We start from the raw sequence: 144179 nt of genomic DNA on the forward strand, positions 1-144179 counted from the left end.
TAGCTGTGCAGCTGTGCACACTCCCCATCCAAACTGACAGAGCTTGAAAAGATCTGCAGAGAAGAATGGGAGAAACTCCCCAAATACAGGTGTGCCAGGCTATAATTGCTGGCAAAGGTGCTTCATCAAAGTACTGATTAAAGTCTGAATACTTATGTAAATGTACTATTTCAGTTAGAATTTTTTATTACATTTGCAAAGAAAAATCTAAAACCCATTTTTTGCTTTGTCATTATGGGGTATTGTGTGTAGATTGATGAGGGGAAAAAACTATTCAATCAATTTTAGAATAAAGCTGCAGTGTTACAAAATGTGGAAGTCAAGGGGTCTGTATCACGTTTTAAGGTGAGACCCAGTGATAACATCGAATTAATAACAGTTTATTAATCCAACAGGGGCAGGCAAAAGACAGATCCAGAGCAGGCAGGGGTCAGTAATCCAGGTAGGTGGGGTAAAGGCACAGGACGGCAGGCAGGTTTAAATTCAGGGTAGGCCGAGATTAGTAATCCAGATAGGTATGGCAAAGGTACAGGACGGCAGGAAGGCTCAGGGTCTCAGCAGGCAGAAAAGGTCAAAACCGGAAAAACTAGAAAACAGGAACAATCGAGAGACAGGAACAGAGGGAAACACGCTGGTAGGCTTGACGAAACAAAACAAAGAGAAAAACAGAGAAACAGAGAACACAGGTATAAATACACAGCGGATAATTGGGAAGATGGACGACACCTGGAGGGGGGTACAGACAATCACAAAGACAGGTCAAACAGATCAGGGCATGACAGTACCCCCCCACTAGGGGTGCCCCCTGGTGTCAACCAGGTATCCTGGAAACAGGAGACAATGGACTGTGAGACATGGGTTTAACTCAGGACACATGAAAGGTGGGGTGTATACGAAGAGTCCGGGGCCACAGAAGACGAACAGCAGAGGGGCTAATCATTTTAGAGATGTGAAACGGGCCGATAAACCGGGGGGAGTTTGCGGGATTCCACCCGGAGGGGCAGATCCTGGGTGGATAGCCATACCTTCTGCCCGAAACGATACCAGGGTTCCGGGGTCCGATGGCGATCCGCTTGTCATCGATACCTGGAGGTGGTCTTGAGGAGGGCCGAAGACCAGCCGGAGGTTGTAGAGGAGTCTTGTTCTGAGCCCTTGCCTGGAGTTGAGGAGCTTGGCGGTGCGGAGATACTCCAGATTTTTGTGGTCGATCCACACAGTGAAAGGATGTTCCGACCCTTCCAGCCAGTGCCTCCATTCCTCCAACACCATCTTACTGCGAGAAGCTCTTGATTCCCCACATAGTAGTTCCTCTCCGTGGCTTTGAGGCGGTGGGAGAAGAAGGCGCAGGGATGCAGATGAAGGTCCAGTGAAAAACGTTGGGAGAGGATAGCCCCCACACCGACATCCGAAGCATCGGCCTCCACCACGAACTGACGGGAAGGGTCAGGATGAACCAAGATGGGAGCAGTGGTGAAGCGGTGTTTGAGGTCCCGGAATGCCTGGTCAGTGGCAGAGGACCACGTGAACAGAAAATTGGTAGAGGTGAGTGCAGACAGAGGGGAAGCCAGGGTGCTGTAATCCCGTGGGGATAAAAGTTGAAATACCCCAGAAAACGTTGCAGCTGCACCCTGGACGTAGGCTGAGGCCAATCCATCACCGCTCTCACCTTTCCGGGATCCATCTGGACACTCCCAGCAGAGATGATGTAACCCAGAAAGGGGATGGTGGAGCGATGGAACTCGCACTTGTCCGCCTTCACAAACAGCTGATTCTCCAGAATGCGTTGAAGAACAGGCCGGACGTGGAACACGTGTTCCTGGGGGGAGCGGGAAAAGACGAGGATGTCATCAATGTAGATGAAGACGAACCAGTTCAACATGTTGCGGAGAACATAATTTACCAGAGCCTGGAACATTACATTACATTACATTTACATTTAAGTCATTTAGCAGACGCTCTTATCCAGAGCGACTTACAAATTGGTGCGTTCACCTTAAGACATCCAGTGGAACAGCCACTTTACAATAGTGCATCTAAATCTTTTAAGGGGGGTGAGAAGGATTACTTTATCCTATCCTAGGTATTCCTGAAAGAGGTGGGGTTTCAGGTGTCTCCGGAAGGAGACATTGACTCCGCTGTCCTGGCGTCGTGAGGGAGTTTGTTCCACCATTGGGGGGTCAGAGCAGCGAACAGTTTTGACTGGGCTGCGCAGGAACTGTACTTCCTCAGTGGTAGGGAGGCGAGCAGGCCAGAGGTGGATGAACGCAGTGCCCTTGTTTGGGTGTAGGGCCTGATCAGAGCCTGGAGGTACTGAGGTGCCGTTCCCCTCACAGCTCCGTAGGCAAGCACCATGGTCTTGTAGCGGATGCGAGCTTCAACTGGAAGCCAGTGGAGAGAGCGGAGGAGCGGGGTAACGTGAGAGAACTTGGGAAGGTTGAACACCAGACGGGCTGCGGCGTTCTGGATGAGTTGTAGGGGTTTAATGGCACAGGCAGGGAGCCCAGCCAACAGCGAGTTGCAGTAATCCAGACGGGAGATGACAAGTGCCTGGATTAGGACCTGCGCTGCTTCCTGTGTGAGGCAGGGTCGTACTCTGCGGATGTTGTAGAGCATGAACCTACAAGAACGGGCCACCGCCTTGATGTTAGTTGAGAACGACAGGGTGTTGTCCAGGATCACGCCAAGGTTCTTAGCGCTCTGGGAGGAGGACACAATGGAGTTGTCAACCGTGATGGCGAGATCATGGAACGGGCAGTCCTTCCCCGGGAGGAAGAGCAGCTCCGTCTTGCCGAGGTTCAGCTTGAGGTGGTGATCCGTCATCCACACTGATATGTCTGCCAGACATGCAGAGATGCGATTCGCCACCTGGTCATCAGAAGGGGGAAAGGAGAAGATTAATTGTGTGTCGTCTGCATAGCAATGATAGGAGAGACCATGTGAGGTTATGACAGAGCCAAGTGACTTGGTGTATAGCGAGAATAGGAGAGGGCCTAGAACAGAGCCCTGGAGGACGCCAGTGGTGAGAGCGCGTGGTGAGGAGACAGATTCTCGCCACGCCACCTGGTAGGAGCGACCTGTCAGGTAGGACGCAATCCAAGCGTGGGCCGCGCATAGCAGGGGAGTTGGTGAGGCCAAAAGGCATGACCAGATACTCGTAGTGGCCGCTGGCCATGTTGAAGGTGGTCTTCCACTCGTCCCCCTCCCGTATCTGCACAAGGTGGTAGGCGTTCCGTAGATCCAGCTTGGAAAACACAGTGGACCCCTGGAGCGTCTCGAAGGCAGAGGAAATGAGTGGTAGCGTGTAACGATTCTTAACAGTAAATGTCATTGAGTCCCCGATAGTCAATGCACGGGCACAGGGTCTTGTCCTTTTTCTCCATGAAGAAGAACCCTGTACCGGTGGGAGAGGAAGAGGGATGGGTAAATCCTGCAGGTAGGGAGTCCCCAATGTAGGTCTTCATAGCCTTGGTCTCCGGTCCCGACAGAGAGTACAGATGTCCCCGGGGTGGCATGGTGCTAGAGAGAAGGTCAATTCCGCAGTCATAGGGTCGGTGCGGCAGAAGCGAAGTGGCCCGGACCTTGCTGAACACCTCCCGGAATTCCTGGTACTCCGCGGGGATGGCGGAGAGGTCCGGGGCACCTTCCGAGCCTCCAGGAAGATGTCCCGTAGAAGGTTGCACTGACTTCAAACAATGGGTGTGGCACAACGGACTCCAGCCCAGGATGGCACCCGTAGAACAGTTGATGAGGGGATTGTGTTGCTGGAGACAGGAGAATCCCAAAACCACGGGAATCTGAGGAAACTTGATGAGCAGAAATTGAATAGTCTCGTTGTAATTCCCTGACACCCGTAGGTTGATGGGAATGGTATTATAAGTGACCTGACCTGTAGAGTGCCCGTCCAGCACTCTAACATCTATGGGAATGGAGAAGGGCTGAGTGGGGATCTTCAGCTCGGAAGCCAGAGTAGCGTCCAAAAAGCTCCCATTGGCCCCAGAGTCAATGAGGACGCAGAGAGATTTAGACTGGTTTCCCCACAGCAGAATGGCATGAAAAGGGGTGCAAGCAAGGGAAGCAGAAAAGTTCTCCATATGGCCCACCAGAGTACTCGCTCCTACCGGTGAGCCTGGTCTTTTTAAAGGACAAGAGGACACAAAATGACCAAGAGTCTCACAATACAGACAACTCTTTGTGTTGATCCTGTATTGCCATTCCGCTGGCGACAGCCCAGCTCTGCCTAGTTGCATAGGCTCGGGAAGCGGTGATTCGGCCGTCTTCGGCGAATCTCGGGGGAGGTCAATGGGACCATCGGGGACCATCGGGGACAGGTGGAATCCTTGGAGGTGTGAGCGAAATTTAACTTCCTCTCCTTCCGTCATTCCCGTAATCGCCCATCGATGCGGATGGTCAACGTGATGAGGAAATCAAGATCCGTAGGTAACCCCCGAGCAGCTAGCTCGTCCTTGACCTCCTCCGAGACGCCGTGAGAGACAAGGCAAGAGACAAGGCAAGAAGCGCCTTCTATGCCATCAAAAGGAACACAAAATTCGACATCCTAATTAGGTTCTGGCTAAAAATACTTGAATCGGTTATAGAACCCATTGCCCTTCATGGTTGTGAGGTCTGGGGTCCGCTCACCAACCAAGAATTCACAAAAAGGGACAAACACCAAATTGAGACTCTGCATGCAGAAGTCTGCATGTATACAATGTAAAACACCAAATAATGCATGTAGAACAGAATTAGGCCGATACCTGCTAATTATCATAATCCAGAAAAGAGACATTAAATTCTACATCCACCTTAAATATAGTGATTCCAAAATCTTCCATAACAAAGCCATCACCTACAGAGAGATGGAGAAGAGTCCCATAAGCAAGCTTGTCTTGGGGCTCTGTTCACAAACACAAACAGACCCCACAGAGCCCCAGGACGGCAACAAAATTAGACCCAACCAAATCATGAGAAAACAAAAAGCTAATTACTTGACACATTGGAAAGAATGAACAAAACAACAGAGCATACTAGAATGCTATTTGGTCCTAAACAGAGAGTACACAGTGGCAGAATACTTGACAACTGTGACTGACCCAAAATTAAAGAAAGCTTTGACTATGTACAGACTCAGTGAGCATAGCAAAGGCCGCCGTAGGCAGACCTGGCTCTCAAGAGAAGGCGGGCTATGTGCACACTGCCCACAACATTAGGTGGAAACTGAGCTGCACTTCCTAACCTCCTGCCAAATTTATGACCATATTAGAGACACACATTTCCCTCAGATTACAAAGACTCTAAAATAATTTGAAAACAAATACAATTTTGATAAACTCCCATATCTATTGGGTGAAATGCCTCAGTGTGCAATCACAGCAGCAAGATTTGTGACCTGTTGCAACAAGAAAAGAGAAACCAGTGAAGAACAAACAAGATTGTAAATACAATCAAAATGTATGTTTATTTATTTTCCCTTTTGTACTATTTGCACATCGTTACAAAACTGTATATAGACATAATGACATTTGAAATGTCTTTATTCTTTTATAACTTATGTGAGTGTAATGTTTACTGTTCATATTTTATTGTTTGTTTCACTTTTGTTTATTATCTACTTCACTTGCTTTGGCATGTGTTTCCCATTCCAATAAACTGAGAGAGAGCGAGAGATGGAGAGAGAGAGAGAGAGAGAGAGAGAGAGAGAGAGAGAGGAGAGAGGGAGGGAGGGAGGACCGGGTCTTGGAACAACACTCCACTAGAGCAGATGGGATGTCATCCTCATTATCCTCCTACCCAGTGGAAACCTGGCATCAGGAAGCACAGGGAACCCCATCTACGTGGCACAGGAGCCACTTGTCCGCTTCCCAGAACCCAAGGAACAGCCAGTAGGGAGTGGACTTGGAACCCTCGGCAGGTAGTGGCGGATGAGAAAGAGGCCAAGGAGAGTCTGCTCTGCTGTGGCCCTGCAATACTGTACATTACTCTTTGACTTCTGTGCAGCTTTTGACATTATCGATCATAGTCTGCTCCTGGAAAAACATATGTATTATGGCTTTACACCCCATGCTATATTGTGGAAAAAGAGTTGCCTGTCTAAAAGGACAAAGAGGGTGTTCTTTAATGCAAGCCTCTCCAACATAATCCAGGTAGAATCTGGAAATCCCCAGGGCAGCTGTTTAGTTCCCTTACTTTTTTCAATCTTTACTAACAACATGCCACTGGTTTTGAGTAAGGCCAGTGTATCTATGTCTACAGTTGACTCAACACGATACATGTGAGCTACTACAGCGACTGAAATGACTGCATCACTCAACAAAGAGCTGGAGTTAGTTTCAGAATGATTGGAATACGTTAGTCCTAAATATTTCCAAAACTAAAAGTATTGTATTTGGGACAAATCATTCACTAAACCCTAAACCTCAACTAAATATTTTAATGAATAATGTGGAAATTAATAATGCAGTAACCCTGGATTGTAAATTGTCATGGTCAAAACATATTGATACAACAGTAGCTAAAATGGGGATAAGTCTGTCCATAATAAAGCGCTACTCTGCCTTCTAACAACACTGTCAACAAAGCAGGTCCTACAGGCCCTAGTTTTGTCGCACCTGGACTACTGTTCAGTAGTGTGATCAGGTGCCATAAAGAGGGACTTAGGAAAATTACAATTGGCTCTGAACAGGGCAGCACTGCTGGCCCTTAAACGTACACAGGGTGCTAACATTAATGATACGCACAGAAGCGCTAGCACACGCACTCTACACACACGTACATTGTAATATTGTTGTATGATGGTATTGTACATTTTGTATTGTAGATATGTAGTGGTGTAATAATGTTATGATGTACTGCTTTATCTTTTGTTTTATATGTAATGTAATGTGTTTGGACCCCATGAAGAATAGCTGCTGCCTTGGCAGCTAATAGGTGTCACATCTGCTCTTGCAACGCTCTCTACTGCTCATCCTGGGACTCCTTGACCTGCTACCACTCCCCCAGTACTCTCTCCCTCTCCCTCTCTCTCTGTGTGTGTGTGATTGTGTGGGCAGAGACAGGTGTGCTGGAGTCAGAGCAGATCCCCACCAGCTGCAACCTGTTCCATAATCAAGAACTCTACAAATACTCAGCCCTGCCACTTCTACGCTGCCAGATCGTAATCTCTGCTCAGTCAGTCTCTGGTTCTGGCCGTTTGTTACTATTCAGATCCTGTCATCCTGTTGTGCCTGTTTTCCTTGCCTGACGCTGTTTTCTTCTCCGCTACAGTTCTGCCCGCTCTGACTCTGGTCCCTGTCTCCAGTCCCACGTCTCGTCATCCTGCTACTCTGTCCTGGATTCCCCACTCCACTACTCCCTTGGATTCCCCTCCAGACCTGCTTACCTTGTCTCAACCCCTCTCGCTCCAGCCTCAGCCTCTGCACCTGGTTTCCAGCAACCCGCCCGAGTGTCCCCTGATCTGCACTCCATCTTCCCCCTGTGTCAATAAATAAATTGGTTACCTCATCCCAGTCTCCTCGTCTGAGCCTGCTCCCCTGTTCCACTCCGCATAACAATAAGGATACCTAATAAATACAAAATATAACGACACAACTCAACCAACTCATCTTTTACTTGGCTGGCTCATCCTTGGTCTGGCTCATCCTTGGTCTGGCTCATCCTTGGTCTATCTGGCAGAGCTAAGGCATCAACATCATGAAGCAATGGGGTTTGTTTTGTTTGTGGCTAAGCTGATTTAAGTGTTAACTCTGAGGAAATTAGCTGTTTTGATTTTCAATCCCTATTAGATTAGATTCCCATCACAATCATAACTCAGTATGTTGAGACATAGAAGACATGGGCTCTGTAGGAATCTCTTAAGCCTGAGGTTACATCCCAAATGGCACCCTATTCCCTAGGGCCCTGGTCAAAAGTAGTGCACTATAATGGGAACAGTGCCATTTAAGTGGTATGCTGTCCACTACAGTATTTATTTGGGTCAGTGTTTTTCTCATGCTCTGGGAGAGTTCAGTGCTCTGTAGGACAGGGGGACGTCTCTTTGTAATCAGAACGATGATGTTGTAAAACAGGACTCACTTGACTTGTAATAAAAGTCAGTGACCCTCTTCTTGAAGAGGTACGATTTTGCAAATATCAAGTGTTCTTTACAGCTGGATGCTAAATGCAAATCTCAAGCACAGTCATGAAAAAGCACAGTTGGGTTAACACTGGACATGCAACCTTCATAGTGTGTGGGGTTTAATTTTCCGCATACAAATGTGTGTTACCAGTGCAGTAAAGTACTTAAGTAAAAATACTTTAAATGATTATTTAAGTTGTATCTGTACCTTACTTTACTATTTATTTTTTTGACAACTTTTACTTCACCACATTATTAGATAAAATAATGTATTTTTACTCCATACATTTTCTCTGACACCCAAAAGTACTCGTTACATTCTAAATGCTTAGCAGGACAGGAAAATGGTCTAATTCACACACTTATCAAGAGAACATCCCGGGTCATCTCTACTGCCTCTGATCTGGTGCTCACTAAACACAAGTGCTTTAAATAAAATTCTGTCTGTGTTGGAGTGTGATCCTTACCATCCATTAATATAAAAAACTAGAACATTTTGTTGTCTGATTTGCTTAGTATAAGCAATTAGAAAGTATTTATATTTTTACTTTTGATACTTAAGTTTATTTTAGCAATTACAATTACTTTTGATATTCAAAACTTCTCAGGGATATGTGGGACGGTAGCGTCCCACCTCGCCAACAGCCAGTGAAATTGCATGACGCCAAATTCAAAACAACAGAAATGCCATAATTAAAATTCCTCAAACATACAAGTATTTTACACCATTTTAAAGATAACCTTCTTGTAAATCCAGCCACAGTGTCCGATTTCAAATAGGCTTTACGGCGAAAGCACACCAAGCGATTATGTTAGGTCAGCGCCCAGTCACAGAAAACCATACAGCCATTTTCCAGCCAAGGAGAGGGCTCACAAAAATCAGAAATAGCGATTAAATTAATCACTAACCTTTGATGATCTTCATCAGGTGGCACTCACAGGACTTCATGTTACACAATAAATGTGTGTTTTGTTCGATAAAGTTAATCTTTATGTCCAAAAACCTCATTTGAAATTGGTGTGTTATGATTAGAAATGCATTGTCTCAAACAAACATCCGGTGAAAGTGCAGAGAGCCACATCAAATTACAGAAATACTCATAATAAACATTGATAAAAGATACAAGTGTTATGCATGGAAATATAGATAAACTTCTCCTTAATGCAACCGCTGTGTCAGATTTCAAAAAGACTTTACGGTGAAAGCACACCTTGCGATTATGTTAGGTCAGCGCTAGTCACAGAAAAACATCCAGCCATTTTAGTTATAAATATTCACTTACCTTTGATTATCTTGATCGGAATGCACTCCCAGGAATCCCAGTTCCACAATAAATGTTTGTTTTGTTCGATAAAGTCCATAATTGATGTCCAAATACCTCCTTTTTGTTCGTGTGTTTAGCCCAGTAATCCAAATGCATAATGCGCGATCACTTGTTCAGTTGAAATGTCAAAAAAGTTATATTACAGTTCGTAGAAACATGTCAAACGATGTATAGAATCAATCTTTAGGATGTTTTTATCATAAATCTTCAATAATGTTCCAACCTGGAGAATTCCTTTGTCTTTAGAAATGCAATAGAATGCAGCTACCTCTCACGGGCGCACGTGATCAGCTCATGGCACTCTGCTTGACCCCTGACTCAAACAGCTCTCATTCTCTCCTCCTTCACAGTAGAAGCCTGAAACAAGGTTCTAAAGACTGTTGACATCTATTGGAAGCCTAAGGAAATGCAAATGAATTACTTAAAAATCATACAATGTGATTTTCTGGATTTTTGTTTTAGATTCCGTCTCTCACAGTTGAAGTATACCTATGATAAAAAATTACAGACCCCTACATGCTTTGTAAGTAGGGAAAACCTGCAAAATCGACAGTGTATCAAATACTTGTTCTCCCCACTGTAGGTGCTCTTCTTTGCGAGACATTGGAAAACCTCCCGGATCTTTGTGGTTGAATCTGTGTTTGAAATTCACTGCTCGGTTGAGGGACCTTGTAGAAAATTGTATGTATGGGGTACAGAGATAAGGTAGTAATTCAAAAATCATATGAAACACTAGTATTGCACACAGGTATGCTAACACTAGTATGCAACTTTTTATGTGACTTGTTAAGCCAATGTTTACTTCTGAACGTATTTAGTCTTGCCATGACAAAGGGGTTGAATACTTTTCAGCTTTTCATTTTATATTAGTAAAAATATAATTCCACTTTGACATTATGGGGAATTGTGTGTATGCCAGCTACCAAAAATCTAAATTTGATAAATGTTTAATTCAGGCTGTAGCACAACAAAATGTGGAAAAAGTCAACGTGTCTGAAAACGTATTGTACTTACCCAGAAAAGCCTTGAACAGGAATACCTACCCAAATTTACCTGAGGTACAATCAGCCATCCACTATTTTTCTATTTCTAATAAATATATTAAATCCCTCTCTTCCTCCCCTAACCCAACCCCTCCATCTTTTTATTTTGCTTCTTTACTTTTAATTAAACAATAAAGTTTTTTAAATTAAAATAAAGTTTCAGACGAGAAAAGGAAACTTTAACACCTCTCCCTCTTTAACACCTCTCCCTCTTATCCAAAAGAGAAAATTGGTGATGAGGGCCAGGTTCAGGATGTCTTTAGCCGGAGCCCTGCACCTCTCCTCCGGGCCATAACCCTCCCAGTCAACCAGATACCGGAAATATGGTCAAACCCTCAGAAGGCGTCTCACCGTATATGCTGGCTGGCCATCGATGACATGGGGTGGAAGCAGAAGACAGAGGACAGTGAGACAAGGGTTTAATCCTGGAAGCATGAAAAGTAGGGTGTACACAGAGGGTACGGGGCAACAGCAGATGGACAGCAGTGGGACTAATGACTCTAGAAATGTGGAAAGGACAAATTAAATGGGGGGAAGGTTTTCGGGATTCTACCCAGAGGGGTAGGTCCCGAGTGGACAGCCAAACCCTCTGCCCGACAGCGAGGAACCAGAGTCTGGTGGAGGTCCGCTTGTCGACGTTACCTGGAGGTGGTCTTGAGAAGAGTCGCCCTAGCTCTTTTCCAGGTATGTTGACAGCGACAGACGAACATCTGAGCTGAAGGTACGTTGACCTCAACTTTTTTGCTCTGGGAAGAGCGGGGACTGACACCCAATAGCCGAGCAAGGGAGAGTGTTCCTGGCATATTCCACCCAGACCAGTTGCTTACTCCAGGTGGTGGGGTTACTGGCAACAAGACACTAGAGTGCCATCTCCATATCTTGATTGGCTCGCTCCGACTGACTGACAACCCAATAAGAGTGCAGAACGCCTTCCAGAATTGGGACGAGAACTGAGGACCCCGGCACGAGACAACGTCAACCGGGAGTTCATGGATATGGAAGACGTGCTGCACCATAAGGCACAAACAGACAGTTATCCGCCCCCCCCCCCCCCCCGCCCTAGTAAATAAGAGAGCCTGCCTGGAATTAAGGCACTTGACTGTGCAGAGATATTCCAGATTCTTGTGGTTGGTCCAGACCAAAAATGGATGTTCAGCTCCCTCCATCCAGTGTCTCTACTGCCATCTTGACCACCAGGAATTCTCGGTTACCCACGTCGTAGTTTCTTTCTGCACAGTTGAGTCGATGGGACAGGAAGGCACAGGGATGAAGGTTTTAGTCCTGGGCAGATTGTTGGGACAGGATGGCCCCGACTCCAACATCCTAAGCATCCACTTCCAACACAAATTGACAGGACGGGTCCAGATGGATGAGGATGGGTGCTGTTGTGAACCAATGCTTCAGGTCCACAATGGAGACCATGTAAACGGTACTTTGAAAGAGGTGAGTGCAGAGAGGGGGCCGCCAGGGTGCTGTAAGCAACACCTGGAGGGGTGGAGACAATCACAAGGACAGGTGAAACAGATCAGGGCGTGACACCTCATCCTCGACTCAACAGACACAATGAGAGAAGTGGGGTAGAAAAGGACTGGAAGTCCTGAGCTATTTACTTACTCACTACGTGTCACGCCCTGATCTGTTTCACCTGTCCCTGTGATTGTCTCCACCCCCTCCAGGTGTTGCTGATTTTCCCCTGTGTTTTTATCCCTGCTTTTCCTGTCTCTCTGTGCCAGTTCGTCTTGTATGTTTAGTCAAGTCAACCAGCGTGTTTTTCCCATACTCCTTTTGCTATTCTCCTTTTTCTAGTCCTCCCGGTTTTGACCCTTGCCTGTTTCTGAGCTCGGTACCCGCCTGCCTGACCAGTCTGCCTGCCTTGACCACGAGCATGTCTGTCACTCTGTACCTCCTGGACTCTTATCTGGTTTTGACCTTTTGCCTGTCCACGACCATTCTCTTGCATACCTTTTTGGATTTTTAAAAATTAACATTGTAAGACTCCAACCATCTGGGTCTCCTGTGTCTGCATCTGGGTCTCGCCTTGCGCCTTGATACTACGTGTTATAGAAGAGTGCAGAAGCTCTGAACTATCCTAAAGGTTATGGAAAATTGGCTCTTTCAGTATTTTGTTCAGTAGGTTTCCACTAGGAGAAAGCCCCCACTGCTATGTAAAAGATAATAGAACGAAAACACCATAGCAAATATTACAGTAATGTCTGCAAAAACACTACAGTAATACTACTGTTTTTTTAATACAGTATTTATACAATAGTAAACTGTAAATACTACAGTATACTACAGTCATGTCCACAACACAACAGTGAATACTACAGTAATGTCAGCGAAAACACTACAGCTAATACGAAACATCCTCTCACTGTCAACTGCGTTTATTTTCAGCAAACTTAATATGTGTAAATATTTGTATGAACATAACAAGATTCAACAACTGAGACATAAACTGAACAAGTTCCACAGACATGTGACTAACAGAAATGGAATAATGTGTCCCTGAAAAAAGGGGGGGTCAAAATCAAAGTAACAGTCAGTATCTGGTGTGGCCACCAGCTGCATTAAGTACTGCAGTGCATCTCCTCCTCATGGACTGCACCAGATTTGCCAGTTCTTGCTGTGAGATCTTACCCCACTCTTTCACCAAGGCACCTGCAAGCTCCCGGACATTTCTGGGAGGAATGGCCCTAGCCCTCACCCTCTGATTCAACAGGTCCCAGACGTGCTCAATGGGATTGAGATCCGGGCTCTTTGCTGGCCATGGCAGAACACTGACATTTCTGTCTTACAGGAAATCACGCACAGAACAAGCAATACGGCTGGTGGCATTGTCATGCTGGAGGGTCATGTCAGGATGAGCCTGCAGGAAGGGTACCACATGAGGGAGGAGGATGTCTTCCCTGTAACACACAGCGTTGAGATTGCCAGCAATGACAACAAAAGCTCAGTCCGATGATGCTGTGACACACCGCCCCAGACCATGACGGACCCTCCATCTCCAAATCGATCCCACTCCAGAGTACAAGCCTCTGTGTAACGCTCATTCCTTCAACGATAAACGCAAATCCGACCATCACCCCTGGTGAGACAAAACCGCTACTCCTCAGTGAAGAGCACTTTTTGCCAGTCCTGTCTGGTCCAGCGACGGTGGGTTTGTGCCCATAGGCAATGTTGTTGCCGATGATGTCTGGTGACGACCTGCCTTACAACAGGCCTACAATCCCTCAGTCCAGCCTGTCTCAGCCTACTGCAGACAGTCTGAGCACTGATGGAGGGATTGTGCATTCCTGGTGTAACTCGGGCAGTTGTTGTTGCCATCCTGTACCTGTCACGCAGGTGTGATGTTTGGATGTACCGATCCTGTGCAGGTGTTGTTACACGTGGTTTGCCACTGTGAAGATGATCAGCTGTCCGTCCTGTCTCCCTGTAGCGCTGTCTTAGACGTCTCACAGTACGGACATAGCAATTTATTGCCCTGGCCACATCTGCAGTCCTCATACCTCCTTGCAGCATGCCTAAAGCATGTTCACGCAGATGAGCAGGGACTCTGGGCATCTTTCTTTTGGTTTTTCAGAGTCAGTAGAAAGGCCTCTTTAGTGTTCTAAGTTTTCATAACTGTGACCTTAATTGCCTACCGTCTGTAAGCTGTTAGTGTCTTAACTACAGTTCCATAGGTGGATGTTCATTAATTGTTTATTGTTCATCGAACAAGCATGGGAAACAGTGTTTAAACCTTTTACAATGAAGATCTGTGAAGTTATTTGGATTTTTACGAATTATCTTTGAAAAACAGTGTCCTGAAAAAGGGACGTTTCTTTTTTGGCTGAGTTTATAGTGTTTATGCCATAGTATACTATAGTATTTTTCATGTCAGAATCCCCTCAAACCTGTATACAACAGACACAGACAGAACTGGGCCTCTTGGTCTGATATGAGGTCTTACTGCACAGGGGATGATATCTTTGAAACCTGCTCTGTCTACATCAGACACTCAGGTTCTCAGAGAATACATTTATCTCAGCTCTACACAGGCCAGGAAATCCTTACAGTCTCCAGAGGAACTCAAGGAAGAGGAGGAACCCCAGAGTTCCTCTGAGAGGAGAGGGCAGGAGTAGAGGGGGGGGAGGAGGAGAGGAGATACTCTGGAGAAGCTCTAAGAGGACAGAGGGAGTAGGAGGAGATGGAAAAAAATTATGTAACAGGATAAAGGGGAAACAGCACTAATGATTTGTGCAAACTGTTGGATCCACTTCAGGGAAGACATATCTTTGAAAAAGTTGGTTTCCTCTCTAAGGTGCAAAATAGTACAATTCTCAGTGGGTGGTTACTGAACATATGTCATATACAGTATGAATATCACTTGCTGTAGGTGCAGACTTTCCGAACAGCACATTCAAAAATATTGCTGGCCCTTAGGCTATATAGTGTATATATGGGCCCTATTCAGTCACAATCTATTATCAGGTTTCCAGGGTAAGATAAAAGCCTAATTTTAGCAATGCAAGAGAACATATTTCAATTGTAAATAGTTGTCTTCCCAGAGACAACCGAGACAACCGAAGTACAGTGTTTCACCAGTGAGAAGTTGTGGTTGAATATGCCCTGTGTTGTCTCTACTGTTACTGCAGCCAGACCTCCTTTCATCGTCTAATATTCTACTATCTTTCTTCTAAATTCTCTGTATACGCCCCAGATGGTCTAAATACACTGGAATACTGAATGAACCCCTTTAAACGAAAGGCCATATAATAAATAGAACTATTGTCTTTCCTTTGTTTAGGTCTCTGGTCAAAAGTAATGCATTATACAGTATAAGGAATTACATACCATATCTGTGTCAAGATGACAAAGTGTGTTTTAGCCTAAACATGACAGAGGGATACTTTTATGACCAAAAATGGGAAACAAGAGATGATGACCTACATAGAACCATCCCTATTCAAAGGACAGTGCAATAAACAACACATTTTACTTTCTCATTCTCACACTCCTTCACGTGCCTCGATTGGGCTCGATTTTGTATCAACATGTTTCCCTTTCTTAGTCCTTCACAGAAGGGAGAATGGTCAGGCAGGCGGGTACAAAGTCCAGAAACAGGCCAGGGTCAAAACCGGGAGGACTAGAAAAGGGAGAATAGCAAAAAGCAGGAGAACGGGAAAAACGCTGGTTGACTTGGAAAACATACAAGACGAACTGGCACAGAGAGACAGGAAACACAGGGATAAAAACACTGGGAAAAATCAGCGACACCTGGAGGGGGTGGAGACAATCACAGGGACAGGTGAAACAGATCAGGGCGTGACAACAGGCAGCTATGGACTCCATGTTAGCTTCCTGGGGACTTGCCTGCTGAGCTGAAGCCTGGTTTGAGGCTTTATCAAAGCCTATATATAATATACATTACAACTCTACCAGGAGGAATCACTTCCCCTCAGACTCATTGTCGTTCCTACTATAGCAAGCTATATGACACAGCGAGAGCTAGTCACGGAGTCTACAAGTGCGCCCCAAATGGCACTACTTTTCACCCGAGCCCTATCAGCCCTGGCCAAAAGTAGTGCACTAAATAGGGGAATAGGGTGCCATTTGGGACAAACCCATCATTAACGTCTTGGGGGCTCGTCCTGCTGAGCCGAGATCTGGTTTGAGGTATGTGATGAAGGCTTGGGTCAGAGCTGAGGGCCCTGGTCTCCTCTACTCATCTAGGCTGAATATCAAATGACACCATATTCACTGCATAGTGCACTACATTTGACTAGAGCCCTGGTCAGAAATGGTACACAATATAGGGAATAGGGTGCCATTTGGGATGCAGACCTACAGTCTTAATTACATTACTATCCTCTTCATCACCACCTGTCATCGCCTGGATCGCCATGGAAACATTTCACTCAGAGCCCCCTGACATCATGCTGTTATTATAACATAATGTCATAACTTTACATTAACCAAATCTTTAAGGGAACACTTGTTTCTATTGAGTCACTTCATCAGCATTACCACAAATGAGAAACAATAATACAACATGTAAAATCCTCCCTCCCACCCCCTATTAGCCTGGTCCCAGATCTGTTTGTGCTTTGTCATTCCCAAGCCAAACATGTTTGGCACAACACTTTCATAATAAGAATTTGGTAAAGAAGCTAACACCCCATCCTTTGATTGACTTGAAGTCGAATTCTAGTTTAAGTTTGGTTTACACTGTAATGTGTTATGTAGGCTGCAAGTATGTACAGGTAAGGGTTTGGACAGGATGGATGAGAGCCTGGTGAGATTCTCTTCATAAAGCATAATTTTCTTGACTGATCTATTGTCAAGTCCTATCAACAATATTTAATTGCAAAAGGATTAAGCCATACCATTGTTGAAATAGTTTCTGATAAAGACTAAATGCCACACACACAATCAAAGCAGTTTGTTTGACACTTGTCAATAAATAACAATATTTATGGTGCAGTCTTCAGGGAGTAAAATTACCAGACAGATTCAACCCAGATAATTGGATCACTGCATGGGCTTCAAACATAAGATCATGGTGAAAATGATTGTAATGTTTTTATGTGTATATTTGTTAGTAAAAGTTTGAATTCCTTGTATGACTTATCAAAACAATTTCCATGTATTTCTAATCATCCACATACTGCTATAAAGCACAATAATACATGATTTATTTCATAGCACATTACAGACTCCTTTGAAACACAACAGCTGGATCGAGATTGGATCGAGATTTTGGATTGAGGCTAATATTCAACACAATGTAAAGGGAAATCATAAAACCCATTGTGAACAGAGATGTGTACAAGAAGCCAACTAGTTTCTAAAAAAGGAACAAGAAAAATGGATACACCGTTGTTTTTAAGAATATACGTTTTATAGAAATTGACATCATCTGTTATTTACATAACACCCATGTAAGTTTGCAAAACTACAAGTAATTTACCAAAGTTCCCGGAATCTTCAGTAATTTTGGTAATTAACAGGTAATCTATGGCAATCTATGGTAACTTTGGTAATTTATACTTGAATTACTTTTTAAAATAATGGATTCATATAGTCTTATTTTTATATCATATTGTCCATGAGTTTCTAGTGGATAGACCATATAGTTAAGGAGAAAATTGCCTAATTAATGAAAAAAGCATCTAATCAACAATGGCATTATTTCAATTAATGAAAAAAGCATCTAATCAACAATGGCATTATTTCTATTAAATCTGAAACTATTTACTTTTTCACAACTTCGTGCCAAAACATTTACAACAAAGACATATTGACATAGTAAAATAAATAGTATTGTAAAAAAAAAAAGGTGATTTCATTCTGAAACCCTCATATTAAACACCAATGGTATTCACTAAGTTGATGGTTTATATTTAGGATAATGTTTTACTGCTTTGTCATTCTATTTTTATTTAATAATCAACCTATTTGATTATGTTCTATGCAGTATTTAATGTGTTATAAGACCACACAGAGGGCCAGAGATGATTACAGACACCTGTGATAATCTGAAGTACCCAAAAAGGCCATATAACATTTTGAAAGTTATTAGTAATATACCCTCCTTTTGCAATCCTACATCCATGATAACTTAAGAAATATTCCAACATGATCTACAATAGTGTTTTATGAAATACAGCATATATAGGAATATTGCATTTTCAGTAAGAACAATGATGCGTGTTGGACACATGGGATGGATCAATTCATTCAACTACCCAAGAGGATGTACAACACTCCAATAAGGTTTCAAAATAACAAATTCACAAGCTTTGTTTGAGTTTTGTAGAATTATGTTAATATGTTAAACAACCAAAAAGTACTTTGACTCAAATCATTGATTTATACAAACAGTTATGCAATTTTTTGGGAAATAAATAACATTAGAAAAGACTATTATTGATTATTCAGTGGCAGTATACAGTACATCTCTGGAGGCACCTCATGTATACAGTGGTAGGTATACAGGTCTACAGCAAGGAGCTGATGATTGAACCCCAGTGAGTCTAGTCCCTATAGGCTATAGTTGCTGGAATCTCCACTGAGCTCTTTTCTTCTGAGCTGTATTTCCCAGGGGAAATCTGAGTTGGATCTGTCTTCCGCTCTACATCCATCAAAGCCTTTGAACAGCCGTAAAAAACAACAACATTGCTTTCCAAAGTTAAAAACTATTTCCAGACCAACGTTACGTAACTCTTTGGTCTCCATTATTATTGGAGCGTCACCTGGATTTAAATCAATCATGTGTCCATGCACGCTGGCTGACATTGAAATAAGATGGATGTGTCTGTGATATCATACTGCAGGATTATTGCATCTTGGAACTTCACTTTCAACCACTGCCTGTTGAGAATGCTTTGGACAAGATTCTGACAACAGTACTGTCTCCATGTGGATACAAGTTACATACCGTGAACAGATTCCCATAGGGGCAGTATTGCAAATCAACGACAGTACAACTAAAAAGTGGCGCTTTCAAATATTTTGTTTGATCCAATAATTTTCGTGTGACTTTAATTAAGACTTAACAATGTTTAAAGTTAAAAACACATGAATCAGTAACCTATCCAGAAGCAGAAACGTATCTTGATAAGTAAACAGAAAGAGATATGTCTCAAATACTTTGAGAAACATGAACATTGGTCTAACAGGGAAAAATAAAGAAAAACACACGGCCTATAGTAAACCACATTTTAAGCCACGTAGCATAAGTCAAAAAAATAAAAAAAACATTTCTGGCACCAGCTTACCTATTAAAGGGCCGCAGCTGAGCTGAGGAGGATTATTTATTGGGTTCCATTTATGTTGCACTTGCGATGCCTTTTGGCTTCCTGTCAGTGCACGAAAGATTGTGCAACTGTTGAATCAGTTCCTCTGTGTGACACCATGCACCAATGGAATGGTAATGGAAAACTCTCTCTGTCTTAACAGATGATAGGTTGGGGCTGGGAGAGTACTATAGCAGCTGGGAGAGACTAGGAGAGTACTGACTCTGAGGGAGTCCATTCAGTTATGTCAGACTTGAGAACAACTGTTATTCCAATTACCTAATGATACACATGCTCTGTGCCATGGCTCTTATAGGAAGATACTCTCTCTGAACAAATACAATGCTATTTCTCTGTAAAAAAAGGAATATCAACAGACATTCAGCATGGTTATAGAGAAGGGCACTCAACATGTACTGCCCTGACACAAATGACTGGTTTAAAGAAATTGATAATAAGACGATTGTTGGAGCTGTACTGTTAGATTTAAGTTTTTACCCCTTTTCTTGGTATCCAATTGGTAGTTACAGTCTTGTCCCATCGCTGCAACTCCCGTACGGACTTGGGAGAGGCGAAGATGGAGAGCTGTGTCCTCCGAAACACAACCCAGCCAAGCTGCACTGATTCTTGACACAATGCTCGCATAATCCGGAAACCAGCCGCACCAATGTGTTGGAGGAAACACCATACAACTGGCGACCGTGTCAGCGTGCATTGCGCCCGGCACGCCACAGGAGTCGCTAGTACATGATGGGACAAGAACATCCCTGCCAGCCAAACCCTCCACTAACCCGGACGACGCTGGGCCAATTATGTTCCGCCCCATGGGTCTCCCGGTCGTGGCCGGCTGCACCAGAGCCTGGACTCAAACCAGGATCTCTAGTGGCACAGCTAGCACTGTGATGCACTGCCTTAGACCACTGCACCACTCGGGGGGCCGCCTTGATATTTTTGACCATAACCTGTTGTTGAGAAAACGTATGTGTTATGGCTTTTCAACATCTGCCATATTGTGGATTCAGAGCTACCTATCTAATAGAACTCAAATGGTTTTCTTTAATGGAAGCTCCTCTAATGTCAAATATGTCAAGTGTGGTGTACCACAGGGCAGCTCTCTAGGCCCTCTACTCTTTTCACCAATGACCTGCCACTGGAATTAAACAAAGCATGTGTGTTCATGTATGCTGATGATCCAACCATATACGCATCAGCATCCACAGCTAATGAAGTCACGGAAACCCTTAACAAAGAGTTGCAGTCTGTTTTGGAATGGGTGGCCAGTAATAAATCGGTCCTGAACATCTCTTAAACTAAGAGCATGGTACAAATAATTCCCTAAATTCTAGACCTCAGCTGAATCTGGTACTGAATAATGTGGCTGTTGAAAAGTTGAGGAGACTAAATTACTTGGTGTTAACTTAGAGAGTAAACTGTCATGGTCAAAACATATACATTACGAGTCAAAAGTTTGGACACACCTACTCATTCCAGGGTTTTTCTTTATTTTTATTAATTTACACATTTCTACATTGCAGATTAAAAATATGAAATAGCACATGGAATCAAGTAGTAACCAAAAAAGTTTTCAACAAATCAAAATATATTTTATATCTAGTAAAAACCATAGAATTCACAAGACTATAACAAAATCAAAAACAGCAAATTAAAAACATTGACAGGTCAGGGAATCAGTCTCAAGATCATTCATCAGTGATTTAAAAATACGAATCGGGACAAGTTCTTCCAGTTTAAAAGTATTTTGTAAGGAGTTCCAAGACGATGGCGCAGAGTACATAAAAGCCCTTTTACCAAATTCAGTTCAGACATAGTTTTAAAGATGCACAATGCAGAAAGTAGTAAAAATCACGAAAAACCCTTGAATGAGTAGGTGTGTCCAAACTTTTGACTGGTACTGTAGATTTAATGGTTGTAAAGATGGGAGAGGTCTGTCCGTAATAAAGAAATGCTCTGCTTTTTGACACCACATTCCCAAAAACAAGTCCAGCAGGCTCTAGTTTTGTCTTATCTTAATTATTGTCCAGTCTTGTGGTCGAGTGCTGCAAAGAAAGACCTAGTTAGACTGCAGCTGGCCCAGAACAGAGCGGCACATCTTGCTCTTCATTGTAATCAGAGGGCTGATATAATAATCCTATGCATGACAGTCTCCCTTGGCCAAGAGTTGAGCATCACTTCTTCTTTTTATAAGAAACATTAATGTGTTGAAAATCCAAAAATGTTTGCATAGTCAATTTACACACAGCTCTGACACACACACTTACCCCACCAGACATGTCACTAGGGGTCTTTTCACTGTCCCCAAATTAAGAACAAATTCAAGAAAGCGTACAGTATTATATAGAGCCATTATTTCATGGAACTCCATTACATCTCATATTGCTCAAATGAACAGCAAACCTGGTTTAAAAAAAACAGATAAAGTAACACCTGTATGTACTTCTGTCCTTGACCTGTTCTTGTCTATTAATGTTCGGTATTATGTCATGTTCCATGTTTAGTGTGGAACCCAGGATGGGTAGCTGCTGCTTTTGCAACAGCTAATGGGGATCCTAATAAAATACCAAACATGACTACATGGGTTCTCTCTGCATCTAACAGGCATGTTACACTGGATGTTTAACTTTTGCTCACGGCAGAAAAAGCTTTACGTGTCCAGTGAAAGCACCTAAAAACCTACGGTGTTTGGGACACCCCAGTGTAGTTCCTCTGTAGTACTACTACATGGGTTAAGTCGTTGTGCTATAGGTAAGACTCATAAATGGCCCTACCTACCTCAGCAAAAGCCCACAGTCAGTAAAACCCTGCTCAGATTCCAGAACTGTAATGTTGCAACCAGCTGTCTAATCACATTCACACTGAGGATGCAAAGCCAAGGCATCCAACGAGGCAGACAGTGCACCCGTAACATCTTTATAAACTGATACACACTCTGGGTCGTAAAACAGCAAGGCTGGTAATTGGGATGCTGCACGAGCCTTTCTCTGTGATGAGCTGACACGGGGGATGTGGGAGTAGGAAAAAGCAGGCTCAGTGGACAGCAGGTTACAATGCAACATAGTGATTTCTTATATATATATATATATCGTAGATTTGTTACACTAAGAATTTCTGCCAGCATTTTTTCTCTTACAGACATTACTCTGGATTTAGCCGAGCTGAGTTGACATGTGAAGGCAGGAACAGCTGTGGTGACACAAACTATTCCTTGTTGAAGGAATACCACCCAAACTAGGAACTCTGACTGAGGTGATGGTTTACATAAGGAACAAAAACTGTATAGATTACATTGTATCGTGAAAGCATATGATAGAGAGGTTTAGGAGGAAAACTGAGTCCCAGGATGATTGTTGCTTACTACTACTCACTCAGAGTCACCCATTCGTGTTTTCTGTTGTTCCTTCGAACTGGATGTGAGGGTTTGGCACAATCTGGTCTAAGAGCTCAAACATCACTGAATCTGGACCGCAGATGCCTCATTGAGGAAGACCCTGATGAGAAAGTGTGTGCTTGTTGATAAGAACAAAACATGCCGGCTGCCCGACTCAAAGACAGACCATAAACCTCACCGAATTGTGACAGAGCTATAGACTCGCAGCAGGAAGGCAGCGAACACTGCAGACTTCAGGTCCAAAATACAGACACTTCATAGTGAAAAACTGGCATTGAGTTGTGACACAATGGAGGTTTTATGAGTTACAGTCTCTTTACAAAGACCTATACATATAAAAGTCAGTTCAGTCCTGAAAACATCTTTCTGTATGACAACTAATATCCCATACAGTACTAAACACACATTTTCCCTTCCCATATCTCCAAGGCTTTATTCAACCACGCCTATAAAAGCCTTTTTAGATGGTAATAATGAGACATTCCCCACTAACTGCTCATAAAGAGAATATAATGCCTGAGGGTATGTGTGTTATTGAACTCAATGAAGGGTTGCATCCCAAATGTTACTCTATTCCCTATTTAGAGCACTACTTTTGACCCAGGCCCACTGTGTAGGGAATAGGGTGTAATTCGGGACACAGCTTTACTTTGCCGAAAGAGCATTTAAGGTGTATCATTGCAGTGTGGTAGGAAGGTGCATGCCTTTACAACAAGGAAAAGGTCAGGACGAAGGTTGGCATAAATGGTACATCAGACTGGCAGCATGGAACATCATTGAGCTAGGATGCGTCACAAAGAAGTGGCACCCTATTCTCTATATAGTGCTGATCTTTGACCTGAGCCCTATAGCTCCCGTCAAAAGTAGTGCACCATATTGGGAATAGGGTGCCATTCTGGATGCACTTTGAATGTAGGTAATTTTACCTTTGAAAACCTCTGTTTGTCAGAGTTTGGTATTGTCTGTGGGTGATCTCCCCCATCTCTTCCACAGTCTCATAAAATATAAACTGAATGATAGAAAGATCAGGGATAAGCATATTTCTGTACTTCCAAAACCACATGGAAAAGCAATAGGAATCACTTTTACATGGTTTCTACGTACATGTACTTTATTACAATACAGAGAATGCTGTAAACACTTCTGAATAGGCTTCTGACTGGAAATGACATTTAATTGTCAGTATTGTGAAGCATGGAACTCTTTGCCAGCCTCTTTGTGGTCAGATCTCCCCAATTCCCTGATTCCCATCAGGAAAAATAAAAATAATAATGTCCTTAACTTCTATAAATCTTAATACCATAATATAGAATGATGAACAGAACACAGCAGACACAAACAGGCTGACGGCAGTCTATTGAATTGATGTTTCAAAATACTGGTCTTTCTCGGAAAGCAGTGGCTGAATTTTAGTCAAAGGGTTTTCACCACGTGAAGTAGGGGTGCTGGCAGTCTATGGAGTACATGTGTGTATGTGCTAATAAATTGCTAACGGGGTGCTAGGCTTATTCTTGAGAGGGCTTCAGCACTGGCAAACCCCTCACTGGAGCTGCCAATGTAAGCTATCCATTAAAACACTTATGGTGTCAGAGGAAGCGTCGCCCAGAGGATTCCAGCCATGGCAGTTAACCACTTCTAGTCCCATACTTCAAACTCACTCTGGTCTGAACAAGTTACTCTAGCTATCTGCAACATGATTGGTTAAACAAACATTTATTTGCATTTATCGTGTGCGGGTTTATTTTGATTGACAAGAGCTACAATTATTTGACACAAAGCTTTCCTTTGCCACAGCATGCAGTCACCCCTTTTGATAGTGATGCCCTCTAGCGTTGAGTAGATTTGCATAAACCAGGCTCAGTTCAGAATTCTGTTCACATACATGTCTGTAATTTCATAGGACACATTCAACATCAGTCCTTCAGACCTTCAGGATATTTACAGTGCTTTCATAAAGTATTCTTACCTCTTCAAATGTTTTCGTGTTACAGCCTGAACTCAAAATGGATTAAAAAAATCATCTTTTAGCAAATGTATTGAAAATTAAATACAGAAATATCACATTTACATAAGTATTCACACCCCTGTGTCAATACTTTGTGGGTGCACCTTTGGTGGCAATTACAGCTTTGAGTCGTCTTAGGCATGTCTTTATCAGCTTTTCACATCTGGAATTGGGGGTTTTCTCCCATTCTTCCTTGCAGATTTTCTCAATCTCTGTTAAATTAGCTGGGGAGCTGCAGGGAACAGCAAGTATTCAAGTCTTTCCACATATTTTCAATGAGATTCAAGTTTGGGCTTTGGCTGGGCCACTCAAGGACTTTCATATTCTTGTTCTGAAGACATTCCAGTGTTGCTTTGGTTGTTTACTTAGGGTCACTGTCCTGTTAGAATGTAAATCGTTGCCCCCAGTCTAAAGGTTGTTTGCACTCTGAAGCAGGTTCTCTCATTGTTATCTCTATCCTTACCAGTCTCTCAGTCTCTGCCACTGAAAAAACATGCCCACAGCATGATGCTTCCACTACCATGCTTCACGGTAGGGATGATGTTATACGGGTGATGAGCTGTGCCTGGGTTTCTCCAGACATAGCGCTTTGCATTCAAGCCAAATAATTACATTTTTGTCTCATCAGACCACAGAAGATTTTAGAGTCTTTCACATGCCTTTTTGCAAATTCCAGGCGTGCTGTCAAGTGGCCCCTGTCTGGCCACTCTCCCATAAAGTCCAGATTAGTGAAGTGCTGTTGCTGTAGAGACTGTTGTCCTTCTGGCCGGGTTCTCCCATCTCAGCCAAGGAACTCTGTAGTTTTGTCAGAGTGGTCATTGGGTCCTTGGTCACCTCCCTGGCCAAGGTCCTTCTTGCCCGGTTGCTGAGTTTGGACATATAGCCAACTCTAGGCAGAGTTTGGTTAGCTCCATATTTTTTCAATTTACCAACAATGGAGACCACAGTGCTCTTGGAAACTTGAAACACTCTAGACATTGTTTTATACCCTTCCCCAGATATATGCCTCATCACAATTCTATCTCGGAGATCTACGGACAGCTCCTTCGACTTCATGGTATAGTTTATGCTCTGACATGCACTGTCAACTGTGGGAACTTATATAAAGATGTGTGTTTCTTTCTAAAACATGTCCAAACAATTGATTTGGCCACAGGTGGACTCCAATCAAGTTGTAGTGACATCTCAAGGATGATCAAAGGAAACTGGATGCACCTGAGCTCAATTTGGAGTGTCATAGCAAATGGGTGTGAATACGTGTGTAAATGAGATGTTTCTGTATTTCATTTTCATTAAATTTGCAAACATAAAAAAAAAAACATTTTCACTTTGTGATTATGGGGTATTGTGTGTAGATAGGTGAGAATAGTTTTTTTTTATCCATTTTGAATTCAGGATGTAACAAGAAAATGTGGAATAAGTCAAGGGATATGAATCATTTCTGAAGGCACTGTATGTTCTTGATATTAGCAACAGACTCAAACTGAATCAAACATGCAAGCGCTGAAAGCAACATAGTGGAAAATTAATTGATTTATCTCTACACCATTTGAATCATAGGTTGCATCCCAAATGCCATCCTATTCCCTTTGCTGTGCACACATTTTTGACGAGGACCCATAAGGTTTTAGTCAAAAGTAGGGTACTATATAGGGAATAGAATGTAATTTGGGATTCATCCGTGTCTCAGTGGGTGTGCATCTAAAGATCCTAGTGTCAGGGCTCTAGTCTGGCAAAGCAGTACACTCTTAGTTCCAACAGAGTTCTGTGGCAGTCCTCTAGAAGAGCCATTTTTGGTTCCAAGTACAGTAGAAGCCTTTTTGATTCCAGGTAGAGCTATTTTGGGTTCCATGTAGAATCCTATGTGGAAAGGGTTCTACATCAGAGGAGGCTGGTGGATGGAGCTATAGGAGGACAGGCACCTTGTATTGACTGGAATGGAATTAATGGAACGGAGGCAAACAGGGTTTACAGTTGTTTGGATGTGACCCAAAAGGTTTCTACCTGGAACCAAAAGGGTTCTACATGGAACCAAACATTTTTTTTCAAGGCTTCTCCTATGGGGACAGCCGAAGAACCCTTTTTGGTTCTAGATAGTACCTTTTTTTCCAAGAGTGTATGAAGAGTGTTAGGGCTTTTTTTAAACCCTGCAGTAATGACCATTACTGACTTCCTCCTCATGTGTTGTGTCCTGCTAGCACACTAAATCAGAGGCCTATGGAAAGCCTGGATGGACTAAGGACAGGCGACAGGGGCAGGGGCGTAGAGGATGGGGAGAGGAGAGGAGAGAAGAGGAGAGGATGGACGGGGGTGGAGAGGGATGGGGGAAAGAGGGGAAAAGTCCCGTCAGTGGAATAAGAAGTACTGTAATACAACGGAAAAAGGCCTTTACTGCAGTACATATTATGTCATGTGGTGGTTGCTGATGGTCTCCATTAAGACAACAAAGACTGAGACATTGAAAAGATGGAAAAGATCCTGCCAATGATAGCTCTTGCAAGACGGTTCCATACAAGTATGGGCATATAGATCAGTTGACTCTGAGGTTAGAATACAACACTTCAGTGGTACTGTAGTCCTCAGCTGCAGGGAGATGTAATCACGGAACTTGCCTCTGCAAGTGTGCATGTCAATCTGTGGTTAACTTGAACTGAACTGAAACTCTTTTCAGGTTGATAAAAAAAATAACTGTCTTAGAGTCAACATGAGAACCTGAAGAAGCTGTACAAGAAACGCACTGTTCGTTGATGCAGAGCGGAGGAAAAATGAAAGATAAATATACCTGAAGTAAACTCTTTTCAGGTTGAGAAATAAACAACTGCTGTACAGTAAACAAATGAACCTGAAGAAGTGAAGCGGGTTGTTCATTGATGTACTGCAAATGAAAAATAAATAGAATAAAGAATAATAGATGGTCGGTTACCTATCTTGTGTGAAGTTTTTACACTTGTTTTTGGATGGGAGATTGTGTCTCTCTCAGTAATAACAGAGAGTAGCAGGAGCCTAAAAGAGGGGAGGAGGGTGGGGGGCACAATGAAAATAGTCTGGGTAGCCATTTGATTAGATATTCAGGAGTCTTATGGCTTGGGGGTAGAAGCTGTTAGAAGCCTCTTGGACCTAGACTTGGTGCTCCGGTATCGCTTGCTGTGCGGTAGCAGAGAGAACAGTCTATGACTTGGGTGGCTGGAGTCCTTGACCATTTTTAGGGCTTTCCTCTGATACAGCCTGGTATAGAGGTCCTGGATGGCAGGAAGCTTGGCCCCAATGATGTACTGGGCCATACGTACTACCCTCTGTAGTGCCTTGCGGTCGGAGGCCGAGCAATTGCCATACCAGGCAGCTGTAGAACCTTTTGAGGATCTCAGGACCCATGCCAAATCTTTTCAGTCTCCTGAGGGGGAATAGGTGTTGTCGTGCTCTCTTCACGACTGTCTTGGTGTGCTTGGACCATGTTAGTTTAATGGTGATGTGGACACCAAGGAAGTTGAAGCTCTCAACCTGCTCCACTACAGCTCCGTCGATGAGAATAGGGGCGTGCTCTGTTCTCCTTTTCCTGTAGTCCACAACCATCTCCTTTGTCTTGATCACGTTGAGGGAGAGGTTGTTGTCCTGGCATCACACAGCCAGGTCGCTGACCTCCTCCCTATAGAATGTCTTGTCATTGTCGGTGATCAGGCCTACCATTGTTGTGTCATCGGCAAACTTAATGATGGTGTTAGAGTCATGCCTGGCCGTTCAGTCATGAGTGAACAGGGAGTACAGGAGGGGACTGAGCACGCACCCCTGAGGTGCCCCTGTGTTGAGGATCAGTGTGGCGGATGTGTTGTTACCTACCCTTACCACCTGGGGGCGGCCCGTCAGGAAATCCAGGATCCAGTTGCAGAGGGAGGTGTTTAGTCCCAGGGTCCTGATGATGAGCTTTGAGGGCACTATGGTGTTGACCGCTGAGCTGTAGTCAATTAATAGCATTCTCATAGGTGTGAAATGGCAATGTGGAGTGCAATAGAGATTGCATCATCTGTGGATCTGTTAGGGCAGTATGCAAATTGGAGTGGGTCTAGGGTTTCTGGGATAATGGTGTTGATGTGAGCCATAACCAGCCTTTCAAAGCACTTCATGGCTAAAGATGTGAGTGCTACATGTCGGTAGTCATTTAGGCAGGTTACCTTAGTGTTCTTGGGCACAGGGACTATGGTGGTCTGCTTAAAATATGTTGGTATTACAGCCTCGGACAGGGAGAGGTTGAAAATATCAGTGAAGACACATGCCAGTTGGTCAGCGCATGCTTGCAGTACACGTCCTGTTAATCTGTCTGGGCCCTGCGGCCTTGTGAATGTTGACCTGTTTAAAGGTCTTACTCACATCGGCTGCGGAGAGCATGATCATACAGTTGTCCGGAACAGCTGGTGCTGTCATGCATGTTTCAGTGTTATTTGCCTCGAAGCGAGCATTGAAGTTGTTTCATCTGTTAGACTCGTGTCACTGGGCAGCTCTCGGCTCTGCTTCCGATACCAGTCTCTGTGCGTCACACCGTCCTACAGCATAACTTTAAATATAAATGGTATCTTTTCAGCCCCAGTATGCAACAGCAGGACCAGACTTACCTTCTTCACTGACAGTTGAACAGTCTCTAAGATGGATGTTATTATTTTCTGCAGTTGGAAATGAGGTGCTGCATCGTATTTCCTTGGTATGGGTTTAATTCAGAATGAGAACCAGCACAAAGAAAAACAGATGACAGTTGGAAAGCAACCACTGTAAACAGAAATATGAAAATTGAAAGGTTTTTTTCAAAGATGCGCTTTGCAGAAATCGCTCAGCCATTTCCTGGTTGCAAAAATTCAGTGTAGAGAATAATTGTACCATCTAAACCGTTCTAAAATATATTTTCCATAACCAAAAAGATTGTTTTATCAGCTCTTTGAAGCTGGTGTACAAAACCGAAAGTAAAAGATGCAAAAACTAAACTTAAGAATGGGAAGCATAGAAATAGCGCACATAGAACAGCTCTACCGCTTCTTAGACTTGCTTTCAATGAGAATGACAGGGGGTGTCACGACTTCCGCCGAAGTCGGTTCCTCTCCTTTGTTCGGGCTGTGATCGGTGGTCGACGTTACCGGTCTTCTAGCCATCGCTGATCCACCTTTCATTTTCCATTTCTTTTGTCTTGTCTTCCTGCACACCTGGTTTACATCTCCTACTAATTAACATGTGTATTTAGCCCTCTGTTCCCTCCATGTCTGTGTGGGGTATTGTTTATTGTCAAGGTTGGCACGCTTCCGGCTGGTTTCCATTAGGTTTTGTTTTATACCCGTGCTTTGTGGCAGCCGGTACTTTGTACTTGGGTTTTGTACTTTGTGCTGCCTCACTTGTTCTTTGGGCATTTGTGTTGTGACGCGGTTGCGTTCTGTATTATGATTGCCTAAGTAAAGTGCTTTGTCCATTCATCTGACTTCCATGCACCAGCTACACCCACCATTGACAGGGGTGTCACACCCTGACGATAGTTTGCTTTGTATGTTTCTATGTTTTGGTTGGTCAGGGTGTGATCTGAGTGGGCATTCTATGTTGGATGTCTTGTTTGTCTATTTCTATGTCTGGCCTGATATGGTTCTCAATCAGAGGCAGGTGTTAGTCATTGTCTCTGATTGGGAACCATATTTAGGTAGCCTGGGTTTCACTATGTGTTTGTGGGTGATTGTTCCTGTCTCTGTGTTTTGCACCAGATAGGACTGTTTAGGTTTTCGCACGGTTGTTGTTTTGGTAGTTTTTTCGTGTACAGTTTCTTTATTAAAGTACAATGAATAACAACCACGCTGCATTTTGGTCCGCCTCTACTTCACCTAAAGAAAACCGTTACAAGGGGGTGTGATATGGAATATGTAATTGCATTACACTCGTAGAAAAAAACACTTTATTTAGGACTTGTGGGTACAGATGGAGAACCCTTTTCGAACCCCTTTTTATAAAAGAGTGTAGGATCCAGTAAAATGAACTATTGGTGACTGTTGAACTTTACAGCCATAAACACTGTTTTATGGGGTTGTACACTATCACTGCAGCCAGATAAGAATATAATACCTCCTGATCTGATCTATATTTCTGACAGATCAATGCATCTCCTTTTCTGGGATCACCTGGTTGTAGTTATAGTCTGGATGGAAGCAGATAGTTGGCGTACCAATCATAAAGCAAGTACACTATGACCCTTCAAACACTCACAAGGTAAATTTAATTCTGGACCTCGAGGCCAATTCTACTTCTGATTTTCATCCTTCCCCTCTAATCAAGGACTGATTTAGAACTGGGACAGCAGGTGAGTGCAATTAATTATCATGTAGAACAGAAAACCCGCAGTAATCTGGACCTCCAGGCTTGGATTTAAATACCCCTGCTCTAAACCATACATTTCCCATCATTGTCTTATAATACCTTAAACCCACATCATACCATCATACGTGTTTGTATAGTGTAATAACATCGAACTAATGTTGTATCGTAGTATTTTAACTCCTGAGTGGACTTCACTAGCTAAAGCTCTGGCTCTGTGTGTCTAGCTGTCGTGTAACACTGTATTTTTAACATGTACGTCATCGGATAATCCAGTGCATCCCAAATGGCACCCTACTCCCTACATAGTGCACTACTTTTGACCAGAGCCATTTGGGCCTTGGTCAAAAGTAGTGCACTATATAGGGAATATTGTGCCATTTGGAATATAGATTTCTTCTCACTGTAGTGATTCCCAACATTTTGGTTTTGATTATCTAAGAACATATGGAGATACTTCCCATCCAGAGAATTGGAACATTCAGCAGAGTGTAAATTAGGGGGGAGGCTGAATGATGCAACAAAGTCAACATTTTGGGGGGTCTCTAAATAATGTTAATTTAACCACTCTCCTATTTGTTTAAAATGCAATTTGTACTGCTACAGTGGTAAATATGAAAATAAACGTTTCTTCCAAATTAAACTAGCCCCGTCCCGTCTACTCCCCCTCCTCCCCTCCGGCGTTCGACGTTGCTGCTATACTAACCACCGGTCCTGGGATCCATCATTATACGCAAACCTGGCATTACTCATTACACGCACCTGCACATCATTAGGCACACCTGGACTCCATTACCTCTATTATCTCCCTTATGTCTGGCAATCCCTTAGGTTCTTTCCCCAGTCAGTATTGTTTATGTGTTTCATGTCTATACGCTACTCGTGTTTGTTATATTGTTTGATGTTCTGTTTATTATTAAACTCACCACCTGCACTTGCTTTCCCGACTCCCAGTGTATACGTTACAGAATACTGACTCAAACAATGGAAGCAGCAGGAACACAGGATGTCTCCCAGACTGTCAACGAGCAGGGATTCCTTCTGCGTCAATATCATGACCAGTTGGCACAACTGGGGACGGCTATGGAAGAGGTTCTTCAAGGTGTGCAACGTCTCGAACATACCCAGAAGGCATGGCCGTCAACTAGCGGAGGATACTCTACAACCAGTCGACCCAGCGAGGGAGCACAACAGCCCATTCAGCAACCCGATCTGGTCAGCTATGGCCGTTTGTCCCTCCCGGATAAATATGATGGTACCCCATATAAAAGCACGTTCCTACTTCAGTGCTCCCTCTACTTTACACACCAGATGGGAGCCCCCACCACCAATAAGTCCAAGGTTTCCACGGTTAATTCTCTGCTGACTGGGCGGGCGTTAGAATGGTCCATGGCCGCCTGGGAGCGAGGAGAGGAGCTAGATTCATATGAGGGGTTCATGGCTCAGTTCAAATGCATCTTCGATTATCCCCAGAGGGTAGAGAGGGAGGTGAGAGCTTACTTAATTACGGCAGGGGGACCAGACGGCTGCCAAGTACACGTTCACCTGCTGGATAGTAGCAGCATCCAGTGGATGGAATGAGCCGGTGCTTCGTACGCTATTCAGAAGAGGTCTGCGCAAGGAGGTTCAGACAGAGTTGGCCTGTCGAGACGACAATCTCTCCTTGGACGCACTCATTGCGATGGCCATCTGTCTGGATAACCTACTTCGGGAGTGTCGGTACTCTCATCGCTTCTCTCCCTCAGTGAACACTCTGGCTCAGAGCCTGAACCCATGGAAGTAGGGGCCACACGCTCCGTGCCCCGCGACACAGATGGTGACAGCTGGGGCTCTGTCTGTATTGTGGTCAAGGAGGGCTCCAGCGGTGTCAAGCACTTCCCAATCTGGGATTCACAAGAGCAGAGGGAGAGTCATGTGTTTTTCCACCTCCTGGGGTGTCCATCACACTAGTTGACTGTCCCTCATGTCCTGTGTCTACAGCGTTAGTGGATTCCATTGCGAAGGGGAACTTTATTGACCAGACACTTGCCTCCTCTCTTAACATCATCTCATACCCGCTCTCTTCTCCTTTCCCAGTTCAAGTCCTCGATTGTCGGCCATTAGGATCCGGAAACATCACACACATCACTCAACCCCTCACCCTCACCGTGAAATCCATTCATCAGGAGAACATACCCTTCATCACCAGTTCACAAGATCATCCTCCCTAGGCTGCAACGCCATAATCCCACCATCTTATGGTCGAGGATGAGAATCACAGACTGGTCACAAGAATAACGGAGGACCTGCTTCCCGTCCCCTGTGTTTCCAATTAGGTTGAGAGTCCTATGGTTGCCCTTAAGCCCAATATCCCGGAGGTATACCAGGACCTGCGGGAGGTTTTCTTCAAGACCTGCGCCACCTGTCTTCCTCCTCATTTTTAATTTTTAATTTATTTTACCTTTATTTAACTAGGCAAGTCGGTTAAGAACAAATTCTTATTTTCAATGACGGCCTAGGAACAGTGGGTTGCCTGTTCAGGGGCAGAACGATAGATTTGTACCTTGTTAGCTCGGGGGTTTGAACTTGCAACCTTCCGGTTACTAGTCCAACGCTCTAACCACTAGGCTACCGTGCCGCACCTCATTGCCCCTGGGACTGTGCCATCAACCTGCTGGTAGGGTCTGCGCAGATGAATCTACCCTCTGTCGGTGGCTGAGACCCAGGCCATGGAGGATTATATCCAAGAGGCGCTCCAACAAGGTTTCATCCGCACGTCCACTTCTCCTGCATCGGCAGGAGGGATGGAGGGTTACGCCCATGTATTGATTATAGGACTCAATGAAATCGCCACAAAGTACCGTTACCCTCTCCCGTTGGTGCCAGCAGCCATAGAACAACTCCGCAGGGCCCATTTCTTTACCAAACGGGACCTGCGGAGTGCATACAATCTCATTCGCATCCGGAAGGGGGATGAATGGAAGACAGTTTTTAGCACAATGTCTGGTAACTACGAGCACTTGGTGATGTCGTTTGGTTTAGCCAATTCTCCGTCAGTGTTCCAGGCATTCGTTAACGCGGTGTTCAGTTACAGGGTCGGACACCAGGTGGTTGTGTATATCGATGACATCCTGGTCTACTCGGCTACCCTGGAGGATCACGTCACTCACGTTCGAGCAGTCCTGGAACGCTTCCTGGCTAGCCACCTGTTTGTCAAGGCTGAAAAGTGTAAATTTCATCCGAAGGCCATCTCCTTCTTAGGCTACCAAATCAGCCCGTAGGGAGTGAGGATAGACGACAAGAAGGTAGATGTGGTCACCCTAAAGGGGTTACAATGGTTTTTGTGGTTTGCCAACTTCTATCGCGGTTTCATCAGGAACTTCAGCTCCGTCGCCGCCCCTCTCACCTCTCTCAAGGTTAGTGTGGAGCCCAGCAGCTGACGGGGTCTTCTGTCTACTCAAGGGGCATTTCACTGTCCCCTGCAGAGAAGAATTACGACGTCAGTGATCAAGAGCTCCTGGCGGTGAAGTTGGCGTTAGCGGAGTGGAGACACTGGCTGGAGGGCGCCAAGTAACCATTCGTCATCCTCACTGACCATCAGAACATGAGGTACATACTGACAGCGAGGAGGCTGATCCGCGCCAAGCAAGGTGGGCCCTTTTCTTCACAAGGTTTAAGTTCAAGCTGGTTAAAAAAACACCAAGGCCGATGCCCTGTCCCGTCTCTACGATTAGGGTGATGGTCCTGTCCAGCATGCACCTATAATCCCATCCTCCCGAGTCGTAGCTTCTGTGGTCTGGGACGTTGATGTGGACATTTGTCAGGCTCTGGAGAGGGAGTCCTCCCGTGTGCATCTATGTTCCTATGAGGATAAGGGATCGGCTGCTGACCTGGACACACACAGCTGTCGTCTCTGGACATCCAGCTATTTCTCACACTACCCAATCCATCTCTGAGAAGTACTGGTGGCCCACCGTGGCACAGGATGTCACTCACTACGTCAACTCCTGTTCCGTATGTGCCCAAACCAAATCTCCCCGGAACGCTTCAGCAGGGAATCTCCTTCCCCTTCCCGTGCCTCAGCATCCCTGGTCCCATCTGTACAAGAGGTTCCTGGTCCCCTAACCGATGCTGTCCCCCACAACACGCCTCCACCCCCCCCGGACATCGAGGGGGTCCGGCCTAAGCCGTCAGATCTCTACTGGACTCCCGAAGTCGTGGGGGTCGGCTCCAGTACCTGGTGGACTGGGAGGGTTATGGCCCAGAGTAGCAGTGTTGGGTTCCAGTGGAGCACATTCTGGATCCCAACATCATCCGCGATTTCCACTTTCGCCACCCGGACCGGCCCGCTCCTCGTCCTGGGGGGTTTTCGACGTCGCCGGTATACTAATCACTGGTCCTGGGATCCATCATTATGCACAACTGGCATGATTTATTACGCGCACCTGCACGTCATCATCAGGCACACCTGGACTCCATTACCTCCCCTATATCTGGCAGTCCCCAGTCAATATTGTTTGTGTTTCATGTCTATACGCTACTAGTGTTTGTTATTTTGTCCGATGTTCCAATTATTATTAAACTCACCACCTGCACTTTCTTTCTGACTCCCAAGCGTATACGTTACAATAGTCCCCTATCTCAGTCCTCAATTAATTTAGTCTTGAAGAGTATAATGTCATTACACTTTTTGGTGTTTAGTAACCATGTATATTTCCATTCATCAAATGGTGTGGAAAAAGTCTGACATTCTGGGATTTTTTTTGACTGGACCTCCTATGCGTGCACGAACTTGCATGTCATTTTTAATGGACTTAATAGTAAATATGTAATTTATCGGTATTTTTCTATTTATTACCTTTTAATTTGGGCATGAACACAACCAGTCATGATGTTTTAATCTTATAGTCAAACAAATCCCTTCAGGTAGTCTACCTGTGCATGTTTGTCCACTCCAAAAACATCACAGCACCTAAACAGTGCACGGTGACTTGTTTGACAATAAGATGGTTGTGTTCACGACAAATTAAAAGGTCATAAAAAATGTATTATATGTCTTTACTATTAGGCCCATAAGAAATGTCATGTAAGCGCGGGCACACATAGGAGGTCAAGTCCCCCAAAAATGAGACCCTGACAATCATGGTATAATTCGCACTCTGACCTTTTAAAGGACACAGATTGACATTTGTAGCATTGTCAGACTCTTTTATAGATTTTAGGAGAACTAAAAAACTTTTTTTTAAACCCCCCCAAACAACTAGCGTTATACAAAAAATGGGATTCATTGAGTAGGCAGGGCCCAGTAGACACGTGCACAAATTAGATTGCGATCATACATCTTCTCCTCAAATTGGGTAAATGTGATTCTAAAATGTAACTTGAATTGAATTCCTTATAACGATGAACTACTAACAAGTTTTTCAAATAAAGTTTTTCTCCTGGAGAATTATTCACTTCATATCCAAGAATATACTTTATTGAAAAAGGTTTGAAAACTGCAGTAAAAAAAGCTATTGAGAATATGTGAAAAGTTAAGTTTGTTAAGAGTGTTGCACATTTGAAACTTCTAAAAGCAAAGACAAGCTCAATATCTTTATGGTTAGCTAGGTAGACAGTCAGACAGAAAGGCAGAAAGAGAGAGCAAACACACTACTGTGAAACTCAGATCAGAGCTGAAATTACATCTGGTAGAAAAATATAAACATTTGCAGAAATGAAGTCACTGTCAGAAAACAGCAATCACATTTTATTTTTTTTATTTTTTATTTTTATGTGAGCACCACAAACTTGATATCATGCAGAGGTAAATTACAAAATCTTCCTAAAAATCCTGTTGTATCACCTCAACCAATGGTCAAGGCTTCCAATAGATTGGTTTCAAAGATTATTTTGCTACCCCTGGCTAGCTTCTAATCTTTCATCTCTAATATACACCGAAAACCCACAAATATGCGTATGCTATTTACATATCTTGATGGCTTTTAGTTATCTTTAGATACATGCATCAATGATTTTTGTTTTGTTTAGCAAATGGCTTTACTGGTCTCACTAAGTTCAAGTTCTGTATGTCTACACACACATCATTTGGAGTGTAGAGCTTTTATGGGAGACCATTTATTGACATTATCTCTGTTGTTCCTCTCTGGTTGCTGCTGCATCTTTAGTCACCTGGTCTGTTCATGCTCTTTGTTCCTCTGGTCTGACTCTCCTTCTGGCACCAGCTAGGGATAGAGACAACAGAAAGATCATCATACACTCAAATAATAGAAATAAAGTTCAAGTCAATGTTCAATGATAGGTGGTCATTCTCTTTCAATGGTCGCAATTAAAGATCCTCATAGGATGACATTACCCATCATTTGAATCCCCCAACACGGTCAAACAGTATGTTATGTTATCAAGGACTCATGTTTTACCTGGAATTTTCCTGCCAGTTACTCGTCTCGGGGTTCCCTCTGTGAAGACAAATTTAAACCTCAGTCATTATAGAACCTTATAGAACCCAAATGTTGGTCACTACAGAATCTTAAAGAACCTAAACCATAGTCTTTATAGAACCCTACAGAACCAAACCTCTGCCACAATTGAACCCTACAGAATCCAAACTCCAGTCATAACAGAAACCATATCTTAATCACCTCAGATCCTTACAGAACCAAGTGAGGATGAGTAGAGTTTAAATGTGTCTCTTACCTTGGATGAACTTTGTGATTTTTTCAGAGTCCATGTCGAGCATTGAGGGGTTTCCCTCGATGGTGGTGATACGGGAGAAGTCAGCACCTACAGGAACGAGACAGGGATGTTACTGTATATGTCACAGATGGGACTATTATATATTCTAACGAAACAAGCAATTATGTTGGACAATTGACTAATTCTGCCGACTATGCCAAATATCACAGGGTGGGAATGTAACAGTTAGATTGAATCTTGTTTGTCACTCAACCCAGATTCTAACAGAACCTGTCACATGTCTACCCAGTGACATGCATATATGTGATTTTCAATTTAACATTGCATTATTTCCTCTATATTAAGTTATCTATCTACAACCAAAGGGGTGATGTTACTGACCTTCCAGCTCAATGTTGGAGATACCACTGCTGGAGCCACTGCTGCTGGCCGAGTACTGAGGACCTGTGGATGACATCATAATGAAACACTACATCAGTCTTCACATAGAAACATACTGTTTTCACAGAGTGGCAGATGTCAGAGTCATGATCCAGGGGTGACGTAGAGTCAAGGGAATTCAGTACAACACATTAACATCTGTAGACCTGTGTCTCACCTCAGCAACCCAAACATTCACTTCTTTGTTTCATATAGTGCATCAATACACCGTATAGCAACTATAGACCAAAACAGGTTCATTTTACTACATGTTAATATGTACCCAGAGTTCTTCAGACCTCATGGACAGGAGTCAAGAAAGACCTGTGTGTCTGTGAGGTACGTACCTGAGACCACTCTGGTAACTTTGGTGACCTTGGGCTCTCCCTCGATGACTCTAGTGACCTTGGTGAACTTTGGCTCGCCTTCAATGACTCTAGTCACCTAATAATCATAATCATGTATTAGATTTATATAACGCTTTTCCCGATGCTCAATGTGATTTGGTGGTTACATGGGTGGATACAATGGTTGAAACATGGTTTGTTACATTGGTGTTACCTTGGTGATGGTAGGCTGTCCCTCAATCACCCTGGTCACCTTGGTGATGGTAGGTTCCCTTTCAATAACCCTAGTCACATGGGTCACATCAGGCGCTTTAGAAAGAGAGAGAGGAAAACAAGTTTAACAACTGAAATAAATAACATCAAAAGCATAATTGAAGAACATGACGTTTAAACGGCAAACTAGTAAGATCTGAAGGTCTGAATGAACTTAAAAACTCCAGACTCCATGAACTACAGACATGTAGTGTGTCATTGGTTCCTCTACTCCTTGATTAAAATATTGTCTGTATCAAATTAGACTGAAGCCCAACCTTCCATTGGCTTTAAAATAATTCATATGACAGGAATATATTGCATAATCAAAGGACACGTGGATATGTGCTTTGCAGATACGTTCAGAGTAAAGGCTTTCTCCAAGGCATTAGTTTTCCCCTCAGAATCTTGACTGGAGATAATTGCATAAACAGTAACCTGAACTTCTGTGCATATTTCTCTTTCACCTCAAGAATTAACCTTAAAAGTCAAATCCCAATAAAGAACGGTAATTTTATCCAGAACAGATAAAACTTTTCCAGGTATCTGCTGCTATGGCAAGTCTTCTCTTGTTGCTGTCTGTACTGTAATTATCTGAACAACCACAATGGTTTTTCCTCTTGAACGGGGTCATGAATCTCATGGAAGACAGAGATCGTCCTTATGTGAACTGTGCCAACTAGTCTATCAACGCTTGTAGCACAATGTCTTCAAGTCTTTCCAAGACTACCCATGATATATCATATAAAATGAATTTACACTGAGTGTACAAAACATTAGGAACACCTGCTCTTTCCATGACATAGACAATCCAGGTGAAACCTATGATCCCTTATTGATGTCATGTGTTAAATCCACAGTGTAGCTGAAGCGGAGGAGACAGCCACCAATTTGAGTGTGTCAAGATCTGCAACGCACTGGGTTTTTCACACTCAACAATTTCCCTGTGTATCAAAAATGGTCCACCACCCAAAAGACATCCAGCCAAATTGACATAACTGTGCGTCCTCCAAAACACAACCCAACCAAGCCACACAATGCAGATCCAACCCAGAAGCCATTCATCCCGGTAGGGATATTCCTACTGGCCTAACCCGGACTACGCTTGGCCAATTGTGCATCGCCCCACAGACCTCCTGGTTGCGACAGAGCCTGGGTGCGAACCCAGGGTCTCTGGTGGCATAGCTAGCGCTGCGATGCAGTGCCCTAGACCACTGCGCCACCCGGGAGGCCTTCATTGTTTCAATCATTTAACTGTAACTTACCTGACTCAATGACGCGTGTGACGATCGTCCTCTCTGAAGGAAACAGAAAAAAACACAACAGTTAATCACAGGACAACAGCAAAGTTACAAATAGTTGCAACGCAAAAAGGTACAGCAGACATCTAAGGCTTGGACTGATACAGTTGTACTCACTCATGAATGTGAGAGGGATTTCCTTATATCTGTATCCTGACACAAACTGTGAATGAATAGAAAGAAGGATTAGAGGCTGTAAACCATATTACTGTAGGTCTGTGTACACATCGTTCTGCTCAACTCCAATGTGGTAGGTACTGTATTTGTTGAAGGCTTTACATATTGTCTTGTCATCTTAAGGTCATTTTGTAACAAACACTTAGACGTTAATCTCATCTTGCTATCTCAGGGTTCTCCCTAATTCCTTTATGTGGGTGTGGCCTGGTACAGTACCTTGATCTCCATGTACTTGATAAGTCTTCTCAGCAGCCCCAGAAGGTCAGAGTTTCCAGCAGGCAGCTCTACAGGACAATACAGTACAGAGTGTTAGACATACTGGTAACACTTTATACTAGGGTACAATACTGTACGGCACAGTACAGGGTGTAAGACATACTGGTAACACTTTATACTAGGGTACAATACTGTACAGTACGGCACAGTACAGGGTGTAAGACATACTGGTAACACTTTACACTAGGATACAATACTGTACAGTACGGCACAGTACAGGGTGTTAAACATACTGGTAACACTTTACACTAGGGTACAATACTGTACAGTACGGCACAGTACAGGGTGTAAGACATACTGGTAACACTTTACACTAGGGTACAATACTGTACAGTACGGCACAGTACAGGGTGTAAGACATACTGGTAACACTTTACACTAGGGTACAATACTGTACAGTACGGCACAGTACAGGGTGTAAGACATACTGGTAACACTTTACACTAGGGTACAATACTGTACAGTACGGCACAGTACAGGGTGTTAAACATACAGGTAACACTTTACACTAGGGTACAATACTGTACAGTACGGCACAGTACAGGGTGTAAGACATACTGGTAACACTTTACACTAGGGTACAATACTGTACAGTACGGCACAGTACAGGGTGTTAAACATACAGGTAACACTTTACACTAGGGTACAATACTGTACAGTACGGCACAGTACAGGGTGTTAAACATACAGGTAACACTTTACACTAGGGTACAATACTGTACAGTACGGCACAGTACAGGGTGTTAAACATACAGGTAACACTTTACACTAGGGTACAATACTCTACAGTACGGCACAGTACAGGGTGTTAAACATACAGGTAACACTTTACACTAGGGTACAATACTGTACAGTACGGCACAGTACAGGGTGTAAGACATACTGGTAACACTTTACACTAGGGTACATACAGCACAGCACAGTACAGGATGTAAGACATACTGGTAACACTTTACACTAGGGTACATACAGCACAGCACAGTACAGGGTGTAAGACATACTGGTAACACTTTACACTAGGGTACATACAGCACAGCACAGTACAGGGTGTAAGACATACTGGTAACACTTTACACTAGGGTACATACAGCACAGCACAGTACAGGGTGTAAGACATACTGGTAACACTTTACACTAGGGTACATACAGCACAGTACAGGGTGTAAGACATACTGGTAACACTTTACACTAGGGTACATACAGCACAGCACAGTACAGGGTGTAAGACATACTGGTAACACTTTACACTAGGGTACATACAGCACAGCACAGTACAGGGTGTAAGACATACTGGTAACACTTCATACTAGCCTACATAAAGGTTACTGCCAAAGAAATGGAAACACTTGAGGAAATGAGGGATACAAGATATATTGAAAGAAGGTGCTTACACGCAGGTGTGGTTCCTGAGTTAATTAAGCAATTAACATACCATCATGCTTAGCTTCATGTATGAAAATGCTGGGCAGGCCATTATTTTGGCCAATATTTTTGCTACCATGGCTTTGCCCCGATAGGATGACAATGCCCCCATCCACAGGGCACAAGTGATCACTGAATTATTTGATGAGCATGAAAACAATGTAAACCATATGGTTTACTCTCCTCACAGGGTGTTAGACGTACTGGTAACACTTTACATTAGCGTACATACAGCACAACACAGGGAGTTAGACGTACTGGTAACACTTTACATTAGCATACATACAGCACAACACAGGGAGTTAGACGTACTGGTAACACTTTACATTAGCGTACATACAACACAACCCAGGGTGTTAGACGTACTGGTAACACTTTACATTAGCGTACATACAGCACAACACAGGGAGTTAGACGTACTGGTAACACTTAACATTAGCATACATACAGCACAACACAGGGAGTTAGACGTACTGGTAACACTTTACATTAGCATACATACAGCACAACACAGGGAGTTAGACGTACTGGTAACACTTTACATTAGCGTACATACAGCACAACCCAGGGTGTTAGACGTACTGGTAACACTTTACATTAGCGTACATACAGCACAACACAGGGAGTTAGACGTACTGGTAACACTTTACATTAGCGTACATACAGCACAACACAGGGAGTTAGACGTACTGGTAACACTTTACATTAGCATACATACAGCACAACCCAGGGTGTTAGACGTACTGGTAACACTTTACATTAGCGTACATACAGCACAACCCAGGGTGTTAGACGTACTGGTAACACTTTACATTAGCATACATACAGCACAACACAGGGTGTTAGACGTACTGGTAACACTTTACATTAGCATACAGCACAACCCAGGGTGTTACAGCACAACCCAGGGTGTTAGACGTACTGGTAACACTTTACATTAGCGTACATACAGCACAACCCAGGGTGTTAGACGTACTGGTAACACTTTACATTAGCGTACATACAGCACAACCCAGGGTGTTAGACGTACTGGTAACACTTTACATTAGCATACATACAGCACAACCCAGGGTGTTAGACGTACTGGTAACACTTTACATTAGCGTACATACAGCACAACCCAGGGTGTTAGACGTACTGGTAACACTTTACATTAGCATACATACAGCACAGAACAGGGTGTTAGACGTACTGAACCATTTAGCACTGCTAAATATATATAATATATCAAGAAGAGATTCCCTGCACAGTGCGTCTCTCAACACATGACAATTTAATCAGGGTATAATTTGTTTCTCCAACAGAGGAGCTGGCAGTCAGAGAGGTTTGAGTCAGTCTTACCTCCAGGGTAGAGGAGGGTTTTGACAAAGTGAATGACTCCGTTAGTGGCCATGATATCATTTTCAGGGACCTCAATAGTGTTCACTCTAATTGTGTTGTTAGCCTGGAGGAGAGGAGTAGAGGGGATTAAGATACAAACACTGATGGGATGATTACAGATAAGACAGCCACAATGAGATGAGTTATGAGTACCAGCTGGTAATGTGCCATATGTCTCTCAATTAGGTTGGCATTTACTTTTTCCACATTTTGTTACGTTACAGCCTTTTTCTAAAAACGGATTAAAGACAATTTTTTCCTCATCAATCAAATCTAGTGTTTTCAGTAGTCAATTACGTTTTCACCATGTAGTGGTGTAGGTAACTACTGGAACTACTAACACATTACTTTTTTGGCAAAAATAAAATATGGGTGAAGTAGGCAAGAATTTACTTAATTTTTGGGCATTAGACATGACTAATTCTTGCTTGAAGCGTTGTTTTTGGGTTTAATGGGCTAAATTAAACATGCTATTAACATAAGGTCAAAGTAATGTGTTCTTGCAATTTGTAGTCTATGACATTTCAGATTTCCATATGATAATTTATCACAGAGTAGTTTGGATATAGTGCACTACTTTTTCAAGGTAACTTTAGTTCAGTAAAGTATATTTTTTAAGGGTAGCTTTAGTATAGCTTGACTTCTGCACAGTCATTGGTAGCAGTGGAATGCAACTGTCTGTTTTGGGGTAAAATGTCATCTAAACTAAATCATGAATATTCTGCACAACAAACATCCAGAGACCTCACATGGCTTTCTGCTTTATTTTAAGAAAGGAAATGTTTTTATCGTCTTAGAATATGATCCTAAGGACACTGCTGTATGTAACACAACTTAAAAGCTAAGAATAAAATTAACCCAAAATGAAAATAGTAAATACCTTTGCAAAATCCTAAGTCTTGTCAGAATGCTGAATTATGTTGGGGAAGTTGTCTCTGGGGAAGTTCATCCAACAAATGCGGTTCTGGTTTCTTATTCATCAAATGAATGTTATTTTAGACGTTATCTTTTCCCAAACATGTTTAAGTGTTATATATGTGTTCCAAGAAGTCAAATGTAGCCATAACTCCTAGTTTAAACGTTTGTTGACATTGTCGATGACAAAGGATTGCGGTTGTTAGTAATACGGAGTGGATCAGGATGAGAGTCTCTTGATTCACTGTAAAAACATTGTATAATCTCTTCAGGATCTTTGTGATACATTCTTGATTTTGTTGCAGCCATGATGCCATGATTTATTATATTTACAGCCCTGTTGAGTGTTGAGAGGTTTGGACTCACATGCAGCACTCGGAGGTTGTTTCCCTGCAGAGATTTGAGGAGGTTGGTCACCCCAGTCTCCAGACCTCCACCGATGAACACTCCGTTACTGAAGTGGTAGAGCAGGATGGTACGCAGGGCATTCATATTACCTGGCCAGAACAGACAGGGTTTTAGATGGAAGACGATGGATCCATAGTACATATCGTACATACATCTTCTAACTCTAAGACTTATGGATGTTCCTTTGACATAGCTTGTAGCTATGGTAGCTATGGTTAAGGTCAGCAGTTTTTCCTGACCACCAGAATGTGGCCTGACAAGAAAAACCTCTGGCTCTGATATTTGTTTGAGAGACTGAGACAGACTAACAGGGACGGAGAGAGAGGGAGAGTCTGAGAGATGAACCAACCTCTGAGCAGAGCCATGTCACTGTCGCTGACACCAGCGAAGGCCTCATCACTGGGAGCGAACAGAGTGTATTCTCCTTCCTGTTTGAGCAGGTCAGTCAGACCAGCCATCTCCATCAGTGACAGGAAGATCCTACAACCAAAACATGATGAAGGAAACAGTTACCTGGCTCTCATGACAACCACTGAGGGTAGATATAACTGGTGCCAGTGTGATAGCTTAGCATATAGAACTCGTTCCTGAACTTGTCTCTGACTGGGCTTTAACCAGGGTTCTCTACCTTACCAACACATGTGACCGCCCGTACGAACCGATTGAGCTATAGAAAAGGATCCTCTTCAGTGATGAGATCCTTGGTATTATATAGATGAAAAGATCACTTGCAAGAGTGATCTTACATGATCACTCTTGTACATGATTTGGAAAGAAGTTGGCCCACTGGTCTGTATAAACTCTTAATACATTTCCCAGCCTGCTCCCCAGTCTGTATAAATTTGATTGAACTCTGTCTGATTAGTGAACTCTCTGACTCTCTGGCTATTGGGTTGGCTAAAGAACATCCTTTCTCAAGCAGGAGTAGGGGGTGAGACAGGATTGTACTCCAAATCCAACACTGTTTAATATACAATATATTCATGAGTTGGCCACAAAATCGGAACAATCTTCATCTGTCCCTTGATCCTTCAACTAGTCTGATCTCAGATCTGTATGAGCTTGAGCTAACTTATCTAACTATTTCATTGGCTGAAGCTCATACAGATGTGGGACCAGGCTAAAGCACACACAGTCTATAAGTCCACAAGCAGCTTACTTGAATCCTCCGTTGTCAGTGAGGATCTGGAACATGGTGGCCTCAGCTGGCTTCATCAGAGTCTTCATCAGGTGGAGGGCTCCGTTACTGCCCTCCTTGCTGCCACGCACCAGGCAGGAGTTCTCTATGCACACCGCCTACAGACAGACAGGACACAGGGTATACAGGTTAAAGAACCACATAAGTGAAAACTTATTTTATCCTAATGATGTAACTCTAGTCCTAATATCCTAATTTTAGCAAAATTATGACCTATGTGGGCATTTTGGTATGTAACTAGTTAGCTAGCCAGATAGTTAGCTAGCTAGGCTAATTGGTTCTCTAGACAGCTAACTTTTTTGAGCATCTTTAAAACTGAAATTTGAGTTGGAACATCTGCTGAAGTAGCCCTTAATAAGACATGGAAATGAATAGTCTACTAGCTACTGAATTAACAGACTCTTAGTCAGTCCAGTAGATGGATAGCCCAGTGAAAAGGATATGTGTTGTATGGCAGACAGCCACACAGACAGTTTGACCAGCTGTTCAGAGACAAGAGATGGACTTGCACGCACGCACACATGCACACACCCACACACACACACACACACATTTGTATACTCACACAAACTCTCTCTCTCACAAACACACACATACTGTATGCACACGCATACCAGCACACACACTCAAACACACACACACACACAGAGACTCACTGTGCGGTAGATGAAGACTCTGAGGAACTTCCCGGCGATAGTCTCCAGGCGCTGTCCGTTGTACAGCTGTCCCAGAGTAATCTTCTCCTTCAGGATGTGGTTCTCCAGAATCATCTTCAGAAAGCTCTGGTCAATGGCCATTACCTCATCTGGTGGATGAGATATTTCATATAGGTACATTGTAAGAGGTCAAAAGATTACATTAAATCTGTTTGTAAACAACACGTTTTTCAGAAACTAGCCCCAATTCTCCATTCTTGTAGAATTGGAATATACAGTGGGGAGAACAAGTATTTGATACACTTCCGATTTTGCAGGTTTTCCTACTTACAAAGCATGTAGAGGTCTGTAATTGTTATCATAGGTACACTTCAACTGTGAGAGACGGAATCCAGAAAAAATCCAGAATATCATATTGTATGATTTTTAAGTAATTCATTTGCATATTATTGCATGATATAAGTATTTGAACACCTACCAACCAGTAAGAATTCCGGCTCTCACAGACCTGTTTTTCTTTAAGAAGCCCTCCTGTTCTCCACTCATTACCTGTATTAACTGCACCTGTTTGAACTCGTTACCTGTATAAAAGACACCTGTCCACACACTCAATCAAACAGACTACAACCTCTCCACAATGGCCAAGACCAGAGAGCTGTGTAAGGACATCAGGGATCAAATTGTAGACCTGCACAAGGCTGGGATGGGTTACAGGACAATAGGCAAGCAGCTTGGTGAGAAGGCAACTGTTGGTGCAATTATTAGAAAATGGAAGAAGTTCAAGATGACGGTCTATCACCCTCGGTCTGGGGCTCCATGCAAGATCTCACCTCGTGGGGCATCAATAATCATGAGGAAGGTGAGGGATCAGCCCACAACTACACGGCAGGACCTGGTCAATGACCTGAAGAGAGCTGGGACCACAGTCTCAAAGAAAACCATTAGTAACACACTACGCCGTCATGGATTAAAATCCTGCAGCACATGCAAGGTCAAGCCAGCGCATATCCAGGCCCATCTGAAGTTTGCCAATGACCATCTGGATGATCCAGAGGAGGAATGGGAGAAGGTCATATGGTCTGATGTGACAAAAATATAGCTTTTTGCTCTAAACTCCACTCGCCGAGTTTGGAGGAAGAAGAAGGATGAGTACAACCCCAAGAACACCATCCCAACCGTGAAGCATGGAGGTGGAAACATCATTCTTTGGGGATGCTTTTCTGCAAAGGGGACAGGACGACTGCACCGTATTGAGGGGAGGATAGATGGGGCCATGTATCGTGAGATCTTGGCCAACAACCTCCTTCCCTCAGTAAGAGCATTGAAGATGGGTCATGGCTGGGTCTTCCAGCATGACAACGACCCGAAACACACAGCCAGGGCAACTAAGGAGTGGCTTCGTAAGAAGCATCTCAAGGTCCTGGAGTGGCCTAGCCAGTCTCCAGACCTGAACCCAATAGAAAATCTTTGGAGGGAGCTGAAAGTTGAAAGCTGAAAGTCCGTTATTGCCCAGAGACAGCCCCGAAACTTGAAGGATCTGGAGAAGGTCTGTATGCAGGATTGGACCAAAATCCCTGCTGCAGTGTGTGCAAATCTGGTCAAGAACTAAGGGAAACATATGATCTCTGTAATTGCAAACAAAGGTTTCTGTACCAAATATTGAGTTCGGCTTTTCTCATGTACCAAATACTTATGTCATGCAATAAAATGCAAATTAATTTTCTTAAAAATCATACAATGTGATTTTCTGGATTTTTGTTTTAGATTCCGTCTCTCACAGTTGAAGTGTATATGTGATATATATTTTTTTTTACAGATCTCTACATGCTTTGTAAGTAGGAAAACCTGCAAAATCAGCAGTGTATCAAATACTTGTTCTCCCCACTGTATATACAGTACAGTATATACTACATGGTTAATAGCATACTTAGATAAACAAAAAGACACAATAAACTACAGCCAAATGCAGGGGATCTTGCGGTATTGGGCAAAACTCAGACGTGTACAGATCAAAAGATTACAATACGTCTGTTTGTAAACAATACGTTTTCTAGGAGCTAGCCCAAATTTCGCAAAAATGTAGATCAAAGGTTTTCCTAGGACGAAGACCATAAAAAAGTTCCATTATGATTATTATCGTCATTATGAGTCATAATATAGGTTAATGATGCAGTCTGCTGGTCTAGTCAATTGTAAAACGTCAACCTTATTTTCCAGGAAATCTCCCGGGTTCTGTAGCTTCCCCACAGACAGATTGATCAGCCACATTGTAACAGTGTCTGCGTCACAAATTGCACCTTATTCCCTTATTCCCATAGGGCTCTGGTCAAAGGTAGTGCACTACTGTATATACGGAATAGGGTGCCATTTGGGACACAGGCAGTGACTGTTCCAGTCTGCATTACCCGTACGTAATATACTGATATCCCGCCGGGAGAAGAGCTACCTCCTCCAGAGAGGAAACTATGGCTCTAATAACAGAGGACTTTTAACAAGTGTTGTCTGAGAAATAGAGCTGTTCTGGTCTGTACAGTACGGTACGTCGACAATGGGCCAATCATGTAGAGTCTAAATTAGAGAACAATTTAGTGGAGGAATTTATAAGCCGTAACTCAGCTATTCCAGCCTGGGACTTTTTCCTTTCCTACAGCATGCAGCAGGCTAGTGTATCATACAACTGATTAATATACTTCGGTTCAGTTTATCACACATGCGTTACAAATGTTGGATTCAGGTAGGAGATATCTCTCCCCACGCCTTGTGAGGTCTAGAATGTTCCTATGCTGTGTATGTGTGTATGTGTGTGCGCAGGGGTAATTATGTATTCTTAGGGTTTGCGCGGCATAAAGCTCCAGCTATTAATCATTCCAGCAGTCAGGAGACCAGTATGCAGTATGTATAGTATACTGCTCACTAGTGAGTCCGCATGACAGCAAGACTAATGTCACAGTTTGGAGCTCAGTGTGCATTACCCACCTGTGGAGAGGAGAGAAAGAAGGAGAGGAGTGATAAAGTAGTGACAGAGGAGCTATAGAGAGGAGGAGGGGGACCGAGAGAGGAGCTAGAGAGAGGAAGAGGGGGACAGAGAGAGGAGCTAGAGAGAGGAAGATGGGGACAGAGAGAGGAGCTAGAGAGAGGAAGAGGGGGACAGAGAGAGGGGCTAGAGAGAGGAAGAGGGGGACAGAGAGAGGAGCTAGAGAGAGGAAGAGGGGGAGAGAGAGAGGAGCTAGAGAGAGGAAGAGGGGGACAGAGAGAGGAGCTAGAGAGAGGAAGAGGGGGACAGAGAGAGGAGCTAGAGAGAGGAAGAGGGGGACAGAGAGAGGAGCTAGAGAGAGAAAGAGGGGGACAGAGAGAGAAGCTAGAGAGAGGAAGAGGGGGACAGAGAGAGGAGCTAGAGAGAGGAAGAGGGGGACAGAGAGAGGAGCTAGAGAGAGGAAGAGGGGGACAGAGAGAGGGGCTAGAAAGAGGAAGAGGGGGACAGAGAGAGGAGCTAGAAAGAGGAAGAGGGGGACAGAGAGAGGAGCTAGAGAGAGGAAGAGGGGGACAGAGAGAGGAGCTAGAGAGAGGAAGAGGGGGACAGAGAGAGGAGCTAGAGAGAGGAAGAGGACCAAGAAAGGAAAGAGTTCAGGACATTCAAGAGTATTTAAGGGGAACCAGGGATGTGTTACAGACAGAATTGAGCGGGTCCATGATGTGTACTCACCAGTGAAGACAGAATTGAGCGAGGCCATGATGTGTACTCACCAGTGAAGACAGAATTGAGCGAGGCCATGATGTGTACTCACCAGTGAAGACAGAATTGAGTGGAGCCAGTAGTGTGTATTCTGCCTCAGCTGCCATGGCTGCAGAAAGACCTAGCTCTGACACCATGTCACTGAAGGTGGATTGGGAAGGGGTGAGCAGCTCCATCACCTGCTTGGCTTAGAGGACACAGACAACACCATTAAAAGCTTCTCTACCACTGAAAGATCAACACTTCTACTCTTATTCAGTTTTCAGATTTGATCTTAGTCTTGCCGTCATTGTGTCATTGTTTCCATCTATTTGCCTATGTGTATGGCTGACTTGTATAATAGTGTAACAGCAAAGGGAGATTTAAATAAAGGTGGTGTTTATTTCGTGAAAACAGTTCATGCCATTTACATTCCAACAAACAAATGCAAATGCAAAAAACTGTGTGTTAGGAGCACAGCTCTGAAATGAAAGCACTATACAAATGACATGTATAATTATTAGATGGGTCAAGATGGGGGAGCTAACCTGAGTCAGGCATGAGGACCTCGTCGATGAGGTGGATGACTCCGTTGGCGGTGACAATGTCTTTCTTCAACACCATTTTGATGCCGTTGACCGTCAGGCTGTCCCCGTCACAGCCAATCTCGATGTTGTGGCCTTCCAGGGTCTCAAAGGTCTGGCCGGACATGATGCCCTCTGAACACTGGACAGAGTTCAGCATGTGGAAGTTCAGCAGAGCTGGAGGGAGAGGAGAGAGGAGAGGAGAAAAGTGTCAATTGGTCCCACACACTCCGATACTCCTACATACAGTATATTCTTATTGATTAACAGCATTTTCATTTGGTTGGGTTACTACATTACAGACTAGACTGGACCAGCATCCCGGGAAAAGTGATATGTGTTTGACTTCTTATACTGTACTAGCCAGGCGTCATTTTAATCCTAAATAACATAAAAATCACCATCAAAACCTGTCAGTTTAAGCTGGAGATATTTTGCATTGGCTCCGTCTCAATCAACTGCATCACATTTGTCGGCCTTCCACATCAGAGGTGAAAGGTGGCCGAGCTACAGTGGTGTTTGTCAGAGCTACTCATGAGACATCCCGAAAATCGGTCTTCTCATGAATACGTCCTGCTGGACACGTCTGAAGTCGGTAACGCTGCCAACTTCTGTCTGTAGCGTCCCAACCTTTTGGGCTACAAACTAGTTTGACCTCACTGTGGAAAGGGGAGACACTCGTTTTACTCTACATCCTTCACAAGTGTCACTGGGTTCTTCTGAATGTAACCAATACAAATGAATGGTAGTAGAGGTGCCTATGCATGTGATTATGTCATTTCCAGCATGGCTTCAGAATAGCAGATTAATCACAGGTTACGTCCCAAATGGCAACCTATTCTCCATTAAACAATTAAGTAACTTAGTGTGATTGTTTTCGAGCAAGAACTTTGCTAGGACTGTCTGTGAGGGGTTTGAGTGGGGAGGGAAAAACTTAAAATGAACTGTTATTGGCAGAGAGGGTTGGAACTCTCTTTCTTGTTGGTCTATTAGCTCATTTAGCTCATGGTGATGTCAAAACTCCCTCCCACCAAATCTTGCAGAAACTTCAGGCGGTCGTTTCAAACAACTTTAAAGGGTCAGATACATCGAGAAATCTGACTGCCAATGGGTACTTTGCATCTCTGCCCAGTGTTGACTTTTTGTTGTTCACAATTTGAACATCTTGGCCATGTTCTGTTATAATCTACACCCGGCACAGCCAGAAGTGGACTGGCCATCCCTCATAGCCTGGTTCCTCTCTAGGTTTCTTCCTAGGTTCTGGCCTTTCTATGGAGTTTTTCCTCACCACCGTGCTTCTACACCTGCATTGCTTGCTGTTTGGAGGTTTAGGCTGGGTTTCTGTACAGCACTTTGTGACATCAGCTGATGTAAGAAGGGCTTTATAAATACATTTGATTGATTGATTGAGTTTACCTCCGATTTGCTTCGTTTAAATACTCCAGGCCATAAGGTGGTAGTAGCTTTTTTTGGCTTGTGCCTGCTGTAAATAATGTAAGATAACTAGCAAGCTGCGCAAATGGGTGATCACTAGTTCCCACAGCCACAAAGTCATAAACCCCGCCTATTTCCAAAATTTTTCTTCGTAAAATGTGATTTTAAACCTAATCTTAACCACACTGCTAACCTTATGCCTAACCCTAAACTTAAATAAAGACCAAAAAGCAAATGTTTGTTTTCATTCATTTTTACGATATAGCCAATAGTAAGAACCGCGCTAATGTTGTTGCTAGCTAGAATTTGTAATAAGCCCTTGTTGATACTAACCAGATGGCCACAACTAAATGACTAGTGTAGATAGCAACATAAGTAAACCACAATGGATTCCTTTTTTGAACGAAGCAGCTGCCTGTTAGCTGTCGAGATTCTTTGGAGTAGCTACTGTATGTTGTGCTAAATAGAGTTGCTAACCGTTTAGCTAACATTAGCTAACAAAATACTGTATATGGAAATATACACTCGTTGGACAGTTTATTAGGTGCACCACCCCATTCACGGAAATAGTTTGTTCCTACAGACAGTGAGTCATGTGGCCGTGGCTTGCTATATGAAGCAAGCAGACAGGCATCAAGGCATTCAGTTACTGTTCGATTGAACGTTAGAATGGGCAAAACAAGTGACCCAAGCGACTTTGAACGTGGTATGATTTTCGGTGCCAGGTGCGCCGGTTCCAGTATCTCAGAAACGGCCTAGGGTTTGGAGACAATGGTGAGACAAACAAACAAGCAAATAACGGCGCAGTACAACAGTGATGTGCAGAACGGTACCTCGGAACGCACAACTCGGCGGTCCTTGTCACCGATTGGCTATTGCAGACCAGGTTCCACTTCTATCAGCTTAAAAAAAGAAGTGGCTCCAGTGGACACGCGATCATCAACACTGGATAATTGAGGAGTGGAAAAGCATTGCCCGGTCCGGTGAATCCCGGTTCTTGTTGCCTCATGCTGATGGCAAAGTCAGGATTTGGCATAAGCAGCATGAGTCCATGAACCCATCCTGCCTGATGTCAATGAGACAGGCAGGCTGGTGGCGGTAGTGTAATGGTGTGGGGAATGTTTTCCTGGCACACGTTATGTCCCTTGATACGAATTGAACAACTTTTTAGACCCGGTACTAGATGGGTTTAGGTAATAAATTGTTTTGGACTGCACTGGGCCTTTAGGTGCTCAACTTTTGACCAGATCCTTATGGGCCCTGGTCAAAAGTAGTGCACTAAGTAGGGAATCAAGTGCTATATGGGACGCAGACTATGAAAGACCTTAGATCCCTTAGATCCCTTGGGTCCTGGTGTTGGGAGACTAGTGAGTGCAGGGAGAAGGTTTTACTACTGTGTGTGAAGTGACGGGATCTCACAGCTCAGGGACGTTAGGGATCATCACCCCACTGCCAACCATCCTAATGCTCTGAACCTTCTGAACCTTTCCGGTCCCAACCCTTTGACTGGGATGTGTCCCAAAATTACACCCTATTCTCTAAATAGTGCACTACTTTTGACCAGAGCCGTATGAGGTAGGGAATGTAGGGAATAGGTTGCGATTTCGGACACAGGCAGAGCCAGCTGCTTTCTGCTTCCTGCCCTGTGGTGTTTAGCACCATAAGAACAACACCTTTTTGGAAATATTTTTGAACAAGTTAGCGTGTTTTATTATGGGAGTGCCTCCCAGACATAAATTATAGTGTGACGGTAAATGTTTAGATTGTAAACTTGTCAAATGATCAAAAAGCTTCACCATATGAAAGTGTATGTCTGAAAAGCCATTATTTCGTAGGCCATATGTGATCCAACATCTGAAACAAGAGCTCTTTTCTTTTTCATTACTCACTCTCACAACTGTGGTGAACGCTCAGTTTGCCAACTGCCTGAGGATTACAAATCCACAGCACAGACTGTAACTAGTTGGCTCCATTTTTTTGAGTATGAAAAAGCGCTTACATGGAAAACCTCTGCGGTTACTCAGCCCTGCAAACATGGCGAGTGGGAACCATTGAGTTACTTTTCCTGCACCTTCATCTCATTAAACACGGATATGGCCTGAGGGTGGAGATCTATATAAAGTCTCTATGTCTCCCCTCTGATTTAAAGTACTCTCCTGTGAGCTGCTCTCTTATTTCTAGAAGGCATTCCAGAGAGGTGATGGGAGCTCTGAAGCCTGGCCCAGCGGTTTGGTTTACCTTGGAGGACACCCTTGTCACCCATCAGTCGTTGAAGCACGTCTGAGTCCAGCTTCGCGAAGGCATCGTTGGTGGGGGCGAACAGGGTGTACTGGCCGGGTTGTCCCAGCTTGTCCAGCAGGCCTGAGGCCAGAGCCACTTCCTGTAGTGAGAAAACACATCATATCCTCCAACATATGCTCCATTTATACTGTATGAATCGGTAAATCAAATAAAATAGAATGAAAAAGACAAGAGGAGAAGAGAAAAGGAGAAAAGGGGAGATAAGATATATATGAAAAAGGTAAGAAAGGAAAGGTAGGAAAGGAAAGGTAGGAAAGGAAAGGTAGAAAAGGAAAGGTAGGAAAGGAAAGGTAGGAAAGGAAAGGTAGAAAAGGAAAGGTAGGAAAGGAAAGGTAGAAAAGGAAAGGTAGGAAAGGAAAGGTAGGAAAGGAAAGGTAGGAAAGGAAAGGTAGGAAAGGAAAGGTAGAAAGGAAAGGTAAGAAAGGGCAAAAGAGAAGACTTACACTGAGAGTGGTAAGGTCATCGTCAACCTCGATGACATCCTGGATGGTGTTGCCCACGGCAGTGATGACACGGTCGATGATGTGCACCACCCCGTTGGTGGCAACCTGGTTGCCATGGATAATCCTGGCACAGTTCACCGTCACGATCTTCATACATAACAACACACCACATAGGACATGCACAGCACAGTCAGTATCTGCACACAACACACAAAAGCATACTGTCCTTAACTCTCCAATGTGCACTCAACACAGCCTTCAACAACTAACTACCTGCACACAATAAAGCCTTAGCTTTCCATGATGGCAACTTTCCTATCTCATGGCATGGAAACCATCGGATTTCCAATAAATTCAATGGGCGCTGGTCAAAATAGTGCACTAAAAATGGAGTAGGGTGCCATTTGGGATGCAGAAGATGATGTGGTGTAGGTCTAGTGGGATGCTCACCCCGTTGGAGTAGTGGTTGATGTAGAGTCCCAGGTCGTTGTACATGGAGTCGACCACCAGGCCATTCTTCAGGTCTTTGGTCAGCAGGCGTTTGTTAGCCATGTGGTAGTGCAGAGCATTGTACAGCTCAATGTTCACGTTGCTCACCAACGCGCTACGCACTTCCTGTTAAAGAAATGCAGAATAGAAAGGCTTAAGATGACATAAATGCTAAACATAAAGTGATGACAAAGATTTACAGCAACCTACACATTCTGGTGTTTTATGTTGTAGCTCTTTTAAATGGTCACACTACGAGCACAGAATGGTTTTGGCACTGAAAAAAACTAAAACTATCGCTGGTGGATTCAACTGATTGTCTGACTTGGAATTTTCCAGCTGTAAGAGATGATACTTATCCTGACTTACCTCATCTAACAAGTCCCAGGCATCGTTGCTGGGAGCGAAGAAGGTGTATGACCCAGATCCCTCTATCTCCTCCCGCAGCTTGGAGATGTGAGAGTATTCCTGGGTGGAGATGGCCTTGACCAGGCCCAAGGTACCATACACATTGTCTATAGGGGCCACTGTGGAACAGGGAATAGAAGGTACCATGATGATTGCATCTCCCTACATACCGGGGGTAATCCCAAATGGTATCCCATAACCTATACAATGCACTACTTTTGACCAGAGCCCTAAAGTAGTGCAGTACATAGGGAATAGGGGGGCATTTGGGGTGCACACAAGTCTCATTGAAACAACTCTAACAACCCTAAAGAACCCCAAAAACAGACGGATGAAGCTAAAAGGAAACATGCAGGGGTAGGACGATGTGCCAGCGGAATCTTTATGTTGGTGTGGCATTGTGACTCGTGAATTTAATGAGAAAACGTAATACCCCTTGGTATGTCTTCGTTGAACCTCTTGTTTAACCTTTGAAGTACACTATAACATTAAGTGCACTAAAAAAATACACTGCGTATCTTGTACCCTATAACATTACATATACTGTAACCGACTGTAGCTACATACCTGCAGGACATCCTTTCATTCCGTCCAGCTTCATGTACCCTGGACAGCACTCATACAGCACCGTCCTATAGACAGAGAGACACAGATCGACTAAGTTCAGAGACATAGACAATGTACCACAGACAGATCACACATAAACAGATCACTCGTACAGCACCAGCACCGTCCTACAGATAGAGAGACACAGATCGACTAAGTTCAGAGACATAGACAATGTACCACAGACAGATCACACATAAACAGATCACTCGTACAGCACCAGCACCGTCCTACAGATAGAGAGACACAGATAGACCAAGTTCAGAGACATAGACAATGTACCACAGACAGATCACGCATAAACAGATCACTCGTACAGCACCAGCACCGTCCTACAGATAGAGAGACACAGACACGTCATGTTTAGGGACAGATCACTCATACAACACCGTCCTACAGACATAGAGACACAGACACGTCATGTTTAGGGACAGATCACTCATACAGCACAGTCCTACAGACATAGAGACACAGACACGTCATGTTTAGGGACAGATCACTCATACAGCACCGTCCTACAGACATAGAGACACAGACACGTCATGTTTAGGGACAGATCACTCATACAGCACCGTCCTACAGACATAGAGACACAGACACGTCATGTTTAGGGACAGATCACTCATACAGCACCGTCCTACAGACATAGAGACACAGACACGTCATGTTTAGGGACAGATCACTCATACAGCACCGTCCTACAGACATAGAGACACAGACACGTCATGTTTAGGGACAGATCACTCATACAGCACCGTCCTACAGACATAGAGACACAGACACGTCATGTTTAGGGACAGATCACTCATACAGCACCGTCCTACAGACATAGAGACACAGACACGTCATGTTTAGGGACAGATCACTCATACAGCACCGTCCTACAGACATTATGTTTAGGGACAGATCACTCATACAGCACCGTCCTACAGACATAGAGACACAGACACGTCATGTTTAGGGACAGATCACTCATACAGCACCGTCCTACAGACATAGAGACACAGACACATCATGTTTAGGGACAGATCACTCATACAGCACCGTCCTACAGACATAGAGACACAGACACGTCATGTTTAGGGACAGATCACTCATACAGCACCGTCCTACAGACAACACAGGGACACACACGTTAGAGACAGAAAGGAGGGAGAGATGGAGACATCCCACACAGATCACGCTTTAGAGACAGAGACGACACACAGACACAGAGAGATAGACAGGTCACAAGCTAGATACAGAGACATACCCTATCCTCTGTTTGAATATTCAGAGTCGGGGTACATAAACAGTGATCCCCACATCCCATGTAATTACAGTGTTCTAGAAGGTCTTTCAGTACAACAGAGCACATCGTATATTTATCCTGGAGTTCATCCTAGTGTATTTCAGCTGAATCATCACTAATGTCTTTATAGAAAGGCTGTTTCATGCTCCTGTGTGTGTGTGTTCAGATGTTTCCACATGGTCCTCATTATCTGTTTTATTACCCATAAGGCCATGTGGTCCCAGGGCCCAGGCCAGCACGCCTCCAGGGTAACGCTACCACATTGTATGCATAAACAATGTCTGCCTCCAGAATGGCACCCTATTCCATATATAATGCACTTTGTAGGGAATAGGGTACCATTTACCAAGGACCCTGCCCCTTTGCAACTAAACTATTAGTATCGCCTTCTAGTCCATGAATCAGCCTTGGTTAAGCTCTAAGACATTATGTTTTGGGTCTTGAAGTAGCGCGTTGCAATCAAATCCATAAGCAGTCGGAAACCTTGGTTATGAAATTTAACCTTTCAACTCCCTCATTTACCACAAACTATTGAATGGGCTGTGTGGAAACTGTAACAGATTAGCTCATTAGAAATGACTTGGGGGGGAAATGATGGGAGGAAATGGCACTGTAATCTTTCATCTAAATTAAACAGCTTTTAAAAGCCATCGTAATCACAGAGACACAAACACAGAACAGGCCTCATTAGGTTTTCAGAGGCTCTTTAATTAAACTCCATGACATTACAACCCAGCTAACAACAAACATTCCCACAACTTTAAGTCATTAACCCTCTAGAGCAGCGTTCCCCAAACTCGGTCCTCAGAATCCCAAAGGGAACACGTTTAGGTTTTTGCCCTAACAGTATACAGCTGATTGAAATGATCAAAGCCTGATGATTAGTTGATTATTTGAATCAGCTTTATAGTGCTAGGACAAAAACCTAAATGTGCACCCCTTGGGGTCCCAAGGAGAGAGTTTGTTCTGAAATGTTTGTCCTATATCTGAGAGATACAGTACAAGAAAGATCAGGAAACGATATATACATTTTTTTTGACATGTATTCAACCCCTTATTTTAGGCACTGAACTATCTCCATATATATACTGAACACAAATATAAATGCAAAATAAAACAATTTCAAAGGTTTTACTGTTACAGTTCATATAAAGAAATCAGTCCATTTAAATAAATTCATTAGGCCCTGATCTATGGACTGATTACACATGACTGGGAATATAGATCTGTTGGTCACAGATACAGTAAAAACAAAAGGTAGGGGCATGGATCAGAGCATCCCAAACATGCTCAATGGGTGACATGTCTGGTGAGTATGCAGGCCATGGAAGAACTGGGACATTTTCAACTACCAGGAATTGTGTACAGATCCTTGCGACATGGGGCCGTGTATTATCGTGCTAATACATGAGGCGATGTCGGCAGATGAATGGCATGACAATGTTAACATCAGCAAACCGCTCGCCCTCACGTTGCCATACATATGGTCTGCGGTTGTGAAGCCGGTTGGACGTACTGCCCGAATTCTCTAAAACACAGTTGGAGGCGGCTTATGGTAGGGAAATAAACATTACATTCTCTGGCAACAGCTCTGGTGGACATTACTGCAGTCAACATGCCAATTGCACACTCCATCAAAACTTGAGACATCTGTGGCATTGTTTTGTGTGACAAAACTGCATGTTTTAGAGTGGCCTTTTATTGTCCCCAGCACAAGGTGCACCTGTGTAATAATCGTGCAGTTTCATCAGCTCCTTGATATGGCACACCTGTCAGGTGGATGGATTACCTTGGCAAAGGAGAAATGCTCATTAACAGTGATGTAAAAAAATGTGTGCACAACATTTGAGAGAAATAAGATTTTTCTGCTTATGGGAAATTTCTGGGATCTTTTATTTCAGCTCATGAAACATGGGACCAACACTTTACATGTTGCGTTATATTTTTGTTCAGTGTATTTCCATTCATTTTTTTAACTGGTACTGGGGACCTTCAGATGAGTCTTGTGAGGCTTGTGGTCATCCTAGAGCAAAACAACCGATATGTGCAGTAGTGTGTCTGTGAGAGACATATATTAGTTTGTAGCCCAAACTGTTCGGACGCTACAGACAGAAGCTGTCAGAAGAGGCTGTATCGAGTTCAGACAAGTTCCTTGATGCTTGTGGGGGTCGAAGAGCAAAACAGAGAGCAGCGTGGTGAGAGTCTCTTCTTACCACAGAGGGGTAGGCCAAAACATTCAGACGCTTTAGATGTTTTCGCGAGAAGACTTACTTTCGGCATGTCTTATGGTTTGACAAACATTGCTTTAACTCTGCCAGAGAGATATGGTGGATTGAGATGCAGCCCATGCAAAAAAACTGATGTCTCTAAAAAAAAGGTTTCAAAAGGGTTATTTGGCTGTCCCCATAGGAGAACCCTTTGAAGAACCCTTTTTTAGGTTACATGTAGAGCCCTCTGTGGAAAGGGTTCTCCTATGGGGACAGCCAAATAACCCCTTTGGGTTCTAGATAGCACTTTTTTTTTCTATGAGTGTAGCTTAAACAGGCAGATTTTGATGAGGATTTTTTTAATATGTTCATTCGTTTTCCGCTGGGCCACGGAAATTGTAGGAAGAGGGTTCTTGTCAAAAAGAACTTGGTATGTTTGGAGGAGCTTTTGGGGGGGAAGTTGATGGAATATTCTCCTAACCCACAGAAAACTGGACACATTAATGTTCTTGCAGCGTCCCATGACTCGTGTCTAGAACATTTTTATTGTACATTCCGAGAACATGGTAACCACGTTATAGCTATTTTCTTTTTGACATTAAGGGAATGTTCTCCTAACTCTAACACCAAGCCGTGCAAAAAAATAAATATCTGAAGGTTTTTGCTAACATAGATAGAATGTTCCTCTAACTAATGGAAAATTGGACACAAACATTATGGGAACATTACAAATCCCTTTTCGCTCCCTAGAATTGTTAGCTGAGAAACTGTTTGATATCATCATCTATCTGTATGACACCTCTGCAGTACACATGAACTGTATCGAAGACTGATGCTTTCAGACTATAGCTAACAGCTGCAGGTTGGATTTCCACCTCTTTATATCTTAATAACTCGTTGTAGTAACGGTGTCCTGTCCTGTTCCCATTCAATTAGAATAACAGAACTTCTCTTCACATGTTGATACAAGTCTCAAAACATCTAACAGCTGTCTGAGTGGACAAGATTACAAAAGGCACCCTATTCCTTTCATTGCGCATAACTTTTGACCTGAGCCCTATTGGCCCTGGTCAAAGGTAGCGCACTATCAAGGGAATAGGGTGCCAAATGGGACATATCCCTCCCATGTATTCATATGACACCTCTGCACATGGACTGTCTCAAATTCTGATGTTTTGTAATCTCGTCCACCCAGGCAGCTGTTAGATGTTTTGAGAGTTTCAAGTTCCTTGGTGTCCACATCACCAACAAACTATCATGGTCTAAACATACCAAGACAGTCGTGAAGAGGGCACGACAAAACCTTTCCCCCTCAGGAGACTGAAAAGATTTGGCATGGGTCCCCAGATCCTCAAAATGTTCTACAGCTGCACCACCAAGAGCATCCTGACCGATTGCATCATCGCCTGGTAAGGCAACTGCTCGGCGTCTGACCATAAGGCACTACAGAGGGAAGTGCGAACGGCCTAGTACATCACTGGGTCCAAGCTTCCTGCCATCCAGGACCTATATAATCGGTGGTGTCAGAGGAAAGCCCATAAAATTCTCAGAGACTCCAGTCACCCAAGTTATAGACTGTTTCCTCTGCAACTGCATGGCAAGCGGTACAGGAGCGCCAAGTCTAGGACTAAGAGGCTCCTCAACAGCTTTTACCCCCAAGCCATAAGACAATTCATAAAATCGCCACCGGACAATTTACATTGACCACCCCCCTCTCTTTTGTACACTGCTGCTACTCGCAGTTTGTTTGTTATCTATGCATAGTCACTTCGCCCCCACCTACATGTACAGATTACCTCAACTAGCCTGTACCCCCGCACACTGACTCTGTACCGATGCCCCCTGTATATAGCCTCTTTATTGTTATTCTTATTGTGTTACTTTTTATTATTACTTTTTATTTTAGTCTACTTGGTAAATATTTTCTTCTTCTTGAACTGCAGTGTTGGTTAAGGGCTTGTAAGTAAAGCATTTCACAGTAAAGTCTACACTTGTATTCGGCGCATTTGTATTTGTGTGACAAATACAGTTTGATTTGATTTGAAGTCAAGTTCTGTTATTCTAATTGAATGGGAACAGGACACAGTAGCTATAAATTACTGCAAAGAATTATTAAGTTATACAGAGGCGGAAATCCAACCTGCAGCTGTTAACTATATAAAGGGCCTTAACCTGTAGATCAGCATGTCTGAGCATGTGTGTTCATGGGTGTGTGTGTGTGTGTGTGTGTGTGTGTGTGTGTGTGTGTGTGTGTGTGTGTGTGTGTGTGTGTGTGTGTGTGTGTGTGTGTGTGTGTGTGTGTGAGTGAGAGTTACAGTACAGTGAAAGTCTGATTTATCCACTCTGAGAAACCCCAGAGGCCCCGTAACTACTCTCCATCTCTCTCTTTAGTGGTAATCAGCTCCTATAAAGGTATTCAAACTGTAAACAGTACCACATGGGCACCAAGTTGGCATCAACGTTAAATCAATTTACTATAAGCAGAGCCCTTCCTTGTTTTAATAGACAAAAACCACAGAAGGACACTATCTGGGTCCTAAATGGCACCCTACTCTATATATTGTGCACTACTTTTTATAAAGGGGAAAGGGTGCCATTTGGGACGTACTCTTGAACCACCTAGCTAGTCCATTTCATAATTCCACACCTCATAAACCATGACATGACTCGTTAAAACAGAACAAGTATGCTTCAATTTGTGCAGAGCCAGAGGTACTGTTGAGAGAGGAGAACTCACAGACCTTGCTTTATGATATGCCAGTAAATGCCACAGGGTGTATTCCACTGATTAAGAAGAAGAACTGACTAAAATGTCAAATGTAAGTAAGCCTTTTCTGAGCCAGAGGCACACCACTGGACAGCATGCCATTCCACTGTTTTCAGCTGCAGAAATTATAAACAGTACCACAAACCAGCAAATGCTGAATATACAAATACAATGATACATGAAGTAGGCTATAGTACGAGATGGGTGTCCAGTTTGAAGTGGACCAGACCTTACATGGTTGTGAAACTGAAATATCAATTGTGGGTTACAGATCTCTGTAGAAAGCATTATGCTGTAGGAACACTCCAGCTGGGCACACACTGGTTGAATCAATGTTGTTCCCAAGATATTTTAACAAAATGAGATGTGGAATTTACATCTGTGCCCAGTGAGCTGACCCTGCATGATGCTGATCCTAGATAACTCACTAACTCATGTCTGGATGATGGTAGTTGGGGGTTTAGTTTTTTTTCTTCTCCAGAGTAATGGTTTTTGAATAATGGTTGCTTGTTGCTCAGTCTTTGGTAGCTTGGAACTTAAGTCCAGCTGTGCTTCTTCATCAGCGGTCCCCCTGCAAACCAGAAAAACATTTCCACATGATCTCCAGTGTTCCAGTGGTAGCTGGGTCCATAATAGGACAAGACAGCCTTGTCTAAATCAACAGTTTGACGGGAGAGAGAGGGGGGTCGAGGGCAGGATGGAGTGAGGTTTACAGTGGCTTGTTTCCTTCAGAGCGACAGACGATGAGGCTACAGTGTGTTGGGCTGTCATCCCCAGCTCCTCCCTCAGACACACATGCACGCAAGCGTGCACGCACGCACAGAGCTATCATCCCTCAGTAAGAGTCAGCAGAGGGAAACAGAGCTATCATCCCTCAGTAAGAGTCAGCAGAGGGAAACAGAGCTATCATCCCTCAGTAAGAGTCAGCAGAGGGAAACAGAGCTATCATCCCTCAGTAAGAGTCCGCAGGGGGAAACAGAGCTATCATCCCTCAGTAAGAGTCCGCAGGGGGAAACAGATCTATCATCCCTCAGTAAGAGTCCGCAGGGGGAAACAGAGCTATCATCCCTCAGTAAGAGTCCGCAGGGGGAAACAGAGATATCATCCCTCAGTAAGAGTCAGCAGAGGGAAACAGAGCTATCATCCCTCAGTAAGAGTCAGCAGAGGGAAACAGAGCTATCATCCCTCAGTAAGAGTCAGCAGAGGGAAACAGAGCTATCATCCCTCAGTAAGAGTCCGCAGGGGGAAACAGAGCTATCATCCCTCAGTAAGAGTCCGCAGGGGGAAACAGAGATATCATCCCTCAGTAAGAGTCCGCAGGGGGAAACAGAGCTATCATCCCTCAGTAAGAGTCAGCAGAGGGAAACAGAGCTATCATCCCTCAGTAAGAGTCAGCAGAGGGAAACAGAGCTATCATCCCTCAGTAAGAGTCAGCAGAGAGAAACAGAGCATATCAAGGCCTGCCGTACGAGGAGAGGGGCTATGTCCCAAATGGCACCCTATTTTCTATATAATGCACCTCTTTGACCAGGACCCATAGGGACCCATAGGGCTCTGGTCAAAAGTATTGCACTATATAGGACAGATGTATTCAACTCTTACCCTAAAAGGTCCGGAGCCTTCTGGTTTTCTGTTCTACCGGATCATTAATTGCATCCACCTGGTGTCCCAGGTCTAAATCAGTCTCTGGTTAGAGGGAAACTATGAAAAAACGCAGTGGAACTGCCTTCGAGTTCCAGATTTGAGTTTGAGGGAATTGGCTACGGTGTCAGATGAGGAGAGTTCATGGCTCATGGCTGACTGCCATAAGTTCTTTTGAACTTAGCCCCTGGAAACACAGAGAAGGGGAAGAGTGGGGGGACGAGCCAGGCATGAGATCACACATGCCCTGATGAGGCACAGTCAGCAAAACCATCTCCACTCTCCCACGCACATACAGGAGAACCAAGACTCCCTCTGGCCTGGCCAAGGGGTTGGAAACTTCCCTGTGTCTGGTGAGCAGCTCTACTTTAGACTGGAGATCTCTGTATGTCAGCTAGCCAAACCAACACTACTGTAGTACTGGCATCTGGTCAATGGATAAAACTGTGCTGTTCCCAATAAACAGATCATTACTAATGATGTGGCCTATCATTATGAGCAGGGCCAGTTGTTTGGTTGTTTTTGTGTGTGTGTGTGTGGGGGGGGGGGGTTCTATCCAGCACTATCCATTAGGTTTGCTGCAGGTAGAAAATGCTAGGAACTGTTCCGCACCTCACTTTGCTCAAACTAATCCTCTCCAACAGACTCGGAAGTAGCTTGTAGCTACTTGTAGCTTAAAATGGGTCAATTATGGGCAGGTAAGGGGACAGTCAATGAATCCAACTATGGAAGAATGTTGTAGCGAATTCGGAAGGTAGCCCTGACCGGGACCCGAATCCTGATCCAGCGAATGTCAAGCCAACACATTAATCGTTAAGCCAAGAGGTTTGAACCGGTTGGTGTAACAGTTAAGGTGTTGGCTTGACAGTCGCTGGACCCAGGTTCCACAAATACTATTATTTGTCAGGGAATACCATACTTTGTAGATCAGTGATACTACACATGATTTTGCTCAAGCTGATCCTCTCCAAAAGACTCAGAAGTTGTTAAGGGCAGTTTAAGGTGAGAGTCAACAAAACCGACGATGAAAGTATGTTGTAGCGAATACCACTCAGCATCCAGGAGCATAGAACACTACACAGTACACAGGAGCATAGAACACTACACAGTATCCAGGAGCATAGAACACTACACAGTACCCAGGAGCATAGAACACCACTCAGCATCCAGGAGCATAGAACACTACACAGTATCAAGGAGCATAGAACACCACTCAGCATCCAGGAGCATAGAACACTACACAGTATCAAGGAGCATAGAACACCACTCAGCATCCAGGAGCATAGAACACTACACAGTATCAAGGAGCATAGAACACCACTCAGCATCCAGGAGCATAGAACACTACACAGTACCCAGGAGCATAGAACACTACACAGTATCCAGGAGCATAGAACACTACACAGTACCCAGGAGCATAGAACACCACTCAGCATCCAGGAGCATAGAACACTACACAGTATCAAGGAGCATAGAACACCACTCAGCATCCAGGAGCATAGAACACTACACAGTATCAAGGAGCATAGAACACCACTCAGCATCCAGGAGCATAGAACACTACACAGTATCAAGGAGCATAGAACACCACTCAGCATCCAGGAGCATAGAACACTACACAGTACCCAGGAGCATAGAACACTACACAGTATCCAGGAGCATAGAACACTACACAGTACCCAGGAGCATAGAACACCACTCAGCATCCAGGAGCATAGAACACTACACAGTATCAAGGAGCATAGAACACCACTCAGCATCCAGGAGCATAGAACACTACACAGTATCAAGGAGCATAGAACACCACTCAGCATCCAGGAGCATAGAACACTACACAGTATCAAGGAGCATAGAACACCACTCAGCATCCAGGAGCATAGAACACTACACAGTACCCAGGAGCATAGAACACTACACAGTATCCAGGAGCATAGAACACTACACAGTACCCAGGAGCATAGAACACCACTCAGCATCCAGGAGCATAGAACACTACTCAGCATCCAGGAGCATAGAACACTACTCAGTATCCAGGAGCATAGAACACTACACAGTATCCAGGAGCATAGAACACTACACAGTACCCAGGAGCATAGAACACCACTCAGCATCCAGGAGCATAGAACACTACACAGTACCCAGGAGCATAGAACACTACACAGTATCCAGGAGCATAGAACACTACACAGTATCCAGGAGCATAGAACACCACTCAGCATCCAGGAGCATAGAACACTACACAGTACCCAGGAGCATAGAACACTACACAGTATCCAGGAGCATAGAACACTACACAGTACCCAGGAGCATAGAACACTACACAGTACCCAGGAGCATAGAACACTACACAGTATCAAGGAGCATAGAACACTACTCAGTATCCAGGAGCATAGAACACTACACAGTATCAAGGAGCATAGAACACTACTCAGTATCCAGGAGCATAGAACACTACACAGTATCCAGGAGCATAGAACACTACACAGTATCCAGGAGCATAGAACACTACTCAGCATCCAGGAGCATAGAACACTACTCAGTATCCAGGAACATAGAACACTACACAGTACCCAGGAGCATAGAACACTACACAGTATCCAGGAGCATAGAACACTACACAGTATCAAGGAGCATAGAACACTACTCAGTATCCAGGAGCATAGAACACTACACAGTATCCAGGAGCATAGAACACTACCCAGCATCCAGGAGCATAGAACACTACTCAGTATCCAGGAACATAGAACACTACACAGTACCCAGGAGCATAGAACACTACACAGTATCCAGGAGCATAGAACACTACTCAGCATCCAGGAGCATAGAACACTACACAGTACCCAGGAGCATAGAACACTACACAGTATCCAGGAGCATAGAACACTACACAGTATCAAGGAGCATAGAACACTACACAGTATCCAGGAGCATAGAACACTACTCAGCATCCAGGAGCATAGAACACTACACAGTACCCAGGAGCATAGAACACTACACAGTATCCAGGAGCATAGAACACTACACAGTATCCAGGAGCATAGAACACTACACAGTATCCAGGAGCATAGAACACTACTCAGCATCCAGGAGCATAGAACACTACTCAGTATCCAGGAACATAGAACACTACTCAGTATCCAGGATTATAGAACACTACTCAGTACCCAGGAGCATAGAACGTTACTCAGCATCCAGGATCATAGAACACTACTCAGTATCCAGGATCATAGAACACTACTCAGTACCCAGGAGCATAGAACATTACTCAGCATCCAGGATCATAGAACACTACTCAGTATCCAGGAGCATAGAACCTTACTCAGTATCCAGGAGGATAGAACACTACTCAGTATCCAGGAGGATAGAACACTACTCAGTATCCAGGAGCATAGAACCTTACTCAGTATCCAGGAGGATAGAACACTACTCCGTATCCAGGAGCATGGAACATTACTCATTATCCAGGAGGATAGAACACTACTCAGTATCCAGGAGGATAGAACACTACTCAGTATCCAGGATCATAGAGCACTACTCATCATACAGGAGCATAGAACACTACTCAGTATCCAGGAGAATAGCTAGCATAGAACGCCTCTCAGCATCCAGGAGCATAGAACACTACTCCGCATCCAGGAGCATAGAACACTACTCAGTATCCAGGAGCATAGCTAGCATAGAACACTACTCAGCATCCAGGAGCATAGAACACTACTCAGGATCCAGGAGGATAGAACACTACTCAGCATCCAGGAGCATAGAACACTACTCAGTATCCAGGAGCATAGAACACTACTCAGCATCCATGAGCATAGAACACTACTCAGTATCCAGGAGCAAAGAACACTACTCAGCATCCAGGAGTATAGAACACTGCTCAGAATACAGGAGGATAGCTAGCATAGAACGCTACTCAGTATCCAGGTGCATAGAACACTACTCAGCATCCAGGAGCATAGAACACTACTCAGCAACCAGGAGCATAGAACACTACTCAGTATCCAGGAGGATAGCTAGCATAGAACACTACTCAGTATCCAGGAGCATAGAACACTACTCAGCATCCAGGAGCATAGAACACTGCTCAGAATACAGGAGGATAGAACGCTACTCAGTATCCAGGCGCATAGAACACTACTCAGCATCCAGGAGCATAGAACACTACCCAGCATCCAGGAGCATAGAACACTACTCAGTATCCAGGAACATAGAACACTACACAGTACCCAGGAGCATAGAACACTACACAGTATCCAGGAGCATAGAACACTACTCAGCATCCAGGAGCATAGAACACTACACAGTACCCAGGAGCATAGAACACTACACAGTATCCAGGAGCATAGAACACTACACAGTATCAAGGAGCATAGAACACTACACAGTATCCAGGAGCATAGAACACTACTCAGCATCCAGGAGCATAGAACACTACACAGTACCCAGGAGCATAGAACACTACACAGTATCCAGGAGCATAGAACACTACACAGTATCCAGGAGCATAGAACACTACACAGTATCCAGGAGCATAGAACACTACTCAGCATCCAGGAGCATAGAACACTACTCAGTATCCAGGAACATAGAACACTACTCAGTATCCAGGATTATAGAACACTACTCAGTACCCAGGAGCATAGAACGTTACTCAGCATCCAGGATCATAGAACACTACTCAGTATCCAGGATCATAGAACACTACTCAGTACCCAGGAGCATAGAACATTACTCAGCATCCAGGATCATAGAACACTACTCAGTATCCAGGAGCATAGAACCTACTCAGTATCCAGGAGGATAGAACACTACTCAGTATCCAGGAGGATAGAACACTACTCAGTATCCAGGAGCATAGAACCTTACTCAGTATCCAGGAGGATAGAACACTACTCCGTATCCAGGAGCATGGAACATTACTCATTATCCAGGAGGATAGAACACTACTCAGTATCCAGGAGGATAGAACACTACTCAGTATCCAGGATCATAGAGCACTACTCATCATACAGGAGCATAGAACACTACTCAGTATCCAGGAGCATAGCTAGCATAGAACACTACTCAGCATCCAGGAGCATAGAACACTACTCAGGATCCAGGAGGATAGAACACTACTCAGCATCCAGGAGCATAGAACACTACTCAGTATCCAGGAGCATAGAACACTACTCAGCATCCATGAGCATAGAACACTACTCAGTATCCAGGAGCAAAGAACACTACTCAGCATCCAGGAGTATAGAACACTGCTCAGAATACAGGAGGATAGCTAGCATAGAACGCTACTCAGTATCCAGGTGCATAGAACACTACTCAGCATCCAGGAGCATAGAACACTACTCAGCAACCAGGAGCATAGAACACTACTCAGTATCCAGGAGGATAGCTAGCATAGAACACTACTCAGTATCCAGGAGCATAGAACACTACTCAGCATCCAGGAGCATAGAACACTGCTCAGAATACAGGAGGATAGAACGCTACTCAGTATCCAGGCGCATAGAACACTACTCAGCATCCAGGCGCATAGAACACTACTCAGTATCCAGGCGCATAGAACACTACTCAGCATCCAGGAGCATAGAACACTGCTCAGAATACAGGAGGATAGAACGCTACTCAGTATCCAGGAGCATAGAACGCTACTCAGTATCCAGGCGCATAGAACACTACTCAGCATCCAGGAGCATATAACACTACTTAGCATCCAGGAGCATAGAACACTACTCAGCATCCAGGCGCATAGCTAGCATAGAACACTACTCAGCATCCAGGAGCATAGAACACTACTCAGTATCCAGGAGCATAGAACCTTACTCAGTATCCAGGAGGATAGAACACTACTCAGTATCCAGGAGGATAGAACACTACTCAGTATCCAGGAGCATAGAACCTTACTCAGTATCCAGGAGGATAGAACACTACTCCGTATCCAGGAGCATGGAACATTACTCATTATCCAGGAGGATAGAACACTACTCAGTATCCAGGAGGATAGAACACTACTCAGTATCCAGGATCATAGAGCACTACTCATCATACAGGAGCATAGAACACTACTCAGTATCCAGGAGCATAGCTAGCATAGAACACTACTCAGCATCCAGGAGCATAGAACACTACTCAGGATCCAGGAGGATAGAACACTACTCAGCATCCAGGAGCATAGAACACTACTCAGTATCCAGGAGCATAGAACACTACTCAGCATCCATGAGCATAGAACACTACTCAGTATCCAGGAGCAAAGAACACTACTCAGCATCCAGGAGTATAGAACACTGCTCAGAATACAGGAGGATAGCTAGCATAGAACGCTACTCAGTATCCAGGTGCATAGAACACTACTCAGCATCCAGGAGCATAGAACACTACTCAGCAACCAGGAGCATAGAACACTACTCAGTATCCAGGAGGATAGCTAGCATAGAACACTACTCAGTATCCAGGAGCATAGAACACTACTCAGCATCCAGGAGCATAGAACACTGCTCAGAATACAGGAGGATAGAACGCTACTCAGTATCCAGGCGCATAGAACACTACTCAGCATCCAGGCGCATAGAACACTACTCAGTATCCAGGCGCATAGAACACTACTCAGCATCCAGGAGCATAGAACACTGCTCAGAATACAGGAGGATAGAACGCTACTCAGTATCCAGGAGCATAGAACGCTACTCAGTATCCAGGCGCATAGAACACTACTCAGCATCCAGGAGCATATAACACTACTTAGCATCCAGGAGCATAGAACACTACTCAGCATCCAGGCGCATAGCTAGCATAGAACACTACTCAGCATCCAGGAGCATAGAACACTACTCAGAATCCAGGAGCATAGAACACTACTCAGCATCCAGGAGTATAGAACACTACTCAGTATCCAGGAGGATAGAACAATACTCAGAATCCAGGAGGATAGAACACTACTCAGCATCCAGGAGGATAGAACACTACTCAGCTTCCAGGAGCATAGCTAGCATAGAACACTACTCAGTATCCAGGAAGCTAGAACACTACTCAGCATCCAGGAGCATAGAACACTACTCAGCATCCAGGATCATAGAACACTACTCTGCATCCAGGAGCATAGAACACTACTCAGCATCCAGGAGCATAGAACACTACTCAGCATCCAGGAGGATATAACACTACTCAGCATCCAGGAGCATAGAACACTACTCAGCATCCAGGAGGATAGAACACTACTCAGCATCCAGGAGGATAGAACACTACTCAGCATCCAGGAGCATAGAACACTACTCAGCATCCAGGAGCATAGAACACTACTCAGCATCCAGGAGGATTTAACACTACTCAGTATCCAGGAGCATAGAACACTACTCAGCATCCAGGAGGATAGAACACTACTCAGCTTCCAGGAGCATAGCTAGCATAGAACACTACTCCGTATCCAGGAGGCTAGAACACTACTCAGCATCCAGGAGGATAGAACACTACTCAGCATCCAGGAGGATAGAACACTACTCAGCTTCCAGGAGCATAGAACACTACTCATCATTCAGGAGCATAGCTAGCATAGAACTCTACTCAGCATCCAGGAGCATAGAACACAACTCAGCATCCAGGAGCATAGAACACAACTCAGTATCCAGGAGGATAGAACACTACTCAGTATCCAGGATCATAGAACACTACTCAGCATCCAGGAGGATAGCTAGCATAGAACGCTACTCAGCATCCAGGAGCATAGAACACTACTCAGCGTCTAGGAGCATAGAACACTACTCAGCATCCAGGATCATAGAACACTACTCAGCATCCAGGAGGATAGAACACTACTCAGCATCCAGGATCATAGAACACTACTCAGCATCCACAGGAGCATAGAACACTACTCAGCATCCAGGAGGATATAACACTACTCAGCATCCAGGATCATATAACACTACTCAGCATCCAGGAGGATAGCTAGCATAGAACACTACTCAGCTTCCAGGAGCATAGCTAGCATAGAACGCTACTCAGCATCCAGGATCATAGAACACTACTCAGCATCCAGGAGCATAGCTAGCATAGAACACGACTCAACATCCAGGAGCATAGAACACTACTCAGTATCCAGGAGCATAGAACACGACTCAACATCCAGGAGCATAGCTAGCATAGAACACTAACAATAATAGATTTCACATGAAAGTACTTTGGAATATACTTTTCTCCAATGTGATCCTTGAAATACTATGTGGTTGTTATAATATGGGGTTATACTGTGTCTGTTTCGTGTGAGCAGCACTATGTGGAAACCTCTCTGCCCTGTGTGGGCTCTGTCCTTTCTGTCTGTGCTCAAAGAGTTTCCACTGTTTCAACCTCCAACCAGTAAATATGGCTGACACATTACTGCCCTATCAGAGCCAGGAACCAGCGGTGCACCACTGTGGCGTCCCTACGGCGACCACACTCACCATACAATAATACCATCATAACCATAGTAACCAGGACCTTTATAATGCTTGGGATTGTGCATTGATGTAGGAGTTGAAGGCTTGCTTGGGTATAATCTTAAATCTTGTTCCTTTTGACGTTCATTACTAAACCCTCTGAACTCTCTTCAGAGTAGTCTTTGTTTCCCAACATACACTAGATGAAGAGATGGTATTTGATGGTCCGTCATCCTCCTAGATTATTCTTTACTGCTGTTCGTGTTTATGTTAATTAAACCTATCCTTCACAACTACTCTCCCTCTCAAGTTCAAGTTCAGTCATAGTACCATTAAAGGTCTCTGTTTCTCAACATGGATGAAGATGATGAGAGGGCATTTGATGGCAGGTCATCCTTATACATTAGACATTCCTCTGATGTTAGTGGCAAAATTAGTCAAAGATAACACAGACCTTTTGTTATCTTTCCTAAAACTCCCCCTGCGTCCCAAATGGCACCCTATCCTCTATATAGGGGACTACTTTTGGCTCTGGTCAAAAGTAGTGCACTATATAGGGAACTCCCTACATGCTCCAGACGCATAGAACACTACTCAGTATCCAGGCGCATAGAACACTACTCAGCATCCAGGAGCATAGAACACTGCTCAGCATCCAGGAGGATAGAACACTACTCAGCATCCAGGATCATAGAACACTACTCAGCATCCAGGAGGATAGAACACTACTCAGCATCCAGTGCCTTAGACCACTGAGCCACCCGGGAGTACTACACATACTTGTTTAACCCATACCTTAACACATACCCCGTATAAACCGTACCATAACACATACCCTGTATAATCCATACCATAGCACATACCCCGTATAATCCGTACTATAACACATACCCTGTATAATTCGTACCATAACACATACCCTGTATAATCCGTACCATAGCACATACCCGGTATAATCCGTACTATAACACATACCCTGTATAATCTGTACCATAGCACATACCCCGTATAACCGTACCATAACACATACCCTGTATAACCCGTACCATAACACATACCCCGTATAACCGTACCATAACACATACCCTGTATAAACCGTACCATAACACATACCCCGTATAATCCGTATTATAACACATACCCTGTATAATCTGTACCATAACACATACCCTGTATTACCCGTACCATAGCACATACCCTGTATAATCCGTACCATAACACATACCCTGTATAACCCATACCATAACACATACACCGTATAAACCGTACCATAACACATACCCTGTATAATCCGTACCATAACACATACCCTGTATAAGCCGTACCATAACACATACCCCGTATAATCCATATTATAACACATACCCTGTATAATCTGTACCATAGCACATACCCCGTATAACCGTACCATAGCACATAACCCGTATAACCCGTACCATAACACATACCCTGTCTAAATCCGTACCATAGCACATACCCCGTATAAACCGTACCATAACACATACCCCGTATAATCCGTACCATAACACATACCCCATATAATCCGTACCATAACACATACCCTGTATTACCCGTACCATAACACATACCCCGTATAAGCCGTACCATAACACATACCCCGTATAACCCGTACCATAACACATACCCCGTATAAACCGTACCATAACACATACACCGTATAATCCGTGCCTCACGAAAGGCACATAAATCTGTTACCCTGACTTCCAAGTGAGGGAATGTTACCCTTGGCTGTGAACCCACTCTCTGAGGGTGTCTCAGGGGGAGTTGGGGATATGAAAAAAAAAACATTACCAATTCACACGTGTATTAATACACACCTGTACATGTGCGAAAAAGGACAAATATAAGCACCCACCAAATGATGATGATTATTATTGTTATTATTAAGCTCTGCTCTGATGTTATGTGGTCCATAGGAGTTTCCATGGCACTAGGGATCACCCTGTGTCCATTTGGACATTTCTGTGTGGCACATGAGACTTCATCATTCCTGGGTCCTTAATGGCACACTATTCCTTGTATAGTGCACTACTTTTGACCAGAGCCCTATGACCCCCTATGGGCCAAAAGTAGTGCACTATATTGGTAATACGGAGCAATTTGGGACACATCCTCTGTGGTCCATACAGAGGACACTAACCTAGCAGTGTCATATTATTCATATTTGAACACAAAGGAAAGAATGTGTCCTGGAGGAGCCCCCAAAAAACTCAACTTCACTTACGCTTTCTTTCCACAGATGGCCCCTTGATACCAGTTACGACACGTGCTGAAGTACTTCTTCTTGGTCCCCATGGCCTGCTGCAGAGCGCACACGTTGGGTCTAACGGTCGCCAGGGAAACAGAGGAGACAGATGGTTAAATGAACACATTTGGAATATCTAAAGTGTTCCGCACTCAGCATACCATGTAATAAATACTGTATGCCTGTTTGATTTCTTATCCATATTTCATATTCACAGTATATTTCACTTTTGTTATTTCACTTTTGTTAATTTTGCTTTCATAAAAATGTATCTGACATAGCAATTTATTTACATTAGCTCTTAAATGTTGAACTTTAAAGCATGATTCATTTAGAAACTATGAAATAATCATATTCAGAATGAAAGTCTCTGATATAATTTGTTTAATGATGTAATTTGTTTCCGTAAATGATCATAAAAGCAGAAAAAGAGTAGTGTTTCAACTCAGCAAAAGTTTGGACTGCATGACACATTTGTAGAGACTGTGTAGCATCAGTATAAATCAGTACATACAGATCAAGTCCTTAAGATAATAATAACAGTAATAATACCAATAATAATACAAATAATAATAATACAAATAATAATACCAATAATAATAACAGTAATAATACCAATAATAATAATACCAATAATAATAACAATAATAATACCAATAATAATAATACCAATAATAATAACAGTAATAATACCAATAATAATAATACCAATAATAATAATACCAATAATAATAACAGTAATAATACCAATAATAATAATACCAATAATAATACCAATAATAATAACAGTAATAATACCAATAATAATACCAATAATAATACCAATAATAATACCAATAATAATAACAGTAATAATACCAATAATAATAATACAAATAATAATATCAATAATAACAATAACAATTCTACTACCACTACTAATGATAATAATAATAATAATAACAATACTAATTTAAAATAATAAACTTACCCCTCTTTTCTTGCTCTGACTTTACTGTGGTAGACTATCTTATCATAAGAAGAGGAGTCCGCCATGTCAAAGTTAGACAGGACAAACACAGCAAAGAGAGCTACAAACAGGATCTTCATGATGATATCCCAGGAAGCTCCTCCAGGTACACAGGAACACTGAGAAATGGGATCTGACTGGGGTGAGGGAACTTATATAGTAGGAGAGACTCACTAGGCTGGCTGGTTGAGGAAATAAGAGGGAGGACTGGAACACACCAAAGCCAGACTCACGCCTGGACCACCCAGCACCCCTCCAAAACCATGTTACGTGCTACTATTCGGGGAAATAGTTGTAAATAGTTGTAAGATTAATGGAAGGTATTGTCATCATTGAGATTTTTGATTTAGTAATCATTTTGATACGGATATAATTTGCTCCCACTTCAGATTTTATACTTCAGATTCTGTTGAGATTCTGTTTAAATTTAAGGAAAAACTACACAAAAAATCACAATGGTATTTATTTATGCCATGGAAAACACCTGTAGAAACCACACTGGCAATGTAGAAGACAGAACATACATCCACCGTTCCTTTCTGAAAACAAGTAGCTAGACAGAGAGTTATCTTGTTCTAGACAGACAAGGTCCAGACAGACATGGTACCATATTGCACTATCAGTCACCTCTGTGAACAGGCAGGCACCACTGGAGGCTGTAAGTCATTTTATTCAGAACAAAGCTGGCCTCCAGATTTAGAAAGCCACAAACACACTCCAGATGGACCTACAGAAGCTGAATCCTGCAATGCCAGTCACTAATCTGTGTATCAACTCCTAATTATTAAACCACATAAACAAAACTCACACACAAGAGGTAGGAGTGAGAAGTAATCTGTCAAAAGTAACAGTTTGTGTTTAGCCCCACCTAGTGGACTGAGGGGAGTGTGACATAGAGGAATCTATGACTATTGGAGAGGAGAGAGGAGAGGAGAGGAGAGGAGAGGAGAGGAGAGGAGAGGAGAGGAGAGGAGAGGAGAGGAGAGGAGAGGAGAGGAGAGGAGAGGAGAGGAGAGGAGAGGAGAGGAGAGGAGAGGAGAGGAGAGGAGAGGAGAGGAGAGGAGAGGGTTCAGAGTGTGGTTGTAAATACCAGAGCCAGATGAACTCTTTAATACACTAAAGATGTTAGGAAAGAAAGCCTCGCTCAGCCTCTCTGCCCACACGTCAGAGGAACAAACAATGCCACAAAGACACGCCTATGTTTCATATGTCCATAGAGCCTTTAAAAAATAGAATTCATAATTGAACTAACTCAATTGTTGTGGGAGGCAAATTGGAGAAAATCCCAGTGATGTGTTATGGGCATAAAAAAAACAGAAAAACACAAGACCATTCTAAAATGTTTTTGAGGAAGAAAACCCTCTAGACAATCATACCAGTGTGTGTGGGTGATAAGGGTCAGTTATCATCTAACTTCTAACAGAATAAGATAATATATTTCTATGATCTGTTGATTGTTTGAAATGTCATTTTTCAAGTGTGTGAGCTGTGCAACTTTACTGTACCTTTGGAAATGGAAGGAATCAAATCAAATTGCTTCTCTGAGCTATTTGAAGAGATGTGTCTGCACCACACAAACCAACTAACAAGTCAATCACTGTTTTGCTGCTCCACATGTGCTATGTGAGGTCGGCAGGATCATAGAGATAACCCTACCGTCAGGGAGGGCAGTGTGCTTCTCTCTCTGGTTAGAGGAACAGAACACTCCTACTGTTCACTAGATTCTGCACAAACACCAGAAACTACACAGTACACAGTACACACACCAGAAACTACACAGTACATGTCCCCTGAACCCTAACCCTTACAGCTTATGACACATGCTGGAGAATGCAGAAAGTTATTTTCAGCCCATAGTCCAAAGCCAAGGTTTCCCAACTCCAATCGCTGTCATTGTCAAGCCAAGCATAACAATGAGTGAAAAATAATTTGCATGAGAGCACCACAGACTGGCAGTCAGGCTCAGGGTCCCACCACATCTATGGTGATTTGTTACAGTTTCTAATCCTATTAAACAATCTACAATCAATTCACTCTGCAATCCATAATTAAGTATTTCCATTAGCCAGAGGAACCAGGAAATCTCCCGGAGCAGTATGTCCCTGTTAGATGAGAGAGTAATGACAGTGTTTTAACACCCAGGCTGGTCAACTCATTTAACACATGCAGTGTGACTTTTCCCTGTAAAGGCCAGCAGACTGCTGGAACACTGAGTGACTGGGGAGAGGAGCAGCAGACACATGGGCTATGTCTGACTCTGAAATGGTACCCTATAAAGTGCACTAGTTCTACTCAGCCGTCTGTCTGTGCCCTTAAATCCTTTATGTCTGTCTCACAAACTATTCCTATCTGTCCTACCATAAAAACGATTAAAGAAGTATATGTAAGAGGATCGGGATTTTTATTTTTCAACAGGTTTCTCAGCCAAGCGAATGTTCCTCTGTGTGACCTTAACCAGTCTGAAGTAGCAGTGAAGTACCTTCATATTAGAAAAGGATTCTTCCAATTCGTGTTACCATGGAGACAGAGATCTAATGAGTAGATGAGACACTCCAGCAGATCTGTAGGTGTGAAGCTGAGAATATCCATGGAAGTGCAAAAAGATGAATGAGGAACGTGTGATATATGGTGATATATATGTGAGAAAACGCTCACTGGCTGTCTAAAGGATGGTGATACTGACTTCAAATCATCTATGTTAAAAACATATTATGTTTATTGATTCATGTTGTAATAACCCTCTGAAGGCTGAATGAATGCCAGAAATAAAACACAACATTAGCACTCCCTCAGAAAGTATACATATCTAATCAATTTGCATAATCAGATTAGCAGAATACAATGCAATACTTCACATGTGAATGCAGTAGTATGTCTTTAAGGTTAACAATGGGATGCTGAGTCCCAGTATCTTACCTTGAAGGGCAAATCTAGGATTCGAAAAACAACTGTCACACCCTGATCTGTTTCACCTTGTCTTGTGTCTCCCACCAGGTGTCTCCCATACATCCCCTGTGAATTTATACCTGTGCTTTCTGTTTTGACTGTTGCCAGTTTGCCTTGTCCCGTTCCTCTTTCTTGTTTTTGTTCCAGTCTCCCCGGTTACGACCTGTTTTGCCTGTCTTGACCCTGAGCCTGCCTACCGTCTACGTCTGCCAACTATTACAGGATAATGAACCCCTGCCTGTCCTCGACCTGCCTTTTGCATGTCTTGACCCTGCCTACCGTCTACGTCTGCCAACTATTACAGGATAACGAACCCCTGCCTGTCCTCGACCTGCCTTTTGCCTGCCTACCGTCTACGTCTGCCAACTATTACAGGATAACGAACCCCTGCCTGTCCTCGACCTGCCTTTTGCCTGTCTTGACCCTGCCTACCGTCTACGTCTGCCAACTATTACAGGATAACGAACCCCTGCCTGTCCTCGACCTGCCTTTTGCATGTCTTGACCCTGCCTACCGTCTACGTCTGCCAACTATTACAGGATAACGAACCCCTGCCTGTCCTCGACCTGCCTTTTGCCTGTCCCTCTATAGTCAATAAATCTCTGAGACTTGAACCATCTGCCTCACATCCTGACATGATAACAACAAAGTGGTAACTCCACCACTTGTTTTGGTAAACGGCTGAGGGATGGGCCTAAAGAAGAAAACACTCAAATAAACGGAGCTATAAAAAGCCCCCCAAAATATGCACAAATGGCTGTACCACTCTCGGATTGCCCCTTTAAGGTTAATAATGGGATGCTGGGAGCTGAGTTAGTGTGCAGTGTTACTGTCAGTACTGAGTATAGCATCATATGGTAAGAACGTGGGGAATTCCTCACAAAAAAGCTAATGAATGGTATTTCACAAGCTAAGCTATGTCAACATTCAGTTGTTGGGTAAGTTAAGACATTTTTTCCATTCTATATCACTCCGTAAAGGGAAATATAGTATTATTTCTAACATGGAAATAATCCGAATTCATGTAAACATTACAGTTCTGAAAACATAGCTTGTCCAAAGAAAGTAGTCTCTTGGCACAACACACCGGGGATAGGGTGATATGAACTGTGGGACAGGGTAAGTTAAGCCGCCTTCAAATGTCTGTACTGAATTAAATATTACCACTACCTTTTTAAACAATGTCTATCTTTAACACAATTACAATCACTTTTTTGTCTTTAAATAATTTTAAACATATTTTAACACAGGCTTAACACCTAATAAACACTGTACTTTTTGAAACACTTTTAAAATAGGACAGTCCCTGTTGTTACCTCCTATCCCAGCGATAATGCCTTGGATTACGCATGGGAAGAAAACATTTACATTTGCTCAACTTGCCATTTGGCTCAACATACCCCGTGGTCATTGGCTCAACATACCCCATGGTCATTGGCTCAACATACCCCGTGGTCATTGGCTCAACATACCCCATGGTCATTGGCTCAACATACCCGTGGTCATTGGCTCAACATACCCCGTGGTCATTGGCTCAACATACCCCGTGGTCATTGGCTCAACATACCCCGTGGTCATTGGCTCAACATACCCCGTGGTCATTGGCTCAACATACCCCGTGGTCATTGGCTCAACATACCCCATGGTCATTGGTGGTCATTGGCTCAACATACCCCATGGTCATTGGCTCAACATACCCCGTGGTCATTGGCTCAACATGGTCATTGGCTCAACATACCCCATGGTCATACCCGTGGTGGCGTGGTCATTCAACATACCCCATGGTCATTGGCTCAACATACCCCATGGTCATTGGCTCAACATACCCCATGGTCATTGGCTCAACATACCCCATGGTCATTGGCTCAATTACCCCATGGTCATTGGCTCAACATACCCCATGGTCATTGGCTCAACATACCCGTGGTAATTGGCTCAACATACCCCGTGGTCATTGGCTCAACATACCCTGTGGTAAATTGGCTCAAATTACCCCAAGGCAAACATTTGGATTATTAGCCCACACAGCTACAAGGATACACTTAACCTCAAATGATGTATAGAACAATCATACAATTATCTACTTTCGTTTAGATACAAGCATCATGAAACCTCCAACACAATAAATACATTTGACTTGGTCAAAAGTAGTGCACTATATAGAAAATAGGGTTCAAACTAGTTTTGAATAATTCGCTAAGGTGTGACATTGTACAGATCTACCTGTAAGAATCATTAGTGTTTTCCGTTATGCATTATGACAAGGGATCGTTGTGAAATAGCAGGGGGCTGACTGGAGGAAGCAGCAGAGACAGGGCTTGTTAATAAAATACTGATAGATTTATCACGTCTAGGGTTACAAAACTCAGGTAACTTTCCCCAAATTCCCAGGTTTTCCAGAAATCCTGGTCGGAGAATGACGTCTTATATGCTTGTTCCATATGACACCCTATGTCCCCTGGTTCCAGAACCCTATGTCCCCTGGTTCTAGAACCCTATGTCCCCTGGTTCCAGAGCCCTAAGTCCCCTGGTTCCAGAACCCTATGTCGCCTGGTTCTAGAGCCCTATGTCCCCTGGTTCCAGAGCCCTATGTCCCCTGGTTCCAGAGCCCTATGTCCCCTGGTTCCAGAGCCCTATGTTCCCTGGTTCCAGAGCCCTATGTCCCCTGGTTCCAGAGCCCTATGTCCCCTGGTAAAATGTAGTACACTATATAGAGAATAGAGTGCTATTTGGTACACAAACCAAGAAACAGACTTCTAGTCTCCAGGTCTCCGGCTTATACGTTCTAGACCAGAATATATTAGTCTGAGAGCTGAATTGGTTCTGGAGTCGCAAGACAAGTTACTACACAGGTCTCCATGAAGACGTATCATAATGATACATTCAAATCGCTTGTGGTCTTTTGAACAGTATTCACTCTATAGTCCTTCTACATAGCAGTCTCATCCTCAACAGTGTGTTCTAACATGAACCCTTCTCTCTTCACTCTCCCCTCTCTTCGTTGTCTTCCTTCTCTGTACACGTCCTCTCCCTCGCTCCACCCTGCTCCTCCTTCTCTCCATCACAGTCCAGCTCCTCCAGGTCAGCCTCCCCCATCTCCTCAGACACAGAGTAGAGCCCAAAGTCACAGATGTCTTTCCTGGCCAGTCCGTCTTTGATGGAGGGAGTGGAGGAGGGAGAGGAGATGGAAGTGGAGGAGGTGGGGATGGAGGAGGTGTCAGTGGAGGTCCAAGAGGGTACCACAGAGCCGTTGACCAGTCGGTTCAAGCCCTGAGAGGTGGAAGGGGATGTGGACGAGGATGTGGAGGAGGGGGCTGCCCTCTGCTGGAGCATGGATGTGGTGACGTGAAACATGTTGGTCTTAAGCGTGGCCGGGGGGAACTTGGGGGAGTACTTGAAGGAGTGGTCAGGGTAGACCAGACTGGAGGCCCCTGCCACTTCACTGGGTTTACTTCCTGCTATAGCCACGCCCCCACCCCCAGGCCCCACCTTCCCCTTCATCATCCCCAGGACCTCATACCTAAAGCTGGAGATGTCCTGCTTCAGCTCCTGGGGAAAGAAACATGCACACATACAACTGTTTATCTATTTATGACATTTACAGTGGACAGTGCAGGTCAATTATCATTCATTGCCGGAGACAGAAACAATGCTTATTTTTAGTTTGTAGTCCCTGTCTGGTGCTGAATTCAGATTGTTTTTAAAGAAATGTGGAATGTCAGAGGAAACCAAACCTTACCTTAAAGTTTTCCTCAGTCAGACCTTCCTCTGTCTTGGCATCTCTGATCATGGCTGCTACATATCTCTTCACCAGGTTCCTCAAAACCTCCTGAAAACAACACAGTCCACAGGTTGGTAGAATCATACCAAACACATCCACTCCTGGGTTACTAACAACTTCTGTAGATAAAATGGAAAACATAATCCTTAGAGTGGACAGGTACAGGAATGTGCCCCAAATGGCATCCTATTTGCTATATGCTGTAGTGCTCTACTTTTGACCGTGGCCATAGAGCTCTACTTTTGACCGGGGCCATAGAGCTCTACTTTTGACTGGGCCTTAGAGCTCTACTTTTGACCGGGGCCATAGAGCTCTACTTTTGACCGTGGCCATAGAGCTCTACTTTGACTGGGCCATAGAGCTCTACTTTTGACTGGGCCATAGAGCTCTACTTTTGACTGGGCCATAGAGCTCTACTTTTGACTGGGCCATAGAGCTCTACTTTTGACTGGGTCATAGAGCTCTACTTTTGACTGGGTCATAGAGCTCTACTTTTTGATCGAGCCATAGAGCTCTACTTTTGACCGTGGCCATAGAGCTCTACTTTTGACTGGGCCATAGAGCTCTACTTTTTGACTGGGCCATAGAGCTCTACTTTTGACCAGGGGCCATAGAGCTCTACTTTTGACCAGGGGCCATAGAGCTCTACTTTTGACTGGGCCATAGAGCTCTACTTTTGACTGGGCCATAGAGCTCTACTTTATGACTGGGTCATAGAGCTCTACTTTTTGATCGAGCCATAGAGCTCTACTTTTGACCGTGGTCATATAGCTCTACTTTTGACTGGGGCCATAGAGCTCTACTTTTTGATCGAGCCATAGAGCTCTACTTTTGACCAGGGGCCATAGAGCTCTACTTTTGACCGTGGCCATAGAGCTCTACTTTTGACTGGGTCATAGAGCTCTACTTTTGACTGGGCCATAGAGCTCTACTTTTGACCGTGGCCATAGAGCCCTACTTTTGACCGGGGCCATAGAGCTCTACTTTTGACTGGGCAATAGAGCTCTACTTTTAATCGAGCCATAGAGCTCTACTTTTTCACCGGGGCCATAGAGCTCTACTTTTGACTGGGCCATAGAGCTCTACTTTTTGATCGAGCCATAGAGCTCTACTTTTTGATCGAGCCATAGAGCTCTACTTTTGACCGTGGCCATAGAGCTCTACTTTTTGATCGAGCCATAGAGCTCTACTTTTGACCAGGGGCCATAGAGCTCTACTTTTGTCCGTGGCCATAGAGCTCTACTTTTGACTGGGTCATAGAGCTCTACTTTTGACCGGGGCCATAGAGCTCTACTTTTGACTGGGCCATAGAGCTCTACTTTTGACTGGGCCATAGAGCTCTACTTTTGACTGGGCCATAGAGCTCTACTTTTGACTGGGTCATAGAGCTCTACCTTTTGATCGAGCCATAGAGCTCTACTTTTGACCGTGGCCATAGAGCTCTACTTTTGACTGGGGCCATAGAGCTCTACTTTTTGATCGAGCCATAGAGCTCTACTTTTGACTGGGTCATAGAGCTCTACTTTTGACTGGGTCATAGAGCTCTACTTTTGACCGGGGCCATAGAGCTCTACTTTTGACCGTGGCCATAGAGCCCTACTTTTGACCGGGGCCATAGAGCTCTACTTTTGACTGGGCAATAGAGCTCTACTTTTAATCGAGCCATAAAGCTCTACTTTTTCACCGGGGCCATAGAGCTCTACTTTTTGATCGAGCCATAGAGCTCTACTTTTGACCAGGGGCCATAGAGCTCTACTTTTGTCCGTGGCCATAGAGCCCTACTTTTGACCGGGGCCATAGTGCTCTACTTTTGACTGGGCCATAGAGCTCTACTTTTGTCCGTGGCCATAGAGCCCTACTTTTGACTGGGTCATAGAGCTCTACTTTTGACTGGGCCATAGAGCTCTACTTTTGACCGGGGCCATAGAGCTCTACTTTTGACCGTGGCCATAGAGCCCTACTTTTGACCGGGGCCATAGAGCTCTACTTTTGACTGGGCCATAGAGCTCTACTTTTTGATCGAGCCATAGAGCTCTACTTTTGACCAGGGGCATAGAGCTCTACTTTTTCACCGGGACTCTGGTCAAAAGTAGTGCATTATATAGAGAATAGGGTGCCATTTGGGAAAAATCGAGTTCAAAATATGTGCATCAGCAGAATAAAAAACATTGAAAACTGACACATAATGAATAAGAAATAATCAATTTAAATATAAATATAAATACCTGATACTGGTGGTTTATTCTTACATTTATAGCAGCCCGTCTCTACAAAAGAGGAACATTAACTTACTCCAAAAGCACACCAGGCAGCATGACTAATCAGTTCATGTGATTTCCTTCTTGGTGGAGAGTTGGCCAGCTAGCTCTGTCATCACCTGCCCGTTCTCTGTTAAAGGGATAGTTTGGGAGTTGGGCAATGAAGCCCTTTATCTTCTTCTCCAGAGTCAGATGAACTCATGGATACCATTTTAATGTCTCTGGATCCAGTATGAAGGAAGGTAGCATTAAGTGAAGACTTCCAGTCTTTGCACTATTCTTTTTCGCTAAACTAGCGCATATACGAGTTAGCATTGGCTTGCGAAAGTACCAGTAACTCCCTTCATACTGGATGCAGAGACATAAAAATTGTTCATTGCCCAAATCCCAAACTATCCCTTTAGTTCCCGAATGATCCCTCTATCCCTTTAACTTCTAACTGCTGATGCTATCAGAACAGTTATGTCTCATGACACACGTCTAACCATTCTGGGAAGAACAGGTCATTTCATTCATGATAATTTGTTGAGAACAACCTTCTGAGGCTAGAGTAGAAGAGAAGAAGTAGAAGATTCAACTGTGAACTATTCAGTGGAGTTCCAGAATTGCCAGGTCTTCCAGAAATCCCAGTTGGAGGATTCCCAGAATCAGAGTGGAATAAACAAGAAATACAGGAAATCCAACCAGGGAATTTGGGGAAAATTACTGACATTTTACAACCCTACTGTTCAGTACAATTATTGTTGATGTAGACTAGAGACCACATCCTCACCCCTATAGTTCCAAATGTTTCTGTTTTCTTGGGCCTGGTGATCTTGAAGATGTGTTTCCTGATCCAGCAGATTAAGTACCAGATTGACTTGGGGCTCGGGATGATGTTGAATGGAGAAGGTAGAGTCCCTCCCTCTTCAAAGTAACTCATCCACAACTTGGTTCTTGCAAACTTCCACTCAATGTCTGCATGATCCTGAACAGAAACAACACATGCTAAGCATCTGAACAAGTGATATAAACAAAACTGTGTGATATAAAATGACCGCAGACAGGTTGTTGGGCTCACAAACAAGTGAATGAATGAATGATTTTGCTTTCCAGTGATAGCACAAGACTCACAACGATGTGTTGGTAGCAGTTGTCTATCATGGCTAGGGTTAGTGTTAGAGTTAAGGATAGGGTTACACTCACAGCGATGTGTTGGTATGAGTTGTTCATCATGGCGATCAGCATGTTGAGTAGAACCACCAGAGATATGACATTATAGGTTCCGAACATGGTGGCCCCTACAAACTCTGTGAACTGGTGGTCTGCCTCCACGTTGGTCACATACAAACTGATCAACCCAAAGACAGACCAGAACAAAGACTGGAGTGTCTCAAACAACCTAGAGGAGAAAGAGAGAGAGATGAGAGAGCGAGAGAGAGAGAGAGAGAGAGAGAGATAGAGATGAGAGGGAGAGAGATGAGAGAGAGAGAGAGAGAGAGAGAGAGAGAGAGAGAGAGGGATGCAAGAGAGGGGGGGTTATATTTCTAAATGTATAAGGAAAGCAGAATCTACAAGAATAGTCAAGATATCATAAATGGCTGCCATTCCATTCCTAATCCAGCCAATTGGCAAAACATACATATCCATCTAAATCAAATCAAATGTAAGGTTGCAACATTCCAGTAACTTTCCCCAAATTCCTGAAATTCCTGGTTTTCCTGCTAATTGCCTCCTGATTCCGGGCATTTTGGGAAAGTTAACAGAATTTGTTAACCCTCCCAAAAGTTAAACATGTTACAGAGGAACACATTATCAGGTCTTTACTAACGTTGAAAAAGCGTTGTTCTGTGTTTCGCAGCGGATGCCCTTGCATCCCTTCAGTCCCTCGTCTGTTTCGTAGTAGAAGTAGAGCTGGTTGAGTCCGTTAGCGAAGGCCAGGAGCACCAAGCAGTAGATAAACAGGAACTTAAGGATGTCCAGCAGCATCCTGCCCAGAGAGATCTGGAATAATGAGGATTATTGTCATATTCATCATCATAATCATCATCATAAACGAGAACCTTTCATACAATAAATTGCAGCTCAGTGCTTTACAGATCAGGGGCCATACTGTATGTATTAATCTTCTCAGAGTAGGAATACTGATCTAGGATCAGGTCCCCCCCGACCATATAATATTATTCATTGTGAATTAAAAGGAAAAACTGATCCTAAATCAGCAGTCCTACTCTAAGCTGCTTAATACATACTGCTCCTGGACATAATGACAGAAACATAGTATTAAATGACAAATCATGTGAATCTAGTATGATAATCCTGACCTGTAGAGGTCCCAGGTGGGAGTTAGCTGTAAACAGAGAGATGAGGCGGAGGGAGCTGAAGATGTTAGCGATGGCAAACACAGCCTCTGCTACCAAGGTAGGATGCCACATCTGCCATTCGTTCCTGGCCCTGAAGCCACTGTACTGTGGGAGAGAGGGAGAGACAGAGAGGGGAGAGGTCAAACAACACTGTGGAAGAGAGGGAGAGATAGAGAGGGGAGAGGTCAAACTCTACTGTGGGAGAAAGGGAGAGACAGAGAGGGGATAGGTCAGACTCTACTGTGGGAGAAAGGGAGAGACAGAGGGGAAAGATCAGAGTCTACTGTGGAAGAGAGGGAGAGACAGAGAGGGGAGAGGTCAAACTCTACTGTGGGAGAAGGGGGTGAGACAGCGAGGTGGCATTACATAGTAAGTCCAATAGGCCTTCTCCACCGGACAACTTTTGACGAGCGTGAGGCGCACCTACTCCTACTAAATGAAGCCTGAGTGTAAGGTGGTTGTATTTTCAAGAATTCGTTGACAATTTATTCAAGCGTATTTCATATTATCTAGTACACAACAACCATCATACAGTACCTTGACATAGGCAACAATCTTCAGAGAAATGGTAGCCAGGTACAAAGAGTTCATAACAAAGTCCATGAGGTTCCACCAGTCATGGATGTAGTCCTGGAACCCTCCATCCCACATCTGTTTAATCTCTGTCCAGATGAAGCCTACAGGACGGAGAACAGACCAGCAGGGTTAATTATGTCCCAAATGGCATCCTATTCATTGCAAAGTGCATTACTTTTGACCAGAGCCCTATGTAACTCACCCTATTCCCTACATAGTGCACTACTTTTGACGAGGGCCTATCGAGGCCTGGTCTAAAGTAGTGATCTAAACAGGGAATATGGTGCTATTTGGGATATAGTCCGAGAGTTAGGGTTAAGGTTGTCATGTTTGTCTGATGTTTGTCTGATGCTGGGCAGAACTAATCTATAATGTCTGAGTGTGTGTGAGCGTTGTTCTAGTTTGTGTGTGAGCGTTGTTCTAGTTTGTGTGTGAGCGTTGTTCTAGTTTGTGTGTGAGCGTTGTTCTAGTTTGTGTGTGAGCGTTGTTCTAGTTTGTGTGTGAGCGTTGTTCTAGTTTGTGTGTGAGCGTTGTAGTTTGTGTGTGAGCGTTGTTCTAGTTTGTGTGTGAGCGTTGTTCTAGTTTGTGTGTGAGCGTTTACTAGTTTGTGTGTGAGCGTTTACTAGTTTGTGTGTGAGCGTTGTTCTAGTGGCGTTTTGTTTGTCTGTGTTGTTCTAGTTTGTGTGTGAGCGTTGTTCTAGTTTGTGTGTGAGCGTTGTTCTAGTTTGTGTGTGAGCGTTGTTCTAGTTTGTGTGTGAGCGTTGTTCTAGTTTGTGTGTGAGCGTTGTTCTAGTTTGTGTGTGAGCGTTGTTCTAGTTTGTGTGTGAGCGTTGTATTAGTTTGTGTGTGAGCGTTGTTCTAGTTTGTGTGTGAGCGTTGTGAGCGTTGTTCTAGTTTGTGTGTGAGCGTTGTTCTAGTTTGTGTGTGAGCGTTGTTCTAGTTTGTCTGTGAGAGTTGTTCTAGTTTGTGTGTGAGCGTTGTTCTAGTTTGTGTGTGAGCGTTGTTCTAGTTTGTGTGTGAGCGTTGTTCTAGTTTGTGTGTGAGCGTTGTTCTAGTTTGTGTGTGAGCGTTGTTCTAGTTTGTGTGTGAGCGTTGTTCTAGTTTGTGTGTGAGTGTGCATAGAGTCAGTGCAAGATAGGGTCCGTGTAAGTACTCCGGGTAACCATTAATGAACTAATTAGCACTCTTTTGGCTTGGGTTAGAAGCTGTCTCGGAGCCTGTTAGTCCAAGAGTCGACGTTCCGGTACCATTTGACGGACGGTAGCAGAGTGAACTATAGCCAGGGTGGCTGCAGTCTTTGGGAATTATTCGGGCCTTCCTCTGACACCGCCTAATAGAGGTCCTGGATCTTGGCCTCAGTGATGTACTGGGCTGACCACACCACCCTCTGTAGCGCTTTGCAATTGAGGGTGGCGCATTTGCCATATCAAGCGGTGATACAGGACAGGTAGACAGGTATGAACAGGTAGACTGGTTGCAAGCCCATGCATCCTGCCATGCAGTTGCACTGAACATAAGTTAAATAGGAAACACATGGGCTGGGTTGTCTTACAATACAGTGTGCGTACAATGCATGAAAACCAGCTGTAAAAGGTAGATAGGGTATTTGGCTGAAACACAAGCTTGGTTTCTACCATTTCCTGTCAGAATTGTCATCAACTAGTATCATTAACACCAATAGCAGTCTACGTGGTATGTCTCGAATGACGCTCTATCATCAGCTGACCTTCTGTGGAGTTGACATCGTGTTATGTATCACTTTGGGGGGAGCAGCATGTGTCCGGGTCTATCCTTTCTTGACCAATCATGTTGTGCACCTCTGCACTCACACACACACACACACACACACTCTTACCCAGTACCCAGGGCAGTATCATCCATTCCACCACAGTAGGAGTCGGCCCCTGTCTGTTGGGGTCTGTAGAGACGATGTGCTGGGAGGCCAGCAGCAGTAGGAACAGGAAGGTGAGATATGACGTTGTGTGGCAGATAAACTTGATGAAGGGCTTCCTAATGATGTAGAAGAAGATTACATTATTGTCCATTAGGTCTAACATAAATTCAACTTCAGCTTCCTGACAGATTTTTCCCATCAGACCAGGGATTCAAACTGGCAACCCTCCAGTTGCTGGCCTGCCTCTCTAATGTCTAGGATACTTGCCTGATGAAGTGTCCATAGCGGCTCTTAGGAGAGACCAGGTAGCAGAGGGAGAAGAGGGGGAAGAGGAGGCCGATGAAGACACAGGTTAGGAACTTCCCTGCCCAGTGACGACGCCTCCACCCAGGGAACTCATCGTACCAACGGGACGCAAGCAGCTGCTGACAGTTAGGCTGGGCTACAAACTGGAGGAGGGAGATTGAGGGAGGGAATAGGGGTGGGGAGGAAAGGAGAGAGAGAGGGAGGAGAAAGAGGAGCGAGAGAGGGGGTATGAAGGGGAAGGGAGGGAGGGAGGGAGGGAGGGAGGGAGGGAGGGAGGGAGGGAGGGAGGGAGGGTCAGTCTTTATGATACATTACTGATTAGCTGTTATTGGAGACCTGTGTGTCTAATGTAACTTCACAATGTTTAATATTCTTTCTCACTTGCTTTCCACTCCACATTGACAAACAACTGACACGAAAACAGGCACATCTTAAGCAAGTCTTGGCAGTTGGGTACAGCATACAGCATACTGACAGCAGTAAACATACTCAGCTAATGGAGGAGGTCAATTGACGTCCCAGATTACATTATGTGTGCATCCCAAATTACACCCTATGTGCTATTTGGGACGTGATCAATGACTGTTTAGTCTGGTTTAGTCCAGCAGCACCTCCAGCTCTTAATGACCTTAATGTGTCTGATCATTCTGATGAGTGTTACCAGCTGTTCTTGGCCTGGTCCCAAGTGTCCCTCCCTGGCATCTCTGTTCCTCTCTAATATCCTCTTCACACACTGTACTGCGCTGTGTCGGATACTTTCTCTTCATATTGTCCTTGTCAGCACAGTTCCAGGAACTGTGGTGGGTGTGTCACCAGAGCCTTACAGTTCTCTCAGATCTGCCTCTGCTTACAAGGTTTGATAAGGAACACTCTATCCGTCTCAGGCACTGTCTAAAACACTCTCTGTCTCAGTCGCTCTCTGACTGATGACCTCACTAATGACCTCATCCCCCACAATGCCCTGCTCTAAGTGATGGGGATCCATTTGGTTGTAATTGTTCGTAATTCCATTAGACTGAGATGAACTTTACGTCACACAGAGCAGCGCAAATGTTCAGCAGATGGTTCTATCAAATCTCACAGAGACAAAAACATAATGATGTTTAACGAGGAACAGATTTGACAGACAGGCACTCTTTCAAACAGGAACATGGAGTTCGTTAGAAATGTCTCTCCATGGAGTCTTATCTCTGTTCTATCCATAACCTTAAAGCGATATAGCATGTTGTGTATTTTCAGTAGTGTCATACTGTATATGTCCGTCTCATGGAAAGGGTTTAAAGTATTAAGCAATGAATTTGTGTTTTCTTCTGCAGTTCTCGGTCCTCTTCACTCTGTTCATGAAAACAGATGCAGCATCCTATTCTACTCAGGAGGGGGCAACATTTCATAACTGTACTGTACATGCTCATCTACAGTAAGTCTAGCAGCAACCAACCATAAACCAAACATTCACAATACAGTGGTGTACACTTAACATGAGACAATATTCCCACAAACTACTGACGGCATACCAGCCCTGATAAGGGTGCCATATGCAATGTAGCCAAGGTTGTTGTTTTCCTCTGTAACATGTTGCTTTCCGTGTCATTTAGATGTATTGTGAGTCAGTATTCCAAGGAAACATTCAGTCAGAGCATTATCGTATTTGTAGCATCATTATTGCTGTATCATTATGTTTCATTATGTTCCCATCAAGGGACTGGACAGCAGACTGAGACATACACTATATAGTGCATTCGGAAACTGTTCAGACCCCTTGACTTTTTCCACATTTTGTTACGTTACAGCCTTATTCGAAAATGTATTAAATCGCTTTTTTCCACACATCAATCTACGCACAATAACCCATAATGACAATGCAAAAACAGATTTTTTGAAATGTATAAAAAATAAAACACTGAAATATCACATTTACTTAAGTATTCAGATAATTTACTTTGTTGAAGCACCTTTGACAGTGATTACTGTCTCGAGTCTTCTTGGGTATGACGCTACAAGCTTGGCACACCTGTTTGGGGAGTTTCTCCCATTCCTCTCTTCAGATCCTCTCAAGCTCTGTCAGGTTGGATGGGGAGTGTTGCTGCACAGCTATTTTCAGGTCTCTCCTGAGATTCGGTTCAAGTCCGGGCACTCCTGCGTTGTCTTGGCTGTGTGCTTAGTGACTTTGTCCTATTGGAAGGTGAACCTTTACCTCGGTCTGAACTCTTGAGCAGGTTTACATCAAGGATCTCTTTGTACTTTGCCTCGATCCTGACTAGTCTCCCAGTCCCTGCCGCTGAAAAACATCCCCACAGCATGATGCTGCCACCACCATACTTCACTGTCGGGATGATGCCAGACATTTCCTCCAGACGTGACGCTTGGCATTCAGGCCAAAGAGTTCAATCTTGGTTTCACCTGACCAGAGAATCTTGATTCTCGTGGTCTGAGAGTCTTTAAGTGCCTCCTGCAAACTACACGCATGCTATCAGGTGCCTTTTACTGAGGAGTGGCTTCCGTCTGGCCACTCTACCATAAAGGCCTGATTGGTGGAGTGCAGCAGAGATGATTGTCCTTCGGGAAGGTTCTCCCATCTCCACAGGGGAACTCTGGAGCTCTGTCAGAGTGACCATCGGGTTCTTGGTCACCTCCCTGACCAAGACCCTTCTCCCCCAAATGCTCAGTTTGGCTGGGCGGCCAGCTCTAGGAAGAGTCTTGGTGGTTCCAAACTTCTTCCATGAGGGAGGCCACTGTGTTCTTGGGGACCTTCAATGCTGCAGAATTTCTTTGGTAATCTTCCCCAGATCTATGCCTCGATACAATCCTGCTCGGAGCTCTACGGATAATTCCTTCGACCTCATGGCTTGGTTTTTGCTCTGACATGGGAACTTATATAACTGTGGGAGAAAGGTGTATCCAAATCATATCCAATCCATTGAATTTACAACATGTGGACTCCAATCAAGTTGTCGAAACATCTTGAGGATCATCAATGGAAACAGTATGCACCCGAGCTCAATTTCGAGTCTCATAGCAAAAGGTCTGAATACTTATGTAAATAAGGTATTTATGTTTCCATTGAATGCAAACTCCATAGACAAACATTGGCAGTAGAATGCCTTTACTGAAGAGCTCAGTGACTTTCAAAGTGGCACCTTCATAGGATGCCACCTTTCCAACAAGTCAGTTCATCAAATTATTGCCTTGCTAGCGCTGCCCCGGTCAACTGTAAGTGCTCTTATTGTGAAGTGGAAACTTATTGTGAAGCAACAATGGCTCATCCACAAAGTGGTAGGCCACACAAACTCACAGAACAGGACCGCCGAGTGCTGAAGAACGTAGCTTTTTAAAAATTGTCTGTCCTCAGTTCCAACAGACACTACCGAGTTCGAAACTGCATCTGGAAACAACATCAGAACAGGAACTGTTCGTCAGGAGCTTCATGAAATGGGTTTCCATGGCAGAGCAGCCGCACACAAGCCTAAGATCACCATGCACAATCCCAAGCGTCAGCTGGAGTGGTGTAAAGCTCGCCGCCATTGGACTCTGGAGCAGTGGAATTGTGTTCTCTGGTGTGATGAATCCCGCTTCACTATCTGGGAGTCCGCGGACCAATCTGGGCTTGGCGAATGCCAGGAGAACGCTACCTACCCAAATGCAGAGTACAACTGTAAAGTTTGATGGAGGAGGAATAATGGTATGGGGCTAATTTTCCATGCTTCGGCTAGGCCCCTTAGTTCCAGTGAAGGGAAATCTTAACGCTACAGCATACAATGACATTCTAGACAATTCTGTGCTTCCAACTTACTGCCAACAGTTTGGGGAAGGACCTTTACTGTTTTAGCATGACAATGCCCCCGTGCACAAAGTGAGGTCCATACAGAAATGGTTTGTCGAGATTGGTGTGGAAGAACTTGACTGGCCTGCACAGAGCCCTGACCTCAACCCCATCGAATACCTTTGGGATGAATTGGAATGCAGACTGCGAGCCATGTCTAATCGCCCAAAATTAGCGCCCATCCTCACTAAAGCTCTTGTGGCTGAATGGACGCAAGTCCCTGCAGCAATGTTCAAACATTAGTGGAAAGCTTTCCCAAAAGAGTAGAGGCTGTTATAGCAGCAAACAGGGAACCAACTCTATATGAATGCCCATGATTTTGGAATGAGATGTTCGACGAGCAGGTGTCCACATACTTTTGGTAATGTTGTGGAGCTCCAGTAATGTGTTGTTTTACTAAGGAAGGATGCCATTTTCAGAAACAGCCTGGTGATTATCACATAATTCCAACTCCCATAGGAAGTCTCCACCCAAATCCGGCCAGCTACTACTTCTCAATCCTATTTTAAAGATAACAGCAGTTAGCTTCATGCTTTATCCACTGCAATATAACATGCAAAACCCTCAGCTGTACATTGGGAGGGAGAGTCACCTGGCCAAGTGTCAACAAGCAGAAAAATGACAATAAACACATTGGTTGTGTCTTACCTCTTTCTGTGTGTATTTGATAGCCAGTTTGAGTCTGGCCAGATCGTTGGTGTTCTCATCCAGTAGAGGGTTGATGTCATCTCTGTAGTTCAGGATCAGCTCTAGTTCTCTGGAACTTCTGGTTTGGTCCAACAGGTCCTTGGCAAACTGTTTACACTGCTGAGATAACTCTTCATACTCCGACATAAACTCATTCTCCACCTGAAACAGTCAGGAAATGTTAGTTAAAAGTCGAGCACAAATAAATGGAACACCGTCCATCATGGAACACCGTCCATCTCCTAAAAGGCAGAAGATGGGCGTCTGTGGCACTCTATTGTGGAAGCCTTATGTTCCAAATAATAATGAAGTATGTACATTAATAGTCCATAAACTGCTTATAAAGTACACTGCTGAGACAACTCCTCACTCTTCTTTGACTCAAACTCATCCTCCAGCTCAATTAAATTAAATTAAATAAACTTAGCAAATATCTGTTGAAACCTCTACCTTGCTGAGTTCCTGCAGTTCCCAGGAGAGCTGGAAGGCTGTGAGGAAAGGGTCTTCACTGGAGAGGGCTATGAGTGATGGGCTGGCCAGGGCCTTGTAGATGTTGAGACGTGAGCGGGAGTGACGAAGACTATCCACATCAGAGCTGGACACACACTCCATGCAGTTACAGCGCACCTGGAACACACACCGGTAGTGGAGAGTTAGGGAACGGAGGGCAGTACTGTAACTATCATACTGCACTCTACTATTGTATCATACGGTATAGTGTAGTTTAGCCTGCTGTGACTATTGTACTGTTCTACATTACATACTATATCATACTGTAGCATGTAGTATTTTATAATTTACCATAGTACTAAACCATTGTGTAGCATATATCCTGATTCAGACCCACCTCATGTGGCTGGGGCACAGACACCCCCTTCTGCACCAGCAGTTTGATGATCTCATAGTTGTTGGTGTGAGCTGCTAGGATGATGGGTGTGATGTCAGGAGTGAAGTCAGAGAACTGCTTGTCCAATAGGATGGGAGGAACCTGAGGAGAGGGCGGGGAAGAGATAAATATGGGTCATAGTCAGATAGGGATGATGGTGGGCAAGAGACAAAAGTTGTGTTCAATCCAGAAATCGATTGAAGAAGGAAAACTGAATTAGACAAAACTGAATTCATAACAACATCATAGTATTATCAATATCAATACATTTACATTTAAGTCATTTAGCAGACGCTCTTACTACCATAATGTCTCCTTTATGAACCAATACAATAGAGTTTAGGATTTACTTGAGAAGAAGCTGTTTGTGTGTGTGTGTGTGTGTGTGTGTGTGTGTGTGTGTGTGTGTGTGTGTGTGTGTGTGTGTGTGCGTGCGTGCGTGTGTGTGTGTGTCTGTGTGTTGATTACAGAGGACCAGCTGATCTATTACAGAGGACCAGCTGCTCTATTACAGAGGACCAGCTGATCTATTACAGAGGACCAGCTGCTCTATTACAGAGGACCAGCTGATCTATTACAGAGGACCAGCTGCTCTATTACAGAGGACCAGCTGATCTATTACAGAGGACCAGCAGCTCTATTACAGAGGACCAGCTGATCTATTACAGAGGACCAGCTGCTCTATTACAGAGGGCCAGCTGCTCTATTACAGAGGACCAGCTGCTCTATTACAGAGGACCAGCTGCTCTATTACAGAGGACCAGCTGATCTATTACAGAGGACCAGCTGCTCTATTACAGAGGACCAGCTGCTCTATTACAGAGGACCAGCTGCTCTATTACAGAGGACCAGCTGATCTATTACAGAGGACCAGCTGCTCTATTACAGAGGACCAGCTGATCTATTACAGAGGACCAGCTGATCTATTACAGAGGACCAGCTGATCTATTACAGAGGACCAGCTGCTCTATTACAGAGGACCAGCTGATCTATTACAGAGGACCAGCTGCTCTATTACAGAGGACCAGCTGATCTATTACAGAGGACCAGCTGATCTATTACAGAGGACCAGCTGATCTATTACAGAGGACCAGCTGATCTATTACAGAGGACCAGCTGATCTATTACAGAGGACCAGCTGATCTATTACAGAGGACCAGCTGCTCTATTACAGAGGACCATCTGATCTATTACAGAGGACCAGCTGATCTATTACAGAGGACCAGCTGATCTATTACAGAGGACCAGCTGCTCTATTACAGAGGACCAGCTGATCTATTACAGAGGACCAGCTGATCTATTACAGAGGACCAGCTGCTCTATTACAGAGGACCAGCTGATCTATTACAGAACAGAGGACCAGCTGATCTATTACAGAGGACCAGCTATGCAAGGATCTGCTTTAGGATCACTATTGTTTTCACTATATATATGCTACCTTTTGGTGATGTTATTCGGAAACATAATGTCAACAGATACACAGCTGTACATTTCGATGAAACATGGTGAAGCCCCAAAATTGCCTACCCTGGAAGACTGTGTTTCAGACCTAAGGAATTTTTTAAAACTTTTAAACACAGAAAAAACAGAGATGCTAGTTAAAGGTCCCACGAAACAAAGAGATCTGCTGTTTCATCTGACAGTTCATATTGATGGTTGTACAGTCATCTCAAATAAAACTGTGAAGGATCTTGGTTTTACTCTGTACCCTGATCTCTCTTTTGACGAACATGTGGAAAATATTTAGAGAGCAGCTTTTTTTCATCTTCGTATTATAGCAAAAATATGAAACTTTTAGTCCAAAAATTATGCCGAAGAGCTAATCCATGCTTTTGTCACTTCAAGATTAGACTACTGCAATACTCTACTCTCCGGCTACCCGGATAATGCACTAAATAAACTTCAGCTATTGCTAAATACGGCTGCTAAGATCTTGACTAGAACCAAAACATTTGATCATATTACTCCAGCACAAGCCTCTGGCATCCTGTTAAGGCTTGGGCTGATTCGATGTTTTACTGATAACCTATAAAGCATTACATGGACTTGCTCCTATCTATCTCTCCAATTTGGTTCTGCCGTACATACCTACACGTAAGCTCACAAGACGGATGTCTCCTTATTGTTTCTAGAATTTCTAAGTAAACAGCTAGAGGCAGGGCTTTCTCCTATAGAGCTACATTTTATGGAAAGGTCTGCTGATCCATGTGAGAGACGGAGACTAGGTCTCAACCTTTAAGTCTTTAATTAATGAAGACTCATCTCTTCAGTAGGTTCTATGATTGAGTAAAGTCTGGCCCAGGGGTTCGAACGTGAATGGCAAGGCACTGGAGTGACGAACCACCCTTGCTGTCTCTGCCTGGCTGGCTCCCCTCTCTCCAATGGGATTCTCTGCCTCTGAACCTATGAGTCACTCTCTTGCTAGTGCTCTCCCATGCCGTCCCTAGGAAGGTGCATCACACTGAATATCGCTATACTCGACGTGAGTGGGTTGAGACACTGACGTGATCTTCCTATCCGATTTTGCGCCCCCTCGGGCTCTTGCGGTGAGGGAGATCTTCATGGGCCATACTCCACCTTGTCTCAGGGGTAATACGTTTGTGGGCTATTGATATCCCTCTGGTAGTGTGTGGGCAGTGCTTTGGCAAAGTGGGTAGGGTTATATATCCTGCCTCGTTAGCCCTGTCCCGGGGTATCGTCGGATGTGGCCTCAGTGTCCCCCCCCCCCCCCCCATCTCAATGTCCAGTATCTACGCTGCAGTAGTCTATATGCCAGGGGCTAGCGTCAGTCTGTCTGGTGTAATTCTCCTGTGTTATCTGGTGTCCTTTTTTTATCTTAAGTACTGTATGCTCCCTCTACTTGTTCCATCTCTCTTTTGCTCTCTTTCTCTCTTCCCAGAGGACCTGAGCCTTAGGACTATGCCTCAGGGCTACATGGCTTGTAACAGCACTTCATGACATCTGCTTTATAAATCAATTTGATTGCCTGATTGACAGGGTTTAATCATTTAATGTGGGTCCCAAATGGCACCATCATAGGGCTCTGGTCAAAAGTAGTGCACTATATAGGGAATGGGATGCCATTTGGGACACAGCCCACAGTCTGATTGGTCTCCCTCTGGGAGGAGATGATAAGGAAAGAGGCACTTGAGTGACCACTTCACTTACAGTACGAGGAAATACTAGCTAACATTAAATTACTGTTCCCTTTACTGCAACAACTCAGATCTAAGTGATGTTCCCGTAAACCACAGGTCTTCTTGTCATTGATTTCTGAAGTTCCTGATAGTGTGTGTGCATTTGTGTGTGGTCCAGATAATGTGTTTGCATAACAAAGTGATGTTGAAACAATTACTAGTATCGCTGCCAGTTAGGTCATGTTGTTGAGATGGAGTCTGACCTTACTATCATTATCTCTAAACTCCCGCAGAAGAGATGGATAAAGAGAGGTGGAGAAAGAGAGATGAAGAAAGATAGGTGGAGATACAGTAGAGATGGAGAAAGAGAGGTGGAGATGGAGAAAGATAGGCAGAGATACAGTAGAGATGGAGAAAGATAGGTGGAGATACAGTAGAGATGGAGAAGAGAGGTGGAGAAAGAAAGGTGGAGAAAGAGAGGTGGAGAAAGAGAGCTGGAGATACAGTAGAGATGGAGAAGAGAGGTGGAGAAAGAAAGGTGGAGAAAGAGAGGTGGAGAAAGAGAGGTGGAGATACAGTAGAGATGGAGAAGAGAGATGGAGAAAGAAAGGTGGAGAAAGAGAGATGGAGAAAGAGAGGTGGAGATACAGTAGAGATGGAGAAGAGAGGTGGAGAAAGATAGGTGGAGAAAGAGAGATGGAAAAAGAGAGGTGGAGAAGAGAGGTGGAGAAAGAGAGGTGGAGAAGAGAGGTGGAGAAAGAGAGGTGGAGAAAGAGAGGTGGAGATAGAGTAGAGATGGAGAAGAGAGGTGGAGAAAGAGAGATGGAGAAAGAGAGATGGAGATAGAGTAGAGATGGAGAAGAGAGATGGAGAAAGAGAGGTGGAGAAAGAGAGGTGGAGATACAGTAGAGATGGAGAAGAGAGGTGGAGATACAGTAGAGATGGAGAAGAGAGGTGGAGAAAGAGAGGTGGAGAAGAGAGGTGGAGAAAGAGACATGGAGAAAGAGAGGTGGAGATAGAGTAGAGATGGAGAAGAGAGGTGGAGAAAGAGAGATGGAGAAAGAGAGGTGGAGATACAGTATAGATGGAGAAGAGAGAGGGAGAAAGAGATGTGGAGAAAGAGAGGTGGAGATACAGTATAGATGGAGAAGAGAGGTGGAGAAAGAGATGTGGAGATACAGTAGAAATGGAGAAGAGAGGTGGAGAAAGATACATGGAGAAAGAGAGGTGGAGATACAGTATAGATGGAGAAGAGAGGTGGAGAAAGAGAGATGGAGAAAGAGAGGTGGAGATACAGTAGAGATGGAAAAGAGAGGTGGAGAAAGAGTGGTGGAGAAAGATAGGTGGAGATACAGTAGAGATGGAGAAAGAGAGGTGGAGAAAGAGAGGTGGAGATACAGTAGAGATGGAGAAGAGAGGTGGAGAAAGAGAGATGGAGAAAGAGAGGTGGAGATACAGTAGAGATGGAGAAAGAGAGGTGGAGAAAGAGAGGTGGAGATACAGTAGAGGTGGAGAAAGAGAGATGGAGAAAGAGAGGTGGAGATACAGTAGAGATGGAGAAGAGAGGTGGAGAAAGAGAGATGGAGAAAGAGAGGTGGAGAAAGAGAGGTGGAGATACAGTAGAGATGGAGAAGAGAGGTGGAGAAAGAGATGTGGAGAAAGAGAGATGGAGATGGAGAAAGAGAGGTGGAGATACAGTAGAGATGGAGAAAGAGAGGTGGAGATACAGTAGAGATGGAGAAAGAGAGGTGGAGATACAGTAGAGATGGATAAAGAGAGATGGAGAAAGAGAGGTGGAGATACAGTAGAGATGGAGAAGAGAGGTGGAGAAAGAGAGATGGAGAAAGATAGGTGGAGATACAGTAGAGATGGAGAAAGAGAGGTGGAGATACAGTAGAGATGGAGAAGAGAGGTGGAGAAAGAGAGGTGGAGAAGAGAGGTGGAGATACAGTAGAGATGGAGAAGAGAGGTGGAGAAAGAGAGATGGAGAAAGAGAGGTGGAGATACAGTAGAGATGGAGAAAGAGAGGTGGAGATACAGTAGAGATGGAGAAAGAGAGGTGGAGATACAGTAGAGATGGATAAAGAGAGGTGGAGAAAGAGAGGTGGAGATACAGTAGAGATGGAGAAGAGAGGTGGAGAAAGAGAGATGGATAAAGAGAGGTGGAGAAAGAGAGGTGGAGATACAGTAGAGATGGAGAAGAGAGGTGGAGAAAGAGAGATGGAGAAAGATAGGTGGAGATACAGTAGAGATGGAGAAAGAGAGGTGGAGATACAGTAGAGATGGATAAAGAGAGGTGGAGAAAGAGAAATGGAGAAAGAGAGATGGAGATGGAGAAAGAGAGGTGGAGATACAGTAGACAGATGCCACAATCTCCTCTGATAGAAAGATGAGAGGGATTAAATACACTCTTCTATTACACTCCTCTCTCTCTCCATCTGATGGAGGGACAGAATCCTAATTCAGATGTAATACAGTATGGTGTATGTAGACATTGTCTCAATAGCTAACTGCATAGGTGGCTCTATGCGTTCTTGTCCATCTAGTTAAAAGGGCCTCAGTTGAATCCAAAGTGTTTCAGAGTGTGTTTGTGTGTCAGACCTACTGTATTCTGTTCTATTTCTGTCCTTTGTTTAAAACTAGCTAAAGCATAAATGTAACCTTGATAATACACGCTGTAATTTGATTAAGTTGTTTGCATTTCAGGACTGTGTTTGTCTTCCAGTTAATTTTAATGTTGTATTTGGATGGATGGTTCCACCCTGGTTATCTGCACGGGATTCCAGGATGATTATGAGACAATGAGGGCTTGTTCTAAACTCTTCCAGGGAACTTGAGTGGAAAGCATAAAGACAAAGCATTAGTAGAACAGAAATGTCTTACTATTAGTTAAATATGAATTGTTAACCATTAATATCAAAGAAATCAGGTAAATATGTCATTTTTCTATCACAGCAGATAGAAATACCTTGAGCTCCCTCGTAGATGGCATTGCCAGTGTTCTCTAAGTTCTTAAGGGGAGAGTGTCCATATCTTTGTAGGCTGTAGGCCCATTTTGTTGTCATAGTACTCACAGCCTGTTTCCTAACACCAGTAGGAAAGTTCAGTTTGATTTCATTTTAGTAGACACTCTTATCCATAGCAACTGGGCTTAAGTACTTTGCTCAGGTGCAAATCTACAGATTTTTCACATAGTCGGCTCAGGGATTTGAACAGACAACCTTTACAATTACTGTCCCAGGGATCTTAACCAATAGGCTACCTGCCAACCCAGGAAATAAGCTTTTCACAGTTTCACATAATAAGATGTCGTCAATAGGCTACAGATCTATCACTATAAACAAATCAGTAGCCTATACAGATGAAAGACAGTACATGCCTATTGACTCGTTTGCTAAAGAGGTCAACAGAAATTTAAATCAGATGATTAACATATTACTAAGAGAGTGTATAAATAAACAAACTGTAAATAGAGGAGTCACATGAGGGCTAGGAGATGTGGGGAGGACGATCTAGTCTAGTGGATCAGCTGTGATTTAAATCAAGCGACGAGCAGAGTTAAGCTTTCTCCTTCAGACCTCAGGGAGACCCTGTCTGTTTTAGCATACCTCTGTTCACCTGTTCATGGCTAAGTCTCAATGGCACCCTATTCCCTATATAGTGCACTATATTTTGATATGGGCCTATAGGGTAGTATGAACTAAATATGGAATAGGGTTCCATTTTGGGATACAACCAATCAATCAACACAGAGATGGAAGAGAAGAGGCAATTATGTGTAGAAGAGATGCCGTGGAGAATATACTGTAAGAATTATGGTTCAAATATCCAGAGTGCAAGTGAATGGGGAAAATGTGTAAATCGCCCATAGTAGCGTATCTCATTGCAGTTCTGAGAGAACCTGTTAATTAGAGTATACCAATACATACAGAGAGAGAAGTGAAAAGGGAATTATGTGCAGAAGCAAGAGGGGAGGAGGAAAAATATGTAATTCACAAACATTATATGGTTCAAATATCCAGCGTGTAATAGCATGGAGAAACACTTGTAAATTGCACATTTTCTCTCAGTTGAAAGTTAGACTTGAATTTGTATGTTTTCCACTGAGGGGAAAACCAGGGGAAATGGGGGTAGGGACATTATATAGAAAAAAGGTGGGGGGTATTTAGTTGCAAGTAATCTCATTTGATACACTTAAATCTACTAATTTCTTAGCTGATCTATCCCCTTAAAAATAAAATAGGGTTGAAGTTGTTCTTTACCATTCGGCCATCAGATTTGCCACCAACGCTCCTTATAGGACACATCACTGCACTCTATACTCCTCTGTAAACTGGTCATCTCTGTATACCTGTTGCAAGACCCACTGGTTGATGCTTATTTATAAAACCCTCTCAGGCCTCACTCCCCCCTATCTGAGACATCTATTGCAGCCTTCATCCTCCACATACAACACCCGTTCTGCCAGTCACATTCTGTTAAAGGTCCCCAAAGCGCCTCTTTTCAGTCCACTGCAGCTAGCGACTGGAACGAGCTGCAACAAACACTCAAACTGGACGGTTTTATCTCAATTTCTTCATTCAAAGACTCAATCATGGACACTCTTAATGACAGTTGTGGCTGCTTTGCGTGAATTATTGTTGTCTCTACCTTCTTGCCCTTTGTGCTGTTGTCTGTGCCCAATAATGTGTCATGACGTTGCCCTCTTTGGGTACAGCAAGCCCCATCCCCCTCTCCCTGCCTCCTACACCTAGGCTGCTGTGGTCAGAGAGAGGTCGTAAATTCCTGGAGGAGATTATCTCCTCATGGCCACAGTATAGAGACGGAGCAAATCTTCATAGAAAACAAAGGAATTTCTTCTACCTCACAGAACTTGAGGTCCGAATAACATTTATGTTCTGGAGAAGGTATAAAAGATCAGTGAAGAATCCAGCTACGAACTGGTTCATTTGGTGCAATTTTGTGGGGCTCATGGGAGACGGTGCGGCCACATTACCATAACGATGTTGTCATGACGTTGCCCTCTTTGGGTACAGCGAGCACCATCCCCCTCTCTCTGCTCCTACAACCAGGCTGCTGTGGTCAGAGAGGTCATAAATTCCTAGGGAAGACCCTGCCTCATGGTCACACAGTATAGAGACAGAGTGAAGTTTCATAGAGAACAAAGGAATTTCTTCCACCTCACAGAACTTGAGGTCCGAACAACATTTATGTTCCGGAGAAGGTATAAAAGATCGGTGAAGAATCCAGCTACGAACTGGTCTGTTTGTTACATTTTGGTGAAGCTCATGGGAGACGGTGTGGCCACATTACCATAACGCTGTTTATATAATAGCCTCAGATATGAGGTTTATATCTAATTGTTATATAAGATGAATGAGTGAGGATGATACTGTTTGTAAAATTGTGTAATGTGATTCTGGACTGTTTAATGAAGAAAACTCCAATTCCCTTTTGAGTTGAACTAAATCAGAGGACCGCCCATGAGCCCAGTTAGGGTCGGGCATTCTGGGACAGGCCCTTTTCTGCAACTCCTGAATAAAACCCCAACTTCTCACTAGACCATGTTTTTCTCCATTACGAGAGGACAAAGGTTGAGACGATTGCGGAATCTTTTAACCATACCACGTGGTTAAACTCTTAGACTATCGATACCAACAGAATAAGAACAAGTCTTTGATATTAATTACTAGTCTGCAGCTAGGAATTCGGTATCATTGAATGCGAAGAATGACAACCGCAGAGACATCCATTCTACAACAACATGAATGAATGTCACTCTGAACTACCCACGACAGAGAGAGAGAGAGAGAGAAGACGGAAACTCTCTAACAGAAACTAACTTATCAACAGCGATCAAGATGACACACGGAGTGTGAATATATATATTGATTGCAATTGTTCCCGAATGAGTGAGCGTTCATGTGCAAAGGTTTAGCATTTCAATTGTTATAATTATCAACCAAAGGGACTTCTCAGTCGACTCCCACTTCCCATATCATTTTTTGTAACCATTTTTACTCTGTTTGTTTGTGTGTGTGCACTTCTGTGATTGTTTAGTTAGTTAATAAATAAATTATTTAAGACAGTATGGATGACTCATAGTGAAGACTGGGTTCGTGCAGATAACCAACAATTTACGACGTTTGGAATGAGACTAACGTGAGGTAAAATAAAGAATTAATTAATTCAGAAGACTATTGATCAGATATGAAAATATATAAAAAGTTATATTAGGAAAATTATAATGTTGTAATCTGAACATTTTCCTTGGTGCCCCGACTTCCTAGTTAATTACAGTTACATGATTAATCAGTTTAACCGCGTAATACTAATTACAGAGAATATTTGATAAAAACGAAGTCTCATTTAATGATAGTAAAGACACGACAAATGTTTGTACCATGTTTTGTGCTGCTACCATGTTGGAGACAGCTTAAGAAACAGTGGAAGAAGGCCTCGGGAAAAGGAGGGCATAGAGGCACTTCAGGCTGACATCAAAACCCGGTTGACATCCCTCCGTAGAGCAGAGAACCTACGGAAACGCAGAAGGAAGAAAGAACAAACTAGAACTCGATTCTATAAAGATCCCTTCAAGTCTCTTCACAAAGGAAAAAAGTGGAGCTCTAAAAACAACAAAGAAAGACCTAGAGGAGCACCTGAGAACAACAAACTTTGACTCAAAGCGACATGAACATCTGGCCATCCCATCAGATATCCCACCCATTGAACCCCCGGAACATCATATTGAGACCAGCCCTCCGACATGGAAAGAGGTGGAAAACACAGTTCGACGGGCAAGAACAGCATCAGCCCCGGGGCCAAATGGAGTCCCGTACAAAGTGTATAAGAACGCACCAGATGTTCTGAGGTTCCTCTGGAGGCTTATGAGAACAGCTTGGCAGAAGAAGATCATACCCAAAGTGTGGCGTAGGGCAGGCGGGGTCCTGATCCCTAAGGAGAAGGATGCAGTGAACATCAGCCAATTCCGCCCAATCTCCTTACTGAATGTCGAGGGTAAAATTGCCCAGAGGATGGCCGAGTACCTGCAAAGGAATGCGTACGTCGATACATCTGTACAGAAGGCAGGAATATCAGGGTTCTCTGGCTGCTTGGAAAATTCCAGCATGATCTGGCACCAGATCCAAATGGCCAAGGTGGAGAAAAGGGACCTCCATGTAGTCTTCCTCGACCTCGCCAATGCATTTGGCTCTGTGCCCCATGAACTCCTGTGGTCTGCCTTCAGATTTTTCCACATACCGGACACCATCACAACCCTGGTGACGTCGTACTTCCAGGATCTGCAGTTCTGCTTCACCACTTCAGAGTTCACCACCTCATGGCAGTGCCTGAATGTAGGTATAATGGCGGGATGTACCATTCCTCTGTTGGCATTGATAATGGAGGTTATCATCAGATCCTCAAAATGGGTTGCTGGTGGACAGCGAGTCGACTCTGGTTTCCGCCTCCCTCCACTCAGAGCCTACATGGACGACATTACAACATTGACCACCACTGTCCCATGCACCAGGAGACTGCTCAGAAAACTCGAAGAGAACATCAGCTGGGCCCGTATGAAGATTAAACCAACCAAGTCATGCAGCATCTCGATTGTGAAGGGAGTACTCTCTGACCTGAAATTCTTCATCGGAGATGACCAAATCCCAACAGTGTCTGAGCAGCCGGTAAAAAGCCTTGGAAGGTGGTATGATGCAAGCCTGAAGGACAAAGACTAGGTGCAACAGCTGCGCAAAGACATCAGTAGTAGCCTACAGTCCATCGACAACACCTAGCTACCTGGAAAGTTAAAGGCCTGGTGTCTACAGTTGGGTCTCCTACCACGGGTGTTGTGGCCCCTAGCAGTGTATGAGGTTCCAATCTCAACATTGGAGAAGATGGAAAGAGGAGTCACAGGCTATTTAACCTGTTGCTTCTACTCGGGACGCTTGCGTCCCAACTAGAGCTCTGGAAATGCAAATGCGCTACGCTAAATGCTAATAGTATTAGTTAAAACTCAAAAGTTCATTAAAATACACATGCAGGGTATCGAATTAAAGCTACACTCGTTGTGAATCCAGGCAACAAGTCAGATTTTTAAAATGCTTTTCGGCGAAAGCATGAGAAGCTATTATCTGATGGCATGTAACACCCCAAAAGACCCACAGGGGACGTAAACAAAATAATTAGCATTTCGGCGTTACACAAACCGCACAATAAAATAGAAAACATTCATTACCTTTCACCATCTTCTTTGTTGGCACTCCTAGATGTCCCATAAACACTATTTGGGTCTTTATTTCGATTAAATCGGTCCATATAAAGCCTAGATATCGTTATATGTAGACTGTGTGATAAACGAAAAAAACATCGTTTCAAAACGTAACGTCATTTATTCAAATTCAAAAAGTCGACGATAAACTTTCACAAAACACTTCGAAATACGTTTGTAATGCAACTTTAGGTATTAGTAAACGTTAATAAGCGATAAAATTCATCAGGAGGCGATGTAAAGATCATTAGCTGTCCGTCTGGAAAAATGTCCGGCTAGAAACTCAACGAAAATATCCGGTCCTAGACCAAAGGAGATACGGTGCCCTGCATGTGTTTGACCAAGAAAAAACTCGAAGGGAAATGACAAGACTCTAGACACCGTGTGGAAGCTGTAGGTACTGCAACCTCAGTCAATTAATTGTGGTTCACCTTTATCAATGGGTTCAAGCAGCGCATGGATATATTTTCCCATTTTCAGTGATCAGTTTTTCCTGTGCTTTTCGATGTAAATGCCGTTCTGGTAAAGCCACAGCAGTGATTTAACCAGTTTTATAAACGTCTGAGTGTTTTCTATCCACACAGACTAAGCAAATGCATATACTATATTCCTGGCATGAGTAGCAGGGCGCTGAAATGTTGCGCGATTTTTAACAGAATGTTCAAAAAAGTAGAGGGTCGACTTAAGAGGTTAAAGAAGTGGCTCGAAGTTCCACGATGCCTTACCACCATAGGCCTCTATGGAGATGGTGTCCTCAAGCTGCCCCTCACCAGTCTAACAGAGGAATTCAAGTGTGCAAAAACCAGGCTCCAGATGACACTGAATGAATCTCGAGACCCAGTGGTGAGCAACAACGCGCCGACCTTGGCAACTGGGCGCAAATGGAGGCCAGGAAAAGCAGTCCAGGGGGCAACAGCAGCCCTCAGACATGCTGACATTGTGGGTCATGTTCAGCAAGGGAGAGGAGGCCTTGGGCTAACTAGCCGTGCTGCTTGGAGTAAGGCCACTGCACCAGAGCGCCGGAAGATGGTAAGTGCAGGAAGTACACCATCAGGAGGAGGCTGCAAGGTGGGCCAAGGCAGTCTCTCTTGCCAAACAGGGACAGTGGACTCAATGGGACAGTGTAGAGAAGATGGAGATCAGCTGGAAGGATCTGTGAGCCATGGAAGTGAGGCGGTTGAGCTTTTCCATCAGAGCAACATATGACGTCCTTCCAACACCAGTTAATCTTCACCAATGGTATGGTGAAGATCCGGACTGTGCCCTCTGTTCCATGCCAGCCAACCTCAGGCACATTCTCACAGGGTGTAAAACAAGCCTCACCCAAGGCTCCGGGCAGCCGAGCGGAAATGGAGGAAAACTCGCCTCCCTGCGGACCTGGCATCCTTTCACTCCCTCCTCTCTACATTTTCCTCTTCTGTCGCTGCTGCTAAAGCCACTTTCTACCACTCTAAATTCCAAGCATCTGCCTCTAACCCTAGGAAGCTCTTTGCCACCTTCTCCTCCCTCCTGAATCCTCCTCCCCCTCCCCCCCCCTCCTCCCTCTCTGCAGATGACTTCGTCAACCATTTTGAAAAGAAGGTCGACGACATCCGATCCTCGTTTGCTAAGTCAAACGACACCGCTGGTTCTGCTCACACTGCCCTACCCTGTGCTCTGACCTCTTTCTCCCCTCTCTCTCCAGATGAAATCTCGCGTCTTGTGACGGCCGGCCGCCCAACAACCTGCCCGCTTGACCCTATCCCCTCCTCTCTTCTCCAGACCATTTCCGGAGACCTTCTCCCTTACCTCACCTCGCTCATCAACTCATCCCTGACCGCTGGCTACGTCCCTTCCGTCTTCAAGAGAGCGAGAGTTGCACCCCTTCTGAAAAAACCTACACTCGATCCCTCCGATGTCAACAACTACAGACCAGTATCCCTTCTTTCCTTTCTCTCCAAAACTCTTGAACGTGCCGTCCTTGGCCAGCTCTCCCGCTATCTCTCTCAGAATGACCTTCTTGATCCAAATCAGTCAGGTTTCAAGACTAGTCATTCAACTGAGACTGCTCTTCTCTGTATCACGGAGGCGCTCCGCACTGCTAAAGCTAACTCTCTCTCCTCTGCTCTCATCCTTCTAGACCTATCGGCTGCCTTCGATACTGTGAACCATCAGATCCTCCTCTCCACCCTCTCCGAGTTGGGCATCTCCGGCGCGGCCCACGCTTGATTGCGTCCTACCTGACAGGTCGCTCCTACCAGGTGGCGTGGCGAGAATCCGTCTCCTCACCACGTGCTCTCACCACTGGTGTCCCCCAGGGCTCTGTTCTAGGCCCTCTCCTATTCTCGCTATACACCAAGTCACTTGGCTCTGTCATAACCTCACATGGTCTCTCCTATCATTGCTATGCAGACGACACACAATTAATCTTCTCCTTTCCCCCTTCTGATGACCAGGTGGCGAATCGCATCTCTGCATGTCTGGCAGACATATCAGTGTGGATGACGGATCACCACCTCAAGCCGAACCTCGGCAAGACGGAGCTGCTCTTCCTCCCGGGAAAGGACTGCCCGTTCCATGATCTCGCCATCACGGTTGACAACTCCACTGTGTCCTCCTCCCAGAGCGCTAAGAACCTTGGCGTGATCCTGGACAACACCCTGTCGTTCTCAACTAACATCAAGGCGGTGGCCCGTTCCTGTAGGTTCATGCTCTACAACATCCGCAGAGTACGACCCTGCCTCACACAGGAAGCGGCGCAGGTCCTAATCCAGGCACTTGTCATCTCCCGTCTGGATTACTGCAACTTGCTGTTGGCTGGGCTCCCTGCCTGTGCCATTAAACCCCTACAACTCATCCAGAACGCCGCAGCCCGTCTGGTGTTCAACCTTCCCAAGTTCTCTCACGTCACCCCGCTCCTCCGCTCTCTCCACTGGCTTCCAGTTGAAGCTCGCATCCGCTACAAGACCATGGTGCTTGCCTACGGAGCTGTGAGGGGAACGGCACCTCAGTACCTCCAGGCTCTGATCAGGCCCTACACCCAAACAAGGGCACTGCGTTCATCCACCTCTGGCCTGCTCGCCTCCCTACCACTGAGGAAGTACAGTTCCCGCTCAGCCCAGTCAAAACTGTTCGCTGCTCTGGCCCCCCAATGGTGGAACAAACTCCCTCACGACGCCAGGACAGCGGAGTCAATCACCACCTTGCGGAGACACCTGAAACCCCACCTCTTTAAGGAATACCTAGGATAGGATAAAGTAATCCTTCTCACCCCCCTTAAAAGATTTAGATGCACTATTGTAAAGTGGCTGCTCCACTGGATGTCATAAGGTGAATGCACCAATTTGTAAGTCGCTCTGGATAAGAGCGTCTGCTAAATGACTTAAATGTAAATGTCAATGTAAGGACGCTACACTTGGCGTCACAACCAAGTCCTTAAAAACCTTGCATCCGCCCTGGAGGACAAGCGAGCTGCCACCAACTCCCTACCACCCCCAGCAGCATCACACCCCTTACGGACGACCTTTGTCCACGAAGGGGTTAAACCATCGAAGAGCGGCTCTACACCATTAGAGCGAGACCAGCTGCGCTTGGCCCGCGACTGGAAAATGCTGGCTGACATTGGCCGGCAACTTGTGTTTTCTCCGGAGATCGCAACCACCACCCTAAGACCTGACATGGTGCTCTGGTCCCGTTCGCTCAAGAAGGTCTTCATCATTGAGCTCACAGTACCCTGGGAGGACTCAGTAGATGAGGCTGGGAATTAAGGGCCAGAGCCAGTGTTCGGCAATCAAAGCTGTATCGGAGGCGGCAGAAGGCATCAGTCAGTGGCTCTGGATGAAGATGAAAGTCCCCAGCTGCGCCCCGAAGTGAGAGGGCCAGGAGGTATGCGGTCAACAATGCTTGACTCAGGGAGGAGGACGCCCCTGCCATGCATAGTCCCATGGGATGTTGGCTATCAACAACAAGGCAACTCCTATGACTAATTGGGAATGGGACGCAAGCGTAGGATTGATCACCCTGTCACTGGCCGCCTTTGGGGAGGGTGTATAGTGTGAAAGGCCGAAACACCCTAGGATCCAAAGGTACACTACTGACTATGCGCTCCCCAAATTTCACCAGGCTCACTGTTCATGAACTCTTGGAAGTGCTTGCACAAAGGTTATATTAGGAAAATTATAACGTTGTAATCGGAATATTTTCCTTGGTGCCCCGACTTCCTAGTTAATTACAGTTACATGATTAATCAGTTTAACCGCGTAATACTAATTACAGAGAATATTTGTTAAAAACGAAGTCTCATTTAATGATAGTAAAGACACGACAAATGTTTGTACCATGTTTTGTGCTGCTACCATGTTGTGCTGTTGTCATGTGTTGCTGCCATGTTGTTGTTATGTTGTGTTGCTACCATGCTGTGTTGTCATGTGTTGCTGCCATGCCATGTTGTTGTCTTAGGTCTCTCTTTATGTAGTGTTGTGTTGTCTCTCTTGTCGTGATGTGTGTTTTGTCCTATATTTTTATTTAATTTATTTAAATGTTTAATCCCCTGTCCCCGCAGGAGGCCTTTTACCTTTTGGTAGGCCGTCATTGTAAATAGGAATTTGTTCTTAAGTGACTTGCCTGGTTAAATAAAGGTTTTTAAAAAATGTTGTTAAAAAAATGTATCCTTATAGGAATGAGTATGTGCCTGGTAGGGCATGGGTTAGTGTAATGCACAGGAAAAACAAGAGGGCATATAGTAGAGACTGTTCTATGTCGACATGTCAGGTCTAAGGCCTTTCTCAAGACCAGTCTGATTGTAAAGCAGGTAGCCTATTGGTATGTGATAACACAAGGACAGTGTGCTGTATGCAGGTGAATGTAGGCTAGTCACCCCTCCACCAAGTGACTATAGCCAACACTCAACAACAGGGTGCCATTTGGGAAGCACACTGTAACTATCCTACCTGTTTCTCCCCGCTGGGCTTCTTGTGGTTGAGCAGCAGTTCCACGGCCCCCACCACCTCTTTACGGATGGCGTGTAGGAGAGCATCACCAACGTACACGTTATAGGTGAGCAGCAGCTCTATAATCTCCAGGTTCTCATTCTCTATAGCGATCAGCAGAGCTGTGCGGCCCAAAGGGTCTATACAGTTGATGTTGATCCGGAAGTATATCTCTGCCTCCTACAAGTGGGGGGGAATGACAACGGATGATTACTTAATTTTACGGTATCAAGATAGCAAATTGTATCATGTTTATTGATATTGTACTTGAACTGAGACTTATTTATCCCTCCCTCCCTTCCCTCTTCCTGTCCCTCCCTCCCTCCCTCCCTCCCTTTTCCTGTCTCTCTCTCCATTCCTTCCTCCTTTCCTTTCACTCCCTCCCTCTCTACCTCCCTCCCCTCTCTCTCCCTCCCTTCTCTTCCCTACCTCACCTCTTACCCTTCTCCATCTCCCATCCCTCTACTCCCTCCATCCCTACCTCTAGAGCTTGTTTGATGGAAGTATAGTATGCTTTCTCCTACCTCCTTAATCTCCCCCTCCCTTCCTCCCTCTCTCCACCTCTTTCTCCCTCCCTCCCTCCCCGTTCCCCACTCATCCCTCCCTCTCCTCCCTTCTTCCCTACCTCTAGAGCCTGTTTGACTGAGGCATAGTCTCCTTTCTCCACCATCCCCTCCCTTCCTCCCTCCCCTTTTCCTCTTCGCCCTGCATCCCTACCTCTAGAGCCTGTTTGACTGAGGCATAGTCTCCTTTCTCCACCATCCCCTCCCTTCCTCCCTCCCCTTTTCCTCTCCGCCCTGCATCCCTACCTCTAGAGCCTGTTTGACTGAGGCATAGTCTAATTTCTCCACCATCCCCTCCCTTCCTCCCTCCCCTTTTCCTCTTCGCCCTGCATCCCTACCTCTAGAGCCTGTTTGACTGAGGCATAGTCTAATTTCTCCACCATCCCCTCCCTTCCTCCCTCCCCTTTTCCTCTTCGCCCTGCATCCCTACCTCTAGAGCCTGTTTGACTGAGGCATAGTCTAATTTCTCCACCATCCCCTCCCTTCCTCCCTCCCCTTTTCCTCTTCGCCCTGCATCCCTACCTCTAGAGCCTGTTTGACTGAGGCATAGTCTCCTTTCTCCACCATCCCCTCCCTTCCTCCCTCCCCTTTTCCTCTCCTCCCTGCATCCCTACCTCTAGAGCCTGTTTGACTGAGGCATAGTCTCCTTTCTCCACTGCTCCCAGGTAGTTCCTTTCCAGGCCAGACAGTTCAGACTCGGCCCTGACAATCCTCAGAGGGATCCGGTCCCTGTAGGAGGAGTTGTCTGTCCTCCGGTAGTACAGTTGAGACATCGCTGCTACTGCTAGGCAATCTCACTCACCTAGACAGGTTAGATTAGATAACATTGATTACCCCTTATCTACATTTTGGGGAGGCAGTGGACAGAGACAGGGACACAGATCAGTAATGGTTGGGTGAATGGTTTGGTTGCAGACTGGACTCACTGGACAGACTTTTGGCATTTATTTACATCTTTGCACCTCCAATAAGTATAATATGTTTTTTTGTGTGTCAACATTTGTATTTATGTTGTCATTTTTTCGTTAGTGAGGGGGGCCCATAAAACTTAACTTGCATATTCAGTTCATATTGTATTTAATTGTGGACTGCCACTCCAAAATAAAAATGTAACATTTAAAATAGTACATAAATACGAAGTATTGATCATTATGATCATATTAAATAGTTTAAAAAGTACAAAATACATTTAGTATGTAGAGGGATAGAAAGAAAAAGAAGTGAGCCTCCACCTCCAACCACCCATCCATTCCCCCAACCCCACTCAACCAACATGTCTCCATGTCTTTTACATAACTCATCAGTGTCATTATTCTCCTAACCATCCAGGCTGCATCACATCCGGCAGTGATTGGGAGTACCATAGGGCAGCACAATTGGTCCAGAGTCTTGGCCCAGAGGTCTGGCCGGCGTTGTAAATAAGAATTTGTTCATAACTGACTTGCCTAGTTAAATAAAGGTATAACACTTTTTTTGCTTTTTTAAAACCACCAATGTAAATTCTCCCTGTAATTCTCCTTTGTTGTTAGCAGGCACAAAGCAACCTGGTCTCAGAGAAAGACATAATATAATACTAAAGTATTATACATAGTATAATACTAAACTCAGCAAGAAAGGAAACATCCTCTCATTGTCAACTGCGTTTATTTTCAGCAAACTTAACATGTGTAAATATTTGTATGAACATAACAAGATTCAACAACTGAGACATAATCTGAACAAATTCCACAGACATGTGACTAACAGAAATGAAATAATGTGTCCCTGAACAAAGGGGGGGTCAAAAGCAACAGTCAGTATCTGGCCACCACTTGCATTAAGTACTGCAGTACATCTCTTCCTCATGGACTGCACCAGATTTGCCAGTTCTTGCTGTGAGATGTTACCCCACTCTTCCACCAAGGCACCTGCAAGTTCCCGGACATTTCCAGATTACTTCCGGGTTGGAGCGAGCGGTCACATCCGCACTCGGTCCGCAGGTAGTATTACATTTCATTACATTTCATTATAGTACAACAGTTTGATTTGTCTAATCTTAGCAATTTCTTCTTAGCTAGCTACATAGCCGTCTTTGTATCATAGATAATTGCGTAATTATCGTATTTCGTCGTCCTAACGCAGTCTACACTGCTATCTGCCCTGCAGCTAGCCAGCTAGCTAACGTCCACCGTCTACCGATTAGCAGCACAACTATTACACTCAACTGAACGACTTGATTAGTGTAGTGTTAGCTAGCTACATAGTGGTCTTTGCTGTCTTCGTATCCAAGATAATTGTGTAGTTTAGAGTGTGTAGTTTTAGAGTGATTATCTTAATTTACCGAGGTTAGCTAGCCAGCTATTTGTCGTCCTTAACATAGGAGACACTACTAGCTAGCCAACAGCTAGCCAACGTCTACCGAACAGAACTTCCGCACTCAACAACCCGGTCGCATTTCGCTTCGCTCCACAGGTAGTATCACATTTTTCATTTCATTTCATTACAGTACAACGGCTTGATTTGTTTGATCGTAGCTAGCTACATAACTAGCTACATAGCCGTCTTTGTATCAAAGATAATTGTGTAGTCTAGAGCGATTTCCTAGGTTAGCTAGCCAGCTATTGTCGTTCTTTTAACGCAACGTAACGTAATCAACACTGCTAGCTAGCCAGCTAGCCCCGAATAGCAGCACAGTAGAAACTATTACACTCAACGGAACGACTTGATTAGTGTAGTGTCAACAACGCAGCCACTGCCAGCTAGCCTACATAGTCAACAACGCAGCCTCTGCCAGCTAGCCTACTTCAGCAGTACTGTATCATTTTAATCATTTTAGTCAATAAGATTCTTGCTACGTAAGCTTAACTTTCTGAACACTCGAGACGTGTAGTCCACTTGTCATTCCAATCTCCTTTGCATTAGCGTAGCCTCTTGTGTAGCCTGTCAACTATGTGTCTGTCTATCCCTGTTCTCTCCTCTCTGCACAGACCATACAAACGCTCCACACCGCGTGGCCGCGGCCACCCTAATCTGGTGGTCCCAGCGCGCACGACCCACGTGGAGTTCCAGGTCTCCGGTAGCCTCTGGAACTGCCGATCTGCGGCCAACAAGGCAGAGTTCATCTCAGCCTATGCCCCCCTCCAGTCCCTCGACTTCTTGGCACTGACGGAAACATGGCTCACCACAGACAACACTGCTACTCCTACTGCTCTCTCTTCGTCTGCCCACGTGTTCTCGCACACCCCGAGAGCTTCTGGTCAGCGGGGTGGTGGTGGCACCGGGATCCTCATCTCTCCTAAGTGGTCATTCTCTCTTTCTCCCCTTACCCATCTGTCCATCGCCTCCTTTGAATTCCATGCTGTCACAGTTACCAGCCCTTTCAAGCTTAACATCCTTATCATTTATCGCCCTCCAGGTTCCCTCGGATAGTTCATCAATGAGCTTGATGCCTTGATAAGCTCCTTTCCTGAGGACGGCTCACCTCTCACAGTTCTGGGCGACTTTAACCTCCCCACGTCTACCTTTGACTCATTCCTCTCTGCCTCCTTCTTTCCCTCCTCTCCTCTTTTGACCTCACCCTCTCACCTTCCCCCTACTCACAAGGCAGGAAATACGCTCGACCTCATCTTTACTAGATGCTGTTCTTCCACTAACCTCATTGCAACTCCCCTCCAAGTCTCCGACCACTACCTTGTATCCTTTTCCCTCTCGCTCTCATCCAACACTTCCCACACTGCCCCTACTCGGATGGTATCGCGCCGTCCCAACCTTCGCTCTCTCTCCCCGCTACTCTCTCCTCTTCCATCCTATCATCTCTTCCCTCTGCTCAAACCTTCTCCAACCTATCTCCTGATTCTGCCTCCTCAACCCTCCTCTCCTCCCTTTCTGCATCCTTTGACTCTCTATGTCCCCTATCCTCCAGGCCGGCTCGGTCCTCCCCTCCTGCTCCGTGGCTCGACGACTCATTGCGAGCTCACAGAACAGGGCTCCGGGCAGCCGAGCGGAAATGGAGGAAAACTCGCCTCCCTGCGGACCTGGCATCCTTTCACTCCCTCCTCTCTACATTTTCCTCTTCTCTCTCTGCTGCTAAAGCCACTTTCTACCACTCTAAATTCCAAGCATCTGCCTCTAACCCTAGGAAGCTCTTTGCCACCTTCTCCTCCCTCCTGAATCCTCCTCCCCCCTCCTCCCTCTCTGCAGATGACTTCGTCAACCATTTTGAAAAGAAGGTCGACGACATCCGATCCTCGTTGCTAAGTCAAACGACACCGCTGGTTCTGCTCACACTGCCCTACCCTGTGCTCTGACCTCTTTCTCCCCTCTCTCTCCAGATGAAATCTCGCGTCTTGTGACAGCCGGCCGCCCAACAACCTGCCCGCTTGACCCTATCCCCTCCTCTCTTCTCCAGACCATTTCCGGAGACCTTCTCCCTTACCTCACCTCGCTCATCAACTCATCCCTGACCGCTGGCTACGTCCCTTCCGTCTTCAAGAGAGCGAGAGTTGCACCCCTTCTGAAAAAACCTACACTCGATCCCTCCGATGTCAACAACTACAGACCAGTATCCCTTCTTTCTTTTCTCTCCAAAACTCTTGAACGTGCCGTCCTTGGCCAGCTCTCCCGCTATCTCTCTCAGAATGACCTTCTTGATCCATATCAGTCAGGTTTCAAGACTAGTCATTCAACTGAGACTGCTCTTCTCTGTATCACGGAGGCGCTCCGCACTGCTAAAGCTAACTCTCTCTCCTCTGCTCTCATCCTTCTAGACCTATCGGCTGCCTTCGATACTGTGAACCATCAAATCCTCCTCTCCACCCTCTCCGAGTTGGGCATCTCCGGCGCGGCCCACGCTTGGATTGCGTCCTACCTGACAGGTCGCTCCTACCAGGTGGCGTGGCGAGAATCCGTCTCCACACCACGTGCTCTCACCACTGGTGTCCCCCAGGGCTCTGTTCTAGGCCCTCTCCTATTCTCGCTATACACCAAGTCACTTGGCTCTGTCATAACCTCACATGGTCTCTCCTATCATTGCTATGCAGACGACACACAATTAATCTTCTCCTTTCCCCCTTCTGATGACCAGGTGGCGAATCGCATCTCTGCATGTCTGGCAGACATATCAGTGTGGATGACGGATCACCACCTCAAGCTGAACCTCGGCAAGACGGAGCTGCTCTTCCTCCCGGGAAGGACTGCCCGTTCCATGATCTCGCCATCACGGTTGACAACTCCATTGTGTCCTCCTCCCAGAGCGCTAAGAACCTTGGCGTGATCCTGGACAACACCCTGTCGTTCTCAACTAACATCAAGGCGGTGGCCCGTTCCTGTAGGTTCATGCTCTACAACATCCGCAGAGTACGACCCTGCCTCACACAGGAAGCGGCGCAGGTCCTAATCCAGGCACTTGTCATCTCCCGTCTGGATTACTGCAACTCGCTGTTGGCTGGGCTCCCTGCCTGTGCCATTAAACCCCTACAACTCATCCAGAACGCCGCAGCCCGTCTGGTGTTCAACCTTCCCAAGTTCTCTCACGTCACCCCGCTCCTCCTCTCTCTCCACTGGCTTCCAGTTGAAGCTCGCATCCGCTACAAGACCATGGTGCTTGCCTACGGAGCTGCGAGGGGAACGGCACCTCAGTACCTCCAGGCTCTGATCAGGCCCTATACCCAAACAAGGGCACTGCGTTCATCCACCTCTGGCCTGCTCGCCTCCCTACCACTGAGGAAGTACAGTTCCCGCTCAGCCCAGTCAAAACTGTTCGCTGCTCTGGCCCCCCAATGGTGGAACAAACTCCCTCACGACGCCAGGACAGCGGAGTCAATCACCACCTTCCGGAGACACCTGAAACCCCACCTCTTTAAGGAATACCTAGGATAGGATAAAGTAATCCCTCTCACCCCCCTTAAAAGATTTAGATGCACTACTGTTCCACTGGATGTCATAAGGTGAATGCACCAATTTGTAAGTCGCTCTGGATAAGAGCGTCTGCTAAATGACTTAAATGTAATGTAAATGAATGGCTCTAGCCCTCACTCTCCGATCCAATAAGTCCCAGATGTGCTCAATGGGATTGAGATCCGGGCTCTTCGCTGGCCATGGCAGAACACTGACATTCCTGTCTTGCAGGAAATCACGCACAGAATGAGCAGTATGGCTGGTGGCATTGTCATGCTGGAGGGTCATGTCAGGATGAGCCTGCAGGAAGGGTACCACATGAGGGAGGAGGATGTGTTCCCTGTAACATACAACGTTGACATTTCCTGCAATGACAACAAGCTCAGTCCGATGATGCTGTGACACATCGCCCCAGACCATGACGGACCCTCCACCTCCAAATCGATCCCGCTCCAGAGTACAGGCCTCGGTATAACACTCATTCCTTCGACGATAAACGTGAATCCGACCATCACCCCTGGTGAGACAAAACCACGACTCGTCAATGAAGAGCACTTTTTGCTAGTCCTGTCTGGTCCAGCGACGGTGGGTTTGTGCCCATAGGTGACGTTGTTGTGATGCCTAGTGAGGACCTGCCTTACAATAGGCCTACAAGCCCTCAGTCCAGGCTCTCTCAGCCTATTGCGGACATTCTGAGCACTGATGGAGGGATTGTGCGTTCCTGGTGTAACTCGTGCAGTTGTTGTTGCCATCCTGTACGTGTCCCGCAGGTGTGATATTCAGATGTACCGATCCTGTGCAGGTGTTGTTACACGTGGTCTGCCACTGCGAGGATGATCAGCTGTCCGTTCTGTCTCCCTGTAGCGCTGTCTTAGGCATCTCACAGTACGGGCATTGCAATTTGTTGCCCTGGCCACATCTGCAGTCCTCATGCCTCCATGCAGCATGCCTAAGGCACGTTCATGCAGATGAGCAGGGACCCTGGGTATCGTTCTTTTGGTGTTTTTCAGAGTCAGTAGAAAGGCCTCTTTAGTGTCCTAAATTTTCATAACTGTGAACTTAAATGCCTACCGTCTGTAAGTTGTTAGTGTCTTAACGGCTGATCCACAGGTGCATGTTCATTAATTGTTTATGGTTCATTGAATATGCATGGGAAACAGTGTTTAAACCTTTTACAATGAAGATCTGTGAAGTTATTTAGATTTTTACAAATTATCTTTGAAAGACAGGGTCCTGAAAAAGGGACATTTCTTTTTTTGCTGAGTTTATATGTCCTCCAAATATGATAACTTAAGTCATCCAATGTGTACATACTATACGTCCTGTAATTCATAGGATATATGTAATGTGTAATACTAAATAGAGTGAATCCGATTTACATAATAAATCTTACCCTGAGGCCAGGTTGACTTATTCAGACGTTCATGGCAGTAAAGCAAAATATTTAGCAGAATCTAACAACAAAGTCAGCAAAGCAATTATATACATTTGATGGATAATTTAATTATGTATTAGTTTATTATCAAATGAATATGATATCAACTGCTGGTAATAACTGAATTTGGCTAAAGCCATTAATTTCCTCAAACGTTCAATGTGGTTGTTCGCAGGGCATCCCATCGATGCCAATATACTATACAAATGCATTATACACGCAAGCAAAAACACAGCTGAACTTACCCTCTCGGTCCTGTACGTTTTGACTATGACATTTGATTGTCAAAAAACGAAACACCTCTCTTCCATTACTTGAAACACATAGGCCTACAACAGCAGGTCTTCTGTGGGTTGCAGAACAGAAATAGGACGAAGAAAAACTATTCCACCTTGTTCCTTTGTGTATTCCAGTTGACAGTAGTAGCATATACTGAATAAGGAGCCTAAAGTAACAACGTTATAATTAGAGCAAGCTAATAGTGTCTTCCTCTCTGGTCGCGATCAAAATAAATGAAATTACAGAATTGTCAACATAATTCCATCAGAATTATCGGGACTCGTAAGCATTCAATTCAGTAGAAGGTGTGATCTTGGATGTTTTAAAGTGTAAGAAATCCACCCTCGTTCAAAACATTCGCAAACACGCAATCAAGTCCGTTTGAAGAGACTCACACATCCTCTTCGCTGCCTCCAGCTTCGCGCGCTCTTCGGTTGATAGACTACAGGAGAGTCTCGTGACTCAGTAGGAGTGTGTTTGTTCGCAAATGAAAAGCATGCCGGGGTAACACAGACGCACAATCCACTATCATCCTTTGAGATGCATGTCCATGTGAATTGATTGATTGGTCAATTCCAAGTAAAAGCTTGTTCCAGCCAGAGACAACATGCATGTCCATGTGAATTGATTGATTGGTCAATTCCAAGTAAACGCTTGTTCCAGCCAGAGACAACATTACATATGGCAACATTGCAGGGAATATCCAAACCACTGCACATTTAACTGAGTCACCCTTTTCTAATTTAAGCAACTTTTTCCAATAAATGTAGTGGAGAAAAACATGACGTTGAACTATTTCATGAGGTGTAACAGGTGGCATTGCATTTGTCATGGGATGTTGATGCAGCTGATGAAGTGAGCAACGTTATTATGCTCCTCCAGACACTTCAATAACTTAATTTGGCTCATTCTGAATAAAGTAGAACTAAGAGAATTGTGATGGCTTTCAATTTGGAGCCACTGGATAGGGTTAGGAAGACTGAACAGAGGGGATGGAGAAGGCAGAACTATATAACGTTCATGAGGGAACTTAATATTGTAAATCATTTTGTAAATTCCAATGTCAGCTAGGTGACATTAATCCTGAAGCAAACAGAGAGACAGACAATAACCTCAGTGCAGGAGGACAGGAGCTGAACATAGTAGGGCATTTCCCATGGCTCTGACAGGAGGACAGGAGCTGAACATAGCAGGGCATTTCCCATGGCTCTGACAGTTTAACACATGTTCGTGCTGAACAGTTGTCTTTATCACATTAGAGGAGAACTGAAGAGGCATAGTTGACTAATTGAATTAATATGAATAATCTGATTGAGTTACATTCAATTAGTTTAGTTAGGAGGACTGAGAAACAGAAGAAATTGCGTTAGGACTAATGAACCTGATGTTGGAACATTTACTTGGGGACATGCAACATTTATGTTCTGTGCATTGTGTCCTAAAATCTTCAGAATTATTTGTCAATTTGTATAATCCTTACAGCATTTACAATCAGCATGTACTGTAGATGTGCTCACATTCTTAGTGAACATCTAAGAGTACCTCATCAAGTCCCTACAAGATAAAACTGGAGAGGCTTTTCTATAGAAACAACCTACATAAGATGAAACACTGTACAACCAATCCTTACAATAATTAAGAGGCTACTTTGTTATTTAAGCTCATGTAAACATATGACAACATCAGGTTCTGTTCTCCTCACTGTCAGCATGGACAGTGAGACAGAGCAGAAGTACGAGTTGTGTATGTTTCCCATCAGCCCGGCAGCAGGGCCATGACTCTGCAGACTGCACATCTTCAAAAAAATAAGGACAGTCAGGAGGACAGGACAGAGCACATCCAGAGTTGTTGAAAATGTCCCAACGTCAAGACGATGCTTCACTTCTTTAAACAAGCTGACAGTTAAGAGAGGAGAGGAGAGGACAGGATAGGATAGGAGAGGATAGGAGAGGACAGGATAGGATAGGAGAGGATAGGAGAGGACAGGATAGGATAGGAGAGGACAGGATAGGATAGGATAGGAGAGGACAGGATAGGATAGGAGAGGATAGGAGAGGATAGGAGAGGATAGGAGAGGAGAGGATAGGAGAGGAGAGGATAGGATAGGATAGGAGAGGATAGGAGAGGACAGGATAGGATAGGAGAGGACAGGATAGGATAGGAGAGGATAGGAGAGGATAGGAGAGGAGAGGATAGGAGAGGAGAGGATAGGAGAGGATAGGAGAGGATAGGAGAGGACAGGATAGGATAGGAGAGGATAGGAGAGGACAGGATAGGACAGGAGAGGATAGGAGAGGATAGGAGAGGATAGGAGAGGATAGGGAAGTTGATGTGGCACATGCTCCATCTCTTAGATTGATTATTTTATCAATTCCTCTCCCACAGTGAGGAGTCCCTCTCCCACAGCCATGTCAGAGGCAGTAGGAGACAGAGTGAGGAGGTCCTCTCCCACAGCCCTGTCAGAGGCACTAGGAGACAGAGTGAGGAGGTCCTCTCCCACAGCCATGTCAGAGGCAGTAGGAGACAGAGTGAGGAGTCCCTCTCCCACAGCCCTGTCAGAGGCAGTAGGAGACAGAGTGAGGAGGTCCTCTCCCACAGCCCTGTCAGAGGCAGTAGGAGACAGAGTGAGGAGGTCCTCTCCCACAGCCCTGTCAGAGGCAGTAGGAGACAGAGTGAGGAGTCCCTCTCCCACAGCCATGTCAGAGGCAGTAGGAGACAGAGTGAGGAGGTCCTCTCCACAGCCCTGTCAGAGGCAGTAGGAAACAGAGTGAGGAGTCCCTCTCCCACAGCCCTGTCAGAGGCAGTAGGAGACAGAGTGAGGAGGTCCTCTCCCACAGCCCTGTCAGAGGCAGTAGGAAACAGAGTGAGGAGGTCCTCTCCACAGCCCTGTCAGAGGCAGTAGGAGACAGAGTGAGGAGTCCCTCTCCCACAGCCATGTCAGAGGCAGTAGGAGACAGAGTGAGGAGGTCCTCTCCCACAGCCCTGTCAGAGGCAGTAGGAGACAGAGTGAGGAGTCCCTCTCCCACAGCCATGTCAGAGGCAGTAGGAGACAGAGTGAGGAGGTCCTCTCCACAGCCCTGTCAGAGGCAGTAGGAGACAGAGTGAGGAGGTCCTCTCCACAGCCCTGTCAGAGGCAGTAGGAGACAGAGTGAGGAGGTCCTCTCCACAGCCCTGTCAGAGGCAGTAGGAGACAGAGTGAGGAGGTCCTCTCCCACAGCCCTGTCAGAGGCAGTAGGAGACAGAGTGAGGAGGTCCTCTCCCACAGCCCTGTCAGAGGCAGTAGGAGACAGAGTGAGGAGGTCCTCTCCCACAGCCCTGTCAGAGGCAGTAGGAAACAGAGTGAGGAGGTCCTCTCCACAGCCCTGTCAGAGGCAGTAGGAGACAGAGTGAGGAGGTCCTCTCCACAGCCCTGTCAGAGGCAGTAGGAGACAGAGTGAGGAGGTCCTCTCCACAGCCCTGTCAGAGGCAGTAGGAGACAGAGTGAGGAGGTCCTCTCCACAGCCCTGTCAGAGGCAGTAGGAGACAGAGTGAGGAGGTCCTCTCCACAGCCAGTCTGGGCACCAGTCTGTTTGTCCTATCATGCCACTCCTTGCCACACTTTGTCATGTTTGGCATGGCAAGAAGTTCACATAAATCAAACTTTATTTGTCACATGCGCCGAATACAAGTGTAGACCTTACCGTGAAATGCTTTACTTACAAGCCCTTAACCCACAATGCAGTTACAGTTACAATGATGAGTTGGAGCCCTCTTTATACAACTGTCGTTCTTACACATAATTTGATCAAATGATCATTTGATCATTCAGAACTGATGTGAACTTGTTTTCTTCATTTCCATCACTGTCCCAAAACAACATTCTTAGGCTGTGTCCCATATGGCATCCTATTCCCTACATAATGGGGAATAGTATTGTCAAAAGTATTGCACTACATAGGGAATAGGGTCCCATTTGGGACGCGACTGTAATTGACCTTATGTTTGAAAGAACAGCAATCTTTAAAACAGCCTCCTGACGTCTGTTCTCCCTTTGCATCTAAAACCATGGAACTGACCTAAAAAAATGATAAGACCTTGTGACGCACCACAGATAATGTCTAATAGGTTCTCCAATGAAATGGACATAGATTGATTTAGCAGATCCTCTGTGTTCAAGGCATTCACTGAAGTAACTGGCCTCCATGTGCCCTTTAAAGGCACAAAGCACTTTTGTATATTCATTTATAGGGAATAATAGAGGCCTAAAATATATCTACTCAGCCCAGTTTTGAACCACTCTTTCCTCCGTAGCATTGGAAGCCGTGTACGTACGGAAGCAGGATGACAATTGTTTGGGCCTTGTGTTACTAAGCTCTGGGTTGTGTCGGTGTAGGCAGGGTATACCAAACCAAAACACACAGCCACTCCCGAGGAACTCCTACCCCATGTCCAGATGATAAGGAACAGATAGCTTCAAGGTTTCCATCTCTGCATCCCAAATGGCACGCAGGCCATTTCTACACACTTTTATTCTGTATTGTCAGTCAGCATTCACTCAGTGTTATATTAACTTCTATCTTCTACTGCTACAACCACATTAGTATCATAATATCATGGCAGCTTTTAGCGGTTTGAGAACCCCTCTGTACCCAGATAGGCTTTACCGGCTATGTAATATTTATTAAGCACCAAGGCCCGAGGGGCTGTGATATATTGCCAATATACCACGGCTAAGGGTTGTTCTTCAGCATGACCCGAAGCATTGTTATTATGCCATTGTTGACAACATAACTGACTGACTGGGCTCTCTGCTGGAGAAACCATTATTGTCGTTTATAAATATAGCTGGTTATATTGTCCTGTGGCATCACCTGCAGTTGTTGCCATGCGGTTTCCATGTTCAGGAAGCATCTTATTGATGCGGTTCAGTGCGTCTCATCTGCATATTAATTAATACGAGGGGATTCATTGTTTCCTCTGTCAGTACAGATGGCAGACAGAACCATAGGATAGACCTCAGCAGATTGACACCATAATCCCTTGTCTGCTAATCATCCGGTAATAGCTAGCGCCATTCACCATCTGACACCAAAAAAATTGCATTTTTGGAAAAGGTCCTCTCCGCAAGCCAGAACTTACAAAAAAAACTCTATAAAGTAACATTTAATTTATTACATGCACCTAATACAACAGATGTAGACCTTACCCTGAAATGCTTACTTACAAGCCCTTATACAAAATGTGCTAAATAAACTAAAGGAAAAATAGTAACACAATAAAATAACAATACCAAGTCAATGTGCAGGGGTACAAGGTAGTTGAGGTAATAAGTACATGTAGGTAGGGGTAAAGTGATTACGCAGAGATAATAAACAGAGAGTAGCAGCAGCTTATGTGAAGATTGTGAAAGAATGTGTGTGTGTGTGTGTGTGTGTGTGTGTGTGTGTGTGTGTGTGTGTGTGTGTGTGTGTGTGTGTGTGTGTGTGTGTGTGTGTGTGTGTGTGTGTGTGTGTGTGTGGTTAGAGTCCAGTGAGTGTACATTGAGCCTGCACAAGACAGTTAGTACAAAAAATAATAAATAAGGGGGTCAATGCAAATAGTCTGGGTAGTCATTTGATTAACAGTTCAGCAGTCTTATGGCTTGGCTGTATAATCTGTTAAGGAGCCTTTTGGTCCCAGACTTGGCGCTTGCTGTGCAGTAGCAGAGAGAACAGTCTATGATGTCGGTGGCTGGAGTCATTGACTATTTTAGGGCCTTCCTCTGACACAGCCTGGTTTAGAGGTCCTGGATGGCAGGAAGCTCGGCCCCAGTGAGATACTGGGCCGTTCGCACTACCCTCTGTAGCGCCCTGCAGTCGAATGCCGAGTAGTTGCCATACCAGGCAGTGATGCAACCAGTCAGGATGCTCCTGATGATGCATCTGTAGAACTTTTTGAAGATCTGAGGTCCCATGCCAAATCTTTTCAGCCTCCTGAAGGGGAATAGGCGTTGTCTTGCCCTCATCAGGACTGTGTTGGAGTGTTTGGATCATGATAGCGATGTGGACCACAAGGAACTTGAAGCTCTCGACCCGCTCCACTACAGCCCTGTCAATGTGAATGGGGGCATGCTTGGCCCTCGTTTTCCTCAAGTCCACAATTAGTTACTTTGTCTTGTTCACATTGAGGGAGAGGTTGTTATCCTGGCACCATACAGCTAGGTCTCTGACATCCTCCCTATAGGCTGTCTCATCATCGTCGGGGATCAGACCTACCACCATTGTGTCGTCGACAAACTTAATGAAGGTGTTGGAGTCGTGAGTGGCAGGGCAGTCATGGGTGAACAGGGAGTACAGGAGGGGATTGAGCACGCACCCCTGAGGGGCCTCCGTGTTAAGGGTCAGCGTGGTGGATGTGTTGTTGCCTACCCTCCCCACCTGGGGGTGGCCTGTCAGAAAGTACAGGATCCAGTTGCAGAAGAACATGTTCAGTCTCAGGGTCCTTAGCTTAGTGATGAGCTTGGAGGGTACTATGGTTATGAATGCTGAGCTGTAGTCAATGAACAGCATTCTCACTTGTTCCTTTTTTCCAGTTGGGAAAGGGTAATGTGGAGTGCAATAGAGATTGCATCATCTGTGGAACTGTTGGGGCGGTATGCGAATTGGAATGGGTACAGTGTGTCTGGGATGATGTTGTTGATGTGAGCCATGATAAGCCTTTCCAAGCATTTCATGGTTACAGATGTGAGTGATATGAGGCGATAGTCATATAGGCAAGTTTCCTTGGCGTTCTTGGACACAGGGACTATGGTGGTCTGCTTGAAGCAAGTAGGTATTACAGACTGGGTCAGCGAGAGGTTGAAAATGTCAGTGAAAAAACTTGGTCAGATCATGCTCTGAGTACGCATACTGGTAATCGGTCTGGCCTTGCAGCCTTGTGAACGTTAACCTGTTTAAAGGTCTTACTCACATCGGCTATGGAAAGCGTAATCCCACAGTCATCCGGGACAGCTGGGACACTCATGCATGGTTCAGTGTTGCTTGCCTCGAAGCAAGCATAGAAGACATTTAGCTTGTCTGGTAGGCTTGCGTCACTGGGCAGCTCGCGGCTGGGTTTCCCTTTGTAATCCATGATAGTTTGCAAGCCCTGCCACATCTGACGATGTGGTTGTCTGGGTTTGTTGGTTCTCATTTAGGGGGAACTTGATAAAAAATATTGTGAATAAACTTTTCAAAACGCTGGTAATGCCGAATTTATATCACCTGAAGCTCTCTGAGACACCATAATTCATATTTTTATTTTACCTTTATTCAACTAGGCAAGTCAGTTAAGAACAAATTCTTATTTTCAAATTTTCAATGACGGCCTAGGAACAGTGGGTTAACTGCCTGTTCAGGGGCAGAACTTGCAACCTTCCCGGTTACTAGTCCAACACTCTAACCACTAGGCTACCCTGCCGCCTGGAAACATTTCACAACACTTTTGTACTAGTCGTCAACAATTTTGATTTCGGAACGTTTTCTTTGATGTGAATTATATCATTATCATCTCCATGCAAATCACTTTGTTAGTTACAGTGTAATGGAGATAATGATTTCAGGGTGTTTCATCAGTAGGATCTGCTAAAGCCACCCAGATGGAGCTCACACTGGTGGTGAGAATAATAATATCATTATTGAGAGATAGCTGTACATCCTCTACAGTAGATGGGTACTTATCTCTCTCTCTCTCTCTCCCTCCATGTCTCTCCTGCACTCTCGTGCTCTCTCTCGCTGCCCTGTCATGTTTCTAGAATAGAACAGTAAAACAACAGTGGACCTGAGAGACTAATGCAGCCAGTTATGCTTGTTACCAATGTTCCCTATAAGACAACAACATAGCATGACAGGAAAACATGACAACACAGCATGGTAGCAACACAACGTGACAACAACATGGTAGCAACACAACATGACAACAACATGGAAGCAACACAGCATGGCATCAGCACGACATGGTAGCAGCACATAACATGGTACAAACATTATTGGGCACAGACAACAGCACAAAGGCAAGAAGGTAGAGACAACAATACATCATGTGAAGCAGCCACAACTGTCAGTAAGTGTCCATGATTGAGTCTTTGAATGAAGAGAAGGAGATACAACTGTCCAGTTTGAGTGTTTTCTGCAGCTTGTTCCAGTTGCTAGCTGCAGCGAATTGAAAAGATGATTGACCCAGGAATGTGTGTGCTTTGGGGACCTTTAACAGAATGTAACTGGCAGAACAGGTTTTGTATGTGGAGGATGAGGGCTGCAGTAGGTATCTCAGATAGGGAGGAGTGAGGCCGAAGAGGGTTTTATAAATAAGCATTCGGGTCTTGCAACAGTTTCCAGAGGAGTATAGAGATGTGTCCTATAAGGAGCATTGGTGACAAATCTGATGGCCAAATGGTAAAGAACATTTAGCTGCTCGAGAGCACCCTTACCTGCCGATCTATAAATTGCGTCTCCGTAATCTAGCATGGTCATCTGAATCGGGGTTAGTTTGGCAGCTGAAGTGAAACAGGAGTGATTACAATAGAGGAAACCAAGTCAAACACTTTTTTCACCACAATTGGTAGTTACAGTCTTGTCTCATCACTGCAACTCCCGTACAGACTCGGGAGAGGTGAAGGTCGAGAGCCATGCGTCCTCCGAAATACAACCCAACCAAACTGTACTGCTTCGCCATGCTTTCCACCTGGCTACCCCTACCCCGGTCAACAGCACTGCACCCCCCACAGCAACTCGCCCAAGCCTTCCCCATTTCTCCTTCTCCCAAATCCAGTCAGCTGATGTTCTGAAAGAGCTGCCAAATCTGGACCCCTACAAATCAGCCGGGCTAGACAATCTGGACCCTTTCTTTCTAAAATTATCTGCGGAAATTGTTGCCACCCCTATTACTAGCCTGTTCAACCTCTCTTTCGTGTCGTCTGAGATTCCCAAAGATTGGAAAGCAGCTGCGGTCATCCCCCTCTTCAAAGGGGGGGGGACACTCTTGACCCAAACTGCTACAGACCTATATCTATCCTACCCTGCCTTTCTAAGGTCTTCGAAAGCCAAGTCAACAAACAGATTACCGACCATTTCGAATCTCACCATACCTTCTCTGCTATGCAATCTGGTTTCAGAGCTGGTCATGGGTGCACCTCAGCCACGCTCAAGGTCCTAAACGGTATCTTAACCGCCATCGATAAGAAACATTACTGTGCAGCCGTATTCATTGGTCTGGCCAAGGCTTTCGACTCTGTCAATCACCACATCCTCATCGGCAGACTCGAAAGCCTTGGTTTCTCAAATGATTGCCTCGCCTGGTTCACCCACTACTTCTCTGATAGAGTTCAGTGTGTCAAATCGGAGGGTCTGCTGTCAGGACCTCGGGCACTCTCTATGGGGGTGCCACAGGGTTCAATTCAAGCTTCAATGCCATACAACTCTCCTTCCGTGGCCTCCAATTGCTCTTAAATACAAGTAAAACTAAATGCATGCTCTTCAACCGATCACTGCCTGCACCTCGCCTGTCCAACATCACTACTCTGGACTGCTCTGACTTAGAATACGTGGACAACTACAAATACCTAGGTGTCTGGTTAGACTGTAAACTCTCCTTCCCACATCAAACATCTCCAATCCAAAGTTAAATCTAGAATTGGCTTCCTATTTCTCAACAAAGCATCCTTCACTCATGCTGCCAAACATACACTTGTAAAACTGACCATCCTACCAATCCTCGACTTCGGCGATGTCATTTACAAAATAGCCTCCAATACCCTACTCAACAAATTGGATGCAGTCTATCACAGTGCCATCCGTTTTGTCACCAAAGCCCCATATACTACCCACCATTGCGACCTGTACACTCTCGTTCGCTGGCCCTCGCTTCATACTCGTCGCCAAACCCACTGGCTCCATGTCATCTACAAGACCCTGCTAGGTAAAGTCCCCCCTTATCTCAGCTCGCTGGTCACCATAGCATCACCCACCTGTAGCACGCGCTCCAGCAGGTATATCTCTCTGGTCACCCCCAAAACCAATTCTTTCTTTAGCCGCCTCTCCTTACAGTTCTCTGCTGCCAATGACTGGAACGAACTACAAAAATCTCTGAAACTGGAAACACTTATCTCCCTCACTAGCTTTAAGCACCCGCTGTCAGAGCAGCTCACAGATTACTGCACCTGTACATAGCCCACCTATAATTTAGCCCAAACAACTACCTCTTTCCCTACTGTATTTATTTTATTTTATTTATTTATTTATTTTGCTCCTTTGCACCCCATTATTTTTATTTCTACTTTGCACATTCTTCCACTGCAAATCTACCATTCCAGTGTTTTACTTGCTATATTGTATTTACTTTGCCACCATGGCCTTTTTTTGTTGCCTTTACCTCCCTTATCTCACCTCATTTGCTCACATCGTATATAGACTTGTTTCTACTGTATTATTGACTGTATGTTTGTTTTACTCCATGTGTAACTCTGTGTCGAACTGCTTTGCTTTATCTTGGCCAGGTCGCAATTGTAAATGAGAACTTGTTCTCAACTTGCCTATCTGGTTAAATAAAGGTGAAATAAATAAATAAAACAATGCTTGTTTAACCCGGAAGCCAGCCACACCAATGTGTCGGAGGAAACACTGTACACCTGACAACCGTGTCAGCATGCATGCGCCTGCATGCCGCCACAGGAGTCGCTAGAGCATGATGTGACAATGACATCCCTGTCGGCCAAACCCTCCTCTAACCTGAACGACACTGGGCCAATTGTGCGCCACCCCATTGGTCTCCCAGTCAGGGCCAGCTGAGACAGAGCCTGGACTTGAACCAGAATCTCTAGTGGCACAGCTAGCACTGCGATGCAGTGCCTTAGACCACAGCACCACTCGGGATGTCAGGTCTCGATTAAACCTCAGCTTTGATATGTGCTGAGAGAAGGACATTGCACCGTCTAGCCATACTCCCAAGTACCTCTAAACCCTCAGAGGTAGTAATCACACCAGTGGGGAGGACGGGCATTCTTCTTAACAAATCACATAACCATTGTTTCAGAGGTGTTCAGAACAAAGTTAAGGGTAGAGAAAGCTTGTTGGACACTAAGAAAGTGTTGTTGTAGAGCGTTTCACAGAACATTCGGGGGGGCCAGCTGAGTATAAGACTGTATCATCTGCATATAAATGGATGAGAGAGGTTCCTACTGCCTGAGCTATGCTATTGATGTAAATTGAGAAGAGTGTTGGGCCTAGGATCGAGCCTTGGGGTACTCCCTTGGTGACAGGCAATGGTTGAGACAGCAGATGTTCTGACTTTATACACTGCACTCTTTGAGAGAGGTAGTTAGCAAACCCGGCCAAAGACCCCTCAGAGACACCAATACTCCTTAGCCGGCCCACAAGAACAGAATGGTCTACCATATGATAAGCATAGGCCAAATCAATAAAAATAGCACCACCACTACATTTCTTAGAATCAAGGGCAATGTTGACATCATTTAGGACCTTTACGTTTGCATTTTGGACCTAAGGAGCCAATTGGCAGAGGGTAGCATCATTTGTCTGATTCTCTGTAATAATGGTATACGAATAAAAATGCATTTTATTTTGTAAAGTGGTTTCTTGCATCAAACAACACAAAATACATTTCATTCACCTCCTTGTCTGAAGGACAAGTGGATAAACACATTAATGTCAAGCCCTGCATGTTTTTTTCAAAAGTCTCATGAACACCACACATTGACTGCTACTGTTAATGTCAAGCCCTGCATGTTTTTTTTTTCAAAAGTCTCATGAACACCACACATTGGCTGCTACTGTAGGCTGAATGATAGAACTGCTATTTCCATGTTAAAATGGGATGGGATGCATTTTATACATGGTTTGTTATGGAAGGCCACTCGGTTAGGCCTACATTATAATAAAATAGCCACAGTATCCTACTTGGCCACTGCTAAAACAGTAAATTAAAGTTGGTACAATCTCAGTGTTCACAGTAAACGCGTGTGGAAGTTGCACAGAATTTTCACAACATTCAAGTTTGCACTGCAGATATTTGCACCCCAGAAATTCGCTTGTTTGTTACTTTGTTACTTAATTGCTTGTTACTGACTGTTGCGTTCGATGCTGCTAGGTGTACTGTAACGACAGCTTGTTTCATTGAACTGAAGTGAAAACTTAATTTCTCCAGTGTTAAGTTTTTATCTCCATCTCTACATTCAAAGACTCAATCATGGACACTTACTGACACTTGTGGCTCCTTCGCGTGATGTATAGTTGTCTCTACCTTTTTTCCCTAGTTAGATTACTTGTTGGTTATCACTGCATTGTCGGAACTAGAAGCACAAGCATTTCGCTACAATCGTATTAACATCTGCTAACCATGTGTATGTGACAAATAAAATTTGATTCGATTCGATTTGATTCGATTCCCTTTGTGCTGTTGTCTGTGCCTAATATTGATTGTACCATGTTTGTGCTGCTACCATGTTGTGCTGCTGCCATGTTGTTTCTACTGTGTTGTTTTCATGTTGTGTTGCTACCATGCTGTGTTGTCATGTGTGTCTTGTCATGTTGTGTTGTTGTCTTAGTTCTATCTTCATGTAGTGTTGTGGTGTCACTCTTGTCGTGATGTGTGTTTTGTCCTACATTTTTATTTTAAATCCACAGGACTGTCACACCCTGATCTGTTTCACCTGTCTTTGTGATTGTCTCCACCCCACTCCACGTGTCACCCATCTTCCACATTATCCCCTGTGTATTTATACCTGTGTTCTCTGTTTGTCTGTTGTCAGTTCATCTTGTTTGTCAACCAGCATGTTTGTGTCTCAGCTCCTACTTTCCCCAGTCTCTTTTTCTCGCCCTCCTGGTTTTGACCCTCGCCTGTCCTAACTCTGAGCCCGCCTGCCTGACCACTCTGCCTTCCCCTGGCGATGAGCCTGCCTGCCGACCTGTACCGTTTCCCCATCTCTGGATTATTGACCTCTGCCTACCTTGACCCTGAGCCTGTCTGCAAACAAGTACCGTTGCACCACCTCTGGTTTACTGACCCCTGCCTGCCTTTTTTTCTTCTTTTTTTAACCTTTATTCTTGACCTGTCTATTGCCTGCACTTGTTGGATTATTAAACCATCGTTAATACGTTGTTGTATGCATCTGGGTTTTACCTTCATACCTGATATATACAGCTCGTTGAGTGCAGTCTTTGTGCCAGCGTTGGTTTGTGGTGGTAAATAGACGGCTACAAAAAATATAGATGAAAACTCTCTTGGTAGATAGTGTGGTCTACATCTTATCATGAGGTACTCTACCTCAGGCGAGCAATACCTCGAGACTTCCTTAATATTAGACATTGCGCACCAGCTGTTATTGATAAATAGACACACACCCCCACCCCTCGTCTTAACAGACATAGCTGTTCTGTCCTGCCGATACACAGAAAACCCAGCCAAAGGTATATTATATGTGTCGTCATTCATCCATAACTCGGTGAAACATAAGATATTACAGTTTTTAATGTCCCGTTGGTAGGATTGTCTCGAACAAAGCTCATCCAATTTATTCTCCAGTAATTGCATGTTGGCTAATAGAATGGATGTTAGAGGCTAATTTTCACAAGGCATCCTGATCTCCGCCCTCTGTATTTCCTCATTTTCTTCATGTGAATGACAAGGATTTGGGCCTTGTCTGGGAGCAACATTATATAATTTGCTTCAGACTCAACAAAGAAAAAATCTTTGTCCAGTTTGAGGTGACTAGTCCTTGTTCTGATATCGAGAAACAATTTTTTTGTCATAAGAGACGATAGCATCAATATTATGTACAAAATAAGTTATAAATAATGTGGAAGAAAACACACAAAATAGCACAATTGGTTAGCAGCCCGTAAAATGGCAGCCATCCCCTCCGACGCCATTCTTCTACCCACTTTACCCCTACCTACATGTACAAATGACCTCGAATAACCTGCACCCCTGCACATTGACTCGGTACCGTTATCCCCTGTATATAGCCTCATTATATTTTGTTATTTTTTTTACTTTAGTTTATTTAGTAAATATTTTCTTAAGTCTATTTTCTTAAAACTGCATTGTTGGTAAAGGGCTTGTAAGTAAGCATTTCACAGTAAGGTCTACACCTGTTGTATTCAGCACATGCTGAAAATAAAATGTGATCTGGTTTGATTTGAACTGTGTCCCAGTCACTTAAATCAGTATCATGTATCATGACAGGGAATAATTGGTGGATTTCAAGTTTCAAGGTTGATTGTCACGTGCGCTAGTACAGTGAAATCCAACTGGGCACAGATGTCAATTCAACATCTATTCCACATTGGTTCAATGTCATTTTATTGAAATGACGTTGATTCAACCAGTGTGTGTCCAGTGGAATGTCTTTCTTGCGAGCTCTTTTCTCAGTAATGCAGTAATTAATATCAATATACTGCATAGTTGTATAAAATAAATTTAGGAGCCACATTACCACTTGTTGCTGTTTAAGATTTACAGTATTAGAACTGAATGTATTTATTATTTCACTTTATATGATCTATAATATATTATCTCTATAATGGTTGATTCAAAGACCACATAGACCCAATAAACGATATACAGTATATCATTCTATGGAGAAAAACTAATGGAACACAATATTGTAATGGTCAATGTAAACACACCAAATTCCCTATTGAAACCATCCATTCTCAGACATCACAGAGGCTGCTTCCTCAGACCTCGTTGTGCACATAGAAATCCTATAATATATGTTTCTATATGGAATTCTATACTCTAGGGTCCAGCCTTCCTTTCCATGGGGTCCTGTCCTGCGCTGTTTTACTCATCAGACTATTAGATATATAAAATGTACTGTGCCGCATGGAGAGGTTCTGTACAGCATTGAGAGACTCGACCCCCAGCTCTAAAAATGAACACTCAAAGTGCCCTGACGCAATACTCCAACTCAGAGCAGCAATTCAAACTTCACAAGGAATCATTTTTAGCCAAGTTATGAAACTGAATATAGTTGGTCAGACATACTGCATTGCTGTGAAAGAAGCTCCCTGTGTGCACAGATAAGAAGCACAGAGGAGTCTAAGGTGGAATGAACCAAGTTCCTCCTGGCAGAAAGCTGATACAAGCAGAGTGGTGGACTGTTGAAGTACTGAACTAGAGAATAGAGCTGATGCACGTCCCAAATGGCACCCTATTCCTTTATCAGTGCACTACTCTGGTCAAAAGTGGTGCATGTGGCTCCTAAATTTCCCATGTCTGTCCAGGGGCTAATATAAACACACACTGCCAACAAACCAAAATGTCAGTGTCTGCAGTCTAACAGGAGAGTGGGAGACAGACAGGTAGTCAGAACGAAAGAGAATGAGGTAAAGAGAGAGAGAGATAAACAGAGTGAGATTAGCTCTCTTTACCTCATTCTCTCTCGTTCTGACTACCGGTCTGTCTTCCACTCTCCTGTTAGACTGCAGACATTGATTAGCGGTTTGACTCTGACCAGACAAGAGACATTGATTAGTGAAAACCACAGAGCTCAGGGAGAGACTGGATCAGCTAGTCTGTAACACTCAGACTGTTACTCCTCTACTCTCAGAGTTGCTTTTAGGTTCCTCTGTAAAACCAACTAGTGATGACAAAGGAATGCATCCCAAATGTCACCCAATTCTTTTTATAGTACACTACTTTTGACCCAAACCCATAGGCTCTCAGGTCAAAAGTAGCGCACAATAGAGAATAGGGTGCCATTTGGGACACATACAAATACTGATAATGCTTAAAGGTGTGTTTTACGGTTCCTCAGAGATTTTAACAGCTTGGTGCTCTATAGCTTTCCATTCTGACTCAGTTTCCCATTAGTCACCCTCTGCTAATAACAAATGTCTCATATTGGATTTTACCAGAAATACATTTGAGTAAAATAGGCAATGAAGGCACTGACTCATCACTTCTTATATTGAAATGCCAAGCAGATTGAAGTGAAAAACCTGCAACAATACAGATATAAAACATTACATTGCCCCCTTCTGGCATCAAGCATGAAGTACAAGTGTGTTAGCAGTTTGTATAGAAATTACATGCCTCTCAGAGGAGAGGGAGGTGGGATTCTGTCTCTGTGGCTGTTCTACCAAAACCAGTAAGATAAGAAATATCTTGTCACAGCTCAAGAGTCAGAAAGTGTGAGCTGTCGGTGTCCATTAGGTGTGAGAGAATGTGTGTTTATGTGGGCTTGTTTGTGTGTGTGTCTGTGTTAGCATGCATGTGTGTGGCGTTTGTGTGTCGTGCATACATACCCAACAGTCCCAATTACATTGACTTGGTAGGGGGCAAAACACTGAAATTAAAAAACAAGGATAGATTATTATCAGGATCACTAAAAGCATGTCATTACACCAATGAACCTATGAAAGGAGAAGCAAGTTGGCTCTGTTCCAAATGACACCCTATTCCCTATGTACTGCACTGCTTTTGACCAGGGCCTATATATAATAGGGTGCCATTTGAGACACAGACACTGACTGCCAGCCCCAGTGGGAACTGAGTGGGTCCTTAGTAGGTTGCTGCTGTCCACAGGTTGGGCTTGAGTACATTCTCCCCTCTCAGCTGTAATTGTGTCCCAAGTAGCAACCGATTCCCTGTATCGTGCAAGAATTACACCTCTAGTTGTGAAAGTATAGTTTCATAATGCCTGGTGGGAGGACAGCAGCAGTCTGAGCAGCATTACATGGTTCTGTGTTTGGTTCACAACCTGACACTTCTGGGTCACACACTATAACAAGAACAATAGCCTTCTGGTGATTATGTCAGAAAATTGTCAATTGAATATCTGCATCCATGCTGTGGTGGTTTCTGGGTCTATACAGAGAGAGCTGCTGGCTTTGACATTCATATCCGTAAAACAATGATTCTATTGCATAATGGCATGAGGTTGACACTTCATTGCTGTCTCTGTCTGTCTGTCTGTTTGTCCGTCTGTCTGTCTGTCTTTCAGTCTTTCTGTCTATGTCTCTTTCTTTCTTGCTCTCTCTCTCTCTCTTTATTCTATGACAATGCTGCTCTCGTGGTGCATTGTTTTTCTCTATGGATTGAAACCAGGTCAATCATTTGAAGTGACAGTGAGTTTTACTGTAAAACCAGAGGGAAAGACAAACAGACATATTTTTAGGAGGTTATTATCAGTTATTGTACTCTTATAAAAAAAAAGTATCAGACTATCAGGATAAAATACACTGGCAAATTATGCCAGAATTAACCCCAGTTGCCTGCTTACCAAATGGGACCCTATTCCCAATTTCCTGCAATAATTTTGACCAGAGCCCTGTGTACTGCACTATTGCCCTGGTAAACATTCTTAATGACAAAGAGAATGTTTTCTGTTACAGTTTTTCTCAGTCGCTTTGGTGCATTTTTCACATCATCCCTAACATGTGCAAAATAATAAGTGCATTTCTCAGAACAATTTGTACAAACTGCAATATACAATAGATATGTTTCTAAAGCTAGTCAGTCACTAAAAATCCTTAGTACATCTCTCAAAAGTAAATATTCATGCCAATGATCATGTCAGTGTCATCAGAATGATAAGTCACTGAGTCATTGTTCACAAACAAGGTTGTCAAAATGTTTAGGCATGTGGTCAATGTAACTGTGTACTTTGACAGTATTACCTGATGTAAACTTAGGCTACAGTTTGGATGACAGTTACTGTATTGAAAATGCACAAGGCTGCACTTCTATGGCATATATCAATTTCAACAGTACTATTTACATATTACGGGTTATTATGGGTATATTGTGGGTTATTGATTGAAAGAGACTGGACAACCCAAGGGGCACAAAGGAAAAAAAACTCAATTAGAAAGAAACACAGGAAACCACCCCTAAGGCACAACTTTGCCCGCAGCACTGTTGTGCTGTCTCTACACATCCAGACGTTCCTGTCTGTCGGCCCACATATTCTCATTCACATCACACCGGATATGTTCACTTCCAATGCAAAGTGGAAAGAATCTTTTGGAATGCCTTATCCATCCTCTGCAGGCGTCTACTGTGATGTCCTCACATGCTGCATCCATTGCAGCCAGCAGGGTCATCTGTGTGTGTGTGGCTGACGATCGTACACCTTCCACCTCCATGCTGAAAAGAACTCCTCAATTGGGTTAAGGAATGGTGAATAAGGTGGGAGGAATTCTATGAGCATCCTCGGGTGGGTCACAAACCATTGCCATGTTTGATCGATGGAAACTCACTTTATCACAAATGACCACATACTTTGGCAAATCACATTTACATTTACATTTAAGTCATTTAGCAGACGCTCTTATCCAGAGCGACTTACAAATTGGTGCTTTCACCTTATGACATCCAGTGGAACAGCCACTTTACAATAGTGCATCTAGGTCTTTTAAGGGGGGGAGGGGAGAAGGATTACTTTATCCTATCCTAGATATTCCTTAAAGAGGTGGGGTTTCAGGTGTCTCCGGAAGGTGGTGATTGACTCCGCTGTCCTGGCGTCGTGAGGGAGTTTGTTCCACCATTGGGGGGCCAGAGCAGCGAACAGTTTTGACTGGGCTGAGCGGGAACTGTACTTCCTCAGTGGTAGGGAGGCGAGCAGGCCAGAGGTGGATGAACGCAGTGCCCTTGTTTGGGTGTAGGGCCTGATCAGAGCCTGGAGGTAGTGAGGTGCCGTTCCCCTCACAGCTCCGTAGGCAAGCACCATGGTCTTGTAGCGGATGCGAGCTTCAACTGGAAGCCAGTGGAGAGAGCGGAGGAGCGGGGTGACGTGAGAGAACTTGGGAAGGTTGAACACCAGACGGGCTGCGGCGTTCTGGATGAGTTGTAGGGGTAAACAGACCCCTCTCATCATCAGGGATGAGAGCCCTGTAGAGGGTCTCTAAAAAGTTGAGTAGATGCTGGGTGTTGTATGGCCCTATAAGGGGGATATGGGTTAGGACACCATGCTCCGAAATAGCAGCACACATGGTGATATTTCCTCCCCGTTGGCCTGGCAAATCCACAGTAGCTCTGTGACCGATGATATTCCGACCCCGCCTTCTGCATTTGGTCAGGTTGAAGCCAGCCTCATCCACGTATACAAAGTTGTGAGAGGGTTCACTTGATTCCAACTCCATTATACGCTATATCCCAGAACACACAGTTGAATTTGTTTTGGTAAGGAAGAGTGACATAAAATGTACATATATTGCATGTTCCTTCCACAGCAATGGAAATGTGTGCAGTTTATGCTTACTGTACTATGTATCACTATAAAATGTTGCTATAAAGTAGTTACATAGATATATGTTTTACCTGTACATACTGGTACCGTAGCTCCTTAACTCTGTCCTCATTCCTTTGGAATGGTACACGGTACAGCTGTTTCATACTCATCTGGTTTCTATGCAGCACCCTGTCGATGGTTGAGATGCTAACCATATGGATGTTTTCAAAGACATCGTTGTCTTATATAATGGTCCTTTGTATTTCCCTGAGTCTAATGGCATTGTTTGCTAGGACCATGGTGCAAATAGCCTCCTCCTGTTGAGGTGTGAAAAGGCGTCCTCTGCCACCGGTTTGAGGTAATCTTGCAGTCCTATGTGGGGAAAAATGCAGTGATGCATCGCACACTTTCACATAGACAAAAACTATGCGAACACACATTTTACTGTAAAACATACAGATGGGTGCATGTAAGGTGCAGTATGTATCTGTATAGAGTATATTTCTGTATGCTGTGAAATACAAGTGGACTACTGTAATATGAAGCATTGTAGGAAGTATACAGTATACTGCTTATATACAGTAACAGTACACTGTAACAGTGTAACAGTGTTACATTGGTGGACATACCTGTTCTCTCTTCGAAACGTTTGAACTATTGAGGACACGGTTGATCTCCCAATATTCGGCTGCACCCTTCGACCCGCCTCAGCCATTGTAAGGCCATGATTGACAACATGATCTACAATAGTGGCCCTTATGTCATCAGATTATCGCCTATGTCCTCTTTTGCCTCTTCCTCTGTTTTGCCTTCCACCACGCATCCTTGCTCCTCTTCTTCCTCCTCTTGGCTGTTGACCCTGTTCGTTTCCTGGTCCATCCATTATTGGAAAATTGCAACTCTGTTTTGTGGTCTGTCTATATATGCTTGCCAATTGATTCTTCATGAGATGCACCTTTGAGCAATTTAGACAACTGGTTGATTGTTGGTTGAACTAACACTTTTACATTCCTTCATGAGTGAGGGTCAATTTCACCTGCACGAATCATTAATTCACGTTTTTGTACAAAAGGTTTAATAGAAATGTGTAAAACTATGCTTGACAGTTTATGACAAATAGTTCAACAATTTTGCATGTAATGGCTTATGCAAGGAACTAATGCCTAGATGTTTTGAGGGGTAAGACTATTCAACAGAGAACCATCTACTATATTTTGATCAACATGACATGAGCAATTGCTAATGTGGAAAAAAGCTGACACTTGTACATTATCAATTGCAATTTGTTCAAAGGAATAAGAAATTGCTTTAATGATGTGCACAAGTGACTAGATGATTTGGAATTTGTACAAGTAGTATCAAGAATTGCACTTTTGATCTAAGAAATGCACTAAAGCGACTGAGAAAAACTGTAATTGTATGACGTACAGGTGTAGGATCTTAATTTGACCAGTTTCTCACAGCAGAAAAATAATCCGGCAGAAATGTGAATTATTGTGTGGATTATAATGTAAGGGTTGATAAAAAAAATTGTTACGGCAAATCTAGCTGAGAATTCTCAGCTATGGAGTTGAGTGGAGATGAGTTTTGGCTGAGTGTACCTCTGACTACATCGAGTCGGTATCAGTTGATACTTTAAAACGTATTTATTTTCCTTGGGTGCTGCAATCCAGAGTTTTTGATAAAAATAGCATTTTATGTGACCTCCAACAAGGGAGCTGTTGTTTGTTAATGGAGAAACACAGTCATTGCACAGCATATTTTTTTATTTGGGCTAACTGCATACTCCATTCGAACAGTGGTATTTGAACAAAGTATTTATCAAAACTACCGATTGCAGCAAGCAAAGGAAAGGAAAGAAAGCCTTTAAACAAGACAAACATAGGTACAAGGTACACATTAAAGAATAAATATGAAAGATAAGTATTACCTGATACAGACTACATGTAGTCGGAGTTACACTCCGCCAAAACTCCATTGAGATGTGACGTACAGTTGAGGTCGGAAGTTTACATACACCTTAGCCAAATACATTTAAACTCCGTTTTTCACAATTCCTGACATTTAATCCTAGTAAAAATTCCCTGTTTTAGGTCAGTTAGGATCACCACTTTATTTTAAGAATGTGAAATGTCAGAATAATAGTAGAGAGAATGATTTATTTCAGCTTTTATTTCTTTCATCACATTCCCAGTGGGTCAGACGTTTATATACACTCAATTAGTATTTGGTAGTGTTGCCTTTAAATTGTTTAATTTGGGTCAAATGTTTCAGGTAGCCTTCCACAAGCTTCCCACAATAAGTTGGGTTAATTTTGGCCCATTCCTCATGACAGAGCTGGTGTAACTGAGTCAGGTTTGTAGGCCTCCTTGCTCAGATGGGCTTTTTCAGTTCTACACCACACATTTTCTGTAGGCTTGAGGTCAGGGCTTTGGGATGGCCACTCCAATACCTTGACTTTGTTGTCCTTAAGCCATTTTGCCACAACTTTGGAAGTGTGCTTGGGGTCATTGTCCATTTGGAAGACCCATTTGCGACTAAGCTTTAACTTCCTGACTGATGTCTTAAGATGTTGCTTCAATAAATCCACATAATCTTCCTCATGATGCCATCTATTTTGTGAAGTGCATCAGTCTCTCCTGCAACAAAGCACCCACACAACATGATGCTGCCACCCCCGTGCTTCATGGTTGGGATGGTGTTCTTTGGCTTGCAAGCCTCCCCCTTTTTCCTACAAACATAACAATGGTCGTTATGGCCAAACAGTTTTGTTTCAACAGACCAGAGGACATATCTACAAAAAGTACAATCTTTGTCCCCATGTGCAGTTGCAAACCGTAGTCTGTGTTTTTTATGGCGGTTTTGGAGCCGTGGCTTCTTCTTTGCTGAGCGGCCTTTCATGTTATGTCGATATAGGACTTGTTTTACTGTGGATATAGATACTTTTGTACCTGTTTCCTCCAGCATCTTCACAAGGTCCTTTGCTGTTGTTCAGGGATTGTTTAGCACTTTTCGCACCAAGTACGTTCATCTCTAGGAGACAGAACGTGTCTCCTTCCTGAGTGTTATGACGGATGCGTGGTCCCATGGTGTTTATACTTGCGTACTATTGTTTGCACAGATGAACGTGGTACCTTCAGGCATTTGAAATTTCTCCCAAGGATGAACCAGACTTGTGGAGGTCTACAATTATGTTTCTGGGGTCTTGGCTGTTTTCTTTTGATTTTCTCATGATGTCAAGCAAAGAGGCACTGAGTTTGAAGGTAGGCCTTGAAATACATCCACAGGTACACCTCCAATTGACTCAAATTATGTCAATTAGCCTATCAGCAGCTTCTAAAGCCAAGACATAATTGTGGGGTTGACACATAATTGAATTTTTCAAGCTGTTTAAAGGCACAATCAACTTAGTATATGTAAACTTCTGATCCACTCGATTTGTGAAAAAGTGAATTACGTATAAGTGAAATCATCTGTAAACAGTTGTTGGAAAAATGACTTATGTCAGCACAAAGTCCATGTCCTAAACGACTTGCCAAAAATATTGTTTGTTAATAAGACATTTGTGGGGTTGTTGAAAAACAAGTTTTAATGACTCCAACCTAATTGTATTTAAACTTCCGACTTCAACTGTATATCATGGAGTTGAGAATTATCAGCTATGGCAAATCAAGTAAGACATTTTAAAGTGAAAATTGCTAACTTTTTAAACCATTTTAAACCTTGAATACACTACAAGCTCGCATTTCCTGCTGTGCAAATTTCCTGCAACAGGTGATTAAATTAGGATCCTGTAGTATGTTAAAGGGGTGGTCTGGGCTTGGTACAGCCATGAGGTGGCCTGTGGGTTAAGTGCTTTGGGTTTAAAACTCATCAGCAGAGCTACAGCCTGTGGGGGATCTAGGCAGAACTTGCACAAACCGGATTAAACACTGTGACCTCTGAACTCTAGGTGACTACAGCCCAGCAGGAAACCCCCAGGAACTTTTGAATAACCTCTATAAAAGCTCACAGCTCTCTGCAAGTGTTAGACTGTTTTCTATTGTGGTTGAATAGTCACAGCAGTGATATTATTAATGCAGTCAGTCATTTAGACCCTGCAGGGTCTTTATTACCCTAACCCAGGCGGCATCCCAAATGGCACCCTATTCCCTATATAGTGCACTTCTTTTGACCAGACCCTATGGGCCCAGAGCCCTGGTCAAAAGTAGTGCACAACATTTGGGATGCACACCCAGCCTCTCAGCAACTAGTTAAACACCGGAATGTTGGGAGGCTAGTTGTGAAAGAACTCTATTCCCTGTCCTTGATGTTTTTAGTATGTGTTTTGGCTCAGAGGGATTTAATAGATGGTTGGGCAGCCAGTCAGCGGAAATAATTAGGATGTAGCTAACATGTTATTTTCAGGGGAAAAACAGGTGTATTTGTTTGAGTCCAAAATGGCACCCTATGCCCTTTAAAGTGTAATACATTTCACCAGGGCCTGTAGTGGCTCTGGTCAAAAGGAGTGCACTATATTGTGAATATGGTGCCATAAGGGATGTATCCTGTGTCTCTCACATTTTCACAACAGCAGCAGTAATGGGTTCAGATCTATGTGAGTCATCAACAGGGCCTAGTCAAAAGTAGCACACTACATACAGTACATAAGGCATAGGGTGCCATTTGGGAAACAAACACCTACGGAGCAGTCTGATTTGGAAGAGGAACTCTCCTACCATTTACCTATTCCCTGTTATTAAAGATATCAGAAGAAATAATGTTCCATGTACTTGCCCTGGAAATGTCTAATGTCTGTGCTCATGTTGAGACGCCCCGGTTCCTAATAATAACCATTATACCCTCCTCTGTCTGTTTGATCTCACTGCCTTTACTTAAAGTCCCATGTCTTAAAATTGCTGTGTAAGATCCTTATTATACATACCATTAGTGGGGTAAAGAGATAGGATAAAGCATAAAGAGACAGTAAAGTGGATAA

The 144179-nt window shown here is 44.3% G+C and overlaps 2 protein-coding genes across 3 annotated transcripts; both read right to left on the bottom strand.

Moving 5' to 3' along the window:
• Positions 1-36720: 36720 nt before the first annotated feature.
• Positions 36721-76136, bottom strand: LOC115141751 (periostin-like). 2 transcript variants are annotated; one of them, XM_029680920.2, is made up of 23 exons: positions 75954-76136; positions 74963-75061; positions 56365-56429; positions 55759-55916; positions 55351-55515; positions 54901-55059; positions 54395-54536; positions 50687-50899; positions 50212-50346; positions 46427-46575; positions 45732-45868; positions 44922-45052; positions 44531-44661; positions 43211-43313; positions 40388-40455; positions 40112-40157; positions 39959-39991; positions 38656-38750; positions 38442-38538; positions 38056-38118; positions 37675-37761; positions 37398-37436; positions 36721-37202 (listed from the first exon to the last, which is right to left on the bottom strand). In XM_029680920.2, exons 1-23 carry the CDS (start codon positions 76070-76072, stop codon positions 37159-37161), a joined length of 2478 nt encoding a protein of 825 aa, XP_029536780.1. In that variant the 5' UTR covers positions 76073-76136; the 3' UTR covers positions 36721-37158. The 2 variants fall into 2 exon arrangements, with proteins under 2 accessions (XP_029536780.1, XP_029536781.1); XM_029680921.2 differs by having other exon boundaries at positions 54901-55047; positions 75954-76135.
• A 4577-nt stretch (positions 76137-80713) lies between these two features.
• LOC115141272 (short transient receptor potential channel 4-like) lies at positions 80714-113216 on the bottom strand. Its single transcript, XM_029680021.2, has 15 exons — positions 113039-113216; positions 111823-112041; positions 95450-95590; positions 95053-95229; positions 94564-94764; positions 90053-90238; positions 89751-89901; positions 87857-87996; positions 87281-87424; positions 86788-86960; positions 86163-86358; positions 85750-85944; positions 84945-84986; positions 82678-82767; positions 80714-82487 (listed from the first exon to the last, which is right to left on the bottom strand). The coding sequence occupies exons 1-15, from the start codon at positions 113195-113197 to the stop codon at positions 81921-81923; spliced, it is 2781 nt and encodes a 926-aa protein (XP_029535881.1). The 5' UTR covers positions 113198-113216; the 3' UTR covers positions 80714-81920.
• Positions 113217-144179: the final 30963 nt, after the last annotated feature.

The sequence above is a fragment of the Oncorhynchus nerka genome, linkage group LG14 (assembly GCF_034236695.1).
Source record: "Oncorhynchus nerka isolate Pitt River linkage group LG14, Oner_Uvic_2.0, whole genome shotgun sequence".
Classification (NCBI taxonomy): domain Eukaryota; kingdom Metazoa; phylum Chordata; class Actinopteri; order Salmoniformes; family Salmonidae; genus Oncorhynchus; species Oncorhynchus nerka.

What these genes read in the sequence shown, in the direction of transcription:
- LOC115141751 (XM_029680920.2), bottom strand. Translation starts at nt 76,072, where the DNA reads ATGAAGATCCTGTTTGTAGCTCTCTTTGCTGTGTTTGTCCTGTCTAAC. An exon ending in GGTCCTCATGCCTGACTCAG is followed by an intron (nt 50,347 to 50,686) that starts GTTAGCTCCCCC and finishes GTGTCCTCTAAG; the next exon opens with CCAAGCAGGTGATGGAGCTG. An exon ending in ACAACCTCCGAGTGCTGCAT is followed by an intron (nt 43,314 to 44,530) that starts GTGAGTCCAAAC and finishes CCTCTCCTCCAG; the next exon opens with GCTAACAACACAATTAGAGT.
- LOC115141272 (XM_029680021.2), bottom strand. Translation starts at nt 113,197, where the DNA reads ATGTCTCAACTGTACTACCGGAGGACAGACAACTCCTCCTACAGGGAC. An exon ending in CTGTGCCCCAGCCACATGAG is followed by an intron (nt 95,230 to 95,449) that starts GTGGGTCTGAAT and finishes TGTGTGTTCCAG; the next exon opens with GTGCGCTGTAACTGCATGGA. An exon ending in AACTGCAGGAACTCAGCAAG is followed by an intron (nt 94,765 to 95,052) that starts GTAGAGGTTTCA and finishes TGACTGTTTCAG; the next exon opens with GTGGAGAATGAGTTTATGTC.